Below are 144,179 nucleotides of genomic sequence, written 5' to 3'. Positions count from 1 at the left end.
TAGGTTGGACTTGGACATGTTATTTTATGTTAGTTCGGCTCGGTTCAGACCCGTTCAAACCTACATATGAAATGGGTTGGATTTAAAATTTTCCCAATCCGCCCTTATATTATATGATTCGGAATATCACCTTGAGGCCCAAGAGGCCCACCAACGTCCGACAAGCAAATGGGTCAGGACGGCAGAGGGCCCCCAGGCCCAAGTCATCCGATATAAATAGGCCATTAAAGGAAGGAGAACGGATCGGGTAACTCATACTCTCTCTACTTCATTCACACTAGATTACTAAACTCTCTAAGAATAACTAACTGTCTTAATCTTCGGAGTATCCGCAGGGACCGATCCCCGCGCAGAGCCGACCCCCGAAGAAGCAAGACCTCCCCGACGGAGATCCGGATCACTATTCCGCATTCCCTGATTATTTGGTGCGGTGAGCGTGGAAGACAAGTGACTTCGGAGCTTCAAACAAAATGCAGACCCCTACTGAATCTGCCCCGACTACAGTTCCCGAGATGGGAGCAACTAGCTCCATGACGCACGCCGAGCGTTCCACCCCGAACATTCCAATTTCCCCCAAAAACCTAGGGCCACTGATGGAGGAGGTGAGCCCTGAAGAAGAAGAGACCTACAACACTACTCAACTCCTTAGTGCAATCCAAGGTTTTCAGGCAACCCAGGCGGTTCATACGGCGGCTCAGATGAAGATCATAGACCAACAAAGGAGCTTGCAGGAGGAGAACACCAAAATCTGGCAATACCTTAAAGAGGCAGCAGAAACACAAAGAGAAGGGACGCTGCCAGGGGAGCCCGCGGGGCCGGTGGTCATCGCAGGAAGAGGAGCCGGGGCCGTTGTGACCGGTGAGGGCGGAGCGCGGCGTGAGGAGACTGCAGCCGCGAATAGCGAAGACTTGTTGGAACTAAAAATCCAGCGTTTTCTAAACAAGAGGGCCCTCGAGGGCGTCATGGGAGGAAGCATCACCTCCAGCAAAACGCCACTGGTGCAGAGGATCATCGAGACGAGGTTCCCACGGGACTGGAAAGCTCCTCGACTGTCCCAGTATTCAGGGACCAAGGACCCCAACGACCATGTGGCATCATTCATGAGCACCATCAACTTATACTCGAAGGACGAGGACATCATGTGCAAGGTCTTTCCGACCACCATCTCGTCTAGTGCGCAAGAGTGGTATCGAGGACTTGCTCCAGAATCAATTGACTCTTTTGATCTCCTAAAAGATCTTTTCCTCTCCCGGTTTGCCGCAGCAGCGAAGGTAAGGAATATCAGTTCGGACCTCAACGGGCTCAAGCAGCGAGCAACTGAGCCTCTGCGCAACTTCCTCTCAAGGTTTCACCATATGGCCTTACAAGTTAAGGGCCTCAACCTGGAGGTGGCTCACGACGCCTTGGCAAAAGGGACCTCATGCGAGCCTCTAAAGCAGAAATGTTTCCGAAAAATGCCAAGATCTTTCGAAGAACTCATGACCATGGCACAGACCTTCGTAAGATACGATGACTGTGACCGGCCCGCCGGGTACGAGGAGTCCGACAGGGACAAGGCCAGAGGAGACACACACAAGCAAGAAAAAGGCAGACCGATCCCGGAGGCACGTGAGGAGGCCCGAGCCCGCAAGGAGGCCCCAATGCCTTTTCCGGCTCGGACCGAGCGGGCAAACTTAGAGTATAGGGGAGATCGATCCCGTGGCAAGGAGGTACATTACGCTGCTCAGAGCCAACCTCACCGATTCACACAGCAAATTCCATCCGTCGACAAGAGCAAGACCCATACAGAAAAAGAGTACTGCAAATATCACAAATCCTCCGGACATTCCACGGAAAACTGCTATTAGCTACAAAAGGAGATCGAGCGGATCACGGAGCAGGGCGCGCCACTAAAGGTGATCAGGCAAAGAGAGCAGAGCCCGAAGCAGCGAGAAGTAGGTCGAGCAGAGGAGCCAAAACAGCCAAGGTACTATGGGGAAATACACGTCATAAGGGAGGGGGCGCCAGCGCTCTCCGCGCCATCGGAGAGCTCCCGTAAGAGGAAGGCAGTCGGACAGACCCTGACAGTACAACCACCCCTCCGGACCAACCATTCGGAAGCTCTTATTTTCACCATCAACATCGCCGGCTTTAAAACGCACCGAGTGCTAGTAGACACGGGAAGTTCGGTGAACCTGCTCACCTGGACGGCACTCCGCGCGATGAAGAATACTCACACTGCCCTCCGAGCCGGAACTTTCCCCCTGGTTGGCCTGTCAGAGATCGAAGTCCCGGTGAAGGGAGTTATCACATTGCCGACTATCTTCGCCGAAGGCGTCGAGAAAATCGAGGACACTGCAGAATGGGTGGTGGTCGATATCCCCCTGGCCTACAACGCCATCATCGAAAGGCCCCTGCTGGCTACCTTGAAAGCCACGATTGATATCTCCGGATTATGCATGACCTTGCCGCTTCAGCACGGAAGGATCACCATCCAAGGAGATCGCATGTTGGCCAAAAGATTGCAATAGGAGGCAACTCAGCCTCGGACAACGCTCTACTTGGAGGACGGCCTGATGGACATGAGGGGTTACAATCCAGTACCCATCGAGCCGGTCGATGACTGTGTCCTCGGGGATAACCAGATAGTGAAGATTGGGACCAGGCTCGCGTCCCCTTTGGCCGACGAAATCAAGGTTGTCCTGTCAGAGCACTCGGATGTGTTCGCTTGGTGCACCGAGGACATCACGGGGGTCTCACCTGATCAAGCAGTGCACAGACTGAGCATCAACCCCTCCGTCGAACCCTTGAAGCAGAAGATGCGAGTACAGGCAAAGGACAAGCAGGTCGCAGTAAAGGCAGAGGTTGACAAACTCCTAGCTGTAAAGTTTATTCGCGAGGTCCACTATCCGGACTAGCTTTCTAACATTGTACTTGTAAAGAAAGTCAGCGGAAAGTACCGCATGTGTGTAGATTTTACAAATGTTAATAAAGCTTGCCCCAAGGATTCTTACCCGCTGCCTAATATAGATCAGCTCCTTGATCAAACTGCTGGTCGTAAGATCTTGTCTCAGTTCGATGCCATCGCTGGATTCCAGCAGATCCCTCTGGACCCAGCCGACGCCGAGAAAACCTCCTTCATTACGCATGAAGGCACTTATTGTTACAATTTCATGCCTTTCGGGTTAAAGAATACGGGGGCCACGTACCAGCGGTTAGTAGATAAGATGTCCGCCCATCTCATTGGCAAGACAGTACAAGTGTACATCGATGACATGGTGGTCCTAAGCACCGAAGAGGGCGAACATCCGCGAGATTTGGCGGAGGTGTTTAAGATTTTCAGAGCCTACAACCTTAAGCTAAACCCGGAGAAATGTTTCTTCGAAATTCGCAGCGGCAAGTTCCTGGGTTGCGTGGTGTCAGAGAAGGGCATCGGGCCTAACCCCGCGAAGATCGAGGCAATCTTGGCAATGGAGCCACTGCGCGACCTGCAAGGGGTTCAAAGACTCAATGGAAGGATCATCGCTTTGGGACGTTTCATCTCTTGCTCGGCACAGCAGTGTTTGCCCTTTTATAAAGCAATCAAGAAGGAGCATCCCTTTAGGTGGTCTACGGACTGCCAGGCCGCGTTCAACGCCATCAAAAGTTTCCTCGCCACACCCCCACTGCTGTCGGTGCCAATACCAGAGCGGGATATTCACCTATACTTCACCATCGCCGATGAAACAGTAGGAGTCGTTTTAACTCAGGAGGAGAGGACGGAGCTTTACCCGATCTACTTTCTGAGCAAAGTGTTGAAGGGAGCCGAAGTCCGATACTCCGAGGTTAAAAAGGCTCTGTTCGCTATAACTCAAACGTCAGAGCATCTGAGACCGTACTTCCAAGCGCATACGGTTGTGGTCAGAACCAATTACCCGCTGAAAAAGGCCATCCAAAAACCAGAGGTCTCCGGTCGAATCACCAACTGGTCCGTTCGACTATCCCAGTTTGACGTACGGTTTGAGCCCCGCACGACGATCAAGGCTCAGGTACTGTCCGACTTCATCGTCGAATTCACCGGCTCGTCTATCACCAACCCCAAGACAACAATAGCTCGCACCAGCGACGTCTGGACTATGAGCATAGATGGGTCCTGCGCTCCAGGACGGGCAGGCACTGGCATAGCCATTCAAGGACCCAACAATCTCCACATACGGTACGCCGTCCGGCTCGATTTTCCAACCACAAATAATCAGGCAGAGTATGAGGCCTTGATCGCAGCTCTTTGACTGTCGAAAACAATAGTGAACAGACAGCTGACGATATACTCGGACTCAAAGCTCGTCGTCAGCCACGTCAGCGGCACCTACAAGGCAAAAGATCCGACGATGTGCCAATACTTAGCCCTCGCCACATCCTTGATCAACGACCTCAAAACAAAAGGAATAACCCTCGACCTCATACTGGTACCGCGTGAGGAGAACGAAGAGGCAGATGCTATCACCGCTCTTGCAGCAGGCAAACAGTCCAATGACCCGCACACCCTCATCGAGATCACCGGAGCCCCGACCATTCACGTGGAAAGCTCGCTACAGATCGATTCAGTGGACGCCGCTGCTGGGGGATGGAGAAGTCCAATTATCAGATATCTTCAGGATGGAACACTCCCCGCAGATCTGACACAGGCGTCCCTCGTCGTCCGACGTTCTTGGCATTATGCATTGCATGGTGGCTTACTTTATCGGAAATCCGCCACGCATCCCTGGTTGCGCTGTATATCCGAGGAGGAGGGGGATCACTGTCTAAAGGAAATTCACCAGGGCGTCTGTAGCTCGCATCAGGGCGTCCGAACAATTGCGAAGAAGGCCCGGCTCCAGGGGCTCTACTGGCAGACCATGGATTCTGATGCGATACGCCTAGTTCGCAGTTGTCAGGCATGTCAGCTACATGCCAACACTCATCATGCCCCGATGGCTCCATTCAAAGGCATTGTCACACCTTAGCCATTCGCGGTGTGGGGCATCGACCTACTCGGCCCTTTCCCGATGGCTTTAGCACAAAAGCGTTTCGTTGTAGTGGCAGTCGATCACTTTACCAAATGGATCGAGGCTGAAGCAATTGCCAAGATAACGGCAGATAACGTAATCGGTTTCCTCAAGCGAACAATCATATACCGATTCGGGGTCCCCCACTCCTTCATCACTGATAATGGGAGGCAATTCGACTGCAGTCAATTCCGAGAGTTTTGCGTGGAATGGGGCATCAAAGGGCGATACACCTTGGTGGTGCACCCTCAGAGAAACGACCTCACTGAGGTAAGCAACCGAACACTCCTGCGAGGAATTAAAACGCGCTTATCCGACCAAGGCAGGGCGTGGCCCGACCATATTGCAGCAATAGTATGGTCATACCGCACTACCCCTCACTCGGGTACTGGACGCACTCCTTTTTTCCTCGCTTACGGGGCAGAAGCAATGGCACCGTCTGAGGTCATCCTTCGCTCCCCTCGGCAGACCAGTTTCGAAGAAATCGACAACAGCGCGGAGCTCACGGAAGCTAGTGACCGACTAGAAGAGGAGCACCTTAATGCTCTATTGCACATCACGGCCCATAAGCAGAACATAGCGCGTTATCACGATAGGAGAGTTTGCCCCTACACTTTTCAAGTCGAAGACCTTGTGCTCAGAGACGCAGTAGCTGCACAGTCCCCATTGGCTCAAGGCAAGCTCGGACAATCATGGGAAGGACCATACAAGATCGACATTGTCCTCCACAATGGAGCTTACAAGATCGCCTCTTTAGACGGTTTGGTCTACGATAATAGTTGGAATATCCAGACATTGAAGAAGTATTATCAATAGCTTGTAAAGAAAATCATCAATAAAGGTTTCTCGTTCTCTATTTTCCTTTTTTAAAAAGCCCCATTTTGATGACAACCGGAAGCGAGTTACCTGATTCGGTCCTCGCAACACAAGAGCATCTATATGCTATCCAAAGGGCTTATCGAGCATCTCGATCGCCTTCGTAATCGACCAACAATCCCATATTGTTATCGATTGCTCAAAAGTGGGCACAACAATGCGTTTTCCGCTACAAGAGCATCTATATGCTATCCAAAGGGCTTATCGAGCATCTCGATCGCCTTCGTAATCGACCAACAATCCCATATTGTTATCGATTGCTCAAAAGTGGGCACAACAATGCGTTTTCCGCTACAAGAGCATCTATATGCTATCCAAAGGGCTTATCGAGCATCTCGATCGCCTTCGTAATCGACCAACAATCCCATATTGTTATCGATTGCTCAAAAGTGGGCACAACAATGCGTTTTCCGCTACAAGAGCATCTATATGCTATTCAAAGGGCTTATCGAGCATCTCGATCGCCTTCGTAATCGACCAACAATCCCATATTGTTATTGATTGCTCAAAAGTGGGCACAACAATGCATTTTCCGCTACAAGAGCATCTATATGCTATCCAAAGGGCTTATCGAGCATCTCGATCGCCTTCGTAATCGACCAACAATCCCATATTGTTATCGATTGCTCTAAAGCTGGCACAACGATGCATTCTCCGCCGCAAGAGCATTTATATGCTACCCAAAGGCCTATTGAGCATCTCGATCGCCTTCGAACTAGCCCAGCAATCGCATATTGTTATCCATGATTTGTGGGCCGACACCGCATTGCGTTCCCCACTACAAAAGCATCAAAATGCTATCCACAAGGCTAGTCGAGCACCTCTGGTGGTTTCTTGGCCACCAAAACAATCTCGTGTTATAACCACATTATCATGCTCCGTTAAGCAGCACTAGACAAACATATTAAACGCTCACTAAGGAAGAAATTTAAGGGTACACACTAAGAAGCAAAATTGCATAGACTTATATTTTATAACAAGCCAAACATTACACAAGTCCATAACAGAAGAAAGGCCCCAACCATGGCCAAAACAAAAAAAACTACAGATCAAACACGTCGCAATCACTCGAGAGTAGCACGGACACTGTCAGGGTTCGGGATTGCCTCCGCGTCCATAAGGGCTTGATGCACTGCTCGCTAATCAATGCATTCATCGGTGTTATGCTCGTTCTGCCTATGGTATAAGCATGCTTTCCCCACATGAGTCACTCGGTGTGCCGGATCGGCCAGTATAGGCCCTAGAAATCCCTGTCTCAAGAATTCAAGAAAAACTACACTGCGAGGTTTCAACGGATCGACAAACGTCGCCCCATGGGGACGACTCGGCGAAGCATGGCGCCCAGGATGACGGTTCTCCAGCACAAGAGGAAGGTTCATAACCCTGTCTAGTTCATCGGCCAACAGCCGCCTAACCCAGGCAGGATGAGGATTTGTCACGGGCACCACTGACTCATCAGGGTTCAAGAACCCAATCCCATCCTGCGACCAGACTTTCTTCTCTGTAGAAGAAAAGGCGCTGATAACAACTTCGCATGAGTCATTCGCGGATCAGTATAGGGTGCGGAACTCTCACTCTCCCCGTTTCGACTAATCCGCGAAAGACTCCGATTCATCCATACAGGAGAAGCATATCGCACTTTCTTGTCCAGCTCGTGATCATCCCTCGGTGGACAATACACATAGGGATGATGCATCGCCGATATAGCTTTCTGGACTTCGAGCACCTTAGCAGAATCCACGACATCTCGGAGTGACATCACAACGAAACTAGGAGTAAAAAAGGCAACTAGAAATATAAGCGCTTGAAGTAAGAGCACCACATGAACGAAAACTGCAAGCAAAAAGCGACTCCTATTTATAGCAAAGAAGGACAAGACTTGAAAAACACATCATGCAAGCTCAAATCAAATCAGAATGCAAAATGATGATCACATTAAACTGCCAAAAGATCCACAAAGATACCAACCGTACAGAAATTATTACACCTTTGAAAAACAAAAACACTGGATAACAGTCTAAATCACTTCTTCTTGAATCGAGCGCAGAACTCTACGGCTTTCGCCTGGGCCGCCTTATCGTACACATTTGGAGAAAATATAACCTCTGGAGGCACGTTATACCCGGCAGAGTGAGCAGCCGCGATCAGCATCATCCTATCCATTTTGATCAGCTTCTCCTCGCGCTGACCCGCAAGAGCGCGCAACTCGCTAGCCTCCTTCCGAGCAGCTTCAAGCTCTTGCCTCAGTTTCTCGTTCTCCTCAGACAGCGCGTCGGCTTGCCTGGCTCTCTCGTCAATTTTCTCCTTCATTCGGCGAGTCCATAGGGTGGCGAACTTGAGCATAACTCTATAAGAGCGAATTTTCTCCACATCAAGTTTCAATTTTTTCGCCAGCTCCACCCTGCCTCCTGTCTCCACCTTTAGCTTCTCGGCCAGCATAGCAATCTCGCCCTCTCGGCGCTCCAACAGTTCCCCGGCGGCGGCTACTTTCCCATTCACCGTTTCCAGCTCTTTCACCGCGTTCCGCAGGCCTTGCTCCATATCCCGAAATAAGTTCTCGTCATTAACACACATGTCAAAGACAGTGTTAGCATTTTGAATGGCCTGCATCAAAATAGCATAACTCAGTGCACAATGGTTAGAAACAAATTTAGGCGAACAAATCAAAAGAGCTTACCACACCAAGCGCCGATAGGGTCTCCACGCCAAGGTTCATCTTGGACACACCGTCCATTCGGACAACTTCCCCGGGGACCTTAGCTACGCGAGCCATCGCCCGAGCTAGTTCAGATGTCGCCATATTCGAATGGACCGACAAGCCCATAACATACTCGCGGAACTTGGCAATCTTAACATCCATTCTCTTCATCATTTCCGGATGATCGCCTACGCGATCCATCATCCCTGCTCCGAGATCGGAACCACCCTCGGTACACGCTCGCTTAGAGTTGTCGGTTTCTCCACTAATATCATCTCCAGCACGAACTTGGTCGCTCTTCATCCCAGCAATGGTCTTACCCTTGTCTTTCTTACATTTCCGAGTAAGGGGCCCGTGAAGCTGCTTCTCAACCTGCTCCTCTTCAACAACCATCACCTCGGCAGTTTGCTCGGCCTCCTGCTCCTCCATGGGCATCCCTTGTGGAATGTCTCCAGCAACCTCAAGGTCCTCATGCGCCGAGAGCACGCCACCCATGCTCTGAACCACCTGGTTCGCATCTTCAAGCGAAGAAAATGACGCCAGGGATCCGGAAGCAACAGCAAAAGCTTCCTCCGCGGTATCGAGGCCAACACCAAACTCGTTTGGATCAAAGTCCATGCTGACACGGGGATCTCCTGGACCTGCATGACAAGGAAGAACGAGAAATTTAGACTACATAGACTACATAGTAACAACAGCACATCGAAAGAAGTGAACAAAACCTACAACCCCGACCCTCACCTACGACAGCAACGTTCACAGAAATCGCTTCTAGTTCCGCCAACTCTCCGGCTTTGAAGTTGTATCCATGTTTCCACCTCTCAAAGTCCGCCGCTGTCCATCCGGATATCTGAGCCATTCGCCATTGATTCCAAATATAGTACCCGGCGGCTAAGAAGTGACGAACAAGCTCGTCGACGTCTTGCTTACGATCTTTATCTGTCGGAAGCCCCTTTAAGTATGACACGAGCTGCTTCTCAAAAGGCAACTTTTCTCGAGACTTCAGCCAACGACTGGGATCCATGGGCTCCTCGTTCCACACTGCTCGGAAAGGGAAGTCGCCGTACAGCTTTCGCACCAAAAAGTAACGGTGCCTGTACTCATGAACTTTGTCTTTCAACTCGCCAATCACCTTGAACTTTTGGTGCGAGAAGGTAACGTGTTGAGATCGGGGCCCCTTATTTGGCCGAAAGAACTCACGGAATACCAACCCAGTTGTCTGATACCCAGCCGATCGACATAACGAGTAGAAGGCCACCATCATCCTCCACCCGTTCGGGTGAATTTGGCCTAGACACAGGTCATACTCCTTCAGAACCTCCACGAAAAAAGGAAGTAGGGACAACCGCATCCCCGATTCAAGCTGCTCCTCATAAACGATAAGCTCGTTCGCGCCACCCGCATGATGAGCACGAATATCTTCCCCGAGCGTGACTAACTCGTAGGGCTTTCCCAGTTGATACACAGCGGAAATAGCGGCCAAATCCTCGGAAACAATAATACTATGCGCATCTTCGACCGAAAAAGATTCCGGCCTTTTTGGCCGCTGTAGACACCGAGTCGGAGGACCTGTGACGAAAACCTGTAAACAAGACGGTTGAAGCGGTTGATTCCGAAAGTTTTAAAAAAAAACAAATATATATATATATATATAATAAGGAAGGAGAAGTTACAGTGGGTCGCGGTCGTCGATTGGACGGCTCGCGAGTGCTCAGCGGTGCGGTCCGAGCGCCTAGCGGCAGCCGACGCGCGTCCAACGACAGTCGAACGCCCGCCCGGCAGTACGGGGCGCGCGCTCGACGTCCGTTGGACGCACGCGTCCGACTGCGAGTGGCGCGCGCTCGATGTCCGTTGGACGCACGAGCCCGGCAGCGCGGAACGCGCGCTCGACGGTCACGGGGCGTGTGTGCCCGACAGCGCGAGACGCGCCCCGGCAGGCGTCGGGCGAGCGCGCCCGGTAGCCGTTGGGCGATCGCCCAACGTCGGTTGGGCGCGCGCCCAACAATGTTGGGCGATAGCCCAACAGAGGTTGGGCGGCCGCCCAACCCATTTGGACGACGCCCGATCTTGCTCGGGCGTCGCCCATTTTTTTTGGGGATCCAATGCCTATAAAAGGCACGGATCCCCATGCATTTGAGATGAGGCTTTTTGGGAAAGATTTTCTCACTCTAAACATTTTTAGAGAGAGAAAATTGATTTTTTGGGAAAAAACATTTTTTTTCCTAAAAATTCCAAATCTCCTAAAAGTTAAAATTTTACCAAAAACACCGGGAAGCACAATTCGTGGAATCAACCGACGTCAACCGTCAATACCGAATTTAAGGTATTATCCGAGGACTAGACTCGTTTTATTTTATTTAATTTATTTCTTTCCTTTATTTATTTTTATGTCATAGTTTTTGTTTATTTAGTTATTCATTTATTTTATCACTTTTTATTTAATTTGATGTATTTATTTAATTTTCATTTCGTGTTGAATAAAATTTGGTTTTATTTTAAAATAAAAAACCTCGTTTTGATATCCCAATACGAACCGTGATCCGATGAAAAGGTAGTTCGGGTATTAAAAGACGTTGTAATTATAAGTTTTTTTAAAAAAAAAAGAAATTTCCAAATAACATTTTAAAATAAAAACATCGTTTTAGGAACTTCCGTTATTGACTATGATCCATTTTTGGTAGTTCGGAAATCCAAAACGATTGAATTAGACTTAATTTAAAGCTTTTGAATAAATCTGGAAATAATTGGAGTGCTGCTGTAATTTGCGTTTTCTGTCAGTAATTGCTGATTACCGACGGATTTTCCGTCGGTAAATCTGCCAGAATGTAAAAAATGCTGTTTTGGTCCTCCTTTCCCAACTTTTAGACTTTAGGTCCTTTATATATATATGTATAGTTATGTAATATATACTTTTAAACTATTTTTAAATACTTTGTTCATATACTTATTTAAGGGGTTCTTATACCATTTTTCATCAATTGGATTTAATAAATAATATGTATACATATAAGTTTGCCTTTTGAATTTATATCTATATATATAAATTTGTCTTTTGAATTCATCTAAATTATACATATAGTTATTTAATGTGTTCACAAATCATTTTCAATTAATTAGACTTAATAAAGTATATGTATATATATAGGTTTCTCTTTTCATTTCATTTAAGTTAAATATTAATTTCTTATTTATAAACCTATTTCATTTTTGGTTTTTTTGGTTAGAATAGGAAGTTATTATACTTATTGAATACTTTCATCACTATTTCCATTTATTAAGGTACATTATTTTCTCTATATTATTTGGGTGGGTATTAATTACTTATTTTGGTACATATGTATATGTATATATATATATATATCTTTATCCTTTTCTTCTCAAAATTCGTATATGTATATATATATATATATTATTTGGGAAAATGTTTTAATTGGTTGAGTTTGAGATTCTAGTTATTATTTGTTGTTATCATATTCAAGTAAGGTTCAATCAAGTGAAAAAGGGGAAAATAAATCACAAAAAGAGAGTTTAATTGGTTGGATTAAATTAAAGCTTTTCTAGAGGTTCTCAAAGTGTAAATAACGTTTTCTTGACATCTTTGAATCATTTCCAAGACATCACGTTTTAAAACCTTAATCCGTTCCAACGACGGATTAAGCGAACATTGTAATTAAAATCGTTTTTTTTATTATTTATTGTAAATAACGAAGTTTTGAATCGTTTTCTTAAATGATTTGTACAAAATAAAATTGACTTGTATGTTTAACCACATTTTCTTATCAAAGGCTTTTACCTCAATGTTTTCAAACGCTTGAGTCGTTCCAACGACGGTTCGGGTGAATATCATCAAACAGGGTTTTGAAATGTACCTAAATCGTTCCAACGGCGATTAAGGTGCGAACCATGTAAATAAAATCGTTTTGGGGAGGTGGATTAGTATAGAATTAGTATGTAACACGAAGCATAAATCACGTCGCAAATAAACTCATTCTTCCTTCTCCCCCTCTCTTTCCTATGTATTTTGAATTGATGTAAATGGGTGATTCTTTACTAAAGTGGCTTTTCAATAATATATGCTCAAAACGGTTTTCAAAACGAGAAAGAAAAGGTTTCAAATGAATTTTAAACTTAAAAAAATATACGATTAGCCCGTTATCGCCTAACATGCTGAGTAGGAGGCCGGTGGTTCATAACCGGGCGATGTCGGGGTGCCTAGTAGCCTTTCTCCGGAAAGGAGCTAGCCTTCTCGGCTCGTACCTAAGTTTCCCGAACCCACACCGATCTCCCGCAAGGGATCGGTGTTCATTTTCCCATTCGTGGGTGGCGACTCTTCCATATCTCCGAGCTCTGGTCCTGCCGAGCAGCTTGATTCCACGATTGGTTGCTTTCGGCGCCAATCACCGCTTACGTCTCCATGAGGTGTCCACCCCCCGGTCCGCCCGGGAGATTAGGCCGCGGCACCTCGTCTAACAGCCGCTCCACTCCCTCAAACCGATGACCATCAATACTAGTGACCCCCGCGGCACGAGTCCATACCCTCTGGCGTATCTCCTCGTAAATCGAGGCCAGAGGACGCTCTTCGGTAATCAAACCCTCTGGTACTACAACCACTACCTCAAGAACTCCGGTGGCGACTCCTCCTAACGGCCGCTCAACACTAGGCGGCGCACGCTCTACGTTTTTCTTCCTCTTTGTCGCAGCAGAAGCACTCTCCTCTCCCGCGATCGCCCGCCTTTTTCGTTTTACAACCCGCGTTCGCGAAGCGTCTCGCAGCGTAAAATCACCCGGTGTCACTAGCGGCAATCTTCTCAGGGCTCCCCGTGAAGAACCCTCTGACATACTCCCCCTCCCCAGAAAAAACAACTAAAGACAAGAGCGAAAGATAGGAGAAATTAGAGGTACGACTGACCTCGCAAAGGTTACGACAGACGTCGTAAGGAATGATCAGCAAAGCTCTGTCAACTTATATGTCCGGTACCCAGCAAGCACAACTAGAATAGAAGAGCACCGACGGAACGATCGGCAGGAAACAGCGGCTTCAAATATAGCACGAGACGGTACAAAAACACAAAGGGACGAAACTCTGGCAAAATAAACCGCAAAAGAGGTTTTCCCCCTGCTTTTTATAGCCAGCCAAAAACGGAGGCGCCGGCAACGCACGATGTTCAAGGTGTCTTTTACGGCGCATGCAGGGGCATTTAATGCAAGGGCAATAAATTATGCACTAATATCCACGGACGCATGCATAGTTCTGAAAGGTCTCAAATGGGCAAATCGGGCACCTTTACGTCCAGCTGTCCACCACTTGTTAAAAGGGGAATAAATCCTATTAGACTCATGTCTCCTCGCATGAAATGCTCGGCTAACATCACCGGGGGGACCACTTGATTCGGAATATCACCTTGAGGCCCAAGAGGCCCACCAACGTCCGACATGCAAATGGGCCAGGACAGCAGAGGGCCCCCAGGCCCAAGTCAATCCGATATAAATAGGCCATTAAAGGAAGGAGAACGGATCGGGTAACTCATACTCTCTCTACTTCATTCACACTAGATTACTAAACTCTCTAAGAATAACTAACTATCTTAATCTTCGGAGTATCCGCAGGGACCGATCCCCGCGCAGAGCCGACCCCCGAAGAAGCAAGACCTCCCCAACGGAGATCCGGATCACTATTCCGCATTCCCTGATTATTATATATTGGTCCTGTTTGGTAAAAAGCGTTTTGGAATAAAAAGAGCGGTTTTGACCAACTTTAGAGGTTTGACCACTGAAACCGCTAATTGGAGTGTTTGGTAGAGAGAGGTTTGAGAGAGAGTTTTGGGATGAAAACGCTAATTTAGAAAAAGCTCTTAAAAGGAGCTTTTTCAATTAGCGTTTTGCAATATTAAAATTAATGGACTTCTTTAACCTAATAGATAGACTCCTTCTTCTCTTGTGCCAAAATTAATGCCCTTATTCGTCTTTTTGCACAAACCGCTATTATCAATCAGCTAATTTTTACCAAAAAGGTCTACACAAACAGCTAATCAAATCAGCTAGTCAAATCAGCTAATGTAATCAGCTAACAGCTAACAGCTAATGTAATCAGCTAACATCTAACAGCTAATTCCCAAACAAGGCCATTATGTTTTTATCATTATTTTGTTGAAAAAGTAATTAATATTTGATATATTAAAATTTGTTAGAAAGTATAACTTAATAAAATATAATGCATGTGATATACCATGTACAATACATGCATTTTTTTCTGAAATACAAATTAATATTTCATGAAACAGTATAAAAATATAAAAAATGTTTATATTTAATTAAACTGTTGATTGTTATTTTATGCTAATCATAATTTAATTTTTTTTTATTTTTTTATTTTTGTAATGTAAAATAAATTAGTTGGGCGGGTTGGGTTAGGCTTGGGAAATCAATTCCTTAATCTGGTCCAGTCCGACCCAAGCCTGATGCGAACTTAGAACGGGTTGAGCTGGGCTTAGACAAACTAATTACATGTCAAGCCCAATTAGGCCCGATGTGAACCCAACCCGATCCAATCCATGAACAGATCTATCCAAAGGTATGATGCACCATCTTATAAGCCATTTTTACAAGTGATAAGTTTCTTATCTCAGACTTTTAACACTTATTTTATCCCATCCGAGACTCTAATTGATATATAAATTGGGCTTTAGACACGTAGTCATATTTTATCAAGTCTCAAATTAAGCTCAACATGACACTTTTAGACCATGTTCTTTTTACTAAAATTAACTGAATTGAACTAAACTAAATGTTATTGAACTGAAATTATATTATTAGACTTTAAAAGAAGTAATAATTAAAATAAATTTTTTATAATAGTAATAATGGTTCTAATAATAATAATAATAAATAATGATAAATTACTGGACTAAATGCTACTAAACTGAACTGAAATTATTGATTCGGAAATTAAGTCGCAAAAACAAAACCTTATAAATTCATAAAATAGGGCTAAGCCCAACAATAATTGAGAGGAGGACAAAAATAGAGTTTGTAATTTTGAGCATTTGTTATAAAGACGTTCTGCTGAAAAGGCTTGGATTCAGGTTATATGGCTTATTAGGTTGAACTAGACCTGGGCATGGGCCAGCGAGCCCGCCCGGTCCACCCATTTAGCCGGACTTGGACACTTGAAAATGTTGTCAGATCCGGTCCTACCCAAACTCGTATAAATCCGTCAAAAACTGGACGGGCTTGGCCTTTACGAATTTTACATCGGCCCGGCCCGGCCGATATACTATATAACATATATATATATATTTATATAAATTATAATATATAAATATAAATTATAATATATTTTTATAAATATAAATACAAATCAAGTTTGCTGTGATATTTTTTCAAAAAAAATAAAAATTTTGTGTGATATTATATAAATTATAATATATATATTTATAATATATAGATTATAATATAATTTTTAATATACAAATGGGCTTGACCGGACAGGCTTGGGATTCATATCTTAGGTCCGAGTCCGAGCCCGACTAAATTTCTTGCGGGCTGGGCTGGGCTTAGGTTCGTCAGGCTTTGTTAAAAGCCCGACAGACCCGACCCGAGCCCGACCCATGCCCAGATCTAGGTTGAACCTAATTACCAACTAAATAAGCATCACAAACCACCTAAATGACTAGAACCCTTATCATAATTAGATATATCTACGAACCCGGGTACCCGTTCAGTCGGTTCAGGCTCGTGTTCTCTAGGCCGGACTTAGACAATGAAAATTGTTCTTAGGTTTTGCCCCGGTTCACTAAAACCCGTCTATATTTTGGACGGATTTGGGATTGATAAAAAAAAGCACGGGCCGGTACAGCCCGGTCCACCTATTGATATTAATTAGTAAATTAATAAATTTATATATCAAATATTTACTTTTAGATAGAAATTTTATTTATTTAATTAAAAATTATGTATATATTTTTAGGTGGGTTGATGTGGGTTGGACTTGAGATTTGGTGTTTGAGTCCGAGCCCGATTCAAACACCTAAATTAATAGCGGGCTGGATTTGGCTTGGACTGAGTGTTTTTACCTAAAAAAACATGTTAGGATCGGTCCATGGACATGTCTGATCATAATACAATCAGAGAGTCAAAAGTTGTCTCCCTCTCCCTATACTCTTGGTGTGGCCTCCTCTCTCCCTCAATCTCAAACTGTTGTTCTTAGTTTGTGAGTTATTCACTTGTCTAATCTAATAACCCGTTTTATATTCTGATTTATATTTGTTATAGTTCCTTCGTTGATATTAGAACCACAGATCGTGTGTTCTGCCAAAGTTGATCTATGATTTGTCAATATGTTTTAGGATGCGTCAAAATTATACATATGTCAGAATTAAATTTCTATGTATGAAAACATATATTTTAGGTCTGTTTTGATGTTGAAAAACGTGAAAACCGCATATGTTTTTATCGAAAAACATTGTGTTTTGTGATTAGGAGTTTTCTATTTCTTGTTTGTTAGTTTCAATTTCGGTAGTGGATGTGTATCACAAACCCAGTTTTTGTTCCTCACACGAACAAACAAACCACACTAATATGATTGAAGACCTCAAAAAACCCAATCGGATTTTTTTGCAAACTCAGTAGAGGACGAGAAGGTCACGTGGAACCAACGAATAAGATGTGCATATTTATAATGGATAGATATTTATGATGTCTTCTATATTGAACATACTCTTCCAACTGCTTCTGGTGACCTAAAACAACGACACACAGTTAGAGAGAGGTCGGAGCCCGACGGACCCTTTCTGATGATTAAGTCAGAGATGTACTGAGAAGTACGTATGAACTTGAAAGCAATGATTGAAAGACTGAGTATTTAAGAACGACGTACCTGAAGATCTGAAATGAAGGTTATTTATAGGTGATTTGGTACCTTTGCACCACGTGACAGTCCTTTATTGGTTTCAGACTCTTTGCTTAATTACATTCCGCATTTCATGGTTTGATTATGAAAGCTAGGAGCGTGCCTTTGAGGTCCGGTACAATTATTAGTCCACGTGTCCTCTTTAGGCAGCTCATTGTATAAGATTTCCTGTATATGAGCCATTGTAATCTCTTTCGGTACGGGCTTTCTGGAATAGACCCACATCCTGAATTCGGTTACTAGGCTTTTACTTGAGCATTTGAGCCCAGTTATTTGATGGTGTGTCAATTTATAAGGAGGGAAACCGTGCAGCAGACTGGATGATGGCAAACTATGCATACTATTATTAAGCTTAATATATCATTTGCCTCCTGAACTTGTCCAAAAAGTTTGATTGGCCTCCTGAACTTTTAAAGTGTCTCGATAGCACCCTTAACTTGTATAAAATGTTCAAATAGCCCCCTCAACTTACGTAAAATGTAATCAATAAATCACTCGATTGCAAAAAAAAAAAAGTAAGTTACATATGGAAGGTGTATTTCACGCACTTTAAAAAGTAAAACAACCAAGATCGAGGTATCCGATTCTAATATTAAAGAAGATAAGTCTTACAATTGAGCAAGTAACAACTTCCTTTTTAATATGTTTTAATACATTCTCTGAATTATGTAATAAAATTTTAAAGTGTATGTAATACATTTTTCTCATACAACTTACTTTTTTGTAACCGAGTGATTAATTGATTACATTTTGTAGGATGTGATTAATAAAAAAAACAAAACCAACACATAAAATATATAATGAACTGTAAAACTAGAAATTAAAAGGAAAGAGTTAGACAAATCTGAGGCGTGTATTAGCAGTTAAGACAGGTGTCGTCGCTATTGACGATGGTCTCCCAAGATACAACAAATTATGCAAGCGAACTCAAACCGTGTGTAGGCTCGTTATCACCGGAGTAGGAAAACAAGAAAACTATAAACAGACATAGAGCATAAATATTCACAAAATATTTTTTATCAACAGTTTTTAACAATTTATGAATTTGACAATCCATTCTATATAAATAGAACTCGAAAGGATATGTCTTTTCACGAACAAACACGACTGTACACGGACAGACACGACTATTCACGTACAAACACAACTATTCACGACGGACACGACTATTCATGAAAGGAGGTGTTTGTTGGTATTTAAATTAATATATAATTTTATTCAAAATTTTCTTACGTAAATTGAGAGAACTATCTGAACATTTTATACAAATTGATGAGCTATCATGATATATTAAAAAATCCGAGAAAAGTCCAGAAAACAAATAATATATTAAACCTTATTATTATTTGCTCTTCACGAATGTGATGTGCCAAAAACGAATTTAGCAAAAAAAGTTTCTATTTACGACCTTAAATTTATATTTATAAACTTTTAAATTATTAAAATTACAAAATCAATTTCATACTTTACCCGACAAGACAACGAATACTAGCATAAATAAAGTGCACTACGTGTGACCCACAAATTCAACGGCTTATAATTAATATAGAATTTAATAATAATGTATTTTGTTGTATTTAAGGATAATTTAATTAATTTATAAAGATCGAACAAAAAAAAAAAAATTTATAAAGATCAATCATAGTCTTTCAATATCATATCATATTAAAATTTTGCAAAATTTAAAATAATGATGGGGTAGATATTTTATTTTTTGAAATCACATCATCACTGAAAGCTATGCCCATAACATAATGGCCATGTGTGTTTTATTTTTGTATGATGACAAAAGATATATGCAAAATAATATTATTTTGGGTTATTTAAATAAATGTCTAGATTATATGATTTTTTTTTTTACGAACTAAACTTTATGTTTGTAAATTTTTTTTTGACTTTACTAAATTTGACGATAACGATATTAAAATAGAAATTTTCAAGAATAAAATGATATTTAGGTTTGAAGTTGGTGTTTTTTTACAAGAGATAAAGTTAATGTTTAGAAAGAGTTAAAACTGATGATTTTGAAAATTTTAAAATATGGTTTTATAGTAAATATGATATTAAACAATTTTAATTCTTGAAAATTTTAATTTTAAGGTCGTTATCGGTTAAATTTGGCAAAATGAAAATTTTGGAGACCACATATACACTTCGGTTTGTAACAAAAAAAAAACCATAGATATTGATCTGCAAAAACCTAAAACCACGTCACATTTATTTAAAATTAACCCAATTATTTTTCTTAAATTCTTTTATTTATTAAAAACTTAATATATCATTTGCCTCTAAATTTGTTTAAAAAATTGATAAGCGTCCTAAAATTTTAAAGTATCCTAATAGCTTTTCAACATACTTAAAATACCCAAATAGCTCATTCACCCAGAAGCAGAGATAAAATAGACTTGGAAGGGTCCAAGTCCCCCGACCGCTGAAACCATCCCTACCATGGATGGTTTCACTCCCTCAACCACTTGAACTATCTTTAATATGGATGGTTTCGGCCTCCATGTTTTCGACAAATTATGTTCGAATCGGCTAATTAACCCATTGAGTTTGTATGTATTATAAAATCCAACTTATATAATATATGATAGGGGATAAAAAAATAAGTTTGTTCAAAACAACTGAATTTTACTTTTATAGTCCACATCTAGCTTAATTTTGAGAAGTTTTATAGTGGTATATATAACTTGGTTCTGGGTCACTCAGATTATAACATGTATATGTGTATGTAAAAAAAACTGAGTGAGTTCAATTTAGCAAAAAAAAAAAAAAAAATTACACATGCACATGTAAAATTGACCTCCATCGGACCAATCCACTGATTCAACTTACTTAAAATATAATCGATTAATCACTCGGTTGCAAAGAAATAAGTTATATGCGGAAGGTGTGTTGCATGAGTCTTAGAATTTTTTACATAATTCACATAATAATGAAAACATATTAAAAAAGAAGTTCTTGCTTGTTAAACTGATATTAGAACTTTCTGCATCCAGTTCACTCTTTTACAACCGAGTGATTAATTGATTATATTTTAAACACATTGAGGAGGTTGTCGAGATATTCTAAATAAGTTAATGAGATCATTGAAATACTTTAAAAGTTTAGAGGATCAATCAAATTTTTTTAACAAGTTCAGGTGTTAAAATGATGTAAAGCCACAATTAAATAATTTAAAAAATCTTGCTACAGAGATTATAGCCAGCCTGAAATGATTTCTTTTCTTTCATAACCACAAACTGCCAATCTCAACAGCTGCAATCCAATAATACAACTTTTTTCATGTTAAATAATAAAATTTGATGTTAAAATTATTAATTATATATTTCTTTTTCTTGCTTTTTTTTTCTTGACGTTTTTTTTATTATAAAATCTCGTGTATTATTCTATTAAATTACAAAGTACAAAAAGAATAAAATCTTTCACGCATAAAAACTAAAATCAGTGCAAGATTCATAAAGGAAAAGAAAAACTACAAAGAGCAATAAAAAACTACAAAGGGTAATAAAAACCACAAAAGATACAAATACAACAAAAATAAACCCATTGAAAAACAGTTGTATAGATTTATTTGGACCTGAGTCTTTTTCTACAACCACGCAAATCTATAGATCTATGGACAAGATAAACATTTTTTCACTCTTGCTAAGATCGAAAAAGAATAAAAGAAAGAAGTGTAGCTAACATGTGTAGATCTGATAGAAAAAAGTTCAAAAAGGTATATAGATTTCAAACTAACAAGAAAAAATAAATCTGAAGTTAAAAACGAAAATTAAAACATAAATGGGAGGAGGAAGAAAGAAGACAAACTTCCTCCTTCCCCCTCTAAGTAGATATGATTAGAAAGTTAGAACGTAGAAGGTGACGCTGACAATGATTGCATCAGGGAGTTTGAGAAGAAGAAGAAAATGTAGAGAGAAGGAAGAGCATCTCTCTCTAAATCATCTATTTTTGGAAATTAAAGCTCTTGATTTTTAGATTCTTTAAAACAAAGAAAACTTGACCGTTAAGAAACTCTCTTCTTCTTTATCTAAAGATATATTTATATCTGAGTAGTCTTTTAGATTGTTTTTGCCTGACCTGAGATAAGAAAAACAACATAAAAAACGGGAAAAAAAGCAGAAAACATGAAAACATCGAATATGGAAAAATGTAGAGTACGAGAAAAATATAGAATACAAGAAAATGCAGAAAACGGAGAATATGTTAAAACACAGAATATAGGAAATATATAAGAAAATTGTGGAATATAGGAAAAACATGGAAAATTAAAAGTACGGGAAAAGTGTAGAGTAACGGAAAACGCGAAAAAGGAGAATACAAGAAAAATGTAGAATAAAAAAAATGTAGAATACAAGGAAACACACGAAATACATGAAAATGGAAAAAAACGTGGAAAATAGAAAATACGAAAAACAAAGAAAATGGGAAAACGAAAAAAAAGAAGGAAAAACTGCAGAAACGTGAAAGTGCAAAAAAAAAAACACATAGTACATGAAATACACAAAAAATGGAGAATATAGGGGGAAACACAAAATATAGAAAAAATGTCGAATATAAGAAAAACACAAACTACAGGAAAAAAACTAAGAATACAAGAAAAACAAAGAGTACAGAAAAAACGCAAAATACAGAAAAATGTGAAAAACGGAGAATACTGAAAAAACGCACGATACATGAAATATGAGAAAAATGGAAAATGCATAATACTATACTATCGTTTACTACCTTTTCCCCCTATTCTCCGTTTTTCACGTTTTTTATATTTTCTGCATTTTTCTCGTATTATTTGTTTTCGCATTTTTCCTGTTTTTCTTTTTCATGCGTTTTTACTACTTTTCTCGTTTTTTTTCGTATTCTTCATTTTTCTTGTTTGCTGTATTTTCTCATATTCTATATTTTTCCTTTATTCCGTGTTTTTCCTAATTTTCTCATTTTCCGTATTTTTTACGCTTTTCTTATATCTTGCGTTTGTCCCGTTTTCTTTCATATTTTTCTAATTTTTTCATGGTTTTCACATATTCTGTGTTTTTCCTATTTTTCGCTTTTAATACATATTAAATATTTAAATAGCTAGTAATTAATTTTTTTTTAAATAAGTAAGAAATTAAACTTGAAGGTAATGTTATCATTTGATTTGAACTACAAACCTAACTATTTTTTTTTATCTCATTCAATCAACCAAATATAAGAATATATATTTTTAAAGAATATCTATTTCATTTCTTCGTATTCTATTCCACAAATCAAACTGCACCTAAGGTCTTAGGGTAAAGATCTAATCTATATAAAAAAAAAATCTTTGGGCCAGTTGTCGGGACTGGTTTAAGTGATCCACACTAGTCCATTAGGGACTAGGAGAGTCGGGCATCCAGCCTTCGGGAAGGGAGGCAGATGTCTCTGTTCGGTTGGAATCATAGCGGACACTTTGGGTGGGCCCATAGTGCGACTTATATATATATTGAGGTTTAACCACGATAAACCCCTCTGGGACGGATTACGGATATATGAATTGATGAGATACCTCCGGTTAAAAAGGGATAGACCCATTCGGATGGTGTTGGTAGGGGTGTGCATCGGTACAAAACCGAACCGAACCGAACCGAAAAACCAAATACCGAAATGATCAAAATAATTCACACCAACACCAAACCGAATAATAGGTAAAACCGAATTAAAACCGAACCAAAATATGCTGTTCGGTTTGGTTTAAACCAAACAAACCGAATTAATTCTAAAAATAACAAATAAAAATCATTATATTTTCTCATTAAATTTACCTCAACAACAACAAAAATTGAAATATTTCCAAAATATATCTATATTGGGTTATTATCTCAACAATAATAATAAAAAAAATCAAACTTGTATAATCAAATATATGTGTATATATATAAAAATGTAAAATATGTGTAATTCGGTGCGGTTCGGTTTTTTTACATTTTTTGTCAAACCGAACCGAACACCGAATATACTTAGAATTAAAACCGATGTCGAACCGAAAAATCGAATTCACTCGGAACCGATGCACATCTCTAGGTGTTGGCTGGCTGAACCTCGGAGAAACCTCGACGCCACACGGGAAATTGGCTAAGCCTTCAGACTGGCCCCGTGACAAGTGGTATCAAATCAAAATAACCAAAGATCTCAAAATACTATATATATATTTTTGAGACAAGAGTGTCTTAGGATGGATTTAAACGGTCCAAAGTTGAACCAATCCCTTTATAGGACAAATATCTAAGTCTAATCTTATGGTGGTTGGATGATGGGACAAAGCACATATGTTTGGACAATGATTTTAATTAAGGAATCAAATACAAGTTGATTAAAGTAATAATTAAAATAAAACTATAGCTTATACTGTTTTATAAATTCATGAAAGAAACAAAAACTGTTAAATATCTCAAACATACTATTATTTAATTAGGGAGTTATTTAATTCTGCACGGGATAAGGTACCAAAATATACCTAATGTGTTTTATCAATTTAGATTTAACGTACAAAAATAACATTAATGTAGACTTAATATTTAAAAAAGAGTATTAATTTAGAGAACGATAACGAAATATGACATGTTATTCATATTACTCCGTTAAGTTCTGATTTCTCTCTCCACATGAACTTAACGGAGTAATATGAATGACGTGTCATGTACCGTTATCGAGGCCAAAATTGGCACTCTTTTTTAAACATTAAACCTACATTGGTGTTATTTTATACGTAAAATCTAAATTGATACTTTCCAAAAAACGTTAGACCTATTTTGGTACCTCATCATTTATTTATAAATGATGAGATAATCCTCCTCATTTAAAATACTTTTAAATAATTTAGATCATTATTTACATTATTATGAAAGTTACAGTTTAATGTTTTTGTCACTTCTTATATTAAATTCACACTCCAAATGAATTAAACGTGAAAAATATTTGTTAAATATCTCATATTACTTAGGCTTAATGCTTCCATCGCCCTCTGAACTTGTCTTACTTTATCACTTAGCCTTCTCTATTTAGTAGTCAATCTGTCAGCCTCATCAACTCAACAAATGTAACATTTTATCCTCCTTTATGTGCCTACATAGCATTGATTAGACCTTCAGCTCATCTTAAGAATCCTATTAGCTCCTCCAGCTCACCAAATGTAATACTCCGTGCCCTTAAGTTTTTATGTTTGTTTCAAAGCAATGAAGAAAGAGTTCATATCAGGATACAAAATGTGTATTCGAATGGATGTAGAATGTGTCTTGGGAGGTGTGCTCAATGTCATGTAGGCACAAAATGGGCCAAATGTATGACAATTTTTTAGTTGAGTGAGCTTATAGGTTGGCTATTAAGTAGAGGGAGCTAAGTGACAAAATAAGACAAGTTTAGGGGGCCGTGGAGATATTAAGCTTATTACTTAATTAGAAAGTTATATAGCTTCTTAAATATGTGAGTCAATCTTCCCATTTGAAATACCTTTGAGATGAGTTAGGTATTTGTTTATAAAACCAATAGTTGTATAGAGATAAAGTATCAAAATATCCTCAAAGTTTTTTTTGGAAAGAGCTAATTCAGACTCCATATACAAAATATTTGAATTTCAGTCTGAACGTTCATCAAATAACACAATTAAAGGTCTCACTAACAGAAATTAGCACATCATGTAATTGTATCCTTAAACCCCTCACACTCTCACTTGGAGTAGAACTTTAGGTTTGTACAAAATGTTTATCACTAAACAATTATGAGTTTTCCTTTCCATGAGTATATTCATTCAATCTATTAATTCATGCTATATAATTAGAGTGGAAGCATGACATTGATGCTTAGGCGTAAATGGGTAACAACATAATCATTTGTTGTGTGAATTTCTGTTAATGAGAGCTTTACTTCCGTTATTTGATAAATGTTAAGATTGAAATTATTATTTTGTACATTAATCCTAAATTAGCTCTTTTAGGAAAAAAAATTGAGACTATTTTAGTACCTTATCCTTTTTATATATATGAGTATTTGTGTGACTGAGGCGCCTTAACTTGTGCGATGGTCCCGTTTCTATCACAGAAGGGGTCTACTGGATCTAGGATAGTTGTAACTACTCCTAACTTAATAATGAACTACTAGATCCAAACAACCTATTATGATGCATCCTATGCAGTAATATAATAATATCTTGTGGTAGAATCTGCAACTGGGTCCTGCTTGGAACTTTTCCAATTGACACTTCTTTCGTTTAAAATGAACAAGTTTTCCAGCTACGATCGGTGTCGGATCCAGAACCAGCATCAGTGTAACCATTTATAACAAGCTCTTCCTGATCGTCGTATACTTAGGAAGCTTTCTTTAGTCATTATCAAGTACTAAAGGGTAGCTACTGAAGCCGTTGTGACTTATTCTATAGATCATTATACCCAGTATAATTTTGGCTTCGCCTAAATATTTTACTTCAAAACACTTCTTAACCACTGCTTAACCCTTAATAGTGTGGGATGTCGTTTCGGAATTGGGTAGAATGTCATCTACTTATAGGACTAGAATTTATACATTGCTCCCACTAACCTTCTTGCAAAGTGCAAGACTTATCTTCATTATTGATGGAGCCAAACCTTTTAACTGTCTTATTAAAACGAAAATTTCAATTTCGGGATGCTTGCTTATGTAACCCCCTCACTTGGATCACATGATATCTCACACAATATCAGTTATAGACATGCTTTCAATTCTCAATCATATAAACTTCAATCTCATATAAACTTTACATATTATACATAAGAGAAAATATTTACAATTTATAATACACGTTTAAGTCATTATCCTACATAGAGGATTTACAAAACAAAAGTACATCACAAGACTCCAAAATGCCTAGATGAGAATGGACTGACACTGCCGGTGCGACCTTAAGCAAGAAGAACTCCAACTAACCTGTAAAATCTGTTGGCAAGGGGTGAGCTGCCTACTCAATAAACATATTACGCATATATGTATATACAAAAGTAATTTAAAGAGCACAAATCAAAATATATCATCAGTACCAAGTTAGAATTTTCAATAGAAAGATATTCACTTGTTTCACTTAGTTAAGTAATACTTATTTTAGAAAGGCCTTGCTATACTTAGACAATATATATATAAAATGGTCCTTGGGCCCAATCTGTATTCCAGCTCACTAAATTCGGAATACAATCATCTGTGCTACGGAGGAGTTAAACTCAACTCACGTACTCATATATCTCAACACATGTGCTTCCGGCTCACAATATTCGAATAGCACTCTCAACTTGGACCATTTCACATATTCATCTAAGCAAGCTCATATTCATTTATAATCCAACCATTATCCAGTTCCAGTATGTGCATAAGGCTCAACATGCCATAGTTACTCATAACACTACAACATACTCAATCATATTACTTTCTTATCAATCATGACGTATCACAAATACTCAAACATTATTCACATCATTCAAATCAGATTCAACCACATCTCACACTCAACAAGTCACAAGCACAATACATTCATACACATATATAAGCAATATGCTTACCGTCGCACTCAGTTCGATCTATTCTACACGATCGGGTGTGCGTTCAATTGCACCTTGTCCTCCTAATGTCACATAACATTTATACAATTAGCCATAACATAAACTTAATGAAAATATAAACTAATGAATGCTATATGATTTACAAGACACTAACTCCACAAAGTTCATGCAATCTAATCATTTTGTCTTAGATCATCACATGACCTACTTGCACACATTCTGCCATAACTTTCTCTATATGAATCCAAATGCCCTGTTTCTTGAACCTACTGAAACTAGACATATAAGGGTATAACATATCCAAAATTCACATTAATATCACTTCTAAAAAATATATGGCATGCAAAATGATTCTGTCCTGTTTCCAGCCAAGAAACAGACTACCCGGATTTTCATCTACCATAATGCACTCAACCTAGCTCACACTAAACACAATGGATTGCCAAATCCTTTTACAGACATATACTTACAGTGGTTAGGAACACTTTTGTATAAATAAACTTTCCCAAATTCTGACCTAAGGTCCTCAAAATGCTACATCAACATGGCTGCCTCATATGACATTCAATTTCGAGGCAGTCATGTTCCATCTAGGTTTTCATCATCTTTATATGGAATTAAAGTCCCATTTTTTACAGAGGGTTTCATAACACATATAGGAACATAGTTTATTCTTTATGTATCTTCAAATTCGAACAATATCAAGATGAAAAACATGCTCCAAAATGACTGAAGGAAGTACCCTAGATTTCTGTTTAGGGCACTTGATACATATCTTTCATTTGGACAGCCTATAACCACTTTAAACAACACCAAAACTCAACAAGACTCATCCACAACAAATCCTATCATCATACCTGGATATTTCAGAATCTCAAACTCATAAAAAAACAAGCTAAAACAACATACTAACCTTCAACTTGTGTCTATCACCTAGTATGCTTCCTAACTTGACTTGTTTGGCTTGAAAATGGAAGAAATTGGAAGATTTTTCTTTGGAGAGGTTTAGGGTATGAACAAGGAAGGTTTTGCTGAATCTTTGGTCGAAATTTGGGAATCAAAGGATAAGAATTGAGACATACATCTTTTTAAATCAAAAAGGTGTATTTTGTCTTAATATGGGGGTGACACCTCGTGCTTGCTCACAAACCTCAAATTCAGCCCTCCTAAAGTGTAAGTTAATCAATTTAGGACATATGAATTCATTCATTCATTTAAGTCCTAACTCAATTAACCAATCGTTACATCTTAACGATACACTAATCGTCTACTAATCACCTACTAATCGCACGGTAATCGCATTACGCATACGAAACTTCTACTGACAATGAGATGAATCTAAAATGTATGTATTCAATTATAAAAACATATATGAATGTGGGAAGACTCATATGTTAGGGTTTTAGGGATGTTACAGCTTATGTCCATAAATGGACCTCTAAAGATTGCATACCGATTGAGATAATTAGGATCGGCAAAACCCATTTGATATCCATTTGCCATATCTCATACACCGTTTCCTTTGAAATTCCCATGCCCAAAGCAATTTGAGCTAATTAATCCACTTCCCAATTGTTGCCTTTTGGAATATGCTCCAAGTTAACCTCATCGAATTCTTTTAAAAGCTGAAGCACAAAAGCGAAGTATGACATGAAAGAAAAATTAAACATTTATTCTCCCGTCAACTGCCAAATTACAAGCTGTGAATCGCTGAAAATTTTGATTTCTTTTGCTTCGAAGTCAATTAGAATTTTGAGCCCAATAATTAGAGCTTCGTACTCTGCTTTATTATTGGTGGAATCAAAATCTAAATTCACGGACAAAATTATTTTAGCCCCAAAGGGAAAGTGATCACCATGCCTGCTCCGTTCGAACTATATGTGCTTGAACCATCGAACCTTAATGTCCAAGGTTCTTTTTGCTCTACATAAATCGGGAGATCCAACTCTTCGGGATATTGAAAATTGGTAGGATGGTCGGCCATAAAATCTGTAATGGCCCTTTCTTTCACCGATGTTTGTGGCAAATAAATTAGTGTAAATTCTGCCAATGCTAACGATCATTTTCCTATTCTTTCGGAAAGAATCAATTGATTTAGCATGTACTTGCTTAAGTATGTGCTGGAAATCATGTAAACCCTTGATTTGAACAGATACTGACACAACTTAGTACATGTGAAATAAAGAGCGAGACTTTTTCAATTGGGTTGTAATGTGTCTCAGCCAGAAGCAGTTCGACTCAAATAATAAATGGCCCGCTCCCATCTATTAGTGTTATCTTGAGCGAGCAAACAACCAATTGACTCGTCAGTAGCAAAAATATATAATTTGAGTGATGTGCCTTCTTTTGGCAGCATCAAAACGGGACGACTGCTCATATAATCTTTAATTTATTCGGATGCCGCTTGATTTTTATCGCCGCATTTAAAATTTTCTTCGTCATTGAGCTTCAATAAATCCGAAAACGCTCTCGATTTGTCGGCCAGTTTCAATATAAATCGTCTCAAGTAATTGACTTGATAAAAAAAATTGCAATTATTTGTTGTTCCTTGGAGGTTAGCTTCTCTGATCACTTTGGCTTTATTTTTATCTAATCCCTCTTTGATGGACTAAAAATCCAAGAAAATTACCAGCTTTTAACATTGAATTCACATTTCAACAGATTGAGCTTCAAGTTATATTTCTGCATTCACTCAAAAATTTTCCTCAAATGCTCCGCGTGGAATTTTTCTTGCTTCGATTTGATGATGATGTCATCGATGTACACTTCCATGGAAATTTTGCGTAAATCATGAAAAATAGCGTTCATTGCCCTTTGATAGGTGGCTCTGGCATTTTTCAAACCAAAGGATATGACAATTTACTCAAACGTTCCAATTGATCCCGCGCATCGAAAAGTTGTTTTAGAAACATATTTCCGATGATATGAATTTGGTTATAACCAGCGAAACAATCACAAAAAGATAACAATTCATTTTTTGCCACAATATCCACCAACATATCTGTAATTAGCATCGCGTACATGTCTTTCAGTGTGGCTAAATTTAAATTACAGAAGTCAACACACGCATATAGTTTACCATTATTTTTCACCACGAGCAACTTTAGAAAGCCACTGCGCATATCTCGTACACCGAATAAATTTAGCTTTCCACAACTTTTCTATTTCTTCCTTCACTTTTCCTTTGACTTATTTGCTCATTCTTCTCGCTGGTTGTTTGAAAGCTTTGAACTCGGGTTTTATCACGAGTTTGTGCTTTTCCACGTCTCGACTAAGCCCGATAGTTTTTTTAAAATTCTAAGCAAATCAATCCTTGAATTCACGAAGTAATTCAATGATTCTTTTTTCAAGGAGGGATGTAGTAATCCACTGACAAATGTGATACGAGGCTCTTCTTTCGTTCCAATTTAACTTCATCCAATGGATCAACGATCATGGAGCCTTCCTCCTTCAATTTAGAATTAGCCATTTTCAAATCGTGAAGTTGAAGTTCATCCTCTCATAAAATTAACTCCAAGGAATATATAGGAGTTTCAATGTTTGTGATTTTTACGTCAATTTCTTCATGCAATTTTTCTGTCACGTGCTGCATATTCAATTTTGCTATAGTGGTTGATGCTACTGCTTTGCCCTTTAATTGAGTAAGAAGGCTGAAAAGTAGGAATTAAAACACTCAACCACTTTTTCAGTTTTTTTTGGTGATAAGCGGTCATTTTCAAATGACCATATCTCACTCAATTCGACTCTGTTTTGGTTCCACAAATATTCACTAACTTCGTCTCGATCAGTAGATGCAGGATTTCACGTAGTTACAGCAAGACCCCCTTTTTTTGGTGTCCAAAAAAATAGGTTTTTGAGGAGTGACACAGTGTTAAAAATAAGAGTTGATTTTTCAATAGATAATTATTTTCGACTGTCCGTAACTCCCTTAATACAATTTTATTTGAACTCCACAAATACTCAATGACTTCATTTTGATCGGTAGATATGAGATTCTACGCGGTCGCAACGAAATTTCCTCATTTGATGCCTCGAAAAAATAGATTTTTGAAGGTCCCTGATGCTGAAAAATAAATACTAAAATTAATTTTCTTTTTTATTTTATTCCTTTCTAATTTTATTTTTATTTTTTATTTTTTTAAAACTTTATTTTATTTTTATACTAATTTTGTTATTTATAAAAAATTGAAAATTTATTTTTACCCCACTAATGAAAGAGTGCTACGGGTTGGTCGAAGTGGAAGAGTGCTACGGGTTTCCTTTGTGACCCCGGCATGCCTAATAGATTGAAAGGAAAATTCTACCGGACGGCAATTAGACCAGCATTGTTATATGGTACGGAGTGTTGGGCAGTGAAACACTGCCACATCCATAAGATGTCGGTGGCGGAGTTGCGTATGTTGAGATGGATGTGTGGTCATACGAGAAAGGATCGGGTGCGTAATGAAATAATTAGGACAAAAGTAGGGGTCACATCTATTGAGAATAAAATGAGAGAAAATCGACTAAGGTGGTTTGGCCATGTGAGACGTAGAGCGCTTGATGCGCCGGTTAGGAGAACCGAAGAGTGGCAAAGGGATGTAGTGGTGAGGGGTAGGGGAAGACCTAAGCAAACTTGGAGGAGGGTGATCGAGAGTGATATGAGTTTACTGGGAATTGAGGAAAATATGGTAGTGGATAGGACGGAGTGGAGGGAGCGAATTTGTGTCGCTGACACGACTTGATTTCACGGTTTTATATGATCGTTCATGTTAGCCGATCCCGAATCATTTCGGGACTAAGGCTCTGTTGTTATTGTTGTTGTAATGAATAGGGACAACTTACATAAATACAAAACCTTATTATAATTAAGAATAATATTTTACTTTATGGAATTAAAGTTGTTGGTGAAATATTGTTATAGCTTATTATAGTAATAATAATGATAAAGTAAGAAGATTTGTAATATCAATAATAGTAATAATATATAAAGCAAAGTATGTTAAATCTACCTCAAAATCATAATGCATGGGACCCAATTGTTGACGTGTGGTCTCCAATTGCCGACCTCTTTAGTCTTATAAATGAAAGCAATAAACTTGAAGAGTTAATTCAGAGAGTTTTTGTTTCAGCTTTTTGGAAGAGCGTCTAGCATTTTATTCCAAACCGTAGAAAATATAGCGTTTCGTTAGATTTATATAACCACAACGTTTAATATTTTCTCTGGAAACTGCAGCATTTTAAAATGTTTTACGAAAAGCTCATATTTGGAGCTTTTCGTAAACAGCTGTTTGTAGTTAGTTGTTATTGACAGAATTATCATTTTTATTTCCATAAAATATGTTTATTCTTTAACATTATTTATATTTTTACAACATAATTACCGGAAGAACAATGTTTTGTTGCGTTCAATAAATTTTGTATTTTTATATAGATTATTTTTATTAATTTGTGTAATACATTTTTTATTTTATGATAGGATAAGGTACAGAAATACCCTCAACATTTATAACTAGGAGTAATTTTACTCTTAACGTCTAAAATAGTCTAATTATACCCCTAATTTTGGCTGTCAAAAGTAATTTTACCCATAACATTGATAAGTTGGGTCACTTTGAGAAATAATTTATCAAACTGTCTTCTTGGTCATGAATATTGTCATCTACACTTCACATGTGCACCATTTTATCATCGTTAGTAACAGATTACAAACATATGATTAGACGTGATTTTTTTTAAGAAAAGGAAAAAATATATTATTTTTTGTACGAGTTGGACAAAACATTTCCAATATTTCATCGAATTTATAAATACTAATTTTCAATTTTATTATGAAATCTCTTTTTTAGAACTACTGGTATGTGCAATTGGTGTATAATAAGAAATAAAATATCTATATTTTCTAATAATATCTGAAATCGACCCAACTTGCCAATGTTATGGATAAAATTGCTCTTACATGCAGCGTTATGGGTAAAATTGCACCATTTTAGACATTAAGAGTAAAATTATTCCTAGTTGTAAACGTTATGGACATTTTTTCACATTTTTCCTTTTATAATTTCATCGTTGATTAATTTAAAACATATCCATTTTAGACATTCTAAATCCGAACAGCAACAGTTCAATATAATTTTACCAAACACTAGTAATTAAACAGTAAATAACAAACAGCTAACGACTTACTGCAACTGCAAACAGCAACCGTAACAGCTATTAGCTAATAGCTAAACCAAACAGGTTAGTTTTCACGGTATAAAAGTTTCGTATATTATCTCTCAAAAATTCATTAAAATACATCATTACGTTGTATGTTTTGTCTCGTATAATACATTGTTATACTGTATATTTTATCTTGTTAAATTATGTCAAATGATTTACCTCGTAAAATATATTGTTGCATTGTATATTTTTCTCCGTAAAATACAATGTTATGTCGTATGTTTTACTTGATTAAAATATGCTATTACACTATCCATTTTACCCCGTAAAATACGTCGTGACGCGTATGTTTTACCTCATAAAATATGTCGTTACGCTGTATGTTTTACCTCGTAAAGTACGTCTTTACACTGATACAGATTCTTGATGAACAAGTTAGTTTTGATCGTAAACTAATAAAGAGGTTCATTCTCTAGCTAAACTAGAAGGAGTTAATCCCAACATTTCACGAGCTAAACCCCGTAGGAATTGTGAAATCTCTAGGGATGAACCCTAAACAAGCTCTCAAAGAGAATAATTGATTGATTAATAAAAAAGTTAGTTCATCCTTAGAAACAACGAGGCTTAAATAGCTCTCCCAAAATAACAATATAAAAGATTAAAATAACTTAGCTAGGGTTACAATTATAAAGTAAAGGATATGGGGTAAGGATGGGATAAAAGGGCAAATGACATTTAAGTTATCCTAAATAGCAAGACAGTGTTGAGTGATTTCTGCAAGTGCACGGCTTTCGCTTGTAGTAATAAAAAGATATCGATCCCACAGGGAACGTTTTGATAAATAAAAAACTTATAATTTAGATTAAATTCGTTTTCTCGAGGTTAATAGAAAAATCATTAAATGGTTTAAAAGGTATGGATTCTGATTCTAATTTTGCCAATAGTTTAGATTACAATTTATAGAAATTATGTTTAGATTAAAGTATTATTCAAGACTTATTTACACTAAGCAAGAAAACAACTTATAACTTTGATCTGATTATTAAGATGTAGCAATTCATCAATTAATTCAATTTAATAGGCTTTTGAACTGTAGTCAATCTTTCCCCTCGGTTTAAGACTGAAAACCTTAATCAAATTCGGTGTTTATATCCGATTAATCGGTCTCTCGCAATGACCAAATATAAATCCGAATTTGCTTAAGTGTTCAACAAAGTTTTCATGGAAAATATAAGATTTGTTTAAAAAGGTTTTTATAAAAATACCAAATAAATTACTTTAAGAATATCGCCTAGATCAGACTTAAAATAACAACAGTAAAGAAAGAATTGTATTGAAAAGATAATTCATTAGTTTGATTTGAAACGTCACAAGTTAACAGAGAAGAAGAAGCTTGGATAGCATTTTAACTAATTGAGTTCCGGGTTGTGAATCCTTTCCTCAATTTCGTAGGTTTGTCAGACCTTGGGGCGCCTCCTACACTGGTTCCTCTTGCTGAATCCTCGGAATAGAACCTACTCGGTCACTACAGAGTGTAAACTTGTCTTCGAACAAAACTCTAATGTAAACTATAATAATTGTATCTTGTATCTAACTACTTATCCTCTATTTATAGTTGTTGAAGAGTTGTATTGAAGGGACGTGTCCGTAGGTGAAAAGTCGTCTCTATCCGGATGAAAGGATACATCGTTTCGAAATTAAAACATGTAAAATATGTCTGCATAAGTTGTTGTTTCTATAGAGATATTGAGAATCTCTGTCGTGGCTTTGGAGTGAGGGAGAAAGTGTCTGAACTTCGCGTTTCTGAACCATGAAAACACGTGTCGCGACCGAGGTTATGGAAATCTCGGTCGCGACAAAGACTTTGCGTTTCTTCCTTGGGTTGATTGCTTAGTCTCCGACGCGGCCTCTAAATCTTGTACACATGTTTTACTGAAAACTTGATTTCTCTCTCGTTTTTACTCCATTTTAGCTCCTATGTGAATTTTTCCAAATAATTTAGCACCTTACACAATAGAAACAAATACCAACGTAAAATCCTTCTAAAAGAATATAATTAACATATTTTTAACACGAAACTGGCTTAATTATGTGTTATTTTAGGTATATTTTGGGCTTATCAGACAACAATTACAGTAATGGAGAAACAGTAAATTACATGAATGAGCATAAAAACTAACAGTCATGTCTTTTGGTCCGAAATTTCTGAAAAACCATACCACACGGCGTGCGGGCATAGGAACACGCCGAATGTATTAACTCAAAGACTTCCTCTAATTCTACTCGAGCTCCACACGACGTGTGTCCCTAGTGACACGCCATTTGGGAATAAAATGCATCACTTCCTCTATAGTTTCAAGCCTCACATGACATGTGGCTGTTGGCACACAGCGTGTGAGACGCCTTCACTCTAATTCCAGTCTTGTGTTGGATGTCTGCATCATACATTAACCATTTTATCCATAAAATACTTCCTTATGTTGTATGTTTTAGCTTGTAAAAATGTTATGTTGTCCATTTTACCATGTAAAAACATTGTTATACTATATGTTTTACCTCGTAAAACACGTTTTTACGCTGTATGTTTTACCATGTAGAATACGTCGTTACATGATACATTTTACCTCGTAAAATATGTCGTTACATCGTATATTTTACCTCATAAAATATATCGTTTATCAAATGGCATAATTAAAATCCTCACTAATAGAAATTGAGTGATCATTATAATTGTTTTGTTAACCCCTCACATTCTATCTTGCACTAGAAGTTCAAGTCCATACATAATGCTTATCACTTAATAATCTCGAGCATTCCCTCCCACCAGCAAATTCATCCAATTTATCAATTCTTGTTTCATAATCAGAGTGGAAGCCAATAGTACATTCATGTGATGTATCAATTTTTGTTAATGAGACATTTAATTGCATCATTTGATAAACGTTTAGACTTAAATTGTATCGTTTTGTATGTGAAGCGTAAATTAGCTATTCTGTAAAAGCTTGAGAATATTTTGAAATTGCAAAACTTTTTTTAAAACACGTGGATATTCTTTGGTCTGCAGGGGCGGAGATGAAACAAACTTTTGTGCCAGGCAACATGCATCTAATGGCTTATTCAATGTAAAAATGTTCTAGACTTAGCTGTCTCTGGCTTGATACGTGCATTCAACCAATGACATCTGAGGAGACGAGTGATGGATGAAGTCGGATCAAAGAGCAACACACCAGAACAAAGAAAAGACCTTTGCTGAAAAATAGAGCCACACGTCATGTGGATTAATGAAATGAACTTCAGAAACTTCAGCACTCAGCCCACATAGTGTGTGGGAATTCCATATGCCGTGTGGACTTGGATGATTAGTAACTATGTTTTGGATATGAAGCCCACACACCATGTGGCTATTTCCACACGTCGTGTGGACTTTTAAAATGCTTTAAAAGATCAATCTTGCCCCTCACTCTAGCTTTTCCCTAATTACAACTTTACCACCCATTATTTACAAACCATGCCACCTCCTTACCTCTATCCCGTTTTACCTTTTAAGTATCATCTATTTTAATTGTATGCATTTACCCTTTTATGTAATTTTATCTTTAGGTTTAGAGACGGTATACATTCATCTCTTTCATTTGTAACCCTTCACTTCAATCAACTTATTATATTTCTCTTCTCTTTTAGAAGTATTAGGGTTCATCCCTTTTATCAAGGGGATCTTTGATTCCTGCGAGTTTTAGCTCCTAAATCTCGGGATTAACTCCTTCTAGTTTAGCTAGAGAAGAACATCTTTGTTAGTTTACAATTAAAACTAACTCACTCGTTATTAATCTGTATCATAGCTTCAACTCGACCTCCCACGTTTCGTTCGATTTGGAAATGATATATTTTTCCTTCGCATTCGTTTCTCTGTTGGAGGGAATTTTTAGCATACTTATTGACCCATGATCTTCTTCATCATCGAGGCATTTTGCTGGTTTCTCGTTGTTGTCTGTGTAATAGCAAGCGAGTCAATCGACCATGTAATAGCGAGCGAGTCACTCGGTGGGTTCCTTTTCCTTCCCTTTGCCGCTGTCTGTAGCATGTCATGCAGAGTTACACATTGCCATTCGTGTTGTGAAAATTATTCATGCGAAAGGATGGTTTTCTTTTTGGATTGAAATCGATTCTTCATTCGTGGTACATTTGTTCAAATTGCTTGTCCTGTGGACAATTCAACATGCTTAGGGCCTTTGTCTAAAGTTATTGGCTGATGTGAATGTAGTCATCTCTCATATTTTCCGTGAAGGGGATCAAGTTGGAGATGCCTTGGCTAACTACGATAGGATTAACACTGAATTTAATTGGTGGGATTCCCATCCGAATTTTTGTTCTAGCTTCTTTAACGATAATTTTAGCAATCAGGACTTATACCAGTTTGCTTAAACTGTTAAGTTCTGACTTTGTATTTTTTTTTCTTTAATAATATTTTGGTTTCGAGTTTTGGTTGTCTCTCTAGAAATGTCAATCTAGTTGGGATGTCCAACATCCTCAACCATTAATTAAAAAAATTAGTTAGTGTAATTATAGGAGTTATTTGATTGTATTACATATGTTCATATAATACAGATTATCATATGTAAATTAACCATCAAATAAGTATTAAACTATAATTTTTAAATTATAATAATTTAAAAATAAATTAGAGCTATATAATTCAAAATTACAAATTTAATGCTAAGACTATATAGACATATAGTCAACTGTTAAATACCGCCCCTAAATTACTTATCACCGTCTCTTTTGGACTTTTTTGCCCTTCTCATAATTTTGATCAAAAACTGAAAATTCTCTCTCCAAAATCATAAACCCGAACAACAATAATTGAAATTATGAAAATAATTGATGTGTGACAATCCGAAACCTGAAAATGGATGATTACGAGTCGGAAACATTAAGATTTACATCTTTTTATCAAAGAACTCATGAAAATAATACATATTTTTCATGACGATTTTGCATTTTTCGTCACAAAAAATCGAATGATTTAGTATTTTTCGTCACTAAAAATTTTACGATTTTGCATATTTCAAAATTTGGCCTAAACGGATGCGGCATACCACCCGACCCATGGTGGGAACGGATGCGGCGTACCGCCCGACCCATGGCGACCCATGGTGGGAACGGATGCGACATCCATCCGTTCCCGCCATGAGTCGAACGATATGCCGCATCCGTTTAGGTTAAATTTTGAATTTTCTCTCAATTTTTTTTCCGAATTTTGAAATTTTTTTTATGTCTAGGGAAAAATTGTCCAATGGAAGTGGTGATAAGTAATTTTAAGTGGTAAATAGCAATACCCATATATATAACATGACATTAGTCAAAAGTACTTCCATAATAAGCCTTTTTCTTTTTAATCCGTTTTAGAATATATATGGCAGTCAATTTGTTTTTTGTTTTTTTTAAACATTTATCATTTTGAATCTTATATATATATTAAATTGGTAACTTATTGATAAATATTTTTCCATAAATACTAGTATGTGATAAAAAAAAAACGGTTAAAGCAACAATAAATTATATATATATATATATATATATATATATATATATATATATTAAATTGGTACTTCTTATTGATAAATATTTTTAGGTAAATAATTATAAGGTCCCTGTATTTTTACCTAATACGCTACTTCATCCCTGTGTTTTTAGAAATAATTATATAGTCCCTCAGTTTTTGTTTTTGTTAACTCCTTAGTCCTTATACTTGGATCAATGGTCAAACTATACTAAATAAATTTTAAAATACCAAAACTACCCTTTACTTTATGTTTTAATGATAAAACATAGGGGTGCACACAAAAATCCGTAAAACCGAAAAACCGAAAAACCAAACCGAAACCAAACCGAAAATAAGGTTAACCGAAACCGATGGACTAGTGTACGGTTTTTAATTTTAAAAATAGTGGTTAATGGTTACGGTTACGGTTTTCATATTCTAAAAACTGCGGTTAACCGAAACCGACCGAATTCAATTAAATATATAAAAATATATTTATTTATATTTATATTTATACATATTATTATACATTATCTCACTTTCCTACCAAAAAAAATACATTATCCCACTTAAAATAAATATAGGGGATCAAGAGCAAAATTTAATAAGAAACACTAATTATTTTCGGTGATTAAGACTCAATGATGGAGTATTTCATCCCAAATATCGTGTACTATCAAATTTGTCATAAAGTAGATAATTAGTGAAATTAATATAAATGGATAGGGCTTAGTTGGTAAAGCATGGATGATAAGAATTCTAGTCCAAAAAACATAGTAATTTAATGTCTTAAAGAATTGTTGTAAGGGAAAAATCCAGTGTTCAATCCATAGTCCACAAGTACATAATGCACACATATCTCTCTCTGTTGTTAATCTCTTCAACTCGCCATTAACCCGTCGTTCCACTCATAATAAAAATAAATTTTATTATTATTATTATTATTATTATTATTATTATTTTATTTACTAATGGTTAGAAACCGAAATAAAAGGTTAACCAACCGAAATAATTGGTTAACCGATTAGTGGTTAACCGAATTTAGTGGACTAGTGTATGGTTAGTGTTTTAAAAAAACCGATAAAATGGTTAACCGACCGAATTAACCTTATTGGACTGGTTAACCGACCACGTGCACCCCTAATAAAACATCTATTTTTTCTATTTTTTATTTTTTCTCTTTTTTTCCTACATAATCACAATCTCTTCAATATAAACTCCAATGTAAAGTAATTTATTTATTAATTTTTATATAATTATAAAACTTTAATTTAATAACGTAAAATTTATTGACTAAAAAAATGAATGAAAAATATTTCAAAAATTATCAAAATAGGAGTAAGACTATCATTGTAAAATTTTTTACAATTCTAAAAAATTTTACGAATAAAGAAAAAAAATATGATTTTTAAAAAATTATAAAAAAATTTATAATAATATTTTTTTATAATAATATTTAATATTAGTTTAAAGATATTATATTAAAAAATAAAGAAAAAAATAATTATAATTTAAGAAAATTACAATACATTTTTTCAAGTATATTAATTTCGGTGTATACATGTAGTTAAAAAAATTTATTAAAACTAATTAGATTAAATTTGAAACTAAAAGATAAATTTTTTTATGTATATATAACTAGGGGTAATTTTGGAGTTTTATTTACAAAAACACATGGAAGGACTAAAGAGTTGATTACGATAAAACTTAAGGACCTTATAATAATATGATGGACTTACTAGTGTGTTAAGTAAAACCATAAAGACCTTATAATTATTTACCCAATATTTTTCCATAAATACTAGTATGCGATAAAAATGGTCAAAACCTTTTTTTCAATTGATATTATTTACTTTTTACTTATGCATATTGTTTCGAGTAAAATTAATAAAAATAAAACTAAAACTAAGATTATCACTAATTGAAGTGTGTTAGATTAATGTTCACATCTTTAGCCTCATTTGTAGGTTCTTTAGTATTATTTCCATATCGATCAATGGCCATCCCGCCTGGGAGTTTCGGGTTTAATACCGATATTTTCGCAACAAATCCAATAAATCTAAGCGTAGTTCTTGGTGTATTGATTTTGAGCTTCCCAAACTTGCATTCTGTTCTTAGTACTTTTTTTTTTATGAATCTAGCATTTTTCTCTTTATTGAGTGAGTTATGCTTTACACTCGTTCTTCGTAGATCTGGCCATGGATCGGTGAGCCTGCCCGCCCGGCCCAGACCCAGGCCCATTTAGCCGGGCTTGGACACATGAAAATGTTGTTAGGCCCGGCCCAAACCCGTATAAGCCCGTCAAAAACTGGGCGGGTTTGGGCTTTACAACTTTTACATCGGCCCGGTCCGATATACTATATAATATATATATATATATAAATATAAATTATAATATATTTTTATAATATAAATATAAATAACTTTTTTTCAAAAAAAAAAACTTAAGTTTGCTGTTATATATTTAAACAAAAAAAAGTTTGCTGTTATATATATATATATATATTTTTTTTTTTGTGACTTTGCTGTTTATAACTTATAATATATATATATATATATATACATATATATATATATATATACATATTTATATAAATTATAATATATAATATATAAATATAAATGATAATATATTTTTTAATATATAGATGGGGTTGGACGGACGGGCTTGGGATTCATATCTTAGGTCCAAGCCGAGCCCGAACCCGAGCCCGATTAATTTTTTTGCGGGCTGGACTGGGCTTGGGCTCGCCAGACTTTATTAAAAGCCCGACAAGCCCGGCCCATGTCCAGGTCTAGTTCTTCGTAAGGTAGTAGCAGAAGTTATTTACCTTTTTGTAGCTTATTTTTACTATTTTAAGTGAACCACGTAAGAGGTCAATGTTACTTGCTTTGAGTGCAAAACGAATTTCATTCTAAAAAAAAAAAATGAAGAACACGATGGTGTTAAAGCACAAGAATCATATCAAGGACTGGGTTAACAAATACACATGGTAGAAGACAATTATACCACTAAGTTAATTTTATTTCTTTTAATAGATGTCAATTAGCTGTCAATTAACATTAGCTGTCAATTAGTTGTAAAAATCAGTTAGAGATATTTGTATAAATAGGTAGCAGTACATGATGTAAAGCAAGGAAAATTCTACTCTCTAAATACAAACAGGATGATTTTCCTCATCAGTTTTATGATGGTATCAGAGCATTCTTTCTAATTTTTTTTTTTCCGCACAGATCTGGAAAGATCTCTTTTACTTCTTTTGAATCCTTGCTCTGCAACTCTGCAAGATTTCTCTTCTGCAGACCTTCAATCATGGCTGCAACTACACCTACCATTCCTTCTAGTCCTTATTTCTTGCCTGCAAATGAAAATCCGACGTTAGTTATGGTAACTGCAGTCTTAACTGGAGCAAATTATCATCAATGGGCTAGATCCATGAGGATGGGTCTAATCGCAAAGAACAAATATGGTTTTGTCAATGGATCTATCAAAGCACCTAAACCAGCAGATATTCTATTCAACAATTGGGAAAGATGCAATACAATGGTTTTATCATGGATAAATCATGCTGTATCACCTCAGATAGAGAAGAGTATCATGTGGTTTGACACTGCTGATGCGGTCTGGGCAGATCTACAAGACAGATTTTCTCAGGGAGACAATGTTCGCATTGCTGATCTGCAAAGAGAGATTCAATTCATCACTCAAGGTAATCAATCTGTATCTGATTATCATACTCAAATGAAGATACTATGGGATGAATTGCTCAATTTCAGACCCCTGCCTAAATGTACATGTAATCCTACCTGTGAATGTGGTGCTATTGCAAAATTCAGAACCTATCAAGACTCTGATCAAGTCATAACGTTTTTAAGAGGATTGAATCATAATTTTTCCACAATTTGTTCTCAAATCCTCTTAATGGAACCATTGCCCAATCTTAGCCGTGTTTTTAATCTTACTTCTCAACGTGAAAGACAGACTAATCCAACTCATTCACCAAATAGTCTGATCAATCAATCTGAACCTAATGCTTTTGTAGCTTTTAACCAGAACAAACACCAACAAAACTATTCCCAAGCCAAGCCATATAATTCCCAAAATTCCAATCAAACAACCAGAAAATCGAAATATAATCTAGATGCAAAATGCACACATTGTGACAAAAATGGCCACACAGAAGACATATGTTATCAGAAACATGGATTTCCACCCGGATATGGCAACAGAAATAATCAAAACAGGTTTTCCAAGGCAAACCAAATAAGCACACAGTTGACAAATTATCAAGACATTCCAGGAGATGTCAATTTCAATGATCCTACTGATGAACCATTCACTCTCACCAGAGCACAATACAATGAAATTCTCAACCTCATTCCACAAAGGCAAAATGCTGAATCACAGAGACACAATGCAGAGACATCCACTGGCATTCATGTTGCATCTGCTAACAGTCATCACAAAATTGAAAAACCATATTCTGGTATGAGTCCTTATCTTTCTATACATACTACTACAGAAAACAATTGGATCATTGACACAAGGGAAACCGATCATATTGTTTGTGATCTAAATCACTTCAGAGATTACAAAAATGCAACTGGCATTTCAGTGCAATTGCCAACAAATGCCATTGTGCCTGTGACTCACATTGGCACTTTCCAACTCAATCCAAATCTTATACTATAGGATGCATTATTTGTACCTCAATTCAAGTATAACTTGATATATAGTAGTAAACTTACAGCCAACTCAAGCTTATGTCTCTATTTTACATCACAGAATTGCACAATTCAGGATATGAAGACTTACCAGAAGATTGGATCTGCTAAGCTTGTTGGGGGGCTCTACTGTTTAGATCCTCAATTCACACAGCAACTTCCAATTGTTGTATCAGTCAATGCTAACTCCACTCTATGGCACATGAGGTTGGGGCATCCTTCACCTTTAAGAAGTAACATTCTACACAAGATCAATTCACAAATTCCCATTACATCCAGGCACACAGCCTATGATGTGTGTCACCTATCCAAACAGAAAAAAGAAGCTATTCTCTTAGTTCAAATATAGCAAGTTGTTGTTTCAAATTAATCCATATGGATATTTGGGGACCCATTTTGAATTCTTTTAATGGAATACACTATTTTCTAACCATAGTTGATGATCATAGTCGTTTTGTTTGGTTATTTTTGATGAAATGCAAATCAGAAACAAGGCATGCTATACAAGTATTCAATACTTATGTGCAAACTCAATTCCAAACCAAGATTCAGACAATTAGAACAGACAATGGAGCAGAGTTTAACATGCCAAATTTTTATGCTACACATGGCATTATACACCAAACAAGCTATACAGAAACACCACATCAAAACGACATTGTAGAGAGAAAGCATCAAGACATATTGAATATTGCTAGAGCTCTAATCTATCAAAGTCATATTCCCGATTTTTTTTTGCCTGAAGCAGTATCACATGCAGTCTATCTAATTAATAGATTACCTACAAATGCCACAAAAAATTCAATACCTTACACTATCCTACACAAGCTCAAACCTGACTGGCAGGACTTAAAAGGTTTCGGTTGTCTGTGTTTCTCTTCAACACTTGACAGGGGCAGGACCAAGCTTACACCCAGTGGTACCAAATGTATTTTTTTAGGATACAAACATGGGGTAAAAGGGTACAAGGTCATGGACCTTCACACAAATAGAATTTCTATCTCTAGAAATGTCTATTTTTATGAATCCATTTTCCCTTACCAAGAAAAATTAGCAAAAACTAACCCACAAACCACAATTCCTTCAACAGTCATACCAAATGAAGCAATTGAAGATGAATTTTTATTCACCGAAACAACCGATACACATTTAACCACCCAAGACAACACCAGTGAAGAGCAAAATGCCATACCTGCCCCAATTCAAAATCATGATCAACCACCTCTTAGACGGTCCACAAGACAAAAGCAACCTCCCACTTACCTTCAAGATTATCATCTTCATTTAACAGGATCTGTACAAACTAAACCAACTACCCTCACACCGCATCCAATCCACAAATACCTATCTTATGATCACATTTCATCCTCCAAGAAATTTTTTTCTGTAAACTTGTCTTGCCAAAGGTATCCTGCAACATATGAAGAGGCTATTAAATACCCTCATTGGAAAGATGCCATACATAAAGAATTACAGGCACTTCATTCAAATTCAACTTGGACTATTGTGAGTTTACCTCAAGGAAAATGACCAATCGGAAGAAGATGGATTTTCAAAACAAAGTACAAGGCTGATGGCACAGTTGAGAGGTACAAAGCAAGACTGGTTGCTAAAGGTTTCACTCAACAGGCTGGTATTGACTTCAATGAAACTTTTGCTCCTGTTGCAAAAATTACAACTATCAGATTATTCATAGCATTGGCAAGCTTAAATGGATGGATATTGGAACAACTAGATATCAATAATGCTTACCTCCATGGCGAAATTACTGAAGAAGTTTACATGAGTATCCCACAAGGCTGTGATGTTCCTGATCTCCCTGGAAAAGTTGTATGCCATCTCCATAAGTCCCTCTATAGGCTCAAACAAGCAGGGAGACAATGGAATGTTCATCTTACTACTGCATTAAAGGCCTTTAGATTCAGTCAAACAACATCGGATCCTTACTTGTTCATCAGAATTACTGGTACCAACTTCCTAGCGGTCCTGGTTTATGTTGATGACATGCTAGTCACCAGTAATTGCAAAGAGGATGTGGCCGCTATCAAAAGCTATCTTCATGATCTTTTTAAAATCAAAGATCTTAGCCCTTTACAATACTTCTTGGGTTTCGAGATTGCTCGAAGTAGCAAAGGCATTCATCGTTGCCAAAGGAAATACTGCCTAGAGTTACTCCAAGATTAGGGTTTTTTGGATGCAAAGCCAGTAGCCACACCAGCAACACCCAATTACCAACCTTCCCCAGAAAATCACCCCTTCTCATACATACCAGCCTATCGACAATTGATAGGCAAGCTCATTTACCTCACACATACTCGCCCAGAAATTTGCTATATTGTACATCAACTTTCACAACACCTAAATAACCCAACTACAGATGATATGCAAAGGGCACACAGGGTGTTAAGGTACCTCAAAGGATCTCCAGGTCAGGGTCTTTTTTTATCCTTCAGACAACACTATTGAACTCAAGGCCTTCACTGATGCCGACTGGGGGTCATGTACTGAAACAAGACATTCAGTTACCGGTTTTTGCGTTTTTCTGGGAAAATCACTCATCTCCTGGAAATCAAAGAAACAATCCACCGTCTCTAGAAGTTCATCTGAAGCTGAGTATCGAGCTATGGCTGCCTCCGTTTGTGAACTTCAATGGATTCTATACCTTTTACGCGATTTCCACATGCAAAGTCCAAAAATTCCCGTCCTTTTCTGTGATAACCAGGCCACTCTACACATTGCTCACAACCCCGTTTTTCACGAATGTACCAAGCATATCGATATAGACTGTCACCTTATTCGTGAACAAATTCAGAAAAAGGTCGTTCATCTTCTTCCCATCAGATCTATTGACCAGCTTGCAGATCTGTTCACTAAGGCTCAACATCTGCCTGCCTTCAATACTTTCAAATTCAAACTCGGTTTGTTTGATCTCTACACTCCGAGTTTGAGGGGGGCTGTTAAAGCACAAGAATCATATCAATGACTGGGTTAACAAATACACATGGTAGAAGACAATTATACCACTAAGTTAATTTTATTTCTTTTAATAGCTGTCAATTAACATTAGTTGTCAATTAGCTGTACAAATCAGTTAGAGATATTTGTATAAATAGGTAGCAATACATGATGTAAAGCAAGGAAAATTCTACTCTCTAAATACAAACAAGATGATTTTCCTCATCAATTTTATGAATGGTGTTAATTCAGAGGAGTGTCTGAAGTGGAAAGAAACTAACGATTTGGTATTTTCTTGGATTTAGCTGATACGTTTTTGTTTGCACTATAATCAAGAGATTTAGTTGATGCATAGAACTAGAATAAATGTATAGGGAAAGTTTATGGTCTTCTGATATTTTAATTACGAAGGGACATTTAAACCCAACATTTCATGTAAATATGGTGAATCAAGGAAGATTGCACAAAACAAGTGCAAGAGAAACAATTAATGCAATTTCTGTCAGGCTTAAATCTAGAATTTAATCATGTTCGTGATCATATTTTATTGATGGATCTACTACCATCAGTATACAAGGCATATTCAATGCTTATGTGCATAGAGAAACAAATAAGTGCACTGGTTTTAGATGACTATTTGAACGTGTCATTTGGTCCCTAGAGTATAAAATGATGCAATCTTTAGTCCTTTGCCTAAGAACAATGATAGTTACACAACTATACACCGAAAAAGTGGTGTAACAACCTCAAGTAATGATGTTCAAACTAGTCGGCAAAGGTTAGAGCCACAATTACATCAGGAGAGAAGATCTACAAGAAGTATTAAGTGACTTAGATGGATGACAGATTTTGTAGTCAAACATGTTGTGCATTCAATAAAGTTATTCATGTTCAGTAAAGTACATACAACTTTCCTAGGAGAGATCGAAAAGATTTATGAACCTAAATGTTACAAAACGGTAAAAGGTAATTCATAGCGAAAGTTAGCCATGAAACAAGAGTTGGAAGCACTTGAGAATAATATGACTTGGGAAGTAGTTGAGTTACCAAAGGGGAAAAGAGCAATTTCTTATAAATGGGCCTTTAAAATAAAATATGCACGTGATGGTCATTTCTAAGTACAAATCAAGACTAGTTGCTCGTGGGTATGACTAGAGGTTTGAAGTTGATTACCATGATAGTTACTCACTTGTCACAAAGGTAACCATAATAAGAGTTTTTCTAGAAGTTGCAACAATAAAATTAATGGCCAATTCAACGAATAAACATTAATATGCATGCTTTCATGGGTTTATTGATGAAGAATTATACATGGAGCCACCAGAGAGTTATTCTAATGGTAAGAGGTATGGTTTTCAAGCTTACTAAGTCTTTATATGGCCTTAAACAACATGGGAGACAGTGGAATAAAGCCTTTTTTTCTTAGAAAACTTGATTCAATTCGGGTTTGTGAAATCTATTCATGACTATTGTGTTTTTACATAACATACAATCGATAATCAATTCCTAGCATTGATTGTGTATGTAGATGATTTACTAATAACAGGTGCATCTATGTTGTTACTTGAATAAGTTAAAAGATAATTATTTTATAGTTTTACAATAAAAGACATGGAGGAAAAATCTTCCTTGACATTGAGTTGGCCAGATCAGAAAGAGATTTGTTAACATATCAAACCAAATACATCAGAGACTCGGTGACAAATACTTGATTGATAGAGGCTCTCAATTCAACAAATCCATTTCCATCTAGTGTTCAACCTAATGTTGTCTCACAAGTATGTAAGAAGCATGAGCAGTTTCGAAGATTATTGTATTTAGGTTTTACAAGACGTGGTATTGCCTTTATAACACAACGACTCAGTCAATATATAAGCAACCTAACCATAGTACAAATGCAAGCTGCAATGCATGTAATAAAGTACTCAAAGGCCAGTGCAGATGTGGGGTTGTTTTACAATGCACAAAGTGACTTAACCAGGATGGAATGATGTGGGGGAGATGTAAAATGACAATGAGATATGTGATTGAATATTATGTGTGTTTTGGTTCATGGTCTATTGGAAGTCTAAAAAACAAGGTACAATCAGTAAAAGTACAAAGCAACGAAAATCACTTATTGCGAGCTAAAGTGGTTAACATATTTACTGAGGAATGGTGAGAGTAATGTCATGGTTAAGTCCAAGTATCAAATCCACGTGATTTATACCCACAAGTATCAAACTACTCGATTGTATAACGTTATCTTGGCGATGATTACTTTGGTTTGGTGTGTCGTAACTATTATAAACTACTCCTAAGCTATATGTGAGACATATTTTAGCGTACAAGTCCTTATGAGATGATACAGATTGCATTAAGTTAGAATACATAATAAACAATATTTCAGATTATACACAAGTGATATATTACTCTTGCAAAGACGATTATGAATAAATCGGCCAACTCCGCTAAGTACTTAGATCGTGATTCCTTTTTAAGGCGATGCTAATTCTAATTGATTCGGAAACTAGGGCTCGTAAGTGTCGTGGTTTGTCAGTTCTTAGGTTTCCGGGTTGTCAATCTCAGTGAGGCAATGCCTATATGGATCCTAATGGATTTCAGAGTTTGTAATCAACATACATAGTAATCAATTATGAGAATCAAAGCAACGAATAAATATCAATAAGTATAATGAAAATCGTGAATCATATATTGAAAATGTGAAAAAAGTTTAAGCGGAAAACAACCCAACCTAGCACATAGAAAGAGTACAAACTAGTTAACAAGGTAAAGTGGAAGAAGATTAAACCCTTAGAACTAGCTAACCGGACTCAAAGTCGTCGATTTAGATTCGGAAGTGGAACTTCGAGTTTGGAGAAAAAGGATGGAACCGTAAGTTCATCGAATTTTGCTAAAATCAAGCTCTCGAGGTGTAAGGAAATTTTATTGCATAAAATCTAAATATTTAAAATTGGATTCTAAGCTAGTTTATATAGAGAAAATTACAAGCCATAATGTCAAAATTGAAATTACATAAAGTAAGAAGGCTTTAAATTTGCATAAAGATTGCAAGAAAACTTTGAATTTGATGTAGAAAATAGAGCCCGCACGAATAAGGAAGCACATGATGCTTGTAGGAAAATATACATTTTTGCTGAATTTGGGTCTAGCACGGTGTGTTGCCTACTGCAGCACAACGTGTTGGCTCTAGTGTTGGACTTTTATGCCTCTTTTCTCCCTTACACTTTATCGCATTTGCTTGTCTTTTCTTTTGACTAAAGCATCAATATTAAAAGCTCAAATTAGACATTTAAAAATGGTAACTTTCATTTTTACACATGAATTTTTATTCCAAGAATTACAACTTAATTAAATTCTAATAAAGACTTCAAGCGTTATTGAGAAGATAAAAGAGATTAAAATAACTCAAAAATTAATCTTTTTAACTTAAAAAAAGTGAAATTGGACGTAAGTGGATGAAACTACCAAGAAAAAGTGAAAATAATAAAAAATATATTTGATGATTATTTAAGTATCAAATCAAACTTTTCAAACCTTATAGTGAACTTTGACCCTTAATCCCTAATTATACTATTTACCATGTTAGAATAAAAATTACCCTTGTCTTAGAATAATAAGAATATTTGTAAATTTATTACTAAAATTTATTCAAACAAAAAAAATAAAACTAAAAGGGTATTGTATTAATGATAATAGAGGCAAAATTTGTAATTTAGTAGAAACCAGATTTTTTTATACACAAGATTCCAATTTTCCACAGTTCAAAAATTGGATCTTGGACTCATCCCTATAATCCTCCCTGTACCCCTTCTCCATTATTGCTCCTCCATTAACAAGGAATATTTTATGCTTAACAGAGTATCTTCTTCTTCACCCCTCAAACTTTCTTTTCCCCTTTTCTTTCAATTTTTTTTTAAAAAAGATCACTCTAACTTCAAAAAGTGAGTGACATATAAGGGTTTACTTCAAAAAGAGCAGCTGTCTTAATCTTACAGGCTTTACTTCTGTTCCTCTTTGGCTTCTTCTTCTTCTTCTTCTAGATGGCAATTTGCAGAGAAAACGATGGCTCTTTCTGCATCTGATTATACTTGACGGCTGAAATTGAAAGTATCTAGTAGACGGTTCTGCTTAGCTAGGTATTAAATTGATTAATTAATGCTTAATTTTGTTTTGTTTCAGTGATTTAGACATTTGGGGGTTTTCTTCTTTCAGTTGTATCATCTTATGGCATTGAAAGATTGATCTTTTCTCTCTGCTTTGTTGAGAAAAGATTTGATTAATTGGGGGTTTTGGAGTATTGGGTTGCTTGGATTTTGAGTGTTTGTGTTTTCAGGTATGTTTAGGGTTCTATTTAGTTTGGTTTTTCTAATTGGAATTGGAATTGAAATCTTAAATCTAATTATAAAAAGGATTAGAATTATATTAAATTGATTAATTAATACTTAATTTTGTTTTGTTTGAGTGATTTAGACATTTTGGGGTTTTCTTCTTTTAATTGTATCATCTTATGGCATTGAAAGATTGATCTTTTCTCTCTGCTTTGTGGAGAAAAGATTTGATTTTTGCTTAATTGGGGTTTTGGAGTATTGGGTTGCTTGGATTTTCATTGTTTGTGTTTACAGGTATGTCCAGGGTTCTATTTAGATTGGTTTTTCTAATTAATTTTGTTTTTTTGAATGATTTAGACATTTGGGGTTCTTCTTAGCTAGGTATTAAATTGATTAATTAATACTTAATTTTGTTTTCTTTGAATGATTTAGACATTTGGGGGTTTTCTTCTATTATTTGTATCATCATCTTATGGCATTGAAAGATTGATATTTTCTCTCTGCTTTGTTGAGAAAAGATTTGTTTAATTGGGGGTTTTGGAGTATTGGGTTGCTTGGATTTTGATTCTTTGTGTTTTAAGGTATGTCTAGGGTTCTATTTAGTTTGGTTTTTCTAATTAATTTTGTTTTCTTTGGATGATTTAGACATTTGGGGGTTTTTTCTTTTATTTGTATCATCTTATGGCATTGAAAGATTGATCTTTTCACTCTGCTTTGTGGAGAAAAGATTTGATTTTTGCTTAATTGGGGTTTTGGAGTATTGGGTTGCTTGGATTTTGATTTTATGTGTTTTCAGGTATGTTTAGGGTTCTATGTAGTTTGGTTTTTCTAATTAGAATTAGAATTGAAAACTTAAATCTAATTAGAAAAAGGATTAGAATTGGAATTGAAAAGTTAAATCTAATTAGAAAAAGGATTAGAATTAGATTTAGTTTGGTTTTCTAATTAGAATTGGATATGCATATGTGTGAGCATTTAAGTCTAATTGGATCTCATGAGATTGGGAGTTAGAGATTGTGATTAACTTACAGATTAGTGTGCTCCTTGTCCGTGGATGTAGGCGAAGTTAGCTGAAATATCTTGTTTTTGTTCGTGATATTAAGCTTGTTATAGTCAATAGCAAGTCAATTTCTAACAGTTTGGTCTATTTCTTTGTTGTGTTACTGTTTTTTGCTCCTCGTCCATGGATGTAGGCGAAATTAGCCGAAATATCTTGTTTTTGTTCCGGATATTAAGCTTGTTATAGTCAATACCGAGTCAATTTCTAACAGTTTGGTCTGTTTCTTTGTTGTTTAGTGTTTTTTAGCTGAAGATTGGATTCAAACTTCAAATCCTGGTTTTTGGGGAAATTACCCGAAATATCTTGTTTTTGTTCTGGGTTTTCTTCTTTTATTTGTATCATGATATGGCATTGAATAATTGATCTTTTCTCTCTGGTTTGTGGAGAAAAGATTTGATTTTTGCTTTATTTGGGTTTTTGGAGTATTGGGTTGCTTGGATTTTGAGTGTTTGTGTTTTCAGGTATGTTTAGGGTTCTATTTAGTTCGGTTTTTCGGAATTGAAAACGTAAATCCAATTAGAAAAAGGATTTAGTTTCTATTTAGTTTGGTTTTCTAATTAGAATTCGAATTGAAAACGTAAATCTAATTAGCATTTAAGTATAATTGGATCTCATGAAATTGAGAGTTAGAGATTGTGATTTTCTTTCTCTAACTTGCAGATTAGTGTGCTCCTCGTCCGTGGATGTAGGCAAAATTAGGCAAAATATCGTGTTTTTGTTCCGGATATTAAGCTTGTTATAGTCAATACCGAGTCAGAGGGTGAACCTTGGCGCAATAGGAAACATTGTTGTTGTGTGACCGAGAGGTCACAGGTTCGAGTCTTAGGAGCGGCCTCTTGCCAAAAAAATTGGAGGCTTGCCCCCAATACACCCTTGTGGTGGGACCCCTCCCCGGACCCTCACTTAGCGGGGACGCGTAGTGCACCGGCCCCCCTTTATAGTCGATATCGAGTCAATTTCTAACCGTTTGGTCTATTTCTTTGTTGTATTAGTGTTTTTTGCTCCAGATGTAGGCAAAATTAGCCGAAATATCTTGTTTTTTTTTTTCGGATATTAAGCTTGTTATAGTCAATACCGAGTCAATTTCTAACAGTTTGGTCTATTTCTTTGTTGTGTTAGTGTTTTTTGCTCCTCGTCCGTGGATGTAGGCGAAATTAGCGGAAATATCTCGCTTTTGTTCCGGATATTAAGCTTGTTATAGTCAATACCGAGTCAATTTCTAACAGTTTGGTGTTGTTTACTGTTTTTTGCTCCTTGTTCGTGGATGTAGGCAAAATTAGCCGAAATATCTTGTTTTTTTTTTTTTTTTTTTCCCGGATATGAAGCTTGTTATAGTCAATACCAAGTCAATTTCTAACAGTTTGGTCTTTTTCTTTGTTGTTTAGTGTTTTTTAGCGGAAAATTCGATTCAAACTTCAAATCCTGGTTTTCGGGAAAGATGAGCGGAGCTGTGCTTGTAGCTGTAGCTGCTGCAGTCGGTAACTTGTTGCAAGGATGGGATAATGCAACCATAGCAGGTAAATTTAGAATCTATCGTTGCTTGAATTTCGTGTTCTTATCTCGGACAAGTCCGATTTGCTTCATAATTGCTGATGATGAATTCAATTGATTTGAAATCTAGGGATTATTGGGGGAGAATAGATTTATACTCCAAGTATAAAACCGTGCGATGTTAACAAAAGCTGATTTTCTGTTAATCTGGTTCTATGTTTGTGCCATCTAAGCTCCATTGGAGGCTAATATTGCACAGTGGAGTCTAAATCCGTTCTCTCATAATAATAACCATATATTCCCTCTGTTCCATAATATTTGTCTTTTAAGGTTAAGGCACAAGAATTAAGAAATGTAATTAATATTAACTAAAAGACTTTGTTACCCTTGTATTAATTGCATTAATTAATTAATTTTTATCTAATTCTAAAATAAAAAGGCAACTTAAATAGGGATATATTTGGTAAAACTTCAATTAATGTACATTGATTGAATCAAAACGTCAAACATTATGGAACAACAAAATTTCTCTAGAAAGACAAATATTGTGGAACGGAGGGAGTACTAAACTTGTACCTTGGCGCAAACATGACACCAAATTAACGGAAAATGGACTTATGTTGGATTCGCCGTTAATGGAGTTTGAAATTGCTCCATCTACAAAACTTCAGTGCTAACAATGCACGGTTTTATACACGAAGTAATAACCATAGGGTTAAATTTACACATTTTTCCGCGAAATCTATTGTTTTTTAAAATTAAAGTCATTTTTGAGGTTAATTCTTCATCGGGATTAAGGCGCTGTTCTTTGTCACTTAATTTCAGTATCAGTAATTTCAGTTCAGTAGCATTCAGTTCAGTAATTTATTATAATCATAAGGGTAAATAATTTATTAGTCCCCTCCTTTTTACCTAATACACTGTTTAGTCCCCCTATTTTGAAAAACATATTATAAAATCCCTATTGTTTGTCAATATTAACCATTTGGTCATTCTGTCTATTTTTTTTCTAGATTTTTAACCGTTATATTTGGCATAAAGAGACCGATAGAAAATAGCAGAATAACATGACCATCTTGTATTTCCTATTGAAAGCTAAGATATGTTCAGTTAAAAATCTAAAAAAACTAGATAAAAGGACCAAATGGTTAATATTGACAAAAGATAGAGACCTTATAATATGTTTTTCAAAATAGAGGGACTAAACAGTGTGTTAGGTAAAAAGGCAGGGACTAATAAATTATTTACCCTAATCATAATTATTTATTATAATTTTTTTTTTATTATTATTAGAACCATTATTATTTTTATAAGCTTTTTATTGGCGCAACGGTAAAACGTTGTTGTCGTGTGACCAGAGGTCACGGGTTCGAGTCTTAGGAGCGGCCTCTTGCCAATTAAATTGGCAAGGGAAGGCTTGCCCCCAATACACCCTTGTGGTGGGACCCCTCCCCGGACCCTCGCTCAGCGGGGACGCGTAATGCGACCGGGCCGCCCTTTATTGCTATTTTTTAAAGATTATATTATTATTTCCATTTCAGTAGAATTCAGTTCAGTTCAGTAGCATTTAGTTCAGTTCAGTTTACTTAATTTCAGTCAAAAAGAACAGAGCCTAAGGATCTCTCTTTTGCAGGGGCTGTTTTGTATATTAAGCGGGAATTCAAATTGGAAAGCGAACCAACTATAGAAGGATTGATCGTGGCTACCTCACTTATCGGTGCTACTCTGATTACGACTTGTTCCGGAGCCATAGCAGACTGGCTCGGTCGCCGTCCGTTGATGATAATCTCTTCTGTACTTTACTGTATTAGTGGTATTGTGATGTTATGGTCTCCCAATGTTTATGTTCTACTCTTGGCGAGGCTTTTGGATGGATTCGGTATCGGTTTGGCCGTCACTCTTGTTCCGGTCTACATATCGGAGACTGCACCACCTGAAATCAGGGGTTTATTGAATACTCTTCCTCAGTTTACTGGATCTGGTGGCATGTTTTTGTCATACTGTATGGTTTTCGGAATGTCCCTGACAAATGCGCCAAATTGGAGATTGATGCTCGGGGTTCTGTCTTTTCCTTCGCTCATTTATCTTTTTTTGACTGTATTTTACTTGCCGGAGTCTCCGAGATGGCTTGTGAGTAAAGGACGGATGCTCGAGGCGAAGAAGGTTTTGCAGAGGCTCCGTGGCAGGGACGATGTATCTGGTTAGCTGTTCTGTTTCCTTTGTGTGAAATACGAGCTGTAATCTGCTTTTGGTTTTGATTCTCTCGTAAGTGAATCATGTCAACGTATACGAGTGGTCATAGTTATAGGGCATTTATTTGATGCTAGGAATTCATCGTTGAGTTCTATGATAATTGAAATGTATCAGAACTGTAAATCGTGTCAGACGGGTTATCGTGTCATAATCGTCAGTGTTCTAAAAATCGGCCCAGCCGGCTGCCTAGGTAGGGATTTTTAGAACACCGTCCCGATTTCCTCAAGTCGGTCGGCATAAGTCGGTTTACTGATTTTTGCCCGCCCAGGCAAACCTAGGTGGATCCAGGTGGCCCTAGGCGGTCCATTTTAAAAAATTGGCCTTTTAAGTTTATATCAATTTTTTTTTTTAATTTTAAATAAATTATTAAATAACCAAAAACTAAAAGAAAATACCTAAAACGCTATTTTTAAGGATACTAATGTTTTTTTTTTTTGGCACATTTTGTTATTAATGTTATTTTATTGGCACATTTTTATTTTTTAAGGACATTAATGTAACAAATATTAAAATATATATGTTTTTCTATCTTAAAATATTTTATATTATTATTTTTACATAGTATAATTCATATTTTAGAGAGCAAGCCTTGGCGCAACGGTAAAAGTTGTTGTCGTGTGACTGAGAGGTCACGGGTTCGAGTCTTAGGAGTGGCCTCTTGCCAAAAAAAATTGGCAGGGGAAGGCTTGCCCCCAGTACGCCCTTGTAGTGGGACCCCTCCCCGGACCCTCGCTTAGCGGAGACGCGTAGTGCACTGGGCCGCCCTTTAGTATAATTCATATTTTAATTGCATTTGTATAATAATTTATTTATTAAAAATTATAAAAGTATAAAAATACAAATCTGATTAATTCCCGACTAATCCCGGGAGCCATGTTACAACCTTGCTAATCTTGTTACATGATTTATATATTGCATATGATTATATATGATATAAAAGGGCGGCCCGGTGCACTACGCGTCCCCGCTGAGCGAGGGTCCGGGGAGGGGTCCCACCACAAGGATGTACTAGGAGCAAGCCTTCCCCTACCAATTGTATGATTATATATGATACTCCCTCCATTCTCAAATAAGTGTCGTTTTAGATAATTGTTTTAGTTCTTTTTTAAGTGTCGTTTTCGTTTTTCAATAAAATTTAGTATAGGTTTTTGGTCTAAGCATTTAAATTTTGTCTTGATTTATGTGTTTTTTAAGCTTTCAAAGTTTCTTCTCCAATTATCATAAGAGAGAGAATTTTTATTTAGTTAATCCATGTAAATTTATTAATTTAAGTGCACATTAATTATGTTTCTTAATTTGTGTGAAAATTCTAAAACGACACTTATTTGAGAATGGAGGGAGTATAAAAGACACCAAAATGATAATCGTGTCAAGAATGTTGTCTGTAAATCGTGTTATCGTGTTTTTGATGTAGATGATACCATACATCATACAATAAAGATAATTCGAATTATCGAAATGGTTTTGGAATCTAACAGTTCGATGGTTTTTGTCGTACTCCGAACTTCAATCTTACGATTATCCTATCTTTTAGGGGAATGTATTTTGCGTGACATTTTTGACAATATGATGATACTGATATGGTTCAGATGAACAGGTGAGATGGCTTTACTAGTCGAAGGACTCGGGGTTGGGGCTGACACATCGATAGAGGAGTACATAATCGGCCCAGCTAATGATATAATTGATGACCAAGAGATATCTGAAGACAAAGATCAAATGAAGTTATACGGACCGGAAGGAGGTCTTAGCTGGATTGCGAAACCAGTTCCCGGGCAGAGCAGTATTCGTCTTGCATCTCGGCCAGGAAGTATGGTAAACCAGAGTGTGCCTCTCATGGATCCTCTAGTTACCCTCTTTGGCAGTGTACACGAGAAACACCCCGACACCGGAAGCATGAGAAGTATGCTTTTCCCGCACTTCGGCAGTATGTTCAGTGTCGGAGGGCAACCGAAAGAGTGGGATGAGGAAAGCCAACCCAGAGAAGGCGATGATTATCCCTCGGATACGGGTGGTAATGACTCCGATGATAATCTGCATAGTCCGTTAATATCACGGCAGGCAACGAGCATGGACAAGGAAGAATTGACAGCACCTGTACATGGAAGTCTTTCGAGCATGAGACACGGGAGTCTGATGCAAGGACAAGGTGGGGATTCGGTTGGTAGCACGGGGATTGGTAGCGGTTGGCAGTTAGCGTGGAAATGGTCCGAGAGAGACGGCCAAGATGGGCAGAAGGAAGGTGGGTTTAAAAGGATTTATTTGCATCAAGACGGTGCGCCTGCTTCGCGGCGTGGATCTCTGGTTTCTTTGCACGGCGGTGGTGATGCGCCTGCTGAGAGCGAATTCGTCCAGGCTTCGGCTTTGGTGAGCCAACCGGCTCTTTATTCCCGGCAGCTTCTGGAACAACATCCAATTGGACCGGCTATGGTTCACCCGTCTGAAACTGCAGCTAAAGGACCTAGTTGGAAAGATCTTTTCGAACCAGGGGTCAAAAGTGCTTTAACTGTCGGGGTTGGACTCCAAATTCTTCAACAGGTAAATTTTAATCTGCTTGTTATTATGATCTAATTGTGACCCCCAAGTCGTCCAAAAACTACAACTGACCCCGAACTTCAAAACATTACAACTAACCCCCTCAGTGTTCTAAAAATCGGCCTAGGTGAGGATTTTTAGAACACCGTCCCAATTTCCTCAAGTCAGTCGGCATAAGTCGGTTTACCGATTTTTTGATGACCGGCTCTAGGCGGCTACCAGGCGCACCCTTTTTAAAAATTTGGCCATTTAATTTTATGTCAATTTTTTAAATTTTAAATAAATTATTAAATAGTTTATTTTTTTATTTTTTTAAAAATTTTAAATAAATTATTAAATAGAGGGCGAGCCTTGGCACAACGGTAAACGTTGTTGTCGTGTGACCAAGAGGTCACGGGTTCGAGTCTTAGGAGCGGCCCCTTGCCAAATAAATTGGCAAGGGAAGGCTTGCCCCCAGTACACCCTTGTGGTGGGACCCCTCCCCGGACCCTTGCTCAGCGGGGACGCGTAGTGCACCGGGCCGCCCTTTTAAATAAATTATTAAATAACCAAAAACTAAAAGAAAATACCTAAAACTATCAAACATTGTTTTTTTAGCACATTTTGTTATTTTGTTGGCATATTTTTATTTTTTAAGAACATTAATGTAACAAATATTAAAATATATATGTTTTTCTATCTTAATTATTTTCTATTATTATTTTTACATAGTTATAATTCATATTTTAATTATATTTATATAATAATTTATTTATTAAAAATTATAAAAATATAAAAACTATTAATCCCCGGGACCCCTGTCTGACTAGCGTCTTTTACAACCTTGAACCCCCCTTAACTTGCTTATTTGGAACAAATAACCCCTCAAATGCCACGTGTCAACGCGTGATTGGAATTTCAAAATGTTATAACTAATCCCTACAATCACGTGCTGCCACATGGCATTTGAGGGTTTATTTGTTCCAAATAAGCAAGTTGAGGGGGTCCGTTACAGTTTTTAGACAACTTGGGGGGTTGAGGATGTATTAGGCTTTTTAATTTATTTATAACCAGCTAATTAGAACCCTATAAAAAGGATTAAAATACTACCTCTTGTAGACTAGAAACAAAGTTTGACGCAGTGTACCAAATGTTGCACCTCTAGTCCGTCCACACGAGGCCGTTTTCTCCGAATTCAGGGGTCTTTGTTCTTCCTCGTTCAAGTCGAAAATGAACGAAAACAATTTTTGTTCAATTTGTTTTTGTGGTCCTAAACATATTCTAAAACTTTCTTTTATCCTTCTATGCATACCAACCATATATGTCTACAGCTAGAGCTGTAAATGAGCCGAGCCGCTCATGAGTGGCTCGGTGGTCGGCTCGATAAATGCTCGAGTCAACTCGGCTCGATTTTTAAACGAGCCGCTCGTGAGAACGATTTATTGGCTCGGTTTGAGCAGGCCAAAGCTCGGCTCGAAAGCTCGCGAGCAGGCTTGATTAGAACATTTATGAACAAATTTTAGTTTTGTATAAAGGCTTAAGGTGCACAAATACCCTTAACGTTTTGGTTCATGAGCAATTTTACCCTTGCCGTTTAAAATGGTGCAATTTTACCCCTAACGTTGGAAGCCAAGAGCAATTTTACCCCTAACGTTAATAAATTGGATCAATTTGAGAAATAATTCATCAAACTGTCTTCTCGGTCATGAATCTTGTCATTTACACTTCACGTTTGCAATTTTACCCCTAACGTTGGTAGCCAATAGCAATTTTACCCCAACGTTGATAATTTGGATAATTTCAGACACTATTATAAAACACAAATATTTTGTTCCTTATTCTTCATTAATTACATACAGTATCAGTTAGTTTAAAAAAATATTTCATGTTTTTTATAATTTAATAATAGAATTGAAGATTAATATTTATAAATTCGATGAATTTTTGAATTTTTTTTGTGCAATTCATACAAAAGACAGTATATTTTTATTTTCCACATCTCAACATATGTTTGTGATTTGTTATTGATAAAATGACGCATGCGCGAAGTGTAAACGACAAGATTCATGACCGAGAAGACAGATTGGTGAATTATTTCTTAAATTGATCCAATTTATCAACGTTAGAGGTAAAATTTCTCTTGGCTTCCAACATTAGGGGTAAAATTGCACTATTTTAAACGTTAGGGGTAAAATTGCTCCTGACCTAACGCGTTAGGGGTATTTTTGCACCTTAACCCTTGTATAAAAATATATAGTTTTGTGTTATTTCACAAAATATCTAAACTTGATATTATTTCATTTGCTATTAGATGAGTTCGTTCACAAACATAATAAATGAGTAATCGACGAACTATTTGTAAGCATCTTGTTTATTTATTCACGAACTTTGCTTGTGAGCTTGTTTATGTACACAATTAAAGAGCTATTTGAGAGCAAACTTCATAAATATAATTAACAATTTATTCGCAAACAATTCATGGTTAGATAATTTTCTTAATGAACCAGTTCAAAGAAGATTTTGGGCTCAAAACAAGCTCGAAGCTCCGTTCATGCTCGTTTATTTTCTAATGAGAAGCTCGGCTCGGGCTCGAGCTTGTTAATTTTATAGCGAGTCGAGCTTGAGAGCAGGCCAAGGCTCGGGTCGGCTCGATTACAGCCCTATCTGCAGCATTTTAATTACAAATTACCGTGTCTTTAAACAAATGCCTAACCCGAAAAGGTACCTCGAAGGAGAAAGATTGCTTCGCATATACAAGGAGCCATATATAGCTCATTGATTAAACAATGTAGGATATCTAACAGTGTCTAAATCCAACTATGCACTTGTCCCAGCTATATGTTTTATTTCTATTTTTCGGATTCTTTTACTGTGTTTTGATTATCGTTTAGTGTCTTCAAGACGCCTACATGTTCAAATTTATGGTGTATGCAATTTGTTCGTATGTAATGGAAATGTTTCGAGATTATTTTCTACAATTATGATCTAAAATTACGTATTCTCGTTGTGCAGTTCTCCGGGATAAATGGGGTTCTCTATTACACTCCCCAAATTCTTGAGCAGGCAGGCGTCGGAGTGCTTCTTGCAAACTTAGGGATCAGCTCAACTTCTTCATCTTTGCTTATAAGTGCAGTAACAACATTGTTAATGCTCCCCTGTATAGCTGTGGCAATGAGGCTCATGGATCTCTCGGGACGAAGGTATTTTATTTTACTTCCGTTTTCGCCCCTGAATATGCTCTCCCCGCGTTATCACCATCCTTTAGGGTCGGCTTGGATGGAGGTTAGGGAAGATTAAATAATGGAAGGAGAGATGAAAATACTTGATTTCCGAATCCCACCGATTTGGTGGAACTTAAAATGAAGGCTCTTGGAGGTTTTTTAAATCTTCAATTAACCTCGGCTTAAACCATTATTTGGCCCCCGACCTATCCAAAATTTTGGCATTTGGCCTCTGACCTATTATTTAGTCATATTTGGCTCCTGATCTAGGTCCAATTGGTAAAATTTCACCCAATTCGAATGGAGATTTAACAGAACCGCTATCCTATTGACAAGTGACAAAATTTTGACATCTTGATTTAATAGATTTTAATTTACGGATTTATTTCTTTTTTATTTCTAATTAATTATTTTCACATAAGAACATTTATGTGGCAAACAAAACTTTAAAACATGTCGCATGTCCAGTCCAGGTGTCAAAATATCACCACGTGCCAGAGGATAACTGTTCTGTCAAGCCTCCATCTAAATTTGGTGAAATTTCAGCAATTGGGATAGTTTAGGGGCCAAACATGACAAAATAATAGGTTCGGGCCAAACGACAAAATTTTGGATAGGTTAGGGACCGCATAATGGTTTAAGCCATTAACCTTTGAAATCTCTCTCCTCCTAATGACCTTCTCCATCCATTATTTAATCTCCATCCAAGCAGACATTTAGTCATTATTATCACGGATAATATATAAAAGCAACGGTTTTGATCATTTGGACCTTAACGACCAAATGAATTTGGTCATTCACCGTTAGATATAGGCTTATTAAAATCCTAGAGTGAAGATTCAAAACATGCTAAGACTTAGATTTAATAAGTCTAGATCTAACGGTGAATAGCCAAATTCATTTGGTCGTTAAGGTCCATGTGAACATTGCTGATAAAAACTATTCCATGTGAACATTGCTGATAAAAACTATTCTTGGGCTTTACCTATAAGCATAAGCTTGTGGGTCGGGTCAATTGGTTTCTTGATATGGCATCAAAGCCCCTTAGACCAAAAGGTCGAGAGTTCAAATTCCGACACCATTTATTGTTCAATTTCAACACATGGTAGAGGGAGACTGTGTAACGCTACTATGACTTTAAGCTTTTGGATCAAAGCGTCTACAACACAGACTCATTTTGCTATGTGCTGAAATTTCTTTTAATAAATGGGAGTTGCCAGTATTTGAACCCTCGACCACTTGGTCTGGTCTAAGGAGGATCTGATACCATATCATGGGACCGTTTGACCCGTAACTCGTAAGCTTAAGATGATAGGTAAGGCCCAAGAATGGTTTTTTATTACTATCTTTGACAATGGCAATTTTCTAGAAGAGTTCCTCTTTTTTAGTTCATGATTTCTTGTTGGAATCTAGCTACACTGTGCCACTTCATTGTTTTTTGTTAACAACAGTTAGTTGTCAGATTTCGAACCCTCGTGGAACCAATTGAACTAAAAGTTTAAGCTAATAGTTGCCAGAGATTAATATAAGATATATGATTGGGCCTTAACTATCAGCTCGAGCTTTTAGTTCAATCGGTTCCATGACATGGTATTAGAACCTCTAGGACCAAACGGTCGACGCTGCTAGCCCAATGGGCATTTGTGTGTGGGGTGTGTCAGAGATTAATATAAGATATATGATTGGACCTGTTCGCGAGCTTGTTCACGAGCTTTGCTCATGAGCAGCTCGTTAATTTAATTCATGAACTTCGCTCGTTAACAACTCATTAATTATATTGATTTGAATTAACACAAAACTACATAGTTTTGAAATCTACAAAACTACATTGTTTTATTAAAAAAACAATCGAACCAAGCTTGTCACGAGCGTGTTCATGAACATTATAATCGAATTTGTTCATGAACCTAGAATCGAGCCTGCTCGCGAGCTTTCGAGCTGAGCTTTGCCGTATTCAAGCTCGTCTCGTTTATAAATCGAGCCAAATACGATCGAGCTTTTATCGAGTCGGAACATTGAGTCGCTATATTTGCCTAAATTTCTTCAATAAGCCCTACAGAGATGCTTGATGGATTTCTTAGTCAGCGGGAGATCATCCGAAAAATACAGCACAAGGGCTTATTAAAGAAATTTAGGCAAGTACAGGGAATAAACTACGACTTTTGTGGAGTTAAATGTGTCAACATTGAAATCAAGGAGGGGCAAACCAACAAATTGTGCGAAATACATGGACCGAGTTTTATCTTTTGTCTATGAAACTTCATTGAAATTAGGCCCTGTTCTTTGTCACTTAATTTCAATATCAGTAATTTCAGTTCAGTTCAGTAGCATTCAATTCAGTAATTTACCATTCCTTATTATAATTATAATTATTTTTTTTATTACTATTATTAGTATTATTAGAACCAGTATTATTTTTATAAGCTTTTTATTTTAATTATTGCTATTTTTAAAGGATTATATTATTATTTCAGTTTCACTAGAATTCAGTTCAGTTTACTTAATTTCAGTCAAAAAGTTCGTGTTCTGCATTTCTGATTCTTGACTCATTCCTTTTGTTTGCAGGAGTTTATTGCTTTACACAATCCCCATCTTGATAGTCTCTCTCCTCATCCTAGTCCTCGGAAGCCTAGTCAATCTCGGCAACGTCATCAACGCATCGATCTCAACATTCAGCGTCATCCTCTACTTCTGTTGCTTCGTCATGGGATTCGGTCCAATCCCAAACATCCTCTGCGCAGAAATCTTCCCAACTCGAGTCCGTGGCCTCTGCATTGCCATCTGCGCCCTGACTTTCTGGATCGGCGACATCATAGTCACCTATTCACTCCCCGTTATGCTTAAATCGATCGGTCTAGCCGGTGTTTTCGGGTTCTACGCAGTTGTTTGTGTCATATCATTGGTATTTGTTTACTTGAAAGTCCCAGAAACCAAAGGGATGCCCCTTGAAGTTATTACCGAGTTCTTCTCTCTCGGAGCGAAGCAGGCGGCTGCCGAAAAGAACAACTAATAATCGATTTCTGATCCGACCGGCTTTTTTTTTTACGTTGTTTGATTTGGTACACAGGAATCTATATTTTTGTAGAAAGAATATATATATATGTATGTATATTAATCATTGTTTGTTTTGGGGTTTTTTACATGATGACATTCAAAGTTTCTATTTTTAGCTCATTGAGTTGAAATTTCTGAATAATTTCATTTCATGTTTATGTTAAAAGAGTTTGTTTGTATGATGTAATTCCATTGCAATAGTGATCCTTCAATTTAAGGTTATTTTCAGGTAGATCTGTATTTATGAATTCCGGATTTGCTAAGTTCAGTTTAGTTTAGTTCGTCCAATTAATAATACTCTCTCTGTTTTTTATTATACCACGTTTTAGCTTTTTTATTTTGTTCTTTTTTATATGTTGTTTTCTATGAACCACCGATACGGGTACGCATACGGGTGCGGGTACGCGTACGGGTACGGCAAACGGCATTTCTAAAAAAATATGAGATACGGGTACGGCGGGGATACGGCAAATTTTATATATAATTAATAATATATATGGGATCGACCAGATGAGTGAGAGGGATCGACTGAATAGAAGAACTCGATACGATTAGGGTTCAATCGACAGGAGAGATTTTCAATTTAGTTTAGGGTTCAGTTCAATCGCGATAACCCTGTATATACCAGTAATCTTGGATTATTTCATTTTAATCCTTCTATTTACTGAGTTTTTTTTAAAAAAAAACCTTATACTTTCTAAGTTTTTTTAAAAAAACCCCTAAAGTATCCCCGACGTGTCCCCGAAGTGTCCCCGGCGTGTCCCCGCGTATCCCCTCATTTAAAAAAAATAAGAAAAAAGGGGATACTTCCCAGGCGAATCCCGTACGTATCCCGTCGAATCCCCGGCGAATCCCCACACCCGGAGTATCGGATACTCGTACGGTGACCTCCGGGAAGTATCAGTGCTTCATAGGTTGTTTTGTATTACCAATACATTTTTCGAAATATTTTCTCCATTTTACCCTTATTCGTGACAAGAGAGAGAGAAGTTTAGTATTAATGCAAGTAATCCGAATTAAGCCATAAAATTTAAGAAAATAGAAATTAAAAATTTAGAGAAAGGTATTGAGGGTAAATTAGTCATTTTAATAATGTAATGAATGTTATACTGATATTGGTGAACAACCTTAAACGACATATAAAAAAGAATGAGAGGATTATTTTATATTTAAAAAATTAAATTATAATCGTGAATAAGAAAAATATAGCAATTTAAAATTTAGTTAATTTATTTAACAATAAGAATTAGTCATATGATTATTGGGGGAGAATAAACTTAAGACCCTGAGCAATGTTAGTATTAACGTTTTGTAGATAGAGTAAGTTTAGACTCCATCAACGATGGATTTGACGGGTGAATTACACCTATGGCTACTGAACTTTACCTATTTGAATATTATGGTCATTGACCTTCAATTCTTAATGATATGGTCATTGAACTTTATACTTTTAATACCGGTGGCCACTCAACTTTAACTAACTCCTCAAAATGATCATTAACGACCTCAAAATGAAAATATTTAAGAATTAAAGTTGTTCGTAACGACATTTATAATGAAACCGCATTTTTTATTTTGCAAAATCACATTTTTTGGAGCTTTCTCTCTCTAAAAATTCACTCTCTCCCTCCTAACCAAACAACACCTAAATGACCTCAAAACGGAAATTTTCAAGAATTAAAGTTCCTCAAGGGGGGCCAATTTTCATGTGCATGCATATTTTTTTTTTTTTTTGCTAAATCAAATTCACTAAAGTTTTTTTTTTTTTTTTTTTTGCGTATATATACAAGTTATCATCTGAGTGCTCCGGGATCAATTTTTACGTACCATTGTAAAACTTCTCAAAATTAAGCTAGATTTGGACTACAAAAGTAGAATTTAGTCGTTCTGAATAATCTTAGAATTTTTTTATCGCCTATCATATATTAATCAAGTTGAATTTTATAATTAAATACAAACTAAATGAGTTAATTAACCACCCGGTTAATTTGTAGAAAACAAGGGTGCCAAAACTATCCACAGTAGGGTTAGTTCCAAAGACCGAGAGGCCAAAACCATCAGTGGTAGAGGTGGTCCCGGCTGCAGGGGGCCGGGCCCTTCCAGGTCCTCTTCTGTCTCCACCCCTGATTATAGGACTAAATTTGTACGTTAGGTGGTGCACAGGTGAAATTAAATTAACGGAAATGAACTTTTGTTGGATTTGTCGTTAATGGAATCTCAAGTTACTCCACCTACAAAATATTAGTGTTAAAATTGTATCATTTTATACGTCGAGTCTAAATATGTTCTCTCCTAATAATCAGAGTTAATTCTCTCTCTATATATATAATATATAAAAGCGGATTGAGTTCGTGCTTTCGGAACAATATCCAAAGTCATCCATTTTATATGTGGTTTTGAGCAAATCCGGACTAGACTAAATGCTAAATATACACGTCCAAGCTCATTCATAAAAGACAAGCTCATGAACATGTCTATACTTGAAATACATATTCATCTATTTAAAATATTTAAAAATTAAAGTTGCTCATAATATCATTTCTATCCGTTCTACAATGGAGAATTACCTACTAGCAGAGTGATTGTATGGATTAATGTTAAAAGGGACCACTATATTAGTAAAGTGCAAAATCCAGGAGCCACAATATTCGATTTTGAAGTTCAAAGACCATAACGAAAATCAATGCGACGTTCAAAGACCATAACGTAAGTAAATGCAAAGTTCAGGGACCATGTGTGTAATTTACCATAATAAAATGTGAAGAAAGATTATACAAAGGATTTTATACATTGTTTGTATTATAACAATACTGTTTTTACAATTGCAATTGTATGATTTTACTAATATATTTCTATTTTTACATATTATACAAGACAAATAGTTTGAGTCGTCTACATCGGGTTAATTACATTTATCGTCCTCCAATTATCAGAAATGTTGTAAATTTTAAATTTTAAACGAGAAAGTTATCCTCATTTAACTTTGATTTCACTTCACCATGGTCTTTTTATTCAAAAACCAACACACTCGCCGGAGATGCCACATGGAAAATAATAAAAAAGAAGCTATCAAAATTTTGTTGGTATTTTTATTTTATAGTTTCCACGTGGAAAAATTGGATGACTTGTCATCCACGTCATATTTTCGTCAAAGAACCGTGAAACCAAAGTTAAACAACACTGACGGATCCAAAAGGACAAAAAACTCGGATTAAGCTCCAAAAAGGGGTCATTTAAGGTAATTCTTCCCAACCTGGTAATGGTTGGAAAATAATTCCTCTTTGTGGTTAAAAAAAGTCTCATTACAGCGGTGGTCGTCGTAATGGTACAAGAGACAAAAGCAAGTGCTTTTGTCTTTTGTATCATTGCGGCGGGCCCACAACTGTAATTTACGGCAGTGGCCCCGCCGTAATGGGGCTATTTTAACTACGGAGTTAAAAACATCCCTCTTTAAGGGAATTATTTCCCAACCATTACCAGATTGGGAATAATTCCTTTAAAATGCACCTTTTTGGGGTTTAACCCGGAAAACTCGACAGAAGATGCGTACAAAGCTTTTTTTTCTGCAAAATCATCAGTTAAATATCAATTGAACACCCATAGATCATTAAAGAACACCCGAAGCATCTCCCGGATCCGTCACTTAACTTTCTAGTTAAAAATTTAAGATTTACGACATTTTTATTTCATATCTGATAGTCGGAGAATCGCAACCAGACGTAATTAACTCCATCTAGAGCTTACCAGTTAATGAAGCCAATTAACACTATTATCTCTTTGAATCCTTTCACTACCATTAACTGATTGATCATCTTTTGCACTATGAATTGATAAATCATCTCCGCGTTTTCGTTTCGACTTGCTTTTCGATTCGTCTATCTTATCATCAGCGAATGACAAGAATGTTTGAATCCGTCTTGATCGAGTACTGCTTCGGATAGAAGGTTCTGCTGAATCTGCTGCAATGTGCCGGCTGAACTGCCGGCTCATCGGCTGAACTTCTATGAAAAGGTTATATATGTCAAAACTTCTCTTCTATTTATTTGTTATTAACTTAATTTATATAATTCTTTGGGTAATTAATTTATTAGTCCCTGTATTTTGACAAAACACATTGTTTAGTCCCTGTATTTTCAAAAACACACGGTAAAGTCCCTAACCTTTTTTTCGATGAACTGTTTAATCTCTAACGTTTTTCTCGGTAAACTGTTTAGTCCCTACCGTTAGACTCTCATGAAGATTCTGTTAGTCAATTCGGATTTGCGTTCTTCTTTTTCTTTATTTTCCTTTTCTTTAAACTCTACTGCATCTAAAATCAACTTTGAGTGTTCCTTTTCTTGATTTTCTTCTTAATCGTTCAAATTCGTAAGCAATGGGTTTGTTCTTTTTCTTGTTCTCCATATAAATAGCTTCTTCTTCTAAATTGGATTTCCTCTTCTGAAATTTGAAGGTAAATAGTAAAAGGTATTTGTCATTTCCGAATTTATAAACGGTAAAAAATCTAACAAATAGACGGAAGAACTAAATAGTTCGCTGAGGAAAAAGGTTAGGGACCTTACCATGTGTTTTTGAAAATACAGGGACTAAACAGTGTGTTTTGTCAAAATATAGGGACTAATAAATTAATTACCCTAATTCTTTTGATGTTGATGCATGTTTGGCCATTAGTTTTATTTAAATTGCATTAAATTTAAATTTAAATTTAAGTATTTAACTTTATATAATTTCTATTTGGATATTAAAATTTCATTTTTAGAATCATATTTAAAGTTAAATATATGGTAAATATTTTTTTTTATAATATTTTAAAATGGATCCGTATCTTACAATTCGATACGATTCACGAGTCTCGATTCACAAAATGAGATTTCGAGTCACGAATCGTATCTCGATTTAACAACTATGGGCAGACAATATCAGTTTGGCCAAATCGAAGTTTAGTTATCAACTCTACTCTGAAGCCACAAAAATTGACAAATTAGCTCAAAAGCAATTGATTTTTAAACTTAAAAGTTTATCAAATTTCAACTAATTTATCAAATTTTATCAACTTCCGTATTTTGTCATTATAGGAGCAAGGCTTCTCATCAATAAAATGAAAGATTATACTTTTATACATCTATTTGTGTCAGAGATAAGGATGTTGTTTTTCACAATTGTATATTTCTATTTTTACATATAACATATTGCCTTCTCCAATATTATACAAGACAAATAGTCTGACTCATCTATATCGGGTTAATTACATTTATCGTCCTCCAATTATCAGAAATGTCGTAAATCTTAAATTTTAAACGAGAAATGTCGTAAATCTTAAATTTTAAACGAGAAAGCTATCGCCATTTAACTTCAATCTCACTTTACCATGGTCTTTTTATTCGGAAACCAACAAAAACATTTGCCGGAAATGCCATGTGGAAAATAATAATAAAAAAAGCTATCAAAATTTTTGTTGGTATTTTTATTTCATATTTTCCACGTGGAAAAATTGGATGACTTGTCATCCACGCCGTATTTTCGGCAAAACAAAGGGATCATAAGTGAAACTAAAGTTAAACAGCAGTGACGGATCCAAGGAGAAACCAAGAGGTTTGAGTAGCCATTGATCACCGGAAAAAGTCAGAAAACTCGGGTTAAACTCCAAAAAGGGGTCATTTAAGGAAATTATTCCCAACCTGGTAATGGTTGGAAAATAATTCTCTTTAAGGGGCTGTTTTTTTAACTCTTTGATTAAAAACAGCCTCATTACTGCGGTGAGCTTGCCGTAATGGTAAAAAGACAAGCATCTGCTTTTGTCTTTCGTACCATAACCGCGGTGTGTCCACCATAATGGGGCTATTTTTAACTACAGAGTGAAAAACAGTCCCTTCAAGAGAATTATTTCCCAACCATTACCAGATCGGGAATAATTCCCTTTGGGGTTTAGCCCCGAAAACTCCACAGAAGATGTGTACAAAGCTTTTTTTTTATGCAAAAATCATAGATCACCAAAGAACACCCGAAGCATCTCCCGGATCCGTCATGGTTAAACGGTAATAACTTTCTCGTTAAAAATTTAAGATTTACGACATTTTTATTTCATTTCCGATAGTCGGAGAATCACCGATAGATGAGAACTTGAGCATATTACCAGTCAATGAAGCCAATTAACACTATTATCTCTTTGAATTCTTTCACTACCACCATTAACTGATTGATCATCCTTTGCACTATGAATTGATAAATCATCTCCGCGTTTTCGTTTCGACTTGCTTTTCGATTCGTCTATCTTATCATCAGCGAATGACAAGAATGTTTGAATCCGTCTTGATCGAGTACTGCTTCGGATAGAAGGTTCTGCTGAATCTGCTGCAATGTGCCGGCTGAATTGCCGGCTCATCGTGCAGAAGTAGATGAAGAGAGCAAGAAAACAAGCAATGCCACAAATGAGAAAGAGCCCCCAGAAGCTTTGTAATTGAAGCTGTTCCGAACCAGATTCGGAGCTCGAAGAAAAACTGCAGACTGATCTTTTGAGCCACTTGTCATGAATCTTCTGAAGATCGCCGTTTTCGGATAGCGTGAGGATCGCGGTCGACATGTCGACGGCTAATGGAGAACCTCTTGGAAATGCCTGATGTATGTAAATGAGTGTAAGAATCATATAGCATAGTAGAGCACATTATCAAGCAAGCTTTGGTAGTCTGTTAGAGTCTTAACGGAATAGTGACGTGGCAGTCAAGTTGAAATGACTTACTTTTATGTATGACATAGCAACCGCAGCAGAAAAAAAAATACATTTTTGGCTTAATACATCATTTGCTCATTGAACTTGTCCAAAAAGCTTGATTGATCGTCTGAACTTTCAAAGTGTCTCGATAACCCTCTCAACTTGCATAAAATGTTCAGTTAGCCCTATGAACTTGCGTAAAATGTAAAAAATAAGTTAAATGTGGAAGATGTATTGCACGCGTCTTAGAATGTTATCACATAATTCACGGAATAGATTAAAAATGAAGTTCTTAATTGCTCAACTATAAAACTTGTCTTCTATAATATTAGAACCGGATACCAGACCTTGTCGTTTTACTTTTTTTAAGAAGCGTGCAATACATCTTTCGTATTTAACTTGTTTTTGCAATCGAGTGATCAATTGATTACATTTTACGCAAGTTCAGGGGATTAACTGGACATTTTATGCAAGTTGAAGGGGCTATCGGGACACTTTGAAAGTTTGGGGCACTTTTTGGACAAATTCACGGGGAAAATGATGTATTAAATTGTTCTCTATCCCGTCCCACACGGAACTTTTCGAGATTCCCCGTCTCTGTCGAGCTGATCCCCAACGAGGACGCGGAATCTCTGATCCATTGACAACTCTGCAGTCAACTCAACTCATTCAAGCAAGGGTGTTAAGATCTTTGATTTGAGATTAAACTAATCGAGCCTCAAAATCATGCTCAAGCTCGGCCATTTATAAATCGAGCCGAACACGGTCAAACTTTAATCGAACCGAATGAGCGCCTCGGTTCGGCTCATTTACAGCCGTAATTTTATCCTCGATCCAAATTAAACGAATAAAAGGTTCAAAAGTTGAGATACTCACAAATCCCCAACCACTCTTGGTGAACTCTTGGCCTCTAATTGAGAACTCACAATGCTCAGAAAGGAAGAGATCAACATAAGGTTGTTCATCAACAACAGCAGCAACAGTTCCATTTGCAAGAGCACTTGCATATTCTTCCGGCGAGCCAAGCGCAACAAGTCGACTTTTGGCGACATTGAGTTCTTCATTCAGGTAGTTTTCTGCAAAGGATCCGACTTGGTATCCGATTCGTTCATCGGTTGTTACCAAAGAATCAATGCTTTTAATTGGTGATGATAATTGTTGAACTGTAAGGATTGAAGTGAGACTTGCAGTGTAGCTCGAGTTTATGATCAAAACGACGAAAAGCCAGATGATTAACACTAAACGACCAAGTGTGCTTACTGTGTTTTCTCCTGAGAAAACAAAGGAAATACGGAGTTAGTTCGTATTGTATAAAGCTCTGATACCATATAAACAAAGGACTAACTCGTCCCAGTAGTCCGAGGATTGCCTTAACATATATAAGGAGCCATAGAGTTAAATGTACTATTGGTTACTCAACTTTCATGGTTGTCTCAAATAGTCGCTCAACTTCAGTTTGTCTCAATAAAATCATTCATCTTTGAATTTTTTTCTCAATACTCCGGCAACTTCAAAAGCAAAAAGACATCGGAAATATGATGCGGTTTCCACGCTAGCACTGGTTAACTTTCGCCGCCGATCGGGGCTGCCACCTAGCTGACATGTGCCAGCCATTATTGAGACAAATTAAAATTGAGTGACCATTTTGAAACAACCATGAAAGTTCAATGTCCTAACGTGCATTTAACCCATGAGTCATATAGCTCTCTAATTAAGCAACGTGGGATACCTAAGACAAACGAAAAAAAATCCGTAAAAAAGTTAACAAAATGATCAAATGCACCGATGGTCACTGAACTTACATGGTTATTCAACTTCAATTTGTCTCAATAAAATCACCCAATTTTGAGTTTTGTCTCAATTAAATCACTTTGACGATTTTAGTGATTAAAAGACATCAAAACGATCACATGGAGGACACGTCAACATGAGACAACTCAAATTTTTGATTGAAACAACATATGGCCGCTACGTATGCACTACTTGCTACGTGTTGGCTATTTTTATGGGGGGGAAACTATTTTTTAATTGGCGATACATACGTGGCTGCCACAAATCATTTCAGTCAGAAATCTGAGTTGACTCATACTGACATGTCAGCCATATCATCGTTTTGATGTCTTTTAATCTATGAAATCGTCGAAGTGACCTAATTGAGATAAAACTCAAAGTTGAGTGATTATATTGAGACAAATTGAAGTTGAATGGCTATTTTGGGACAACCATATAAGTTTAGTGACCAATAGTGCATTTAATCCCCAAAAATTACGGTAACTACATATTTTACCCTCACTATTTTGTTAAATCATTGGGATAAGGACCAAATTTAACCCTAATGTTGTAGGGGAATTGTTGATTTAGCCCTAATGTACGAAATGGTACAAATTTATCCCTAACATTTCTAAGCAATATCAATTTTAGCTCTACATTACCAAAAATTTGAAAAGACACTGTAACATAAATTGTCTAAGATATTTAGTTTGTTGTTACTAACACAATTACAAAAAAACTTTTAGGGTTAAAATGATCTTGCTTAGAAACGTTAGGGATGAAGTTGTAAAATTCCGTATGTTATTAAATTTGCACTTCCCCTAAAATATTAGGGTTAAAGGCCCTTATCCCTAAATCATTAGCGTTATAGTTCAAGGATCATAAATATAATTTTCCTATTATTTCCAGAGTGATGATAAATTCCTGATTAAATACATCATGCAATGTCAAATTGTGGGAAAAAGCTAGGGTTTGACCATGTACTTGGTACAATCTGTCAATTTAGCCCCTGTATTTTGATTTTGGCGAGCCTTGGCGCAACGGTAAACGTTGTTGTCGTGTGACCAAGAGGTCACGGGTTCGAGTCTTAGGAGCGGCCTCTTGCCAAATAAATTGGCAGGGGAAGGCTTGCTCCCAGTACACCCTTGTGGTGGGACCCCTCCCCGGACCCTCGCTCAGCGGGGACGCGTAATGCACCGGGCCGCCCTTTATTTTGATTTTGGCACATTTCGCTCCTTGTACTTAAACTTTTAGTAAAATTTGGATCTTTGATAAACAGTTAAATTCGCAGCGCTGGCCAAATTTTCTTCCAGTGATTAGATACAAGGGGCAAAATGCACAAAATTTGAAGTACAGTACTCAAGGTGACAAATTCTATCAAGTGCAGGGGCTAAATATTAGCTTTTGCCTCAAAATGCGAAAGGTACTTACTATGAGCAAAAAACATAGTAGAGAAGCTGAACCTGCAAACCGTAAAACAAACCGGTTAGATATTCCATGTTGCTTAATTAAAGAGCTGTACGGTGATAAGGTCCAAATTTGCTCCTTACGTTTTTTGGGAAGTGCAGATTTACCCTAACATATGAAATGGGAAATGTAAAACAACGTACTTTTGTGTAAACTTTTAGTTTTGTAAATTTCAAAACTATATAGTTTTGTGTTAAAGAAATTCAAATCAACATAACTAATGAGTTGTTCGTGAGTTAACTGAATTAATAAACTGCTCGCGAGCCTAAGCAGGCTAAAGCTCGGCTCGGCTCGATTATAGCCCTAATTGTATGGTTTTATAAGCGGAGTACTTACCAAAGAATAGTGACAAATTGCTTCTTAGGAGGTCCACGGAACTCGTCATTGATTCTATGTTCAAGAATCCAAACAACAGCTCCCACAACAAGGAAAAAAGCACCTGTAATAGCCCACATTAATGGAGTAAACGGTTTCAAAAATGCCCATGCGTTTGAATTCTGTTTCTTCACCGGAGCCACCACTACTAGACCTGATTCTATATATGGCTGTGTAAAATCCACAACTCTTGTTCTGTTATACACTATTGCAACGTCTCCAATCACACCATCAAATACCTGCACCAATAAATCAATTCACAAATTTAGACTTTCCAATTGTAAACGGGGCAGGGCGGGAATGGAAAATGGTTCTCCCGTCTCCGTCTCCAAATATTTCAGTAACTTTCATTCCGGTTCCCATATATGAATCTCTATCCCACATGAACGGAATCCATGCAAGAATAATTTTAGGGATAAGGTGCAAAAATAACCCTAACGTTGACAGTCGGGTTAAATGAACCATTAGTCACTGAACTTAAATGGTTGTCTCAAAATGAAAACTCGACTTCAATTTCAATTTGTCTAGATAAAATCACTCAACTTTGAGTTTTGTCTCAATTAGGTCACTCTAGCGATTTCAATGATTAAAAAGCATTGTAATGATGATATAGCTGACACGACAGTATGGCCGAAACGACACATGACATCCACGAATGCGCCACCTGGCTTTATGGAAAAAAAACAAAATTTAGTTTTTTTTTCATAAAAATGACCGACACGTGGCTGGCACGTTTCGTTTTGGTTAGAGATCTGAATTGACTCATGTTGACGTGTCACCCATGTCATTATTTCCACTGTAATCGGCGGAGTGGCCTAATTGAGACAAAACTCAAAGTGAATGATTTTATTGAGAGAAATTGAAGTTGAGTTGCCATTTTGTGACATTTAACCCGTTGACAGCCTAATGTGATTTTAACCCTAACTTGTGGGACAATTTTATCCCTAATGTTGGCAGCAAGAGCAACTTTACTCCCAACGTGGGCAAATTGGGTCAATTGACTCAACTTGTCAATGTTATGGGTAAAATTGCTCTTTGTTGTATAATTGCATCATTTTAAAAGTTAAGGGTAAAATTGTTCTTGGCTATCAACATTAGGGTATTTTTGCACTTTAACCCATTTTTTATTTTATTTTTTATACTAAATATTAATTAAGAATAATGTTTATATAAAAGAAACAAAATGTCAAACTAATAAAAGATAGAGAAAATTACAAATAAAACTCATGTGGTTTCATCTATTTGCAAAATAGAGGGATATGATTTTATTTTTTGCAAAAAGAATGAGTTTGACTAGTATGCGATGACGTGGCATGTTGACTTTGATGGTGTGGCTTGTTGACTTGTCTTTTGCACAAAAAAATAAAAACACGTCCCTCTACTGGCAAATCGACGAAACCACACGAGTTTTATTTGTACTTTTCCCAATTAGATAACTATAATAATTCAAAATTTTAATTATTTCGGGCATTTCTTAGGCGTCGGGAATGGGGATCCCCAAATGACGAGAAGGGAATCCCCCATTCTTGTCTCCGTCCCAAATTCGGGGATAAAACACCATCCCAACCCCATAGGCTACTTTTTCGGGAAATCTCCGTCCTCGTCGAGGCAGATCCCAAGCCCAAGCATTAAATCCCAAACCCAGCCCAAAAATAGACAGGCTTGAACCTGGCCAAGCCGGACGCAATGTAATTTTCTCGTGTCTCAATCCAACCAATTAGACGCGGCACGGGCGGACGGGAGGATGGGTACCTTAGTACCCGGGCCCGTGTTGCAATGTCCTACTCTTTCTTATATTCCGGGGTTGAAAATACTCACACCAACAGTGATCTGATTTACGAGTTCCGAGTAGCTCGGATTCTTATGACCATCTCCAAAAGGAATGAGCTTGTATGGAACTGCATAAGGAAGCAACTTTACAGCAGCAATGAATACATCTATGCAATATCCCTTAACCGCATCTGCACCGTTGACTGTTACGAAGGCCCGATAACTAACTCGATTCGGAATTCCAATCTTTAACTGCTTCCCATTGTTCGGAAACACCCATCCTCGAGGCGGAGCTGTTAGTCCTCCAGGCCATACAGCATTCAACAACCGTTGACTGGAGCTCGAACGGTTCGGTGGCTTCGCGTATAGCGTCTCCGGAGTCACAACAGATAGCCCTGAATAGTTAGACCAGTATCCAATCTGCTGATACCCTGTATCAATCACGTTAATGATATCGAAAGCAGGATGCAAAGGCGATCGATCCAGAAGAAACCGAAAAGGTCCCGTTAGACCTGTCATATTAGTCTGCAGAATGTTTTTTAGTAAAATGTTTCCTCCATCAAAAATGCTTAACGCTGCAAGATTCAAAATCCCGCCTCCGATATCACTTAACTTCGGATCATCGGAAAATGAAACGTTGTTGCCTTGATCGAAAAACAACTTCACAGCACGAGCAATTAGCCACACAGTATCATAAGCATATAGACCATAAGGATTCAGCCCAACAGAACCATTGCTTAGCTTGCTCCACCGTGACTCGAATTCCCTTTTTCGTTTCGAGTCCGGAATGTGCGGACGAAGTGTGAGAGCTCCCTGAATAGAATCCGAAACTTTCGACGGAAGTGGCGAATTCGAATCTATAACAGTTGATAACCAAGAAGTACCTATCCAAACAAAACCATTCTCCATCATTTTAAGACTCTTAGCAACATCGAAAACCAGAAGACCCGTCCGGGAGAAAGTATTCAGCACAATCACTCTAGACTCCATACTTAGAATCTTTACAAGTTCATCTTCAACATCACTTCGATTTGCCGATGGATCCGGAGGAAGAACTGCTTTATACGAAATTCTGCAACGCCTCTCAACAAGTTTATCGGCCAATGCAGTTATACCGTTTCTGCTCTGATCATCGTCACTGTAGACTGCAATTATCTCAGCCCAACCATAATAACTGACCATCTCTGCAATGGCTGTCATCTGAAAGAAATCATTCGGAGCCGTTTGAACAAAATAGGGATATTGGAGAGGTGATAAGAAAGGATCTAGAGCGGTACAGGATAATAGCGGAACGTGAAGCTCGTTTGCGATATGAGATAGAACATGAGCCAGTACAGCATTTTGTGGACCGATAATAGCTACTGTATCACTCTCCATAAACTGTAATGCTGTGATCAATTAAGAAAAATGATTCCCCGGGTAAGTATTTCAACAAAGAAAATAATTTTATAGCTCAAGTTAAGAAATTAATTGCGGGAAACGCAAAATTTGATGTTTTACTCCAAACAGTAAACATAAAGTGTTCGGTTAGGATTGAGAAACAACTGCCGATAGCTATTCTGTAAGGAAAATCAGCTAATATCGACCAACAAACAAAGGGGTTAAATGCGATGTCTTAATAAAATCACTTAACTTTGAGTTTTGTCTCAATTAGGTCACTCCGGCGATTTCAATGATTAAAATGGCTCGGAATGATGACATGAGTGACACATTAACATGAGTCAAATTAGAAATATGATCGAAACGACACATGACATCCATTTATGCGCTACCTGGTAGCCACGTGCCGGTTATTTTTATGAAAAAAAAAACAAAATTTAGTTTTTTCCATAAAAATAACCAACATGTGGCTGCCACGTGTCGTTTCGGTAAGACATCTGAGTTAACTCATGCTCACTTGTCAGCCATGACATCATTTCGATCCATTTTAACCACTAAAATCGTCCGAGTGACCTAATTGCGACAAAACTCAAAGTTGAATGATTTTATTGAGACAAATTGAAGTTGAGTGACCATTTTGAGATAACCATAAATTTAACCCACAAACAAAGACAACACGTGAACCAAACAAACCCTTTTAGCACATGCATGTGTCATTCAGAAGCGAAGATCAACTGTTTTCAAAAGGCTTAATACATCTTTAGCCCCGATATTTGTCCAAAAAAATCAACTACCCCCTATACTTTGAAAAGGTTCTATTTACCCCCGAACTTGCTTAAATTGACCTATTTAACTCTCAACTTTCTTAAGTGACCTATTTTACCGTAAACTATTACCCCTTGAACTTGCTTAAAGTATACACACATCAACTTGTTCAAAACCTCTTATTGCTCTGCCACATGGAATTTAAGGGTCAATAGGTCACTTTTAGCAAGTTCAGGGATAAATGGGACGTTTTTAGTATAGGGGCGCAGTTAATTTCTGGACACGTGCAGCGGGCTATAGATGTATTAGGCCTTTTCAAGGATTTTCCTTCTAAAATTGTTATCGACAGTTATTTCTCAATCCTAACTAAACACTTTATATTGTTCGGAGTAAAAATAGCAAAAAGAAGCTACAAAAAAGACAACTAAACAGATACACATTGAGCCAACTAAGTGGAAATTACACCTATGGTCACTCAATTTTTCCCTTACTAACATTATGGACACTCAACTTCAAACCTTAACATAAAAATCACTCAACCTTGCCCCTTACTATTGACGATCTCAAAATGGAAAAGGTCAAGAACTAAAGTTATTTAGAACCACATGTACCATGGAATCACGTTTCCCAAATCACTATTTTCGAAACTTTCTCTCTGTAAAAATTACTTTCTCTCCATACCAAACAACACCTAAACGCCCTCAAAACCAAAAAGTTTAAGAATTAAAGTTGCTTGGAATGGTATTTTCATAAGCTCTACAATGCAGGGTTACCTCCTATTAGAGTGATCAAGGTTAAGTGACTTTTATGTTAGTAATCTTTCCTAACCAAACAACACGTAAATGACATCAAAATTGAAAATTACAAGAATTAAAGTTGATTAAAATATCATCTCCATCAGCTCTACAATGCAGCGTTAGCTGCTATTAGAGTGATAAGATTAAGTTACTTTTATGTTAGTAAAGAGCAAAGTTGAGTAATTTTTGTGTCGGGTTACGAAGTTGAGTGACCGTAATTGAGTTAAATGCATCATTGGTCACTGAACTTTCATTGTTGTCTCAAAACGCTCACTCAATTTCAATTTGTCTCGATAAAATAAAATCATTCAACTTTGAGTTTTGTCTCAATAAAGTAACTCCAACGACTTCAAGAGCAAAAAGACACCATGTGGCTTCCACGTCAGCAGCAGTCAACTTTTACGGTTGACCAAAACGACACCTGACTGCCACCTAGCTGACCAAAGCTAGGTGGCAGTCACGTGTCGTTTTGGTCAGTCGTGAAAGTTGCCTGCTGCTTATGTGGCAGCCACATCACTTCTCCGGTGTATTTTTGCTCTTGAAGTCGCCGGAGTGACTTTATTGAGACAAAATTCAAAGGTGAATGATTTTACTGAGTCAAATTGAAGTTCAGTAGCAATTTTGAGACAACCATGGAAGCTCAGTTACCGACAGCGCATTTAACCCAACCGTAATATTAGTAAGATCAAAGTAGAGTGACCACGAGTCTAATTTACCCAGCCAACTGAGGGACTAAATATGAGGTTTGTGCCAATCCATTAAAAAAAGCTCATGTAAATATACAAACAAATATAGAAAAAACAATAGAGATAAGAAGCAGAAAAAGAAACAAAGAAAACATACCACCCATAATACCCAAGAATCCACTGAAGTTAGAATCATGTATGGTTATAGACAATTTCCTCCCTCCAAGAATGTTGGGATCAGAATTTATATCATCCTCAGCAGCTTTCAAGGCAATCTTTGTAACTCTTCCATTTATAGTTGAATAAGTGATAATAGCTCCAAGGTTTATAACATCAGGGCTTGCAGTTGCAGACAGATTGATGCAGAAAATGAAGAAATAGATGTACCAAACCAATTTCATGGTATTTTACAACCTAAATTGAGAAATTGAGAAATTGAGAAATAGCAAAAGCAAAAAATCAATAGAAGAATAGTAACTTTTGAATAAAGACACAGAAAAAAAGAAAAATTGAATACAACTTGAAAAATTAGAATACTGTAAAAATTGAATACAACTTGAAAAATTAGAATACTGTCTTTAGTAAGAAGATATAGCAGACACCAAGCAATTTTAAGGCCTAATCATTTGAACACGTGTATTGTGACCCCACGTAATAATTAAAATAGTGGGGCCTCTTATACTATGTGCGGGTCCATATTACACGTGGCAAAATATGTATGGGAGGTCCTCCATTTGACATGGAGAACCACGTGCTTCTAATAATTTGCGCACATCATTAAAAAAAAGGCCTAATACATCTCCAGTTCCACAAGTTGTCTAAAAACTGCAACTGACCCTGAAATTCAAAACGTTACAACTAACCTCTCAACTTGCTTATTCGGAACAAATAAGTCCTCAAGTTGCTTATTTGGAACAAATAACTACTCAAATTGCTTATTTGGAACAAATAAGCTCTAAACCCAAAAAAAATTAAACACAATATTACATCAGAAATAAAAGATTTCCAAAATCACAAATATTAACCTATTTGAGGGGTTATTTGTTCTAAATAAGCAAGTTGAGGGAGTTAGTTGTAACATTTTCAAGTTCGGGGTCAGTTGCAGCTTTTGGACAACTTGAGGGGGCTGGAGATATATTAGGCCTTAAAAAACCTAAATATTGAGCTTTTGCATTTTTTGCGTTTTTAGAATAGATTTGGAGATGAAATGTCTTTAAGCTAGACAAAATATTGAGTTTTCCTTAAAAAATAAATTCGAAAATGTGATAAGAACCCGGACAAAATGAAACTTAACCGATAAGTGATAACACAATGCACGAGTGGAGTGGAATAACAGAATTCATAGCTGAGAAGAGAGCTTCATTAATGATATAAGATTGCTAAGCAAAACAATAGCCTCGTGACAACTAAGCTCTCCAAGGAACGGAGCTGGCCGTGCGAAGATAAGCGGGGTTTATTGAGTTAGTGGTGGGCATCTATTCCCAAATTAACTCACCTTAGCCATAGCCTTGAATTGTATTGCTCATGGCTGGCAAGAATAAGAATAAGGATATCTTTTTGTATTTTATTCCCCACAACAAGCATCAATCAGAATTATATAAAAGCAGCAAAAGAAAGATAAGCAAGCATATATATATATAGGTTTAATATTCAGGCCCTATAGTTGTCCAAATTATCCAATTAGTCCCCTAAACTTTGGACATGCTTCGTTAGCTCGCTAAAGTTGCTTACAATGGTCTATTGGCTAACCCCCTAAAATTGTTATAATTTTCTATTATACGGGAAATTATTAGGAGCACCCGGTTTTCCATGTCAAATGGAGGACCTCCCATACATATTTTGTCATGTGTAATATGGACTCACGCATATTATAAGAGTATCCATGTTTTAAATATTAAGTGGGCCATAATACACATGTCCAAATGTGAATTGGGGGTCCTCCAAGTGACGTGGAAGACCCGGTGCTTAATATAAGAACTCCTGTTATACTCTGAACTTGGTTAAAGTGATACATATTTTAACTGAATTAAGGTCAATTTGGCCCCTGATATTGGCAGAGACCGGTTCAGTTTAGCCCAAATCGAAGTTTATGTATCAACTAAGCCTTTAAGTCCGCAATATTTGACAAATTAGCCTAAATATAATCAATTTCAATGCCTAAATATTTATCAAATTTGAGCTAATTTGCCAAATATTGTCAAATTCAGAACTAATACCTAAACTTCTATTTGCGTAAACCTATGCTGCACGGACACGGACAAGGAAACAGATATAGACATGGACACAGGAAACGCTATTTCTAAAACATAATCTTCATAAAATAGCCTACAAACAAAAATCGACACAGGCACCAAATGGACACGGACACGAAACACAGAAACGCTACTAATTAGAAGCGTCCCTAAACTGAACCTGGCCAAATGGACCCTTAATTCTATTTTAACTTGTCGAAATCTCTTCTTATTCTGCCACGTGGACTTAAGGGCTTAACAGGACATAGTAAGCAATTTCAGGGGTCAATTGGATAATTTAGACAAGCAAAGGGGCTCCTCATATATATATATATATATATATATATATATTAACAAAGCAGGAAGCATAAAGTCAATAAGAATAAAAATCCTAATAAAGAAACAAACTTTATCTTCCAAAAATCCTATTTTAATCAAACAAAACACCCCCAAAAAAGAAAAAGATGAAGGGGAAGCAAAGAATGAGAATCAAACACTCACCGATAACTCAAAAGAATAATATAAACAATTGCTGAGAATAAGGAATTAAAGCCACCCATGATCCTGCAAAAGTAAAAGCTGCTCAAATTGCAGAAAGAAATCAAAATTCCAGATGAGATAATGATCAAATTCCAAATAAAATTGAAATTAACACTTACTAGAGGAGGAATTACAATTTACAGTTGGATACTGAGTTGGGTTTTTTAGAGAAAGGAGAAAGCTGGGTGACTTGGGTTTTCTGCTGTAAAAATGGAGGGAAAAGGGGGGGGGGGTTTAGAAAAATGGTGAAAGGATATGTGTTTTTTGGGTATAAATCAGTGTGGAAGAAGAATAGAAAAATGGTGGGTGCTGATGTTTGGAGATAATGGAAGAGACAACGGTATGGAATAAGGGGAAAAACAGTTAGCAATAAACACATATGTAAATTACATGGTTAAATGAATAGTTGGTCACTAAACTTTTAATAGTGTCTTATTCAACTTCAATTTGTTTCAATACTGAAGATTACTTTTGGGGCAAAACTGTAAAAGTTCATAAATAAAGGGATCTATTGGCACTAAGCACGACCGCGCGGCAATACCCCCGATTCGAGGATATGACGTACGTCGTAAGAAACGTCCAATGGGGATCTTGCTATGTGGATACGCTACGTAAGATCCGACATACCACAAAAGACTTATGTCCACCAGAAAGGGGATACGCCACGTAAAATCCGATATGCCACAAAAGACCTATGTCCACGAGAAAGGGACAGACATCCAAGGCAGATACGTCCATGTTGCCACTGAGCCATCTTTCCAGAAAATTGTTATAATATGTGGTATTAAACAGTTCATTAAGGATACTAACGATCGAACCTGAAGAATGTATAATTAATACATTAAAAGGCATTAAGTCTAAGACTGTTCGAAATACCACCTATATGGTTATGGAATCTAATATAAATACTCTCACTTTGAGGTATTCAATGTACACTTACGGATTCCTTACTATAGTGCTTTCGGTTTATTCTTGGAACTATTACTGATCTTAGCATCGGAGTCTCCCTGACCTATCTCAACGGCGCCTCAGAGGGAATGGCCTTTTTACAAGTTATCAAATATAATAAAATCACTATGAAGACTTCAATAGCAAACGGACACTGAAAAATGAAGTGGCTTCCACATCAGTTGTAGTCAACTTTTACCGAAATAACATGTGGCTGCCACCTAGATGACCTGTGGCTACCACCTAACTTATCTCAATAAAATCATTCAACTTTGAATTTTGTCTCAATAAAATACTATGATGATTTCAATAGTAAAAAGATACCAAAAAATGATATGGATTCCACATCAGCCGTAGTTAACTTTTTACCGAAACAACATGTGGCTACAACCTAACTTATCTCAATAAAAGCATTCAACTTTGAATTTTATCTAGCAAAAAAAAAAACGCCGGAAAAATGGCGTGACTTCCACATTAGTCGTAGTCAACTTTTACTGAAACGACATGTGGCTGCCACCTAGACGACATATGGCTACCACCTAGCTTATTTCAATAAAATCATTCAACTTTGAATTTTGTCTCAATAAAGTCATTTCAGCGACTTCAATAGCAAAAAGACACTGGAAAAATGATGTGGCTTCCACATCAGCAGTAGTCAATTTTTACCATGATCTAAACAACACTTGACTGGCACCTAGATGATATGTGACTGTTACCTAGCTGACGTGGAAGCCGCATCATATTTTTTTTTCTCTTGAAGTCGCTGGAATGACTTTATTGTGATAAAATTTGAAATTAAATAATTTTATTGAGACAAATTAAAGTTGAGTGGTCATTTAAGACGACCATTGGAATGGCTACAATAATATCTGTAATTGGTTCAAAATGGGTTTAGGAAAGACGGTCTGAAACTGTTCAACCGAATGATATTCGATGAGGCCTCAATTGATAATTTTTGTTTAAAATGAAGATTCAATTAATGAATTTTTTATTAGTTTAAAGATCTGATTGGTGATTTTAATAGTTTAAGGTGCTAATTGATTTTAAAACCTTAGTTTAGGGAGCAAATGGATATTATGCGTTTAAAAAATTTAGTGGCCATATAATATTAAGATAAAATCTAGTGGTTATGAATATAATTTATTAAAAATAATTGAGCAGCCAGGTTATTGGGGTCCACTAAGTTATAGCACTCGGCAGGCTTTGACCTTTGTTAAATGCCCGTGTTTCTTTTGAGGGAAAAGTTCAAAATAACATTATTATACAAGTTCAAATATGGTCCCTTTGTACTTTATAGTTTGTACAAAATCATCCAATTTTACTTGGAATTAACTAGGGATGTAAATGGGATAGAGATTTTTCGTCTCTATTGGTGATCCGTCCCGATGGATATGAAGAATTTCCGATAAGAATCTCCTGAAACGGAGATGGAGATAGTTTTATCCTTTGTGGTGAGAATGAAGCGGGGATGGGAAAGATATCCCCATCCCTGCCTCGTTAATCCCTGATGGGGAATCCCTGACTATTCCGTGATAATTGATTGTTTGGATGATTTAAGTACATTTTAGTCAGGTAATTGGTTGTTTTTCAATTTTTAGATTTTGGTGGTTTAGGAAGTTTGAGAACGATTGTTGATGCTTGATATTATTTTTATAGATAAGTATAATAATATAATAAAGATTAATATATTATTATTGTATTATATTTTTTATCAGTAAAAAATGAAAAAGTGACATCTCAGTTCATCGTTATTATTTTATAATATATATAAATTTTACTTTAGAGGATTAGTGATATCCTGACAGTTTTATGCATGGTAAACAGAGTATAAATTACTTAGTGGTTTAATATATTTTTTAGTTTGAATAGTAAATGTTATATTCAAAATATGATTAAATTATAAGCACCCTTTTATTTATTTTATTTTTAGAAAAAAAGACCAATATATTAAGCAGAAGAAACAGTATCATTGTAAAGAGATGAAAGACAAAAAAAATCAGGAATAATAAAAGAACTAAAAAAATTAGTATTACCGTGTGATAAAAGCCACATAACATCTTGACGATTTAGTAAAATGACGTGGATATCCTCAATCACACCGCCAACCTCTAAAGAATCCCGAGTAGTGGATGAAAAACTGTCAATAACACTTTTTGCATCGGTTTCAAACTATATATTAGAGTAATGTAACTTTAACACACAATGAATACTATCTCGAATGGCCATTTTTTCAGTTAATTTGGGTGTTACAATCCCTGAAGCAAACGAACTGAAACAGGAAAGAAATCCTCATTGTTGTCCTGAATAACCGCTCCTGTATCAAACTCGTGGATGTCAGAAAAGATGGTTGCATCAACATTGCTTTTGACGCTGTCCAATCGTGGTTTTTCCCATCTAGCAGCCTCTTGCACCTGTCGTGGAGTCATCGAACTGACAGTTGGAAACTACCCCGACCTCGCCTCCTGCTGATCCGACACAAAACGCAATGTGTCTGAAACTGCAGTTGCTGGAGTATGAAGCTTCGTTTGCCACAACACTCCATTCTGTTACTGCCAGATTGTCTAGAGGACATTAGTCGCTCGACTCGCCATATCCAACGCTGCTGTTGTGCAATACCAGTGGCGGAGCCAGGACTCCACGTTCGAATGGGTTGAATAGTGAGTCTGAGAATTACTAAATTTTAATGGTCATCTCGAAATAGCAACTTTTATTTATCTCAATAAAATGATTCAATTTTAAATGTTGTCTCACTAAAATCATTCTAGCGACTTCAATAGCCAAAAAAAAAAAAACTAAAAATATGATTCAGCACTAATAAACTTTCACCGCTGACCGAAATGACACGTGTGGTTGCCACTTAGTTGATCGAAACGACACAATGTTACCAACAAATGCATATGTAAATTACAAGGTTACATGCATCGTTGGTCATTAAACTTGAATGGTTGTCTTAAAATGGTCACTCAACTTTAATTTGTCACTACTGCTAACGTGGAAGCCACATTATATTTTCAGTATTTTTTACTCTTGAAGACGCTGAAATGATTTTATTGAGATAAAATTCAAACTTGAATTATTTAATTGAGGCAAATTGAAGTTGATTAGCCATTTTAGACAACCATTCAAGTTTAGTGACCAACAATGTATTTAACCTTATAATTTACACATGCGTTTGTTGCCAACACGTGTCATTTCGATGGCAGTCACATGTCATATTGGTGATAGCCACGTGTTGTTTCGGTTAGTGGTGATGACGTGGAAGTCATTTATATTTTCAGTGTATTTTTGCTCTTGAAGTCGCTAAAATGACTTTATTGAGACAAAATTTAAAGTTGAATTTTTTTATTGAGGCAATTGAAGTTGATTGGTCATTTTGAGACAATAATAACGGTGCATTTAACTCATAAATTACACCACATTGACTGAACTTTACTCATTTTCACGGTCACTAAATTTCAGTCTCTTTAATGTTATATTCTCAAACGTTATAGTAACTAAACTTCAATTAACACCTCAAAATAACTATTGACGATCTCAATAACTTTAAACTTTCTCTCTCTAAACATTCATTTTCTTTCTCTAATCAAACCATACTTAGATGACCTCAAAACACAAAAATTGAAGAATTAAAGTTCAGTATTATCCTTGAAATTTGCTATTTTGAGATTATTAACATTTATTTTTAAATGTTAATTAAAGTATCATGACCACAATATTAAAAAAATGTAAAAATTGGAAGAAAGTGTTAATTGGAAGGTCACCCACTTAAAAGATACCTAACGAGCTTCAAACCGATAAATCGGACAAACTAAAAAAATAGTAAAAAATGAATGACTTTTGTATATGTTTTAAAATGGCATAACACTCATTTGGGTTCCTAAACTATGATTTCAAAGTCAATTAAGACCATAAACTATCAAAATCAGCAATCATGTTCCTGAACTAGCTAAAAATCATTAATTGAGTCTTAATTCTAAACAAAAATCTTCAATTGAGACCTCATTGAAAATCATTCGGTGGAATAATTTCATACATTCTTTCTCAAACTCATTTTGAATCAATAAAAATATTATTACAGTCTATATCAAATAGTCACAGTTTCCAATTTTAGGATATGATAGGGACTCAATTGATGATTTTTGCTTAATTCAGCGACTTAATTGATGATTTTGATAGTTTAAGGTCATAATTGATTTTGAAGCTTTCATTTAGGGACTCAAATGGGTATAATCCCTTTGAAAATTTAGTGGGTATAATATTTAATTAAGATAAAATTTAAGGGATAATTACTAATCTGACCCAATCAAGGACCCCAATTTACATATCTAACCCACCTTACCTCAAAGTTACCAAATTAGACACTTTCACCCATTTTGGATAAAACTAACCTTAGTTCTATTTGATGAATCGATCGATCTTCTTCTTCTTCTTCTTCTTCTTCTTCTTCTTCTTCTTCTTCTTCTTCTTCTTCCGCTTCATCCGCTTCTTGTTCTTCTTCTTCTTGTTGTTCTTCTTCTTCTTCGTTTCAACTTCTTCATCTTCTTCAATTTCTTATACCAATCGTTAACGATTTTTGAAATTTTTGACATATTATGTTCAATTTCCCGTACAAATGGTATATTTTTTGCTTATACGCTTGCTTTTCTCGTTGGTTTTGCCTCTTTCTTCATCTTTAATGGTATCGTTTCAATTTCCTCTATTTTCCATAATTTTATTTTCATTTTCGTCCATTGTTGTCGCATTTGTGACGAAATTGTCGCATTTCGTCGCAAATGCGACAAGAACTGTCGCATTTGTTAATGCGACAACTCTTGTCGCATTTGCGACGAAATGCGACAGTTCTTGTCGCATTTGCGACGAAATGCGACAGTTCTTGTCGCATTTGTGACGAAATGCGACAATTTCGTCACAAATGCGACAGCAATGGAGGAAAATGGAAAAAATTATGGAAAAATAGAGGAAATTGAAACAATACCATTACAGATGATGAAAGAGGGAAAACCAACGAAAAAAACAAGCGTATAAACAAAAAATATACCATTTGTACGGGAAATTGAACATAATATGTCAAAAATCTCAAAAATCGCTAACGATTGGTATCAGAAATTGAAGAAGATGAACTGAAGAAGAAGTTGAAACAGAGAAGAAAAACAAGAACAAGAAGAAGAAGAAGAAGAAGAAGAAGAGGAAGCGGATGAAGCGGAGGAGAAGGAGGAGGAGGAAGAAGAAGAAGATCGATTCATCAAATAGAACTAAGGTTAGTTTTGTCCAAAATGGATGAAAATGTCTAATTTGGTAACTTTGAGGCAATGTGGGTTAGATATGTAAATTGGGGTACTTGATTGGGTCAAATTAGTAATTATCCCAAAATTTAATGGTGATGAATGCAATTTATTAAAAAATTCAGCAGCACCCAGGTTATTGGGTCCACTCAGTTATAGCAGTCGGCAGGCTTTTGACCTTTGTTAAATGCGCATGTTTCTTTCGAGGGAAATTTTTTAAAATAACATTATTATATAAAGTTTAAGTATGGTCCTTTGTACTTTGTAGTTTGTACAAAACCATTCAATTTTATCAGGAAGAGGGTTTTTTTTGGATTTTGCTATTTACTGTCCCCAAATTACTTATCGCCGCTTTCATTTGGACAATTTTTTCTTTTTCATAAAAAAAAAAAATCAAAACTGAATTTTTTTTAGAGAGAATCGGCCAACATTTGGCCTAAACGGATGCCGCATCCGTTCGGCCCATGGCGGGGGTGGATGCGGCATCCGTTCCCACCATGGATCGAACGGATGCAGCATCTGTTTAGGCTAAATTTTGGCGGATGCAAAATCGTAAAAAAAATTGTGACGAAAATACTAAATCGTCATAAAAATATATATTATTTTCATGAGTTCTTTGATAAAAAAAAACGTAAATTTTAATGTTTCCGACTTGTAATCATCCATTTTCGGGATTTGGGTTGTCACACATCAGTTATTTTCATAATTTTAATTATTTATTTTCAATTATTGTTGTTCGGGTTTATGATTTTGGAGAGAGAATTTTCAGTTTTTTATCAAAATTATGAGAATGGCAAAAAAAGTCTAAATAGAAGCGGTGATAAGTAATTTGGGGGCGGTATTTAACAACCCACTTTTTTTTAACAATCCACCACATATAAAACAAAACAGTACAATTTCCCTAACGTTTAAATCCATGAGCAATTTTACCTCTAACGTTTAATATGGTGCAATTTCACCTATAACGTTAATGGTTAAGAGCAATTTTATCTGTAACGTTGTCAATTTCAGGCATTATTATAAAACACAGATATTTTGTTCATTATTTTGCATCAATTGCATATTAGTTTGTTTAAAAAAAATTATATTTTCTGTGATTTAATAATAGAATTGGAGATTAATATTTAAAAATTCGGTGAAATATTTTGAATTTTTTTGTCCAGCTTGTACACTACACAGTATATTTTTTATTTTATTTTATTTTTAAATTTTTTCATGTTTACTCATATATTTATGATATGTTACTAATAAGTGATAAAATGACCACATATGAAGTGTAGATGACAAGATTCATGATCGAAAAAACAGTTTAATGAATCATTTCTCAAATTGGCCTAATTTGACAACGTTGGGGTAAAATTACTCTCAACGTTAGAGGTAAAAATTGCTCCTATCTATAAACGTTATGAGTATTTTTCTACCTTATCGTTTTTTAATTTAATGTTTATCAGGAGATGTAATTTAAGCCCGAAAAACAAATATGTGTTTTTTCCATGTTCAATTTTGTATTCCGATCACTTTTCAAACTCTAGCGTTATGTCAACTCAATAAGATTTGAAATTGCATATATTTTGTTCATTGTTCAAACCAGGACCTTCTTGACCATTTAGCGGTCGAAATCGAAAATCCGTCTCAATTTTCTCCGATTAATTTTTCTAGATTTTTTTTACCCCTAGGCGATTTTTTAACCGTTTGGGTCCTGAATAGACGCCGCCTAGACACTGCCTAAGCGATGATAATAAAAGTGCTTATTATTATTATTACTTTATTATAATTCAACTATGAACATTATCGCGTGATTATTCATGAATTGTGTTCATTATTTTTGGATATTTTGGTTTAATTATATTCTCTACTTATTTTCATGATATCATTTAAAACTTTAAGGATATTGTTTCATAACTTTTGATGAATTAGTACTTGTGAACATTATATTTTATTTATTTTAGTTGTTTCAATGATATTATTATTAAAATATTAATGAATATTTTTAAAGATATATGTTATAAATATTTATATATATATTAAATATTTTTAGACAATATAATACATCTTTTAATGGAATTTATATACCAATTCATTGATTAATGAATAAAAAATATATAATACAACTCCAATTAAGCACCGATTAATCCATGGTTAATCTTCAAGGGCCATGTCCACTCAATTGGCGTTTAACGTTTTTTACAACCTTAATTCTGTTAATGAATAAACTCATCTTCCGTCAATTAGGTTTTAAATTGCACTATTTAAGAAATGTTAGATTTAAAATTATATTATTTTATACGTACAATTTAAATTTATTTTTTTCAATAATCATTGCAATTTTATTTTTATGGTAGAAATTTTAAATCACTTTTACCTTTATATGCAATTAAATTTTGTCAATGTTAACTTAAAAAATGTGTAAAATAGTTACATTATCCTGTACTTAAAAAATAAATATATTTTGCACTTACATATATTTTAGGCATTTCACTCCTTTACTTTCAGAACCAAAGTTTCGAAGTGAATTAGGACTTCAAAATATTAAAATCATCAATCAGATCCTTAAACTAAATAAAAATCATCAATTGAATCTTCATCCTATTCTAAAATTAGAAAATTTGACTATTTGATGTAGACAGTAATAATATCTGTGTTGGTTCAAAATGAGTTTGTGGAAGGGGGTCTGAAACTATTCAGCCGAATGATTTTCGATGAGGCCTCAATTGATGATTTTTGTTTAGAATACGGACTCAATTAATGATTTTTACTTAGTTCATGAATCTGATTGATGATTTTGATAATTTAAAGTCTTAATTGACTTTGAAGCCTTAGTTTGAGAAACCAAATAGATATTATGCCTATATTTTATAAACAATTAGTAGTTATTATATTTTTAAATATTATACTAGTGAATTCGTATACATATTTTGAAATATAAAAGTTTTACCTTAATTTATTTATTTATTTTGTATATTATAACAATTCAAGAATCTATAAAAGTTCAAAATTGCTTTTATTAGTTATAAGAAACTTGTCTTAGTTAAAATGCTCTTAATAAAAAGTTAGTGATATTTTCGAAGTATCTTAATTTCAACCTGAACGTGTGTGTATGTAATGCGAGCGTGCTAGAAAAATTAATTCCAAAATTATTTTTGGTGTTTCTAAGAAAATAATTGCGTCTAAAACTTTATTTCTAGAAACGAAACGATTGTCGAATGACTTAATGACTGAAAAAAATCTCTCTTGGATTCAGTGGCGAATACAGAACTGCTCGACTGGAGGGGCCAATTTAACACCAAGCCGAGCCGCCCAAGTCTGGGGGTGCTAATTCAGCACCCCCAACCTTAAACAATGGAGACAGGGGAGCCGGAAACCACCCCTACTCAGGGTGGTTCCGGCGGCCGAAGGGGCCCGGGCACCCCAGGCCCCCCTGTCTCCGTCCCTGCTTGGATTCTTAGCTCCACTTATAAAATGCTTAACTAGCTCACAAATGGCTACCGAGAAGAAGCGACAACATAACACAAAAGATTTTTGAATTTTTGAATTTTTTCTATTGATTTTTTTTTTTTTGTAATAATACTTTGATTTACAACTTAAAATATAAATCTCATATAGGAATGACAATTGCCAATGAAAAAAACAATACTCGAGAGAATAAAATAAATAAAAGAACAAACTTGACTTTAATGGATAAGAACGACTTGTAGAAACTGAATTTTGTTGATATCGAGATCACGAGTCAGCAAAACAGTAATTCCTAAGGCTCGGGATGGATTGAAATGAAGTCGGAAAATATTGCAATTGAGCTAATTGATAAAAAATGCAAAAGGTGGAAGCAACAAATCTGAAATTTTTTATGTTTCGGGGGTCGGAAGGTGATTAAAAAGTTGGGTTTCAGGCTCAGGTTTGAGTGAAACAAAAGTTTAGGGTCAAAGTTGGTATGTCAGAGATTGAAACGGTGTAAAATCTTTTGGATTTAACGAACTCGAAGGGGTTGGAAAAAAATATTGGAAAAGGATTGGTTGAATCTGATTTTTTAGAGTAGAAAAATTAGACTCCGTTGAGAGCCATTTAATCTAGAAACCTTTAGAACCTGGATTCTAGCATCTGCTCGATGTCCAGGGAAACAACACGTCAAATGGTTAGGCCATTACTATGTGGAGAGTAGGTTGCGTCGCTGTTGAAGGGCGTAGATCAGGATGCACTAATACCAAGGTTGCCTATGTGATCGGTGCCAGTGCCCTAGCGGGTAGTGCTGACTATGCTAATGTGGAGGGTAGTAACTATGCAGATACCTGGGTCCTCAAGAACTTTCAGATTTTCCGATTGTCCTTTTAGAGGATTTGCTTCTGATAAAAAAATTCATCTCTACCGCTGTTCGAATGGCTTGGGTGGTCTAGAAGCTCTTCATCGTGTTGATGAACTGCCTAGAGGGTTCAATAGACTCCTTGTCAGACTCATTTTCCATTAACAAGGGACCCAAATTCTATGGCTAAATTGATGGGCTCTGCTGAACTTCTGTTAATGGAGACCTGGTCCTGGAATCGAGGGATTCCTCATTTATTTGATCATAGTTGGATTTGTTTGTGAGTCGACCACTGTCTTGCCTAGAAAAGTAGTTGTTGGGAGGGACAAATTATGAGAATGAGAAAAGGAGTTATGTGCTACTCACGCTCACTGCACCAAATAATATAGATATAAGATTTTCTGTCATTGTTCTCCTGCTACGTCGGGATCGGTCCTTGAGAACACTCTGACGGTCAAGTTTGTACAGAGAAGATATGACATGGATAAATAACCAATGAGAATAAGGGAGAGAGATTAGGATCACTTACCATTAATGAGGTCTTCTTATTTAAAGGATCTCTAATGAATTATACTACTATATTATAACTTTTTAATAAAAAAAATAAAAAATATTATTAAATTCAAAGGCTATCAAGATGTTTAAGTTGCTCATACCGCTCAATACATACCAAGCGGTATGAGCATGCCCCAATGGACCATTTCTACTTTGGGGGTTAATGAGTTTTTCATTAACCCCCATTGCATATGCTCTTATAGGAGTTGGGCATTTGGTCCATAGCCCGTAATACCCTTGGGCTATAGGTAGGTGGCCAGAGTCTTTTAGGCTTACCCTTTGGACGGGTTTAAAACGCTATACTCGGTTGACTTGACATATGAGCCCATATTCCTCATCATATTCTAAATTCAAACATTTTAATCACTCGAATTACAGTAAAACCTCTATATAGGAATACATTTGGGACCAGGCTATTTGTATAACAATTGATAGGTTATTACTAAATAGAGTTTGGTATAATAAAATTTCTCAACATATTAAATTTTAAATTTTTATCATAGGCATGCATGGTGTATATATAATGTATAATAATAGGAATTAATTGAACAAATTAAATATTTATAATTTCAATTTAGAGTTTAGGTTTTCAATATATATATAATTGGAAGAGTTTTATGGGAAAAATGTAAACATCAATGAGAATACTAAATATTTATAATTTCAAGTTAGAGTTTGTGTTTCCAATTTTCAATATTTTTTTTAAATATTTTATAATTTAGTTTGAATTCTTAATATATATACATAAAATATATAAGTATTACTATATAGAGGCATAGTTTCTAAAGGTGTGACTTGAAAAATGTATAACAATTAACGTTTGAGAGGTTATTCCTATTTATAACTGGTCCAAGTTGGGACCGAGTTTTTTTTAGGGTAAATAATTATAAGGTCCCTGTGTTTTTACTTAACTCGCTAGTAGGTCCATCATATTATTATAAGGTCCTTAGGTTTTATTTTAATCAATTCTTTAGTCTCTTTATTTATTTTTATACATAAAAGTACAAAATTTTCCCTAATTATACAAATAAATAACTTCTCATTCTTACAAAAGTCACTTTTATAATTTTATATAGCTATACTCCCATTGATAATTTTTTACAATATTTGTTATTCATTTTTTTAATGAATAAGTTCTACACTACTAAATTAAAATTTATTGTTATATGAAAATTAATAAAACAATTAACTAATAATGGAAAGATTATTATTACGAAGGAAAAAACATAAAATAGGAAAAATAGATATTTTATTATTAAAGCATATAGAAAAGGGTAATTTTTGTATTTTAAATTATATTTAGTCTTATTTGACCATTCACTTAAATATAAGGACTAAAGAGTTGACAAAAATAAAAACCAAGGGATTATATAATTATTTCTAAAAACACAGGGACTAACTAGTTTATTATGTAAAAACACAGGGACCATGTAATTATTTACCAATTTTTTTATAATAAAATAGAGGTTATTCCGATATAGAGTATTCCTATATAGAAATTTTACTGTATCAAGAAATTAAAACATAATAAAACGAATATTTCGTTTTAATACAATAATAAACTTCATTATTTTCATATGCATGGTAGGTTGGGTAACCTCATACCCGTAATGAGTAATTTTGCGAATTCCATACCCTTTCTATACAGGATTCGAGTAATCCATTAAGATCGAGTAGTACAAAATTTATACCCATTGCCATCCCCTAGATGCCACATCTTCCTAAACTTTTTTTTATATCTATGTATATATACATATATAAATATAAATTACTCACTCCGTTTCATATTACATGTCTTTTTAGAGAATTGTATAGAAATTAAGCATATTGAAAAAAAGACGTTGTTATCCCTTATTTATTGATTCCAATATTTATTTATTCTATAATAAGTCTATTATTCTAATTAATTTCCGTAAACTCGCATTTTATAGAAGAAAAAAAGATGACTTAACGTGTACTGATCATATAAAATGACATGTAATATGAAACAAAAAAAAATCTCTAGAAAGACATGTAATATGAAACGGAGGTAGTACCTTATAAAATAGTTTTGATTTTTCTTATAATATAGTAGATTAGTTATTATTGAAACAAAAATTATGAAATTTACAATTTTTTGTTTTTTTTTTTTTTGATGAAATGAAATTTACAATTAAAGAACAATTTCATCTTTTATTCTAGAAAAAATGCACTCAAATTTGAAATGTTAGCAATGTGCTTCAAAGGAGGAATCTATTGAAGCCCTCCAAATCCGCCATTTCTCCTATATACTCGAAACCTTGCAAAAATTCATTCTCAATTCAATTACCCCGCCAATAAATGGAATTTGACGACGACGACTGGGGTTTAAGCGCTCAAGAACTTGATTCTCTTGAACGAGACGCTTACCGGAAAATCGCCGAACAACAGCAACAGCAACAGCAACAACAACGACAACACTCTTCTTCTTCTTCTTCTAATCAAAATCAACTACAGCATTCTAATACCGCCAAGGTAAAGCTCTATTCTCTTCTTTTCTTCCTTTTCCCCAATTTCAATTTCTACTGTTCCGTTTTTCTTAATTTGAATTTATTCCTCAATTTGGGAGCTATTCTTGATTTTGCATTCCTATTCATGTTATATACAGTATTTCCTTTGTCCATTTCCTATTTTAGGTGGCTCCGTCGTCTCCTGGACCTAGAGTGTTACCTTCTTCGGTTATTCCCAAAGTGAAACCTGGTGAGTTCCTTTCTGTTACATATAATAGTCTGCTTTATGTCGCCTTGTATGGTTAATTGTAGTTTTATGCTTCCAACAAAATGAAGAATGAACTTAAATTATATCTCTCTGATAATCAAGGTTAAGTAGGCTCTTGCTATGTATGTTGCACGGACACTTCTAGTTAGTAGCATTTCTGCCTTTAGTGTCTGTGTCCATTTAGTGTTTGTGTCCATTTCGTGTCCGTGTCCATTTTCCTTTGTAGGCTATTTTATGAAGGTTATGTTTTAGAAATAACTTTTAGTAGTTATCTAGCTAATTATGGGATTTTCTTTGAACATTTTGTGGTCTTGTGATTGAGAAGATGAAAGCTCAAAGGCTTCACCAAAGGTTTCTGTCAAATTTATGCTTCATGCCAGTGGAAATATTGCTGCTAAATTTTTATATGACGCGGTAATTCCATCCTTTGCTTTATTGCCCCAATGCCCTTATCTGTTCGACTAAATTTGTGAAGCTCGAGATTTTCTCACTTGTTATGTATGTTTCACTAGGTAGTAGTAGCTGCTATGCGCAAGGTCCCGAAAGCCACTTGGAATGCAAAAGAAAGGTTTGCTCAGTGTGCGAATTAACTATACATAGTTTGAGTTGTTATGAACTTCTGTGTATGTCTCATGTTGGAATAGACATAGGAATGCTGACTTATTTTAGTTCGTTACTTTGAACCTGCAGACTATGGATTTTTCCTGTGTGTTCTTTGTCATCAGCAGAAAAAATTCTGAAAGAAACATCGGGTTGTAACATTGAGGTGATCGCTTGATCTATGTCCTTTTCTTTTCTTCTCACTCTCTGTTGTAATTGTACTTGGGTCATTGATCCTCGATGGTTTAAACCTCCAAAATTCTTCAAGTCCCCGTTGCAGGAAATTTTTCCTTTTCTTGGTTTAATAACTATATTTCTTTTGAAAAGGATGTTCCTACTTAACATGGAATGCTGTTCATGTTTTTTCTTTTTGTTTTTCTATAACTTGCTTTGTTGGATTGTCTTTTGACTTGTGTGCATCACATGTTATAATCTTTCAAGGTAGAAAACTTAGATCCCTTGGTTCAACGTGCAATGGGTTCTGCTTCTGCTGCTCCTGATCTCCAAGGTAAATGCTAGATATTGAGATTTGTGAATGAAATTAGGGAGTAAGTTTGTATGGTGAAGCTAGTGAGATGCATTAGGCTTTAGTCATATTTTCAAAGCTTTTACCTTTATTTTGGGCTTAATGCATATTTACACCCTTAAACTTGGCACGTGTTGCCTATTGGCACCCTGAACTTTTAAAATAACCTATCACACATCTATAGTTGGCTTTAAAAACCTATCACGCACCTATAGTTGGCTTTAGAAACCTATCACGCACCTATAGTTGGCTCATTCGGACCTCCTACACACAAAATCGTTGATCTGTCATCTTTGACGGATGAGGTGGCATGTGTGCTATAGAAAAAAAGAAAAACACGTGAGTTCGTTATGCATCTCATCTGTCAAAGATGACAGATCAATGATTTTGTGTGCGTGTGATAGGTTATTTTAAAAGTTCAGGGTGCCATTAGGCAAAACTTGCCAAGTTTAAGGGTGTAAATATGCATTAAGCCTTTATTTTGTTTTAAGAAAATATCTGCCTCTTCGAAGTGTCCTTGTTAATTTGCAACAATTCTTTAGATACTTGTGGCTTGGGTAAATGATGATTCAAAGACGGTTCTAGCAAATATTTAAATCGCACAAAGAACATACTTCACTCTGTGGAAAAACATAATTTTAGGAGCTTCTTTTGTTATTGATGTCTGTTTTCATGCTTATTTATGTATCTTTTAACCTTTTCTTTAATTTGTATTCGGATACTTCTTCTCCCTTGAAAGATCGGTATGACAGGATACCTAATTGTATTGAGTCCAAGCTTCTGCCTTTTCAGAGGGACGGTGTTAGGTGTGTATTGTCCTTGGAGATTTCCCACATAATACCAATTTCACTGGAGATTTGAGTATTATTTCTCTTTGTAAATGCCAAAAGTGTTTTATATGTTTATTGTTAGATTATTATTGTCTTTAATTGTTTCTCGTCTTCCTCTTCAGGTTTGTGTTGCAGCATGGTGGGCGTGCTCTCCTTGCGGATGAAATGGGTCTAGGAAAAACTCTACAGGCAATTTTATAGTTTACTTAATTTTTGTTTCTCTTATTTTATTTTTAAATTTATTGTTGTGGAAATTTGCATTGTAGTAATCGTCTTGCTAATAGCTTTGTCCAATATGGCTACTGGATAAATTGCTAACTGTATAGATGATTTTGGTGGTGCACATGCTTGACATCTACAGCCCCAATAATCAGTCCTCTCTGATATTAATCAGCTTTAGTCTTTTTTTCTGCCTCATGTCCCAGTTATTCCGCTGTCTGATTAAAACCTGTTAGAGTATAAGTCAATGTAATTGTTAGAGTATAAGTCAATGTAATTAATGAATAACATGCCTAAGGCTGCTGAAGGGCTGTTGGGGCATGCTTAGGCTGCTAGTAGGGTCAGTATGTCTCCTTGACTTTAGGAGTAATATCAGGAGCTACTACTTGTATATATATCTGTGTATTGTTCCCAAGCAAAACATATTCATGTAGGCTCTTAATCTACATGGTATCCCATGGATTTCTTTGTATTTTCATGGTCTGTTACAAAACCACATGTAGATGTGCAATACTTTGTTTTCTACATGTTGCCCGCCTTCCTTTGTGCTTCTGTCCATAGTTACACAGGAAGAATTTTAACACTTCAGCTTATGATTTCTGAGTAGGAATCCCATAGAGGATAGGAAATAACATGTTTGGCTACATTGATTTTCTGGAGCTAGAATACAACAACAACAACAACAACAAAGCCTTAGTCCCGAAATGATTCGGGGTCGGCTAACATGAACCATCATATAAAACCGTGAAAATCAAGTCGTGTCAGCGACACAGATTCGCTCCCTCCACTCCGTCCTATCCACTACCATATTTTCCTCAATTCCCAATAAACTCATATCACTCTCGATCACCCTCCTCCAAGTTTGCTTAGGTCTTCCCCTACCCCTACCCCTCACCACTACATCCCTTTGCCACTCTTCGGTTCTCCTAACCGGCGCATCAAGCGCTCTACGTCTCACATGGCCAAACCACCTTAGTCGGTTTTCTCTCATTTTATTCTCAATAGATGTGACCCCTACTTTTGTCCTAATTATTTCATTACGCACCCGGTCCTTTCTCGTGTGACCACACATCCATCTCAACATACGCATCTCCGCCACCGACATCTTATGGATGTGGCAGTGTTTCACTGCCCAACACTCCGTACCATATAACAATGCTGGTCTAATTGCCGTCCGGTAGAATTTTCCCTTCAATCTATTAGGCATGCCGGGATCACAAAGGAAACCCGTAGCACTCTTCCACTTCGACCAACCAGCTTTAATCCTATGAGCAACATCTCCATCTACTTCTCCATCCGTTTGGATAATAGATCCTAAATACCGGAAGCAATCCGAGGCCTGAACAACTCTCCCATCTAGGATGATTGTCCCTGCCTCCCTACTCCTACGGCCGCTAAACTTACACTCCAAATATTCTGTCTTACTTCGACTCAACTTAAAGCCTCTAGAGCTAGAATATCCGAAAAAATAAATGTAAAGCAACAGTTCTTTAAATGGAAGATTATTTCACTTTACTTTCCCGATAAAAAAATCGCTGAAATGTACAAATTGATTTGTCATTGTTTTCCAGGCTATTGCTGTTGCTGCATGCCTTCGTGATTTCTGGCCTGTTCTTATACTCACACCATCTTCACTACGTTTACATTGGGCTTCAGTAAGTTTTTCGCTGTATACTTATTTGAGTATTAGATAAAACATTTTGTATTGAAGAGATAAAGATGTGTCCTTTTGCTTTCTTGCAGATGATACAACAATGGTTGGATATTCCTTCATCTGATATACTTGTATGTTGTCTCTTGTCCCTGTTAGGGTTTTACTTTTATATATGTAGTTCAAAGTAAAGCATATTCTCATTTCACCTAGCTTTATGCTTTGTGTTTCTTTCGTTTTCTTTTGGAATGCTTTAGGAACTTAAACTTCAGAAGCATTTCTTCTTTCTGTTCATCTTGTAACAAGTGAATTTTCATAGGTTGTTTTATCGCAATATGTTGGATCAAACAGGGGTGGATTTACAATTGTATCATCAAGTACAAAGGGCAGTATTAATCTTGATGGCCTATTCAACATCATCTCTTATGATGTGGTCCCTAAATTGCAAAATGTTCTAACAGAAACAGATTTCAAGGTACACTGTGAACAAGAATTTCCCAATGCTTTCTTCCTTTTTGAGACAATCCTATTTTTTGCATTCCAATGCTCTTGTATCACTTAAGTGCCCATTCTAGAGGTTTTTGCCTAAAACTTAGTCCACGATGGGGGGTTAGTGATGAAGTCTGCTTTGAATTCGTGAAATTATACAATACATATTAGATGAACTGATGAAGATGGAATTATATTTTGAAGGTAATGCAGAATACTTTCATCAGCATGCAAAATTGTAGGTTTTTCAGAATATGTGAAAGAAGATATAGTTCAGCGATAGATGAGGAATATTAAGTCCATCGTGCTGCAATATAAGAAAAGACTTGAATTGTTTTCTTTTGTCATGGATGGTTATTTGTGATAAATTTGTTATGATGAAAGATGGATATGCCTAACTTTGCGTTCATGTTGATGGTATTACAAGCATTAAATATGATATAACTATAACCATAACATAGGTGGTATATTGGAATCTACTTAGATGACCAAAATTAGAGAGGAACTAACTAGATACTCTGCTAGTTGTCCCCTTTCAGTTTTATTTTTGAAAATTCAAGTCAATAAATGGCAAGGATACTATTCTAGAATCTAGAGCAATAATAGACTTTAACAAGGCTCCTCTTTTTTTTTTGGATAACTGTATCCAATTAATCAGTTCAAGGTTGATCAACACTCTTTAGTAGGGGGTTCCTCTCCCAATTAAGGTTTTCTGTGTATACTATAATCTAATCAAGACTTAGCTTAAGTGACTAAAGGCTCTTTTGCTCAAGCCAAACTTAATTGGCGCTTTAAAAAATCTTTTAAGTGTTTAATATACTGGGCCTAAAGGATGAAACAATTGTCCATGTTTATACTTTTGAAAAATCTGCATAGTTGGTAACAAATTTTCGAGCTTTTTGTCTGTGACTACATCTTGATATATTTTTTTTATCAGGTTGTGATTGCTGATGAGTCTCACTTCATGAAAAATGCTCAAGCAAAGAGGACAACTGCCTCTCTTCCAGTTATAAAGGTCTTTTCCTCATAACAAATGACTATGTAGTTGCATATGTCAACTTCATTTTTTGGCTTATTCCTGTATGATTCTAATAAATAGTTTGTCATAAGTTAAGCACATTCTCACATGAAAATGCAAGATCCAACTTGAGCCTTCATGAACTACACTGTTACTCTCAAATTTCACTTGAAGTAACATGCATGATCTAATTTTTATCCTTGGGTAAGTTTTCATGAAAGGACCACTTGCAAGGAATGAAAATAAATGAACATACTACCGAAATTACACTACATGTGTTGGGCAAGTTGTTTGTGCACATACTCTTCCCAGTAAATGAGATAGGTTGTTATTCTAATTTTCAGAAAGCTCAATATGCAATATTGCTTAGTGGAACCCCTGCTTTATCCAGACCAATAGAGCTATTCAAACAGGTAATAACTAAAATTCAACATAATCTGTTTGAAGTTTGGGAGTTTTTCTTAAAAAAAAAGGAATTATTTTGATTGGTTTTATTTGAACCCTTTACATGTATAGCTTGAAGCACTGTATCCTGATGTTTACAAGAATGTTCATGAATATGGCAACCGGTATTGCAAGGGGGTACGTTAATTTCGTTTACTGTTAAAAGCAACCTGCTCTGTCAATAAATATTATGCAAGTCAGCAACTTTTCATTTCCAATATTATTTGTTTAGGGTGTTTTTGGAATTTATCAAGGTGCAAGTAACCATGAAGAGTTGCACAACTTGATGAAGGCAACGGTGATGATTCGCAGACTTAAAAGGGATGTTCTTTCTGAACTTCCTGTGAAGCGTCGACAGCAAGTAAATATTTTATATATATATATATATAGATTGTGTGTGTGGTGTAATATGAGTTTTGAAGGATTTTAGTTGCCATTGTGTGTTGCACTCATTACCAGCAAACATGATGTATAAGAAGTCCAGTTCAGGAAAAAGTTTTTCAGATCAGCTCCTTGAGTTATTTGATGGGCTAGCTTTGTACAGTTCTCTTTGGCTACCCAGTACTGGATTGCACCCGGCCCGTGCATTATCTGATAATTTATGATTGCTAAATTGGTGTTGAAGAAATGCCTAATAAATATATCTACCACATATCCTGTGTATGTGTGGATGAATATGCATTTGCATGTGTGTCTATACATGGGTGGCTTATATCTCTTGAAACGTTTCTCAGGTTTTCCTAGATCTGTCTGAAAAGGATATGAAAAAAGTCAATGCTTTATTCCGTGAGGTAATTTGTCTAATTGATGGTTATTTTTGTTGAATTTTTGCTCCCTTCAGTAGTCTTAAAGTTATTGAATAATGATATAGCTATAATTGATTTGTTGTGTAGTTGGACATGGTAAAAATTAAAATTAAGGCTTGCTCGTCACCTGAGGATGTTGAATCACTAAAATTTACTGAGAAGCAGCTTATTAATAAGGTATGTAGGCCATGATAATTTGGCAAAGTGCACTATTAAGCTTCTGAATGATGTATAAATCTTTTTATTGTTTAAATCAGCCTCATACGATTTTGTTCCATTAAGCCCTCAAACTTTTATTTCTAGTCACATTGAGCCCTTGAACTTCTATTTTTAAGTTAAATTGATAACTTTTATTAAATATACTCCCACTGTTAGAGAAGTTCTTAACATGATCTGAAATGTATAACTGAAAACATAAATTCAAGCACTTGTATTTAAAATGAAAGTTTGGGGGCTTGGTGTAATACAATTGAAGTTCAAGAGCTTAGTAATTTTTTTGGAATACTTTAGGGGATTAATGGTGCGTTTATCCTAATAATCCCTCCCCCCTCCTTTGAAGTTAGTCCCAATATATATTGATTCGGGTTGTTGAAATTGTAGTGATATTTCAATTTGTGATAGAATTTCCAAGCATGCCTTGTATTCAGTTTGTTATTGACTGTCTATTGAATTCCCAGATATATACTGACTCTGCTGAAGCTAAGATTTCTGGGGTCCTTGACTATCTGGGAACTGTTGTTGAGGTATTCACGGTGACATTTACCTTTTCTGTTTCCTTCTCTTCTTTTCTTTCTCTCCTCCTCATTTTCGCAGTTTTAGAATGCATAGGCTGAATGTACAGACATCTACTTTACAAGTACTTCATGTTTTTAATTATTCATTCAAGAAAGGGATGTCCACTATGTTGCACGGAAGTGGAAATAGAAATAGAAACTGACACGGAAACGGACACTGGGAAACATTATTTCTAAAAAATTATAGCTAGGAAACGGTATTGGAAACGGAAAAGAAACAGAAAACGGACACGAAATGCTAGTGAAGTAGAGTTTCGGTCCAACATAGGTTGTCCATAATCATATGCATGAGCTCAGAAAATATGACTTACTTTATTATTCATCAGCATGGAAGTGTATATACCTTTACTTAGTGTGCTCGAAAACTGAGTTACATAATTATTTAATGTGATTTTCATTATTTCTACGAGGAATTTTAATGCCTATTACAGAGTGTCTATTCAGCCTTACTGTTATGCATTACCCGATTAAGTTGCATTTATATTTAATTTAAGAAATAGCTCTGAGACTTTATGGTCAAAATTGTTTAACTGATTATTTACGATATGGAATTTTCAAACGTGGTACAAATTTTGCTGAAAATTGAACAAAGACCATATGATCAAAGTCATGATCGTTGCTTCATGTATTCATCAATTATCGTTACTTGCAATGGTATTTTCATTTTTCTGTTAAACATGCCTTGCAATTGTAGTTTGGTTTATCATATGATCACATATACTGTTTTTACTTACCTACTGGAAGAATGATGATTGTCACATTTATTTATTTTTTCAATACAGGCAGGCTGCAAATTTCTAATTTTTGCTCACCATGTACCGATGATACAGGCAATACACGAATTTCTTGTTGTAAGAACACTTACGCCTAATCTTTTCTTTTTCTTAAACTTTCTATAGATAGCACATTCTTATAGGTCCTTCCAAATTTTTAGAAAAAGAAAGTGGGTTGCATTCGAATTGATGGCAGCACGCCTCCAGCATCAAGGCAAGCATTAGTTACAGATTTCCAGGAAAAAGATGCTATAAAGGCCGCAGTTGTATGCCAATTTGGACCTTTTCTTTCTTTGTTTTAATTTCTTCTTTCATTTTGCATTCGGTGAATCAATTCTAAATTTGTCTGTTAAAATGTTTTTGTGAAGCTATCTATCAGAGCTGGTGGTGTTGGCCTAACTTTAACAGCTGCAAGCACCGTAATCTTTGCGGAGTTGTCTTGGACTCCTGGTGATCTAATTCAAGCTGAAGATAGGGTTCACAGGATTGGTCAGGTATGCTACTACCAATTAGAAAAATGTGATTCTAGAACCAAGAAATATGTTGAATCAATAATTTCGATCATATTGATGGTTCATTTTTGGAAATGGTGTGAATTTGGATACATTCCTTTTAGAAACACTGAAATAAAAAGCTTGTAAATGGAGACCCGATGGGAAAAGCTCGAACCATAAATTGAGGATATTTAACCGGCCTGGAAATTTAAATAGCTTTTTCTGAATTGTGGTATCAAAAAAAGCTATCACAGGGCTTATAAGTTATCACCATTTAGAAAAGCTTTCACACAGGTGCATTTTCCTCAGACATGATAACTAAACTCTCCTATATGTTCATAGTACCGAAACACCCCAAATACAGACAATCTTGATTCTTGACTCCTCATCCTTAGTTCTGTTAGCATCGTTGGTTTGTTTAGGACCTCGAATTTTTATTCCTAGGTTTCAAGGAAAACTCGATACACCATAAAGCAAGATATTTTAACATGCCCCTCTATTTTACTAAAGCACCTTTTTGAGTAAAAAAAAAAAAAGCCCTGATGATTTCATACATTACAATAGCAGTCATTTACTTGATGACTGTGCTTTGGTTGTGTAAATAAAGGCCTAACTCACCCCAAATGGTACTTTAAAGGAGGAGGATCATCTCGTATATATAAGGGGTCATATAGCTCCCTACTAACACAATGTAGGAGCAAATATGCCTTAGCAGTGGCGGATTTAGAAATTTCCGAGAGGGGGCAAAGATTCTTACTAATTTTTTTTTTTTACAAAGTGTCTCAAAAACTATATCATTTTAACCAAGTTAAGGAGACAATAGATTACTATAAACAAATTTAGGGGGTCAATAGGTCACTTTAAACAAATTCATGTGACCAATATATCATTTTAAGCAAGTTTGAGAACTATATCATTTTAACCAAGTTTAGGGGACAATAGATTACTATAAACAAATTGGGGAGTCAATAGATCACTTTAAACAAATTCAGGTGACCAATATATCACTTTAATCAAGTTCGAGAACTAACAAAACACCCTCGAAATGCCCTTTTAACAATGGCGGAACCACGGGGGCAGGGCGGCAAGGGGCACGGCTGACTTTGTGACCCAACATTGAATACAAGACTTTGATACCATGGAAACAAAGACCTAACTCACCCAGGATTGCCTCACATATATAAGGGGTCATATAGCTCCGTAATTACACAATATGGGATATCTAACACGTTGAATCTTCTTACTGTGATTTCCATATGATGTGTAATCCTTAATCATTCAAGTGATGTGTATGATCTGAGCTTATTGGGGTTGACTAAATGACAAATTATTGGAACTGGAGTTCTGATTTCTTCTTTTACTGAGTGTCCTATGAGCATATTAGTTCTGCAAGCCTTGTTTCCAACACTCTTGGTTTGTTCCTTTCAGGTTTCCGCAGTCAATATATATTACCTTCTAGCAAATGATACTGTTGATGACATTATCTGGTATGATCAATTTGAAGCTTATTATCTTTGGTAAACCGATTTATGCTGCCCGACTTGAGGAAATTGGGACAGTGTTCTAAAAATCCATGCCTAGGCGGCCGCCTGGGCCGATTTTTAGAACACTGTCTTTGGTTAAAAAATACTTTAAATTTTTTATTTTGATGAAATCTATGTCGCACAAAGACTTAGATTTTAAAATGTATCACGCTACCATATCCGTTTCAGAAACCGAAACTCAGAAACTTTTATGAAACGTTTGGAGTCATGTTTCTCTAATTTCAAAAAATTGGAAACTAGTTTCTTAAAATTCAAAAACTTGTTCCTACGATGTAATATGTTTTCAGAAGTGGGTTAATGTTAATCACATGTTGAGTAAATCCCTAATATTTTAGTATCATCTTCTACAAGCTTTCAAAATAGAAAAAGAATGTTTTCTTTTCCTTCTATTATGTGACTTGTTCATTTCGGGACTAAGGCTTTGTTGTTATTGTTGTATGTGACTTGTATGTAGTTTTTTTTAATGTATATATATATAAAGATTAAACATACATCCTTATAGTTTCAAAAATATATAGATATATCCGTATACTTTTATTGTTTACACGTTTCCCCACGTTTTCGCTTCTAATACTTTTTTCGAATACCGTTTTCCGATTTCCATTTCAGTTTCGATATCCGTTTCTGTTCCATGTAACATAGAAGAAAGGAACAACGAGCATTTTTTAATTTTTCATTCATTTATTTTTTTATTTATTTTATGATGATAATGATAATTGTGTTTGGCATACTGGGTAACAGGGATGTTGCTCTGAACAACGAGCATTTGTTAATTATTTTTTTATTTATTTTATGATGATAATGATAATTGTGTTTGGCATACTGGGTAACAGGGATGTTGTTCAGAGCAAGCTGGAAAACTTGGGACAGGTAATTTCCTTTTATTTGTGTTTTCATGTGTATGAATGCATGTTCTTTTTATTACGGCCACGCTTTCAACCCGTCTATGAATTTGGATAGTGATACAAACACAAAAAGCATTCTAAGGCCCCTCATCTTTTATTTTATGGTGCATTAAGCCTTTGATCTTTTATTTGGACATGTTAGACCCTTGATCATTTATTTTTTATCACATTAAAGCCCTTTCTAGCCAAATTGGTTAGTTGTGAATATCTAATTCACTTAAAAAGAATGTTATTCATTTCACCTGCATTTGAAATTATAATTTTTACAGTTCCAAATAAGGTTTCTACAGTTTTCTTATAACCACATTATGTATAATATCAAAAACTGCTTTCGAACTGTTAAAATTACAAATTTAGAATAATACCTTGTTAGTTGAGTTTTATGTTCAAAGCCGATTTTTTTGGTCATCATGGGGTTAATGTAACAAAAAAAAGGGCTTAATGTGTCCCAATAAAAAAATCAAGGGCTTAATGCACTAAAAAATGAAAAATCAGGGGCCTCAGAATGCTTTTTACCCGATACAAATAAGATAGAGCTTCATGGTTTTTTTTTTTTTTTTTTTTTTTTTTTGTATAAACGACTTTGAAAGTGTACAAGCATTTTTCTATGGAAAAAGATTAAAATTTGGCCCCTATCCTTGGCACATTTGGCCCCTGTTCTTGTCACAGCTTATTATTTAGGTCCTCTGCTTCAATTTTGGTATATTTGGTCCTTGTACTTCAATTATTATTATTTTTTTTTCAAAAACTGGCCTTTTTTTGTGATAAAAAAGTTTAGGTAATGGTAGGCTTACCCACTTCTAAGGTCAGGGTAAACCACATAGCTCGATGAGGATTTAAAGTGGAATTTACATATTACCTACCAATAAGGGCTAAATTTCGACGGAGTGGGAATCCAACCTCAAATTACACATATAGTTACAGAATTAGAGAATACAGTTTGACCACATGCCTTTTAACAACGCGTATGGTACATTGCTATCAATGGTCAAATTTTGAGAAAGTTTGAAATACAGGTGTCAAATGTCCCAAAATTAAAGTACATGATGGTCAAATGTACCAAAATTGAAATATAGGGGTCGAACTGATAAATTGTGTCAAGTACAAAATTTTATCTTTTACACGTTTTCTATTCTATAGCTCACTTGTATTTGGAATTAAGGATTTGACCTCTAAAGCTGGCAGACATGTTCAGTTTAGTCCAAATCGAAGTTTAGGTATCAACTCAGCCCCGAAATTGATAATATTTGACAAATTAGCTCAGATTTCACAATATTTTAGGTATTGAAATTGATTGTATTAGGGCGAATTTATCAAATATTTGGTATCTCCAATTATAGCCCAATATATCTCTTCTCACCATCCCCGTAGTGTATGAGACAAATGTATGCATTTCGATTAGGGTCGTATTCTATGGTTACGATTGGGCTAAAATTAACGGTCTGCCAACTTCAGGAGCCAAATTGACCCTTAATTCCTTATATTTGGCATAGATATATGATATGATCCACTCTTAGTATGCGAACTGAACAGTAGTTATTGGTAATTAGATGCTTGATGGCCATGAGAATATCTTAGAAGTTTCTGCAAGCCAGCCGAGAAGCAGCCCGGCAAAGCAGAAAACACTTGACTCCTTCCTGAAGCGCTGCAGCGACGGGACTGACTTGGACCGTCAGCCCCAGCTCAAAAACCCTCGGCGCTGATAGACTTACAGGTATCTTGTTTCTGCATTCACATTTATTATGAGTCAAATGCATCTAATGTCACTGAAGTACGGGGGGTATTGCATCGATGGTTACTAAAGTCAAATTCTCGAGACAATAAAGTCTGCACAGTTTTACTTCGGTATCAATAAAGTTACTGTGGCTGACTCCAGCGAGCCAACTAGAAGTCAGACTTGTCACGTCAATGCCACTTCAAATCTTGCTTATAATTTATTCAATGTGGCATAAATTATAAGCAAGATCTGACGTGACAAGTTTGACTTTTAGTTGACTCGTCACGTCCCTTTCTGGTGGTGGGACTTCTCATCTAGTCATTATGGTGACAATAAAATTACAAAAGATTCTCTCTCGTGTCAACAAAGTTACTATGGCTGACTCTGGCGAGAAGTTCCACCAGAAAGCCGACGTAGCAAGCCAACTATACGTCAGTGCTACGTTTGACTTCTAGTTGACTTGTCAATCCCTTTCTGGTGGGACTTCTCGACTAGTCGTTATGGAGACAATAAACTTACAAAAGATTATCTCTCGTGTCAACAAAGTTACTATGGCCGACTCCAACAAGATGTTCCACCGGAAAGCTGACGTAGCAAGCCAACTAGAAGTCAAACTTGTCATTTCAATGCCCACTTCAAATCTTGCTTATAATTTGTGCCATGTGGCAAAATTATAAGCAAGATTTAAAGGGGCAAGTTTGACTTCTAGTTGACTCATAACGTCGACTTTCCGGTGGGACTTAACGCTGGAGTCGGCAATAGTAACTTTGTTGACACTAGAGAAAATCCTTAGTAATTTATTGTCTCCATAACGACTTTAGTAACCAATGATGCACGGGTTAAATGCACCATTAGTAACTGAATTTTCATGGCTCTCAAAGTGGTCACTCAACTTTAATTTTAAATTTGTCTCAATAAAATTATTCTAATTTTGAATTTTATTCCAATAAAGTCAGTTCAAGAGCAAAAAGACACTGAAAAGCGTCTTCCACATCGGCACTACTCAACTTTCACCACTAACCGAAACCACACGTGACTGCCACCTGCTGACACGTGTTGTTTCCGCCAGCTAGGTGGCACCACGTGTCATCTAGGTGACAACCACTTGTTGTTTCAGTCAACGGCTACTGTTGATGTGGTAGCCACATCACTTTCCCGATGGCTTTTGAAGTTGCCAGAGTGACTTTATTGAGACAAATTTCAAAGTTGAATGATTTTATTGAGATAAATTGGAGTTTAGTGACTATTTTGAGACAACAACCAACATTGCATTTCACCCGATGCACATACCCTGTACTTTATTGACAATTGGGTGCATTTGACCCCATTCAATAGCGCATCTAGATTAGTCTTCAACAACAACGTTGCGTCTAAGCCAATAAGACCGAATTTGTCAACTTTAACAGGAAAGCAATATCGAGCTAGGATTTTCACGATGATGATAGCATTGCTCTAACATAAACATTACGGTTAATCAGCTCGTCTCATGCATACCTTAACCCATTATTATCTCGTGTAAATAATGTTTGTCCGTAAGATCCTATTTCATTTTCATTTCCCTATGAAACGAGGCATGGGATGAAGACACTACGAAGAAGTTCCGGGAGTTATGAAGGAAACTTCGAGCTCATATTGGTCATGATATAGGATTGTAGTAGCATCTATAGACTGAAGATCTTTCTGTACAGGGTAATCTCTGAAATTGCTAGAGAAAATGTGTATGTATATTTAAATTAATGCAAGCTAATAGAAGAGAAAAGCTTGTTCATGTGTTCACTTTGGGCTCCGATGCTGTTATATTGCCGGAAATTTGAATTTTAAAGCGCGTTTTGAAAATTCATACGAAACATTTTGGGTTATGTTTTTGTAATTTTAAAATCGAAAACTTGTTTTTAAAAAATCGAAAACTTGTTTTTTAAAATCTGGAAATTCATTTCGTAGAATGTAATGTGTTTTTAGAAGTGGATCATGCAAATCACATATTTAGCAATGTTATTAGAATCAAATGGGATATCAAACCGGATTTATAGTTGGGTCAAGAGTCATTTGGTTGGACTGGATGATTCGGATTGGTCGGACCGGATGACATAAATAATAATATATTTATTTATTTATTTGAAATTATTTTTATAAATTATATAATCCAATATATATGGTATAATACTAATAAGATTTTTTTTTTCTTAAGAACTATGTTTAAAAAAAAGTTAAGAACTACAAAAAGGGAAAAAAGTCTACGACGTTAAATGGAGGAAAATGGTCTAATACATCATCAGCTCTTTGAACTTGTCCATAAAAATATATTGATTCTTTAAACTATGTCTCACCAGCTTTTTGAACTTGATTATTTTGTATCATGAACTTCTTAAACTTATTCCTATAAGTAGATTATCTCTCTGAACTTTATAAGTGTTTCACTAACTCTTTAAACTTGCTTATTCCGTAACAACTAAATACAAAAACATATTAAACCTAAATTCTATAAATATATCTTTATCTATTCGAGGGGTAATTTTTTCTCTTCTTCTACTTTTCAACCTATTATAAGAGTTAGCGTTACAGGTTTGAGATCGAATGGATGAAGATTGATGGTTAGTACTATTATTTTTATATTTAGTTATTACGGAATAAGCAAGTTTAGGGAATTGGTGAGACACTTATAAAGTTCAGGAAGCTAATCTACTTTTATGGACAACTTCACAGAGTTTGTGATACGAAATAATCAAGTTTAAGGAGCTGGTGAGACACTTGCAAAGTTTAGAGAACCAATCTATTTTTATTAGACCTGTTCATGGATCGGGTCCATCGGGCTTTTGTCTAAAATTGCTCAGTCCAAGCCCAGCCTGCTCTTAACTTATGCGGTTTTGGGTCGGACTGGGCTTGGGTTAAAAAATCAAATTCCAAGTCCAGTTCATATTAACCCACCTAAATATACAGTTGCATTCACATGGACCCTAATGACCACGTAAATTTGGTCATTCACCGTTAGATCTAGGCTGATTAAATATAGGGTAAATTTTAAATAAAACTCTTGCGGTTTCACTAATTTTCAGATAAAGGACTGTGGTTTACTTTTTTTTCAAAGTAAGGACTGCGGTTTTCAACTTTAGCAAAATAAGGACTTTTTCGATTGATACTATTAAAATCACCCTTGACGATTTCAAAAATGACATATTTTAAGAACTACTAATATTCTAAGCAACTTTAATTCTTCAACTTTTTTATTTTGAGATTATTTAGATGATGTTTGGTAAAGAGAGAGAAAGTTAATGTTTAGAGAGAGAAAGTTCCAAAAAAGATGATTTTCAAAAATCGAAAATGTAGTTCCATAGCAATTATGATATTGAACAACTTTAATTCTTGAAAATTTTCATTTTCAGGTCATTAAAGATGGTTTTAATAGCATTAATCCAAAAGGTCATTGTTTTATTAAAAGTGCGAAACCTCAATCCTCGTTTTGACAAAAAGTAAACCATAATCCTTTATCTGAAAATTAGTGAAACCACATGGGTTTTATTTGAAATTTACCCTTAAATATAAGTCTTAGGATGTTTTGAATCTCCACCTTAGAATTTTAATAAGTCTAGATCTAATGGTAAATGACCAAATTTATGTGGCCATTAGGGTCCATGTGAACGCAATTGCCTAAATATATATTTATAATTTTTAATAATAAAAAATTAAATTTATACTTAAAAATAAATATTAATATATAAATATATAAATCTTATTAATTAATATTAATAGGTGGACTGAGCTGGATCGGTTCGTGCTATTTTTATAAATTTCAAGTCCGTCCAAAAAAGAGACGGACTTGAACGGACCTGAGCTGGGCTGGATCTAGAGACAAATTTTCATGTCCAAATCTAGCTCAGTGGATACGAACCTGCGTGAGTTGATTACCCAAATCCGTAAACATGTATAATTTTTATAGAGAAGTTCGGAAAGCTGGTGATGTATTAGGCTAAAATAAAAGGGATAAATAGAGTTGGGAATTACTTAACTTATGATTAGTGGGTAATAAACAAATAATAAAAATTAAAATAATGTCGAAACGTGCAAGAGCACCAAAAGATCCAAATCTGTTAATTTTTAATTAATTTTGTTTTATTTTCTAATGCCTTTTTAACACCACCTTCATTATTAACTTTTTCTCCGATCCCAAATGATATATTTTATTAAACTTTTCTGATTCATGTTAGTGCTTTCTTTTCAAAATTAATTATTTATCACTGCCAAAAAATATAATATTAAGTAACTTTTATCGTATGGCAGGCGATTTGCGATTTAGGCATCGCGCTACCCCTACCCTCCCGTTCGCTATATCTTCCGTCGCAGAGACCTCCTAACTCCAACGCCGGTCCCGTTCTCTCTCCGCCGTCGCCGGTAGTGGGAGGTTGTCTGTCCTTCCGGCGCCAATCGCGGTGTCTGTGTGGGTTTGCTGTCGTACGGCTTCACCCGTGCGTGTCGTGGAGTTTTCTTCCGATTTCTTGAGATCTTGGTCCCCTGTTTCTGCATCCACCTCTGCCACCGCCCGCCGTTTGCTGCTGTGCTCTGGTCGCCGTCAACTGGTCAAGGGGTCGCCACCGGTTTCGACTTCAACTGGTCATTCCCGGCTCGCCTCTACCATTTTGGTAGCAGGGTTAGTTCTTTCTCCTTTCTCTGGTTCTTGGTTGGTTTCTGGTGGTTTGTGTCCTGGTGTTTGGTTGCTTTCGTGTTGCTCTATGGTTGTGGCTGGCTTGTTTTGCTTGTAGTGCTTTGCTGTTTCTTCCTGTGTTGTTGTTTGGTCTGTGTTGTTGGCTATTAGCAGATTGTGAGCCTGGAGATTGGTTTTGGGGGAACTGCTTGTTTGGGGTGTGCTGTGGTATTGAGTGCCTGTTTTCTGGCTGTCTTTGGTGTTCACCTTTCTGTTGTTTGAGTTTGCTTTTAATCATGGCTGGGGTAGAGAAGGCAATAGGCAATTTGTCGTTGTCAGATGGTGAGGAGGAAGCCCTAGATCTTAGTGGACCATCATCCAATCCGATTGCTAAAAATGGAGGGCTAACCTTGATTGGCCGTTTCCTGACTGAACGTTCTATTAATACTGTAGCCATGAAGGCTAGAATGGCCACGATATGGAGACCAGGCAGGGGAGTGGCTATATCCGAACTATCCAACAATAAATATGTATTTGAGTTTTACCATGCTATTGACTTGGCACGTGTAGTGGAAGGGGGTCCTTGGTCTTTTGATAACCATTTGCTTGTGGTAGCTCTCTGGAAAGATGAACCGTCACCGGATTTGGTGGACCTATATATTGCCGACTTTTGGGTCCAGATTTATGACTTGCCTATTGGGTCTATGTCGGAGGGAGTGGGTAGACAGATTGGGGATTTCATTGGTAGATTTCAGGCTTATGATATCAATAATAACACCGGGTTGCGTAGGCAATTTATGAGGCTAAGAGTCTCTATTGATGTGAGGAAGCCGTTAAAGCGAATGAAGAAAATCCGTAAGGGGAAGGAGGAGTGGGCTTATATTTCGTTCAAGTATGAGAGATTGGGATCATTTTGCTATATATGCGGGCTGTTGGGCCATACTGATAGATTTTGTGATAAGATCTTCACCTTAAAACCTGAGGAGATCACTAGGGAGTGGGGGGACTGGTTGAAGGCCCCTGTCCGCAGAGGCGGGGATGTGTTGAATGTGAAGTGGCTGAGAGAGCCAGGTAGTCAGGCTATAAGCATTAATTCTGGGAGTGGTCAGTCGTCAGGGAACACTGTTGAAACTTTAAAAGTAGGGCAGTCTAGTGGAGGTAAGGAAGTGGGGAAGGAGAACATTCTGGTGGGAAAGGAAGGGGCAAAGCAGAAAGGAAAACTGGTTGTAGGGATAGGGAATTCAATTATACAGCCTATGCAGGAGGGGGAGATAGTGAATATGGCTATGGATAGCGATGATGAGGGCCTTGAATTGGCAGACGATCGTAAGCGCAGGCGTGCAGGCCCGGATTCGGTGTCTGTTCAGGCTATTGTGAATAAGCTACAGGGGAACGGGGATGGTTAGATCCTTATTATTCCGAAGGGGATAGTTTCTACGAGCCAAGTAGATCTCTCTTCTTCTAGTGACACGGAAACGGCGAGGTCTGCGGAGCAGGCCCGCCGAGGATTATGAATTGCTTAAGCTGGAACTGCCGGGGGTTAGGGAACACCCGAGCAGTTCGGTCCCTTGGTGAGCTTGTTAAGACAAGTAAGCCGGACATGATGTTTCTGATTGAAACTTTGGTAGCAGGTTCTTGTATTGATGCTTTGAAGAGCAAGTTTGGTTTTGAAGGGTCTTTTGCAGTTGATTGTAGAGGAAGGAGTGGGGGATTAGCTTTACTTTGGAGGAAGTCTGACATGGCTTCGGTGGTTTCCTTCTCTGACCATCATATTGAAGTTCAGGTGCATGACACTGAGAAGGGAGATTGGAGGCTGGTAGGTTTCTATGGTCATTCTAACCGTGCCAACCATGTGTGGTCTTGGAGTCTCTTGACTCAATTGTGCTCTTGCTCGATTCTACCTTTACTGGTGATTGGAGACTTTAATTGTATTCTTTCGAATTTAGAGAAGCTTGGGGGTCTAGGCTACCCTCAAGGGTTGATGCGCAGGTTTCAGGAAGCTGTGGAAGAGAATATGTTGATCGATCTCCCTACACAGGGTAGCCAATTCACGTGGGAGAGGAGTAGGGGGACTAGATTGTGGGTCAGGGAGAGGCTGGATAGGGCTTTGGTCACCAGTGCTTGGGTGGACAGATTCCCAACTCATCGGCTTCGCACTCTGGTAACTACTTATTCTGATCATGCTCCGATTTTGTTAGAGTTCGATAATCCGATCAGTAATGTGAGGCGCAATCATTTTCGCTTTGAACAAGAGTGGCTTTCAGATCCTGAGTTCAAGGTTCTGGTGAGGACTTGTTGGTTAAGTAGTAACTACTATACACTTGCTGCAAAGCTGGCAGCCTGTGCCAGCAGCATGGAACAATGGGGGAAGAAGTACTGGATGAGGTTCAGGAAGCAAATTGAAGGCTGTAAGAGGAAGTTGGATATCCTTGTGGACAGCAGCGCTCCGACTGACGTGGCCAGTTTCCTTCAGGCCAAAAGGGATCTGACTACTCTACTTGACGCTGAGGCTATACATTGGCAACAAAGGGCTAAGAATTTCTGGCTACAGGAGGGGGACCAAAATACTAAGTTTTTCCATGCCTGTGTCAAAGCTAGAAAGCAGAGGAATACTATTCGCTATCTGAAGGATGTGAATGGCCTGGTAGTAGAAGAAGCTTATGACATGGGGGTTATTGCCAAGGCTTATTTCTCCGACCTGTTTGCTGGCCCTAATAGCCCGTGTTATGATGCTGTGGATTGCCTTGCCCCTCTTGTTTCACCTGAAATGCAGGCAGACCTGTGCTCCCCTTTCACTTTTGATGAATTCAAGACTGCCATGTTCCAAATGCACCCTGATAAATCCCCTGGTCCTGATGGGTTAAATCCAGGTTTCTTTCAACACTTTTGGGACCTGATTGGACCTGAGATTGTTAATGCATGTAAAGGTTATCTGGATCGCAAAGAATTTCCCCCGCATTTAAACGACACGATAATTGTCCTTATCCCCAAAATTGACAAGCCTGAGGGTATGAAAGATTTTCGCCCTATCTCCCTTTGCAATGTGCTGTACAAATTGATTGCCAAGGTCCTAGCTAATAGGCTCAAACTTGTGCTACCTTCCTTGGTATCTGAGACTCAATCTGCTTTTGTCCCTGGCAGGTCTATCTCTGACAGCATTATGGTGGCTTTTGAGTCATTACACTTTATGAAGAGAAAGAATAGGGGTAGAATTGGTGAGGTGGCTTTAAAATTGGATATTAGCAAGGCCTATGATAGGGTTGATTAGACCTTCCTGAGACTTGTCATGCAAAAATTAGGCTTTCCTGAGATGTGGATTGAGTGGATCATGTTGTGCATCTCTACTGTGGAATACTCTGTGTCGCTTAATGGTACATTTGTGGGGCCAATTACACCTGGTAGGGGTCTGAGACAAGGTGACCCTCTGTCGCCGTACCTTTTTATACTGTGTGCCGAAGTCTTATCTAAACTGATTACAAGGGCAGCGGAGGAGGGATCCCTCCATGGATGCCTTATCGCGAGGAACACGCCAACTATCACACATTTGTTCTTTGCAGATGACAGCTTTTTTTTTTCAGGGCCTCTATGGATGAGTGTAATAAAGTTGGGTTGATCCTATCTGAGTATGAGGCAGCATCTGGCCAGGCTATCAACCTGTAAAAATCTGGGATTTTCTTTAGTCCAAATGTAGGCATGGATCTGCGAAATGAGGTATGTAATTCTCTCCAGGTCTTTCACCCTCTGGATATTGGCCGCTACTTAGGTCTCCCCTCACTAATTGGGAAGTCCAAAGTGGCGATTTTCAGTTTTCTCAAAGATAGACTTAGGAAGAGGTTGAGTGCATGGACCTTTAGATTTCTTTCTGCGGCTGGTAAGGAAGTGCTAATTAAGGCAGTTGCATAGGTCCTGCCAACTTTTTGTATGAGTGTCTTTAAACTGCCTAAATCCCTTTGCCTGGATTTGGAGAAGATAATGAATTCTTTTTGGTGGGGTATGAAACCAGGGGGTAGGAGATCGATTCATTGGCAGAGTTGGGACAGGCTCTGTAGGGATAAGAGAGAGGGTGGCTTGGGCTTTAGGAACCTCCAAAAATTCAACTTGGCCTTATTAGGCAAACAAGCCTGGAAGTTAGTGGTTAATCCAAATTCTTTAGTGGGTAGAATGTTCAAAGCTAAATATTTCCCTAGGGACCCCTTCTTTTCCTCCAAATTAGGCAATAATCCTAGTTTTGTTTGGGGGAGTGTTTGGAGAACCATTGAGGTACTGAGATTGGGAGTTCGTTGGAGAATTGGGAATGGCAAGTCAATATATGTATGGAAAGACCCATGGGTAAATACTACGGCCCCTTTTAGGGTACAGGGTGATGATGTTATGCAGCAGGATGATACAAAAGTGCCTGACTTGTTTATTCCTGGTAGGAAGTTGTGGGACAGAGGGAAGGTAGAAGAATTGTTGAATGAGGCAGATGTCAGAATTGTGTGTAGGATGGTATTGCCAACCAGAGAAGTTGAGGATGGACCAATGTGGAACTTTACCAAAAATGGCATGTATACTAGTAAATCAGGCTACAAAACTCTTTGTGAGGATTATGGTGGTGTGATCCAGGAGGAAGGGTGGAGTAGAATTTGGAAGATGCATGTCCCCCCAAAAGTTAGAATGTTTGTTTGGAAGTTGGCCTCGGGTTGTATGGCTACTAGACATAGATTGGCAGGGAGAGGGTTGCTAATCCCAACACAATGCCCCTTCTGTCATTCTGATACTGAGCATGATCACCACCTCTTTGTGGATTGTGTATACGCCCAGGAATGTTGGAACCTATCCGGGATCAATACGGATGTATTCCAACCTGATTATCTAACGGGTTCTATTTTGCAGGTACTCTTGTCCAATGATGCAGACACCATAACCAAGATGGCCATGACGTTGTGGGTTATTTGGAATCAAAGGAATCAGATAGTCTGGGAGAGCAAAGTCCAATTACCAGAAACGGCGATCTCTCTCGCGAAGAACTATCTTGCTGCTTGGCGCCAGTCCCAGCTGAAGAATCTGCCGATTGCGGCCAGTCATCCGTCCATGGACTCAACGGCAAACGCAGATGACCCCACTGCACAGCACCGCCCGATCCTAGGTCCTCAGGCGGTTGGCCCGGCCCCTGTCTGCCCTCCTGCGCAGAACCGGCCACCTTCTACCATTACCAACAATGCAACCGAAAACGCCGGCACGGTTGCCCATCACCACGTGCACACACCGCGGCCTATTGCGGCACATGTACGAGATACTAGTTGGTATTGCCCCCTCTTGGCTTTGTCAAATGCAATTGTGACGCAGCTACCTTTAAAGCTGAGGCCCGGAGTGGGGTGGGAGCCTTGCTTAGATCCTCCGATGGTTCTTTTATGGCTTGCCGTAGTCGCCTAATCCCAATTGTTGAAGATATCAGGGAAGTTGAAGCTTTAGCCCTTCGGGATGCAATGCATTGGTGTATTTACCTTAATTGTATTAATGTTTTGTTTGAGAGTGACTCCTTGATTGTGGTTAATAGTGTCAATTCGTCTGATCCAGACTTGTCAGTTCATGGGTCAATTATTCAAGATTGTAAGTCTTTGTTAAGTTGTCGACACGATTATAAAGTGTCTTTCTCTCCACGCCTAGCGAACAAGGGAGCTCATGTCGTTGCACGACATACCCTGTCCAATGCTAACGAGTTTGTGTCTTTTTCTGCCCCGGATTGGTTGCAGGAGTCTATTGTTGCTGATTTGGTTTAAGGAATGAATTTCATCTTTGTTTCAAAAAAAAAATTATTTATCACTGCCAATTATATACTTTTATTAAAATATTAGGAGCATATTTTATCCTTAATTTTCTATAAGTTTTGGCTATATTAATAACTAATCTACACCCCGCGCGGGAATACAATATCATTTAATTAATTGTTTTTTGTTTTATTTTTTAATAAAATATAATAATTTAATAGTAATAGATAAAAAAAAATTATATTTTATTACAATAATTATATTCGAATATGTCTCTATCCTGGTGCCAACTTAGTTAGGATAAAGGGAGTTTTCGGTGCTAAATAACTTATTTCGACTCAAAAAATCATGCATCATTATATAATTTATTATATATATTCTAATTTAATTTGATATAAATTTGAGAATAAATATATGAACTACATTAGACTAATTTCATATCAACCATTTAATAGTAAATATACACAAAGTTACATCTACCAAAAAAAAAATATACGCAAAGTTACTTTGTTAATTTATAAAAAATAAAATAACCATAGAATTCACCAATTATATATGTAGAAGATGATAAATTAGGATTATTATATGGTATCAATTAAAATTTACTAAAATTGGGTAAAGTTGTTAATATATTAGTATATATTTCGGAAAATGGTTGATATATTTTATTTAAAAATAAAGATAAAGATTAAGATATATGATTAATGGTAGTATAAATTAAGATAAGTAAAAGGTATATAATATTTTATCAAAAAATATAATTTTTATTTTTGACACACCATCAAAATTAACTATCAAATTAAAAATTATGGTAACTATAAAGATGACGTGTAATAAAACTGAAGTTAGACTTAAAAAATTAAATTAATAACACTGAATCGATTAAAATAAAAATATAGGATCTGACCTAAAAATATAAATTCGAAGCATGCAAAATTCCTAATTATATCACATGACTCGGGCAATAAAACTTTGACAGGAGAATTATTTACAAAAGGGCTACCTCAAATTGGGACGAAGAAAGTGATGCAAAGGAGTATATAATTAAAAGAAAATAATGCTTCAACGACCTGAATATAATCTTGGTGAAGTCAAAATAACTCAAATCGAATTAGAAGGAATTGGTAGAACAAATTACTCATGTGTCACATGTCTCAAGTCTTAACTTTTCTTCCATTTCTAAACGTGTATTTTCGTTTCATCTTCCAACCCACACAAAGAATGTCTAATACATCACGAGCTCCTTAAACTTGTCCATAAAATTATATTGGCTCTCTGAACTTTGTTAGTGTCTCACCAACTCTCTAAACTTGCTTATTTTGTATCACGAACGCTCTAAACTTGTCCATAAAAGCGGATTAGCTCCCTGAACTTTGCAAATGTCTCACCAGCTCCCTAAACTTGCTTATTCCGTAACAACTAAATATAAAAATCATAATACTAACTCTCGATTCTCATCCATTCGATCTCTCAAACCTGTAACACTAACTCTTATAATAGGTTGAAAGGTAGGAAAAGAGAAAAAATTACCTCTTGAATAGATGATGATGTATTTTTATAATTTAGGTTTAATAAGTTTTTGTATTTAGTTGTTACGTAATAAGTAAGTTTGGGGAGTTAGGGAGATTCTTGCAAAGTTCAGAGACCTAATCTACTTTTATGGACAAGTTTAGGAAGCTGGTGATATGAAATAAGCAGGGTAAATTACACTCGTAGCCACTGAACTTCAATTCTTAGCGGTATGACCACTGAACTTTACATTTTTTAACATTTGTGGTCATTCAACTTTAACTAACTCCTCAAAATGATTGTTAACGACTATTACAGACCATGGAAATATAGAGAATTCCATGGGATGCCGTGTAGATTAAGAGCCTACATGAATATGTTTTATTTAAGAGCAATACACAAATATATGCAAGGTTCTCCTTCAATCAATGAGACAATCTGACCCTACCAACAGCCCTACAGCAGCCTTAGGCATGCAATTCATTAATTACATTGACTTATGCCCTAACACTCCCCCTCAAGCTGGAGTATGGATTTTAATCATATTCAGCTTGCTAGAGATACTTATAATATAGTCTTAAAGACAATACAATTCAAACCAAGAAACTCAAAATACTTTGGAATATAAAACACAATTCAGGAGAATCAACCTAGAAGAACACGTCGAACAGGAGAGACAGTAGAGGAATATCAAACTTCGTAGGAAACGGACAAGCAAAACTCAGTCGAAGCAACACGTAATAGGCTGCCAACAACGTAATTGCACAAAAGGAGATTCACCAGCAAACTAACCGGACAGACAGGTCGAAAACAGAGAGGCGACGGCGGCGGAAGAGGAAGGACGATAATCCGTTGAGGTGAAATCAGGCTCTGCTCACAAGGCATACAAGAATGTTGAAAGAAACAGCCCAAAAATACAAACCCATAAATTCTGCTCACAAGGCAAACAAGAATGCTGAAAGAAACAGCCCAAAAATACAAACTCATAAATTCTGCTCACAAGGTAGGAAACAAATTCTGGAATCTTAATCTAGAAACCCAAGACATAAGCCAAAACAAGGCTCACAATGAGACAACTGACCCTACGAACAGCTCTAGTAGCCCTATAGCAGTCTTATGCATACTATTCATTAATTACATTGACGTATGCTCTAACAACTACCTCAAAATGAAAATATTTAAGAATTAAAGTTCTTTAGAATGACATTTACTATGAAACCAAATTTTTTATTTTCCAAAATCATCTTTGTTTATTTTCCAAAATCATCTTTGTTGAACTTTCTCTCTCTAAAAATTTACTTTCTCTCTCCTAACCAAACAACACCTAAAAGATCACAAAATGAAAATTTTCAAGAACTAAAGTTCCTTAGAATATCATTAGAATATCATTAACTCTCTGAATTTTTTATTTTCAGACCGTCAACGGTTGTTTTGAGGTGTTGAGTGGCCACGTGTATTAAAAAGTGTAAACTTCAGTGATCATACCATTAAAAATTGAAGTTCACTGGTCATACCGTTAAAAATTGAAGTTCATTGGACATACTGTTAAAATGGATAAAGTTAAGTGATCATGAGTATAATTTACCTGAAATAAATAAGTTTAAGGAACTGATGTGACACTAATAAAATTTAGAAAGTCAATCTACTTTTATGACAAGTTCAGAGCAAATTATTAGAAGCACTCGGTTCTCCATGTCAAATGGAGGACCTCCCATACATATTTTGACATGTGTAACACGGACCCACATATATTATAAGAGATCCCACTATTTTACTTATTATGTGGGCTCACACTACACATGTTCTAATATGAATTGGGGGTCTTTTGAGTGATATAGAAGACCAGATGCTTAATATAAGAACTCCAAATTCAAAGACAGTGATGTATTAGGTTTTTTATTTTATTTTTCACTCGCTTATATCATTTGCGGGTAAATTAAATATAAATTTTAGTTTCTTAAAAAATATATATATAAAAGTTTTAGAAAATAAAGGGTGCCTGCTATCCTCACTTCCTTTAAAAACAAAGTAAATTTACTTTGTTTCAATAACGAATAGTATTGCGACATGTGTCAAATTAATTTAAAATAAATTAAATTATATTAAAAGTTGACCTGCTATTACAGGTTACCACTAAATAGGGAAAATTAAAGTTACACAAGGTAGAATATAATTCTATCCACCAAACTACTTTACGGAAATTGACACTATTTTACGGAAAATTTAAAAAACCTTTACAAATTTCCGTAACATTTCTATAATTTTCCGTAAATTAATTATTTTTTGTTAAATTATTAATAAAAAAATAATTTTAATTATATCCACCAAACCACTTTACGAAAATTAACACTACTTTACGGAAAATCTGAAAAACCTTTACAAATTTTCGTAACATTTCTATAATTTTCCGTAAATTAATTAATTTTTGTTAAATTATTAATAAAAAATAATTTTAATTATATCCATCAAATCACTTTACGAAAACTAACACTACTTTACGGAAAATCTATAAAACCTTTACAAATTTCCGTAACATTTCTATAATTTTCCATAAATTAATTATTTTTTGTTAAATTATTAATAAAAAATAATTTTAATTCTATCCACCAAACCACTTTACGAAAATTAACACTACTTTACGAAAAATCTAAAAAACCTTCACAAATTTTCGTAACATTTCTATAATTTTCCGTAAATTAATTATTTTTTGTTAAATTATTAATAAAAAATAATTTTAATTATATCCATCAAATCACTTTACGAAAATTAACACTACTTTATGGAAAATCTAAAAAATCTTTACAAATTTCCGTAACATTTCTATAATTTTCCGTAAATTAATTATTTTTTGTTAAATTAGTAATAAAAAAATAATTTTAATTATATCCACCAAACCACTTTACGAAAATTAACACTACTTTACAGAAAATCTATAAAACCTTTACAAATTTCCGTAACATTTGTATAATTCTACGGAAATTAATTTTTTTTGATAAATTATTAATAAAAAATAATTTTAATTCTATCCACCAAACCACTTTACGAAAATTGACACTACTTTACGGAAAATCTATAAAACATTTACAAATTTCCGTAACATTTGTATAATTCTACGAAAATTAATTATTTTTGATAAATTATTAATAAAAAATAATTTTAATTCTATTCACCAAACAATTTTACGTAAATTGACACTACTTTACGGAAAATCTAGAAAACATTTACAAATTTTCGTAACATTTCTATAATTTTATGTAAATTAATTATTTTCTGTTAAATTATTAATAAAAAAATAATTTTAATTCTATCCACCAAACCACTTTACGAAAATTGACACTACTTTATGGAAAATCTATAAAACCTTTACAAATTTCCGTAACATTTCTATAATTTTACGTAAATTTGTTATTTTTTGTTAAATTATTAATAAAAAAATAATTTTAATTCTATCCACCAAACCACTTTACGAAAATTAACACTACTTTACGGAAATTCTATAAAACCTTTACAAATTTCCGTAACATTTGTATAATTTTACGTAAATTAATTATTTTTTGTTAAATTATTAAAAAAAACAATTTTAATTATATCCACCAAACCACTTTACGTAAATTGACACTACTTTACCGAAAATCTATAAAACCTTTACAAATTTCCGTAATATTTGTATAACTTTACGTAAAATAATTATTTTTGGTAAATTATTAATAAAAAATAATTTTAATTCTATCCACCAAACCATTTACGTAAATTGACATTACTTTACGAAAAATCTATAAAACCTTTACAAATTTTCGTAACATTTTTATAATTTTACGTAAATTAATTATTTTTTGGTAAATTATTAATAAAAAATAATTTTAATTCTATCCACCAAACAACTTTACGTAAATTGACACTACTTTACGGAAAATCTATAAAACATTTATAAATTTCCGTAACATTTTTATAATTTTACGTAACTGACCCCCGAATTTAGATTTGTGATAATTTATCCCCCATCTTGCTTATTTTAAAGGGTTAAGGTGCAAAAATACCCCTAACTTTTTATATTAGGAGCAATTTTACCCCTAACGTCTAAAATGGTGCAATTTTACCCCTAACGTTAGAAGCCAGGAGCAATTTTACCCCTAACGTTAATAAATTGGATTAATTTCAGACACTATTATAAAACACATATATTTTTGTTTCTTATTCTGCACCAATTGTATAACAATTCGTTTTTAAAAAAGAGATTTCATATTTTTTATAATTTAATAATAGAATTGGAGATTAATATTTATAAATTCGGTGATTTTTTTGATTTTTTTTGTCTAGTTCGTACAGAAAGACAGTATATTTTTTTATTTTTTTCACATCTCAACATATGCTTTCGATCTGTTACTGATAAAATGATGCACATGTGAAATGTTAATGACAAAATTCATGACCGAGAAGACAGTTTGATCAATTATTTCTCAAATTGAACCAATTTATTAACGTTAGGGGTAAAATTGCTCCTGGCTTCCAACGTTAAGGGTAAAATTGCACCATTTTAGACGTTAGGGGTAAAATTGATCCTGGCCCAAAACGTTAGGGGTATTTTTGCACCTTAATCCTATTTTAAACAAATAACTCATCAAATTGCTCAAGTGGAATAAATAACTCCTCAAGTTGCTTATTTATAACAAATAACTCATAAACCCTAAAAAACATTCAACATAATATTACATCAGAAATAAAAGATTTCAAAATATCGGTTGCTACATCTAACTAATATACTGATACATTAACTAAAGCGAAAAAAAAAACTCCCGAAAAATTAATTTACGTAAAATTGTTCAAATGTTATGGAAATTTGTAAAGATTTTATGGATTTTACGTCAAGTATGGCAATTACTTAAAATAGTTTAGTGGATAGCATTAAAATTATTTTTATTAATATTTTATGGAAAAATAATTGCTTTACGTAAAATTGTACTAATGTTACAGAAATTTGTAAAGGTTTTATAGATTTTCTGTAAAGTAGTGTCAATTTTTGTAAAGTGGTTTGGTGGATAGAATTAAAATTATTTTTGATTAATAATTTAATAAAAAATAATTAATTTACGTAAAATTATAGAAATGTTACGGAAATTTGTAAAGGTTTTATAGATTTTTCGTAAAGTAGTGTCAATTTACGTAAATGGTTTGGTGGATAGAATTAAAATTATTTTTTATTAATAATTTATCAAAAATAATTATTTTACGTAAAATTATACAAATATTAAGAAAATTTATAAAAGTTTTATAGATTTTCGATAAAGTATGTCAATTTACGTAAAGTGGTTTGGTGGATAGAATTAAAATTATTTTTTTATTAATAATTTAATAAAAAATAATTAATTTACGTAAAATTGTACAAATGTTACGAAAATTTGTAAAGGTTTTCTAGATTTTCCGTAAAGTAATGTCAATTTTTGTAAAGTGGTTTGGTGGATAGAATTAAAATTGTTTTTTTTATTAATAATTTAACAAAAAATAATTAATTTACGTAAAATTATAGAAATGTTACAGAAATTTGTAAAGGTTTTATAGATTTTCCATAAAGTAATGTCAATTTTTCGTAAAGTGGTTTGGTGGATAGAATTAAAATTATTTTTTTATTAATAATTTAACAAAAAATAATTAATTTACGTAAAATTATAAAAATGTTACAGAAATTTGTAAATGTTTTATAGATTTTCCGTAAAGTAGTATCAATTTACGTAAAGTTGTTTGGTGGATAGAATTAAATTTTTTTTAATAATTTACCAAAAATAATTAATTTTCGTAGAATTATACAAATGTTACGGAAATTTGTAAAGGTTTTATAAATTTTCCGTAAAGTAGTGTTAATTTTCGTAAAGTGATTTGGTGGAAGCGAAGGTTTTTTTCAAATGGTTGAAATGGGGTTATCTCACTACGGTTGAAAAGGCTGCTATATTTATAGAACGCAAAGATAAGATGACGAAACTCGTAGCTCTTAAGTGAAGGCCGTATCAGTGATATATCTTAGTCTATTATCGGCAGTAGAATTAAAATTATTTTTTTAATAATTTAACAAAAAATAATTAATTTACGTAAAATTATATAAATGTTACGGAAATTTGTAAAGGTTTTATAGATTTTCCGTAAAGTAGTGTTAATTTTCGTAAAGTGGTTTGGTGGATAGAATTATAAATATTTTTTTATTAATAATTTAACAAAAAATGATTAATTTACGTAAAACTATAGAAATGTTACGGAAACTTGTAAAGGTTTTATAGATTTTCCGTAAAGTAGTGTCAATTTTCGTAAAGTGGTTTGGTGGATAGAATTAAAATTATTTTTTATTAATAATTTAACAAAAAATAATTAATTTACATAAAACTATAGAAATGTTACGGAAATTTGTAAATATTTTATAGATTTTCCGTAAAGTAGTGTCAATTTACGTAAAGTTGTTTGGTGAATAGAATTAAAATTATTTTTTATTAATCCTATTTTAAACAAATAACTCATCAAATTGCTGAAGTGGAATAAATAACTCCTCAAGTTGCTTATTTATAACAAATAACTCATAAATTCTGCTCACAAGGTAGGAAACAAATTCTGGAATCTTAATCTAGAAACCCAAGACACAAGCCAAAACAAGGCTCACAAGGAGACAACTGACCCTACGAACAGCTCTAGTAGCCCTATAACAGTCTTATGCATACTATTCATTAATTACACTGACGTATGCTCTAACAACTACCTCAAAATGAAAATATTTAAGAATTAAAGTTCTTTAGAATGACATTTACAATGAAACCAAATTTTTTATTTTCCAAAATCATCTTTGTTTATTTTCCAAAATCATCTTTGTTGAACTTTCTCTCTCTAAAAATTTACTTTCTCTCTCCTAACCAAACAACACCTAAAAGATCACAAAATGAAAATTTTCAAGAACTAAAGTTCCTTAGAATATCATTAACTCTCTGAATTTTTTATTTTCAGACCGTCAACGGTTGTTTTGAGGTGTTGAGTGGCCACGTGTATTAAAAAGTGTAAACTTCAGTGATCATACCATTAAAAATTGAAGTTCACTGGTCATACCGTTAAAAATTGAAGTTCATTGGACATACTGTTAAAATGGATAAAGTTAAGTGATCATGAGTATAATTTACCTGAAATAAATAAGTTTAAGGAACTGATGTGACACTAATAAAATTTAGAAAGTCAATCTACTTTTATGACAAGTTCAGGGCAAATTATTAGAAGCACTCGGTTCTTCATGTCAAATGGAGGACCTCTCATACATATTTTGACATGTGTAACACGGACCCACATATATTATAAGAGATCCCACTATTTTACTTATTATGTGGGCTCACACTACACATGTTCTAATATGAATTAGGGGTCTTTTGAGTGATATAAAAGACCAGATGCTTAATATAAGAACTCCAAATTCAAAGACAGTGATGTATTAGGTTTTTTATTTTATTTTTCACTCGCTTATATCATTTGCGGGTAAATTAAATATAAATTTTAGTTTCTCAAAAAATATATATATAAAAGTTTTAGAAAATAAAGAATGTATTTGTTATATTAAATAAATATATAAGATTACAAGAAGATTTTATTATTATTTAAAAAAAATTCAACTGACCCATAGTCACGTGCAGATCTGAGATAGTCCAACGTGACAGCCAGCAAATCTCATTAGCTGATTTGTCTTCGATATCTTCCACTTTTTTTGTTTCTTTCTTTTAAGGGTAATTAATTTATTAGTTCCTATATTTTGACAAAACATACTGTTTAGTTCCTGTATTTTTTAAAACACATGGTAAGATCCCTAACCTTTTTTTCAGTGAACTGTTTAGTCCTTTTGTCTGTTTGTTAGATTTTTTACCATTTATAACTTTGGAAATGACTAACTTACCATTTACTATTTACCTTCAAACTTCAGAAAAGGAAATCCAATTTAGAAGAAGTAACTATTCGTATGGAGAATAAGAAAAAAAACAGACCCAATTCTTACGAATTTTAACGATTAAGAAGAAAATCAAGAAGAATAACACTCAAAGTTGATTTCAGATGCATTAGAGTTTAAAGGAAAGGAAAATAAAGGAAAATAAGAACGCAAATCCAAATACACTAATAGAAACTTCATGAGAGTCTAACGGCAGGGACTAAACAATTTATAGAGAAAAACGTTAGGGATTAAACAGTTTATCGAGAAAAAGGTTAAGGACTTTATCGTGTGTTTTTGAAAATACAGAGACTAAACAGTGTGTTTTGTCAAAATATAGGGACTAATAAATTAATTACCCTTCTTTTAAATAGAGTAAATTACAAAACGAGACTATAGGAGAAGTTTATTTACGTTTATAGACTCATTTAAACATAGGTCTAATACACAAATAACCTCCTGAACTTGTCCAAATATTGCAACTGTCTCCCTCAACTTTCAATTGTAACAACTTGCCTCTTAAACTTATCCAATTATAAAACATAACCCCAAATTGGGAATTTTTTTACCCCGTATTTGAAGCAACCGTAAAAAAGTTTCCCCGGATTCGTATCACGCCAAATATCTGATTATCATACTCCACGAGCGTTGCAGATTTTGTATTTCACGTGTTTCTTCAATTGCAGTCCATGTCAGCAATTTGAGGTTGTGTTTTACAATTGGACAAGTTTAAGGGGTAAGTTGTTACAATTGAAAGTTGGAGGGGGCAGTTGCAATATTTGGACAAGTTCAGGGGGTTATTTATGTATTAGGCCTTAAATATATGCAGGTAATTTCGTGTTCGTGTCATATCATTTTTGGATTTATATTAAAAAAGAGTAAATCAAAACCCAGTTTAAAAGTTTTTGTGTCACAATTGTGTTAATCTGTTCGAGTTAGTGTCGATTTCATGTCGTATTTTCAGGTTACATGTAAATTTTGTTATGCATATATTAATGATGATAACTTTTAAAAATATAAGAAATATAGTACTATTTTTAAATGTTTTATGTCATTTTTAGATTAGTATATTATACTAACCATCGAAAAGTCCGTTAATATCATGTTAAGGTATCATGTAATGTGTTTATAAAATTTAGAAGGTTTGAATCATATTTGCAAGTAATAATTATAATTTTATTATCTTTATTAATAAAGTGACATATAAAAATATGAGAGAATATAACAATAATTTTAAATAGTCGTGTCGTTTTCGGATTAGTATATCAACTCTAACCAAACCCAAAAATTTACGTGTCGATCCAAAAATGACACATTACTTACTAAACTAAACTCAAATACTAAAATTACGTATCGTGTAATCGGGTCGTGTATACTTTTACCATACTGCTACTAAACTAGACACATTCATGTACTTTTTTCAAAAATACCTTTACAAACTCCTCATTTTCTTCACCCTCGTCTTATTCTTCAACATATCTTCTCAATGTTTAGAGTAAATTTCTATAACCTAAGAAAATATAAACTAAGTACAATGAAGAACAAATATTATTTCAACTTAAGAATAACGAGAAAACAGAAACAGAAACTAAACACAATGAAAAACAAATACAAGTAAATTTTGAATGTTTTAAAGTAAATTTTTACAACCTCATCTTCTTCTTCAAACCATCTTTTGCGTAATTTTAAATGTTTAAAGTTTAAATTTAATAGTTCGTATTTTATGAAATTGGGTTCGCATTTCATAAAATAACATATGGGATTAGCATTTTATGATTTTGGGTTCACATGGGGTTCGAATTTCATAAAATGCGAACCCAAAATTATTAAATGCTAACCCCATGGATTTGCATTCTATTAAATGCGAACCCATCTTATAAAATGCGAATAGGAAAGATTGAAAATGTATCTAGCATTTAAAGTTTTCATAAATCTAAAAATAGAAAAAAGAACCGTAGTCGCCTGACGCGCTCCAGCGCGCTGCAAGTGCATGCGCCTATCCGCGTGTTGATACGTGTCAGCACGTAGCTAGCGCTAGCGCTGCATGTGGCGACACTTGTCCTCCACCCTTTCAAAATCTCTTTTTGACAAACTTTAGGTCCAAAAATGTCTTTTCAGACCTTTGATTTTGTTGATTCTTATTTTGTTGGACTCGTTTTAATGATCCGAACATTTGTTTGTTTCACGACCTAAAGCTAAAAACGAATATATCTAAGTTTATTGTCCAATTTCATCTCAAATTTCACCTAATCACAACTTTCTCGTTAGCCCTCCAAATTAAACTCAAAAAGTGCCTTCTGACATTCTCGGAGGATACGACTCACTAAGATATCCTGAAACTCATTTTGTTTTTCTGAAAATTTTGAGTCTTGAATGAGAAAGGATTGACTTTGACTTCTTAACATTTTTTCATAATCCATTTCGATTTGTAGTCCCAATCATCTTTCAAAGGTTTTCATCGGGTTCTGACTCCAATATTTACACTCATTAATCATATTTAATAACTATTTAATTATTGTGAAAGATTTAATCCCTTACTATCTTTATTCATCAATTATTTTAATAAAAATACTCAAAACAATCAATTTAAGCACATAGAACAACAAAATTAAACAAAAGTCATATCATGTGTAAAGAGTCGAGCATCCGGCTTTCATGAAGGGAGGTAGATAAGTGAAACTCCTATGTACACTTTAGGTTCCCGATTTAGCTCATAGTGCACGGTCTTTGTAAGACAAGGTTTAAATACAGGGAGACCTTCCGAAACGGAATACCAACAGACGAATTAATGGGATGTTTGAGGCTAGAAGGGGATAGCCCATTTCTATAAGAATTGGTTAGTCGATGATTCGAGGAGTGCTCAACGCCACAGAGATCTTTGATCTCTGATCCCGTGACATTTTCATATATGATAGGGTTAATTATAAGTAGATGACATGTGGTTACACGAATTTACATATGAGTACCTGTGATATTTTTCTTTACAAACGCAGTCTTATGGTTTATAAAATTTTGAATACTTTGCCAAATTTGACCGATAACGACCTCAATGACCTCAAATCTAAACATTTTTGGAAACGCAACCTTATGATTATAAAATCATCATTTCTGGAGTTTTCTCTCTCTAAATATTAACTTTCTCTCTCATCAAAAGCAAAACCTAAATGACCTCAAATCTAAAAAGTTGAAGAGTTAAATTTTCTTAAAATATCATTTAACTCTTGAAATTTCGAGGTCGTTATCGGTCAAATTCTGACAAAGTTAACCTAAATGTAAAATTTTGCAAATTATAGAATTGCGTTTGTAAAAAAAAAACCCATAAAATATATGTGCAAATCGGTGAAAACATATGACATCTATATGTAATTAACCTAGATGATATGTTAGTAAGCATTCAACATTTAATTGAATAAGGAACAAAGATGGTTATGTTTTGACAAAATCTATTTCAATAGAAATGATGCATATAAAACAAAGTAGTTTATAAAACCAAGAAGGAAGACTTATGAAAATCACAATATATAATTTAAAATGGAAATATGTTAAAATATAAATATGACTATATATATACTTATCACATTGTGAAATAATAACTTATTTTTTTGATATAAAAAACAAAACACACACATATATATATAGACTAAGTTAATTATGAAATTATAAATTTCAACTTAAAATTTAATTAATCATTTTAAAGATAGCAACAAATTTACTAAATTAACAGTTTCTTGAATCAATAATAAAAAGGATAATTAATTTATTAGTCCCTATATTTTGACAAAACACACTGTTTAGTCCCTATATTTTCAAAAACACATGATAAAGTCCCTAATCTTTTTTTCGATGAACTGTTTAGTCTCTAACGTTTTTCTCAGTGAACTGTTTAGTCCCTAACGTTAGATTCTCATGAAGATTTTGTTAGTCAATTTGGATTTGCGTTCTTCTTTTCCTTTATTTTCATTTCCTTTAAACTCTAATGCATCTGAAATCAATTTTGAGTGTTCTTCTTCTTGATTTTCTCTTTAATCGTTCAAATTCGTAAGCATTGGGTCTGTTCTTTTTCTTGTTCTCCATACAAACAACTTCTTCTAAATTGGATTTCCTCTTCTAAAGTTTGAAGGTAAATAGTAAAGTGTAATTTAGTCATTTCCGAAGTCATAAACGGTAAAAAAATCTAACAAACAGACGGAAGGACTAAACAGTTCACTGAGAAAAAGGTTAGGGACCTTACCGTGTGTTTTTGAAAATACAGGGACTAAACAGTGTGTTTTGTCAAAATATAGGAACTAATAAATTGATTACCCTAATAAAAATAATAACTCGAGTATATGTAATAATTTTATTCGTGTCTGTGCTGAACTCATTAATAGAAGCTGGGTTGTTACAATTCTTCAGAGTGACAGAAAATCTGGCTAGTTATACGTTGACTTTGCCCATAAGCATCCATGTGTTTCATTTTGAGGTCGTTATCAGTCAAAATTGGCAAAGTAAAAAACATATAAAGTTTTGCAATCACATGGTTGTGTTTGCAAAAAAAAGAAAAATACCACAGGTACCAGTCTGCAAATCGGCCAAACCACAGAATAGTTATTTATAATTAACCCTAATAATAATAATAGTGATAATAATTATTTGTGGTTTCGACCATTTTTAAACATAAACTATGTGTATATTAATTGTAAAAAGTATATTATTTATTCACTTAAATTTTTATTTGGTAAAAGTATAAAAATAAACCTTGTGATTTCGACCATTTTTAAATATAAACTATGTGGTTTAAAAGTTTACAAAAAGGATGTTGAAGTTCATTCCGTTAGCAAAAACAGTCTAAAATACTGATAGTGTTCAAAATTTGATATGTAAATTATCGTTACCCGATCAAAACTGACATATAATATAAGACTGAGAGAGTAATTAGTTACTTATTAATCCTATTTAATAATTAATTAATTAACTATTGTGAAAGATTTAATCACTTATTATTTTTATTCATCAATTATTTTAATAAAAACATTCAAAATAATCAATTTAAACACATAAAGAACCATAAAATAAGTGAGCTGCTATTTATCGCAATATTTTTTCCACCTACCGCACTTTTTTTGACAATTTTGCCCTTCTCATAATTTAAACTCAAAAAATCAAAACTCTTAAATCCTCTCTAGCTTTTTGGATTTTCAAAAAACCCGACCTAAAACGACATGCCGCCAAAGGCATGAGCGGGTAAAGGCTTCATGAATGCTCCCGTAAGGTTTTTTTTTTAAAAATTACTCCGAAATCACGGGTTCCGCCTCCGAAACGGAGGCAGAATCTGTATGAATTTAGCCTAAACGGACGGGACGTGCCGTTTCCACCACGGGTGGAATGGACGAACTGCCCGTTCCACCCGTGGTGGAAATGGCACGCGCCGTTCGTTCCACCGTACGGTGGAACGAATGGCGCTCCCGTTCCACCGTACGGTGGAACGGTGCGCGCTGCCCGTTTAGGCCAAATCCATTTTAAAAAAAATTCAAAAAGAGAGAAAAAAAAAAGTTTTGGTTTTTGAGAAAAAATTATGAAAAGGGCATAAATATCAAAAAGAGTGCGGTAGGTGGAAAAAATATTGCGGTAAATAGCATTACCCTAAAATAAAGTAAAACTTTGATAGATGATATATTGCGATGTTGTGCAGTACGTGCAGTTAGGGGAGTATGAGAAGGGTGTATAAGGAGTTATTCCGTACAGGGCTTCAAATTTAAGGGGTCCAATTTTTATTATTATACAAATTTAAATAAATTATTGTTATTAATTATTATATGAAAAATTAAGTGAATGTCAACTTATCCAGAAAATTAACGCTCTAAGAGTCTTAGGAGGCCCAATTTTTATTTTTATTATTATACAATATCTAATTTAATTATTATTATTATATTTATTATATTAAAATCAAGTTAAACGTATTTTTGTGTTTCATTTTGTAGAAACATTATTATTATATGAACGTATTAATTTTTTTTAATGAATATGGTCTTTTTTTTTTATTTAGCACATGGCCTCAAAAATGTTTAAGACGGCCCTGCGTGCGGTCTTTTAAAACAAAACGGTATGGTCACTGAATTTTACACTTTTTAATATTGGTAGCCATTCAACTTTAACTAACTCGTCAAAATGAAAATATGCGAGATTAAAGTTATTCGTAACGATATTTACCATAAAATCAAATTTTCTATTTTTCAAAATCACATGTTTTGGAGCTTTCTCTCTCTAAAAATTCACACTCTCTCCTAACCAAACACCTTGATAACTTGCTGGATCCGCTTTGATATCCTTTGCCGGAGTTACCTGCAAAACAAAACCGGAGACAGGATCTCCGGGAAAACTCTCCGACGATCAAGTCAGTTTTTGTAAGGATGAGTCTATAATTTAGCAATAGCTTTGTGGAAAAAATATGAACGTACCTCCCCCCTTATTCTTAAGGTCTTTTATAGGTGTTTTTTGGGTAACCGCCGAGGGCGGTTACTTCTTAGTGGGCCACGTTCTGAGGGCGGTTACCCCTTTTTAGGCCATGTCCCTTTCGTGGCTTTCATGGCAACGAACGTGGTTTTGAGAGGGAGTCCTGACGCTCCGTCTAGGAATTCGGGGCGGTTTACTCGCTGCGCCCGCTTCCTTCATTCAGGTCCCGTCCAATCTTAGCCCATGTGGCTTTAATACGGGCTGGGCTTGCGAAATGAATGTAACCCGTTTTGGGCTTCGCGGGTTATCATATGCCTCCCCCTTGGTCTAGCAAGAGCCCTTTTAGGGTCTTTTTTATAGGGGACGCTTCGTCTTTGTCCGATTATTTCAAAGTTTTGAATTTGTGCATTTCCCTTCTTTCGTTTTCTCCGGCGTCGACCTTTTAATTCCGTTACTTCTTTTCCGGCGTTGACCTCTTAATCCCGTCACTTCACCGAGTTGTCTTTTTCATGTAAGTTTTTCTTTTCACATTTGTTCCTTGTTCGGCTTTTTGCTTCTATTTTCCTTTTATCGATCATGTCAGACCTCGACTTCGCACCGTTTGACGACGATTATGTCCGCGAGGTCTCTAACGAGGTCGAAGAGATGGTTGAGGAAGCTTCAACCAGCTCTCCTGGGTGTAATTCTCATCCCGCCGACTTCCTTCATTTGGCGAATACAACCGATGAGGGTTTAGGTTTTGACCCCAAAAAGTTGATTCCGCCACCTGTCCCAACCCCTCGTTTGTTACCAAAGAAGGACAGGTCGGGAAGTCTGGTTTGTCAAGAGACAATCGATGATTTGCGGGAGCATTATCCCTGGCTCCGAGGTCTCGAGACGATTATTCCTGGAGAGGATAGGGGGCCGGGCGATTACCCAAAGGGGTACTTCACTGTTTTCGTGGCCCAGATTATCTACGGCTTCACTTATCCGCTGGCGGATGAGATTGCTTCCGTCTTAGGCGGTTATGGAATCGCGTCCGGGCAATTGCATCCTAACGGCTGGGCCGATTTGACTCTGGACAAATTTTTGGCGGATTGTTTGGAGGTTCCCTTTTCGCTCAAGATCTTCTCCAAGCTCCACCATTTCAAAAGCTCGGCGGGGTATTTCACTTTCATCCGCCAGAGCGGATACTATGGTTTTGACGAGAAGCTGAACAAGATCCGCGAGTGGGATCGATCTTACTTTTTTATCAAGTTTAATGAGGAAAACCTGAACTTCCTTCGTTGCTGGAGCCGACCCAACGTAAAGAGTTTGAACTTCGGGTATCCCAGCAAGGAAGAATCCGCCGTTATCAAGTTCCTGAAGAGCACTCCTCCTTTTGTATGGACATACGATCAGGCCTTTCATATGCTAAGGAGCCGAGTAGCGATTGCGTACCGCGAGGGGGGTCGCGTTGTCTATATTCCTTACCGCGTTTTTGTGCAAGGTACTTTTTATTTCTGAGTTGATGGTTTCTTTTAACCCTTTGCAGGGGTGATCCTTTATCTCAAATCGCTGCAGATCGGGAGGCCAAAGCCCTAGCGAGAAGAAAGAAGCGGATGACGGAAACCGCTTCCGTTGTAGGGGCGGATCCTTCTGGAGGGACGATTCCTTCTATTGGGGCGGCTTCCCCGGTTAGGGCTTCCGCTTCACAAGGTCCCGCTTCTGCCTCCGAGGGTCTTCCTTTAACCAGGAAGCGGAAGATAAGTGCGGATACAGAGTCTTCTCGTTCTAAAAAGAAGAACACTTCTGTGTCCCTTACTGTTGGCGGCGCACCTGTATCCGCCTCATCTAAAGGAAAGAGCAGTACCCCTATTCACGAGGTATCTTGATCTACTCCCTCTCGTATTGCTACTTTTTCCTCATGAGCTATCTGCCGTTCTCTCGATATTTTTCTTTATGCTTTTGCAGCCAATCCCCGATATTAGCGGATGGTGGACTAGGACTTTCGGCCTGGCCGTGAACTTCTCTTGCAAGGATATTGTATCTTCCATATGCAATGTCCTCGGGCGACTTCCCTCTGCCTCCCGTGTGCGCGAGCAAGTATCGCTCCCTGCTGCCGTGGAAGGGATCGAGAAGCGTTCTGTAGAGGTATATTATTGCTTTGTCCTTCGCTTTCAAATATCTTGTGTTTATTGTAACCGCATATCTCTATTCGCCCCTTTTTATTTGTGAGTCGTGTTATATGCAGATTCTCAATTTCGCTGAGGGCATTCTCCGAAGGGATGCAGAGCGAGCCAAGGAGTTGGAAAGTCTTGGTACAGAATTGGCGACTCAGAAGTCGCTTTATGATGATGTCCAAGGGAAGGTGAAGGTCCTAGAGGGCACCTGTGAGAAGGCCGTGGGCGAGAAGGAGGAAGCCCTTAAATCCCTTCAGGCCAAGTCCGATGAACTGCAAAAAGCCCTCGACGACCTAGCTGCTTTCAAGGAGGCCCAAAAGAAGAGGGTTGAGGAGATTTTGGCTGAAGATGGCACCCGCATCTACTGGTATGGGGAGCGGATTCATGCGGCTTATGAGCACGGGCATCGGGGTCTAGTACTTAACCGCCCTAAAGTTCCCATCCCTGAAAAGGATTTAACTGGGGAGTGGGATAAGCTGGAAGTCGAGGATGCTGATATGGATGAGGTACTCTTCTTAGATTGGAAGAGTCTTCAGGATCCTCCGATTAGCTGCGAGATCCCTATTCAGCCCGCGGAAGGAGAGGCACCCCAAGCCGTTTCTCAACCTGTGCAAGAGGTACCTCTCACCGAAGAGGTTACTGAAGCGGTTACCGATTCAAGGGTTGAGGATTCGCTTGAAGTAGATCCTCCTACCGGAGGAGATGAGGGAGTTGCCGCAGTCCAGGAGGGCATTAGGGGCGAAGGAGAGGAAGCTGTAGCATAGCTTAACTTATATTTGGACTTTTGTATGTAAAAACCATGTAACAAACCGCTCTGATATATATATTTTCTTTCGGTTGTTGGTTTTCATATGTGTGTGATTGTCACTTTTTTGCCCTTTATACGTGCCCTTTGTCTTTTTGCCGACTCCATATTTGTGTTTCTTCATAGCTAGGGTGGCCAGACCCTTTTTGCAATTTTGAGTACTCGTTTATCCGCTTAATTTTACGCCTTAACTTATGATTCTTCTTTCGAAAATAATCATAAGTTTTGATCATAAGGTTTTGCGAGTGATGCGTAATCATGCATCCGCCTTTCTTTAACAGGCAACACGTTTATGTGTTTTTGATTTTAACCCTAAGGTCCTTTGATTTTAACCCTAAGGTTTTTTGCGAGTGATGCGTAATCATGCATCCGCCTTTCTTTAAGAGGCAACACATTTATGTGTTATTGATTTTAACCCTAAGGTTTTTTTTTTTTTTTTTGCGAGTGATGCGTAATCATGCATCCGCCTTTATTTAAGAGGTAACACATTTATGTGTTTTTTGTAAAGAATCCGCATTTTGTTGTAACATACTGAGTGAATGTAATAACTTTTATTGATGACGAGAAAAAGTTTATTACATATGTACACCAATTGTGCGGGATCGAATCCTCATTAAAACCTTTTATCAGAAAACCCAGTGGGAAAAACTCATAAAAGGAAAAGGAGTACTCGTCATTTCCTCGAACTACTCGGCCTTTCTATATAGGCGTAGATTCTCTAGATTCCAGGTGTGCGGGAGCTTCTTTCCGCTCATTTCTTCTATTTCAAAAGTGGCTGGTCCCAGCTTCTTGGATACTTTGTATGGTCCGATCCAGTTGACGCCCAGCTTGCCTTTGCCATCTCTGGATTGTATTTTATCCGCTTTTTTTAAGACCAAGTCGTTTTCGTTGATTATTACTTTTCGCATTCTTCTGTCGTGGTATTTCTTGATTCTATTGCGGTACATTGCCATTCGCATGTAAGCTTTCTCTCTTCCTTCCTCCACAGAATCCAAAGCATCTCTGATGTTGATAGGATTTTGTGTGTCGCAATAATAAATTGTCCGATCTGTGGGCGACTTGATTTCAACAGGTAGGACTGCTTCGGCTCCATAAACTAGCGAGAAAGGTGTTTCGCCTGTTGCTGCCTTTACAGAGGTTCTGTATGCCCACAACATATGGGGTATCTCATCCGCCCAACCTGTTTTTTTGTCACCTAGCCGCTTCTTGATGCCTTAAACCATGGCCCTGTTGGTAACTTATGTCATACCATTTGATTGGGGATGGTTTACAGAAGAAAAATGATTCTTGATTCCCATGCTTTCGCAGTATGTTTTGAACTTGGCACAGTTGAACTGGGTGCCATTGTCGGTTATAAGCTTCTGTGCGGTTACAAATTCCTTCGTGTAGTTCTCGCAGCACATAGTCTCCTTCATTGCGACTAACGCATTTCAACCATGGACATGTGTATGATCTCCGATACAAAGTTCCATCCCGCATTGAGTATCATGCCGACTGCCCAATTATTTTTCTAGCTAAGCCCTTATCAACCGGCAAATCTCCCTGCTCCAGATACTGACGGATTGGTATCCGCCAATCTTCATCGTCTTCCAGTTCCTCGATGACCATAATCTGATCAACCTCGAATGCTGGTGCCGATTTTATTTCCAAGCTGCATGCTTTTTGACTCCATGGTTCTCTACTTGCCGCTGCTTTTGCCAATTCGTCAGCTTTTGCATTTTGGCCTCATGGAACATGCACCATCTCCCAAACGACTCCCTTGTGCGTTAACTCTTGTGTCAATCGGTCGACTACCTGATGGTATTTTACGAGCTCCTCCTATTTCACCAGATAATTTTTTGTGATCTGATTTATCATGAGTTTGGAATCGCTGTAGATTACCACTCTTTCTGGGGTGAGTTCATTGAGCAACTTCAATCCGCATATCATTGCTTCATACTCTGCGGCATTATTGGTAGTTTTGAAAGTTAATTTTTCTGCATAGCACATGCGAATAACCTCCGGGCCCTTGATGACGACTCCTAGCCCAGCTCCGTCTGCAGATAAGGCCCCATCTGTGTACATGCTCCACTCTTCTTTTTGTGCCTTTGGACATTCATCATCATCCCAGGTGAATTCGTTCACGAAGTCGGCGAGCACTTGGCTCTTTAGCGCTGGTCTTCCTTCATAGCGGATATCGAATTCGCCCAGGCGAATTGACCATTCCATCAATCGGCCGGATGCGTCAGGTTTCTGCAGTACCTTTCGCATTGGGATGCCAGTTCTCACAATGATAGTATGCGCCTGAAAGTATGGTTTCAATCTAGCCGCCGTGGTTATCACTGCGAGGGCCATTTTGTCCAACCTCGAATACCGAAGTTCTGCATCCTTCAGGACTTTGCTCACGTAGTACACTGGATATTGTTGCCCTTCTTCTTCTCGCACCATCACAGTGCATATCGACATGCTGGTGACGGATACATAAAGAAACAAATCTTCTCCGTCTTCCGGCCTGCTCATTAAGGGCGGATAACATAGTAATCGCTTTATCCCCTCAAATGCTTCTTGACAATCCGGCGTCCATTCAAAGGACTTGGATTTTTTGATGGCGTTGTAGAAAGGTAGACATCGCCTAGCTGAGCATGATATGAATCGCCCTAATGCCACCAACCGCCCGTTCAGTCTCTGTACTTCCCTTATGTTCCTCGGCGTCTTCATCTCCATTACTGCTTTAACCTTCTCAGGATTCGCCTCAACCCCTTTGCCGCTAACAATGAAACCCAGGAACTTTCCCGCTCTTGCTCCGAATGTGCATTTCTCTGGGTTCAATTTGAGGCCATATTTGATCAACACTTCTAGGATTTCTTTGATATCCCGCGGGTGGTCTTGCATTTTCTTGCTTTTGATGATCATGTCATCAACATAGATCGAGAAGTTCTCGCCGGATTTGTCTGAAAATATCTTGTTCATCATCCTCTGGTATGTTGCTCCCGCATTTTTCAATCCAAAGGGCATCACCTTGAAGCAATAAGTCGCCTGGTGAGTTATGAATGATGTTTTGATTTCATCCGCCTTCTCCATTGGTATCTGATGGTAACTGGATTTCACGTCGGTGAATGATAAAGCTTCATATCCTGCAGTTCCATCTACCAATATATCAATGTTAGGAAGTGGATACATATCTTTCGGACATGCCTTGTTCAAGTCTTTGAAGTCGACGCACATTCTGTACGTTCCATTCGGCTTTTTGACTAGCACCACATTGGCTAACCACTCCGGATAGGTGACTTCTCGAATTGCATCTGACTTTAGCAAATCCGCCACTGCTTTTTCAATCGCCTTTTGCCGCTCAGGAGCATGTCCCCTCTTCTTTTGCCGCACTGGGGTTGCCCCTTTGTCTACATTCAACCGATGGGTTGCTACGTCTGGGCTTATCCCTTTTAACACTTCATTTGGGGCGGCAAATGCCGACTCACATTGGATCAATACCTCGGTAATGGCCTTCTTTGTTTCTTCTGAGAGTCCAGCCGCTATTCGCACGTTCTTGTCATTCGAGATGGTGAATAGTTCCGTTTCTCCCAATGCTTCCGCCGGGAGCTTATCTTCGACTTTATCCTCCTCTTCCGGTTTTGGTTCAAGTGATAATGGATAGGCCTGTTGAGATACAAGTTGATCACCTTCAACTATGACTCGCCCTTGGTGTGTTGGCAAATGTAACGTTAAATGCTTCATTGAGATGAGCGACTCCGTCTCCGATAGGAACGGTCGTCCCAGAATTATGTTGTAGGCCAGTGGGAGATCAACAATTGCGAATTCTAAATCACCTCGCCATTTTAGATTCTTATCGCCCATTTCTGCCTCCAACACCACCTGCCCACTCGTTTGGGAGGATTGACCCCCAAAACCAGTTACATCCATGAAGGTGTGTTCCACCCGCTCGTCGTTGATTCCCAACTTGTTGAATGCTGTCCGGGTAATGACATTGCAAGAACTGCCTGTGTCGATAAGGACCCGTTTGACGTCCCATCCTTCAACGGCCATCGTGATCACCAGGGCATCCGCATGCGGCTCCGTGATTCTCACAAATGAGTAATTGAGGGCATCCCCCCTATGTGTATTGCTCTTTCGCCGTTCACGGCGAGTTCTTTTTGTTGGAGGCTCGTAGATTCCGCCTGCTATCACGTTTATCACCCCTTTCTTCTGCTTCTTTTCTGGCCGTGTTTCTCCCTCATGCGGGAGCGTTGTTTTCTCATCAGCTGTATCTTTTCTTACAAATTGACTCAGCTTGCCTCTCTCGATCAGTTTTTCTATTTCCTTCTTCAGTTCGTAGCAATCATCTGTGTCATGGCCATTCAACCTGTGGAACCTGCAATATTTGTTAGGATGTCGCCCCAAACTGGTTCGACCTTTTACCTCGAGGAACCGCACATCCTTCTTCAGGGGGCTCTTTTCGATCCAAAGTAACACCTCTTGGCGAATCGTGTTTAGTGGCGTGTGATATCCTCCACCTTGAAAGGGACGATCGCCTCTTCGAACAAGATTACCTTTGGACTGGGTCTGACGCCGACTGTCCGAAGTGGTTCTAGCGGCATCTCTTTCTCACCGAGTTTGGGCCCTATATTCCCTGTTGACATCATCCACTTCCATGAATTCCTTTGCTATCTTCATGAGCTCGGCTACAGTGCGTGGTTTGTTACGGATGATTTCTTCCCGCATGCTCCAATCTGTGGTTCCATCCGCCATGATGTTGTGAATACTCACGATATCTGGGTTCTGCAATCGCACCAGGATATCGTTAAAGGCGACAACAAATTCCCTTAGGGAATTATAGTTCCTCTATTTGATCTCCTTCAGCTGCCTATCTGTCACATCTGCTGCTTTACAGCCCACGAACTTCGCACAGAAATCCCGACTATATTGTTGCCAATTGTGAATAGATTCTGCCGGTAAAGATCGAAACCAATCAGATGCCGCACCGCCCAAAGTTGTCGAGAATAACCTGCAAATTATGCTTTCGCTTGCCCCTGCAACATCCATTAACTCTCTGTAGTTCCTGACATGAGCCTCAGGGTCAGAATTTGGATCCCCATAGTATTTTGGTATGGCAGGCGCCTTGATTCTATGATCTGGAATGAATTCCCGCAACGAAGGGGCAAAAGGTGAATCGCTCTGGATCTCTGCTCTCGGCCTAGGCGAGTACCCCATTCGCTCCATCATGCTTCGTAATTGATCTTCTAAGTCAATATCGGGTATTCGTCGGACTTCTTCCATCCGCTGCTGGTGAATTCTGGGTGGCATCCATCCGCCCATCGGTGTTGAGACGTGTGCCTGTTGGGGGACTAACCGCTGTCCCGTTATAGGATCAAAGTTCCAAGTGTGCTCTCGCCCAGGAGTCATCAACTCCGAATGTCTGTGAGGAAAAGGTTCCACTTGCTGTAGCGGAAGAGTGCCTTGCACTCCTGGAAACGGTTGGGATGGCTACCAGGTCGGATGTATCGTCGTAATGAGATCTGGGTGTGAGTAGTTGCTCGGGTGGCTGTGTGGGTTTGTGCGACTACTCTGGCC

At 36.2% G+C, this 144,179-nt stretch overlaps 3 protein-coding genes across 8 annotated transcripts; 2 read left to right on the top strand and 1 right to left on the bottom strand.

Annotated features, from left to right (window-relative positions):
• The first annotated feature begins 50,144 nt into the window (after positions 1 to 50,144).
• On the top strand, positions 50,145 to 64,630 carry LOC136207383 (monosaccharide-sensing protein 2). 3 transcript variants are annotated; one of them, XM_065998649.1, is made up of 7 exons: positions 50,145 to 50,529; positions 50,606 to 50,726; positions 53,167 to 53,298; positions 54,906 to 55,472; positions 57,123 to 58,063; positions 61,052 to 61,239; positions 63,826 to 64,630. In XM_065998649.1, exons 3-7 carry the CDS (start codon positions 53,220 to 53,222, stop codon positions 64,268 to 64,270), a joined length of 2,220 nt encoding a protein of 739 aa, XP_065854721.1. In that variant the 5' UTR covers positions 50,145 to 50,529; positions 50,606 to 50,726; positions 53,167 to 53,219; the 3' UTR covers positions 64,271 to 64,630. The 3 variants fall into 3 exon arrangements, with proteins under 3 accessions (XP_065854721.1, XP_065854720.1, XP_065854722.1); XM_065998648.1 differs by lacking the exon at positions 50,606 to 50,726; XM_065998650.1 differs by lacking the exons at positions 50,145 to 50,529; positions 50,606 to 50,726 and adding an exon at positions 52,222 to 52,242.
• A 4,765-nt stretch (positions 64,631 to 69,395) lies between these two features.
• Positions 69,396 to 83,102, bottom strand: LOC136207382 (glutamate receptor 3.2). 4 transcript variants are annotated; one of them, XM_065998645.1, is made up of 9 exons: positions 82,921 to 83,095; positions 82,763 to 82,825; positions 80,188 to 80,444; positions 77,680 to 77,790; positions 76,451 to 77,595; positions 74,594 to 74,871; positions 74,222 to 74,253; positions 71,897 to 72,291; positions 69,396 to 70,924 (listed from the first exon to the last, which is right to left on the bottom strand). In XM_065998645.1, the coding sequence occupies exons 3-9, from the start codon at positions 80,429 to 80,431 to the stop codon at positions 70,448 to 70,450; spliced, it is 2,682 nt and encodes an 893-aa protein (XP_065854717.1). In that variant the 5' UTR covers positions 80,432 to 80,444; positions 82,763 to 82,825; positions 82,921 to 83,095; the 3' UTR covers positions 69,396 to 70,447. The 4 variants fall into 4 exon arrangements, with proteins under 4 accessions (XP_065854717.1, XP_065854716.1, XP_065854715.1 ...); XM_065998644.1 differs by having other exon boundaries at positions 76,451 to 77,790; positions 82,763 to 82,840; XM_065998643.1 differs by having other exon boundaries at positions 76,451 to 77,790.
• Positions 83,103 to 96,073: 12,971 nt separating this feature from the next.
• Positions 96,074 to 111,202, top strand: LOC136206079 (uncharacterized). The gene is made up of 25 exons (XM_065996998.1): positions 96,074 to 96,373; positions 96,535 to 96,598; positions 96,942 to 97,030; positions 97,129 to 97,184; positions 97,307 to 97,382; positions 97,658 to 97,724; positions 98,482 to 98,548; positions 98,695 to 98,761; positions 100,363 to 100,446; positions 100,535 to 100,576; positions 100,762 to 100,917; positions 101,869 to 101,946; positions 102,294 to 102,362; positions 102,466 to 102,531; positions 102,626 to 102,754; positions 103,128 to 103,184; positions 103,287 to 103,376; positions 103,877 to 103,942; positions 104,776 to 104,844; positions 104,928 to 105,032; positions 105,135 to 105,260; positions 106,689 to 106,747; positions 107,638 to 107,674; positions 109,260 to 109,423; positions 110,833 to 111,202. Exons 1-24 carry the CDS (start codon positions 96,200 to 96,202, stop codon positions 109,410 to 109,412), a joined length of 2,046 nt encoding a protein of 681 aa, XP_065853070.1. The 5' UTR covers positions 96,074 to 96,199; the 3' UTR covers positions 109,413 to 109,423; positions 110,833 to 111,202.
• Positions 111,203 to 144,179: the final 32,977 nt, after the last annotated feature.

The sequence above is a fragment of the Euphorbia lathyris genome, chromosome 9 (assembly GCF_963576675.1).
Source record: "Euphorbia lathyris chromosome 9, ddEupLath1.1, whole genome shotgun sequence".
Taxonomy (NCBI): domain Eukaryota; kingdom Viridiplantae; phylum Streptophyta; class Magnoliopsida; order Malpighiales; family Euphorbiaceae; genus Euphorbia; species Euphorbia lathyris.
The sequence above is the reverse complement of the archived record's forward strand: the minus strand, read 5'-3'. Positions and strand labels throughout refer to the sequence as shown.

What these genes read in the sequence shown, in the direction of transcription:
- LOC136207382 (XM_065998644.1), bottom strand. Translation starts at nt 80,431, where the DNA reads ATGAAATTGGTTTGGTACATCTATTTCTTCATTTTCTGCATCAATCTG. An exon ending in TAAATCAGATCACTGTTGGT is followed by an intron (nt 74,872 to 76,450) that starts GTGAGTATTTTC and finishes TTATTGGTGCAG; the next exon opens with GTATTTGATGGTGTGATTGG. An exon ending in CCAAGAGTGGTTGGGGATTT is followed by an intron (nt 70,925 to 71,896) that starts GTGAGTATCTCA and finishes TACATACATCAG; the next exon opens with GCATTTCCAAGAGGTTCTCC.
- LOC136206079 (XM_065996998.1), top strand. Translation starts at nt 96,200, where the DNA reads ATGGAATTTGACGACGACGACTGGGGTTTAAGCGCTCAAGAACTTGAT. An exon ending in CAATAGAGCTATTCAAACAG is followed by an intron (nt 102,363 to 102,465) that starts GTAATAACTAAA and finishes TTACATGTATAG; the next exon opens with CTTGAAGCACTGTATCCTGA. An exon ending in GCAACCGGTATTGCAAGGGG is followed by an intron (nt 102,532 to 102,625) that starts GTACGTTAATTT and finishes TTATTTGTTTAG; the next exon opens with GGTGTTTTTGGAATTTATCA.
- LOC136207383 (XM_065998648.1), top strand. Translation starts at nt 53,220, where the DNA reads ATGAGCGGAGCTGTGCTTGTAGCTGTAGCTGCTGCAGTCGGTAACTTG. An exon ending in GGATAATGCAACCATAGCAG is followed by an intron (nt 53,299 to 54,905) that starts GTAAATTTAGAA and finishes TCTCTTTTGCAG; the next exon opens with GGGCTGTTTTGTATATTAAG. An exon ending in GACTCCAAATTCTTCAACAG is followed by an intron (nt 58,064 to 61,051) that starts GTAAATTTTAAT and finishes CTCGTTGTGCAG; the next exon opens with TTCTCCGGGATAAATGGGGT.